The sequence below is a fragment of the Oreochromis niloticus genome, linkage group LG10 (genome assembly GCF_001858045.2).
Source record: "Oreochromis niloticus isolate F11D_XX linkage group LG10, O_niloticus_UMD_NMBU, whole genome shotgun sequence".
Classification (NCBI taxonomy): Eukaryota; Metazoa; Chordata; class Actinopteri; order Cichliformes; family Cichlidae; genus Oreochromis; species Oreochromis niloticus.
Window position 1 is genome coordinate 6660791 of NC_031975.2, and position 131096 is coordinate 6791886.

The window sequence follows — 131096 nt, forward strand, 5'->3', positions numbered from 1 at the left end:
ACGTTATTTGCTTAGTTGAAGTGTTGTGGTTTGTTTATAGATAGTGTTTGCGCTGTGGATATTGATATGTCCTACGTCATTGAACTCACCATATCTATGCTTACGCTCCTTGAATGCACCACTCTGTGCCGTGTGCTGCTAGTCTGCCTTTGTAGCTGCTAATAGCCAGCATTTTTCCTTGTGTCCTCTCACCAGCATCTCGTGGTTTTGGTTTATTGCTGTGTGTGAATGCCAGAAGACCACAGCTGAATAAATCTCCTAAACTTGGAAGCTGCCTCCGTGTTCTTTAACGGGAACACACCCACCATACCTTGCCGCTCTAAATCAGCTAAACTCCTGGAGACAACATTCTCTCCATTTTAAGAGAGCCCTCCGCAAAGCCAGAACATCTTACTACTCATCACTGATTGAAGAAAATATGAACAACCCTGTCACGGCTGGTGAGGCAGGCCGTGTGAAGGTGAAGTGAGGACCCAAGTGCAAGCAGAGGTTGGTATGAGGAGTAAGTTTATTTAAGGTGGAGATGGCGAGGACAGGGACTAAAAAAATAACTAAACTGGGAAAATCTAAATACATGAAACTGAAACCAAAACTCATGGAGTAACATGCAAATGAACACAGAAAGGACCACAGAGGAAACACAGGGAGACTCTGGGTAGACATCACAGACGAACCAGCAACAGGCAGGAGAAAACAGGGCTTAAATACTCACAGGAGTAATCATAGGATGGGAGACAGGAGGGGAACACACCTGGGAGAAATCAGGGCTGACGAGACACAGACGTAAAGCTGAGAACACTCACATGAGACAGAAACCTTCAGAATAAAAACAGGAAGTACAACAGGTATGCACAGAGACGAGCTTAACACAAAACATGGCAACAGGGAGGGAACACAAAGGTGTGGGACCAGGGCAGGCAGAGACACACAGAACAAAAGGAGCTTGAAATACAAAACAGAAACAAAACCTGAGAACGAGAAATTCCCAACAAGAATGAACCTAAAACATAAGATAATAATCAAAACCAAAACCACTGAGTCCACAGACTCAGGACCATGACAAACCCTAGGTTTCTCTTCAGCACAGTAGCCAGGCTGACAAAAAGTCAGAGTACTGTTGAGCCAACCATCCCTTTAGCGTTAACTAGTAATGACTTCATGAACTTCTTCACAAATAAAATTTTAATCATTAGAGAAAAAATGACCAATAATCATCCCACAGATGTAACATTATCTACAGCTACTTTCAGTACCATTGATATTCATTTAGACTCTTTTTCTCCAATTGATCTTTCTGAGTTAACTTCAATAATTACTTCCTCCAAACCATCAACATGTCTTTTAGACTCCATTCCTACAAAACTGCTCAAAGAAGTCCTGCCATTAATTAATGTATCTTAAATATGATCAACCTATCTCTAATAATTGGCTATGTGCCACAGGCCTTCAAGCTGGCTGTAGTTAAACCTTTACTTAAAAAGCCATCCCTAGACCCAGCTGTGTTAGCTAATTATAGGCCAATCTCCAACCTTCCTTTCATATCAAAAATCCTTGAAAGAGTAGTTGTCAAACAACAGATCATCTGCAGAGGAATGGCTTATTTGAAGAGTTTCAGTCAGGTTTCAGAGCTCATCACAGCACAGAAACAGCTTTAGTGAAGGTTACAAATGATCTTTTTATGTCCTCTGACAGTGGACTCATCTCTGTGCTTGTCCTGCTAGACCTTAGTGCAGCGTTCGATACTGTTGACCATAATATTCTATTAGCGCGATTAGAGCACACTGCAGGTATTACAGGTACTGCGCTGCAGTGGTTTGTATCATATGATCTAACAGACTCCAATTTGTGCATGTAAATGGAGAGTCCTCTTCACACACTAAGGTCAATTATGGCGTTCCACAGGGTTCAGTGCTAGGACCAATTCTGTTTACATTATACATGCTTCCCTTAGGCAGTATCATTAGAAGACATAGTATACATTTTCACTGCTATGCAGATGACACCCAACTCTATCTGTCCATGAAGCCAGATAACACACACCAATTAGTTAAACTGCAGGAATGTCTTAAAGACAAAGACCTGGATGGCCGCTAACTTTCTGCTTCTTAATTCAGATAAAACTGAGGTTATTGTACTTGGCCCTGAAAATCTTAGAAATATGGTATCTAACCAGATTCTTACTCTGGATGGCATTACCTTGGCCTCCAGTAACACTGTGAAGAACCTTAGACTCATTTTTGACCAAGACATGTCCTTCAATGCACATATTAAACAAATATGTAAGACTGGTTTCTTCCATTTGCGCAACATCTCTAAAATTAGAAATATCCTGTCTCAGAGTGACGCTGAAAAACTAGTTCATGCATTTATTACTTCCAGGCTGGACTACTGTAATTCATTATTATCAGGATGTCCTAAAAACTCGCTGAAAAGCCTTCAGCTAATCCAAAATGCTGCAGCAAGAGTACTGACAGGGACTAGAAAGAGAGAGCATATTTCTCCTGTTTTAGCTTCCCTTCATTGACTTCCTGTTAAATCCAGAATTGAATTCAAAATCCTGCTCCTCACATACAAGGTCTTAAATAATCAGGCCCCATCTTATCTTAATGACCATGTAGCACCATATCACCCTATTAGAGCACTTCGCTCTCGCACTGAAGGCTTACTTGTTGTTCCTAGGGTATTTAAAAGTAGAATGGGAGGGAGAGCCTTCAGTTTTCAGGCCCCTCTTCTGTGGAACCAGCTTCCAGTTTGGATTCAGGAGACAGACACTATCTCTACTTTTAAGATTAGGCTTAAAACTTTCCTTTTTGCTAAAGCATATACTTAGGGCTGGACCAGGTGACCCTGAATCCTGGCTTAGTTGTGCTGCAATAGACGTAGGCTGCCGGGGATTCCCATGATGCATTGAGTTTTTCCTTTCCAGTCACCTTTCTCACTCATTATGTGTTAATAGACCTCTCTGCATTAAATCATACCTGTTATTAATCTCTGTCTGTCTTCCACAGCATATCTTTATCCTGTCTTCCTTCTCTCACCCCAACCGGTCGCAGCAGATGGCCGCCCCTCCCTGAGCCTGGTTCTGCCGGAGGTTTTTTCCTGTTAAAAGGGAGTTTTTCCTTCCCACTGTTGCCAAAGTGCTTGCTCATAGGGGGTCATATGATTGTTGGGTTTTTCTCTGTATCTATTATTGCACGATCTACTGTGCAATATAAAGCGCCTTGAGGCGACTCTTGTGGTGATTTGGCGCCATATAAATAAAACTGAATTGAATTGAATTTAATATTTTGATAGGAAAAATGGGAAACTATTGCAGTGATGTGTTGAAACTTGCAAACATAAAAGGAAACACAGTTTATAGGGCAAAAACAGAGTTTGTACAAGTCTAAAATGCTTGAAAGTCAATATTTTTGTACAAGCAAATTTGTTCTTCAGCATAACCTGAACTCTTCTAGGGAAGCTTTCTTGTCATTTCTTGGCATAGTGTTCAGGAATAGTTGGAATGTCATTCATGCATCTTGAAGGACTCTGATTTGAACTAAAACATTTCAAATTTCATCACTCCATCAGACCTGTTGCCACTGATTTTCAGTACAGTTCTTTTTTTAATTTAGCAATTTACCTCAGCCTGCTTCTCTTTGACATAAATGGCTTCTCGACAGCCACTCTTCCATGGAGATTTTTGGTGATGAAGCAGTGAATAGCAGATGGATCAACTAATGGCCCATGTGTATCTTACATGTTCTGTGTCAGGTCTTTATTGGATTCTCCCCCGATTTCTTAAGGACATGACTTTCAGATACCTCTTCCATCTGCTGTAGATTAGACCTGCTAATTCTTATTTCATCCTCCACTTGTTCATTTTCCTCAATTTTTTTAAGGTAAATCTACACACCATACTGAGATATTCTAAGTTTTCAGCTAATATCTCTTTGGGAATCACCATGTTGGTGCAAAAGTACTATTTTATGTTTGTCAAACTGTGTTACCTTTGGCAGTTTTCATATACTCAACTAAAGACATAAGAACAAATGATGTGTTTTTGCAACAGGCTCCTAATAAAGCTACTAAAAATACAGTTTGAAATGACATAACAGACAACTTTGGTAAGTTGTCTGTTATATGTAGATAAAACACTGGTTAATTTTTTGGATAAAGCACCTTTTTTATTATTAAATGATTCATACTCTGAGTCAGTGAAAATAGTCAGGTCCAATGGCTGGACTGAAAATGCATTTAAAAGCAGCCAGGGTCCAAAAAAGCCAGAGTACTGGCTTAATGCAGTGCTGTGTGCATCATATTTAAATTAATTTAAATTCAGTGTGAACATTTTTTTAATCCCCTCCTGTTCAACTCCCCAAGCAACTCCAATTTGAAACCAAATTGAAACGCATCTAGACACTATGGAGCATTATCTTGTAACTTAACATAAAAAAAAACCTGCTTAAACTGAATGTCCGGTCAAATCTGATAAAAATATTATTTAAAAGTTACTCACAAATAAAGTTTTAAATGCCTTCTCTCCTGGAAGTTACACCACTACCACCAACTTTGCTGCTGCAAAATATTTCCATGCATTTCTTCCATTACAACATTTCTGAGAGTGAGACAGCTGTAAGATAAGGTTTCAATAAGATAAGATAAGATAAGATGTAGCTAGCAGAAACACTTTGTGCCAAACTGTGCACAACAGTGATCACTGTGATCACTGCTGAGCCATTTCAAAAGAAGTTAGCTTTTATGCTAACTACTTTTCTGTAACCCTAGCTGGATGAAATGTACATGTTTGTTAATGTTAGTTTTGGGGGCTTATTTTAACTTGGAAGGTAGGGTACCTTAAATAATAATAATATAGACCAGGCATAAATATAAGCACTATATTATTTGTAAAAAGAAAAAAAAGAAAAAAAAAAGAAAAAGAAAAAAACAGATAAATGATAAATATGATAAATAAATATCACATCGTATCATATAGTGGTCATTAAAATGTGTTCAGAATTTGCCAAGTTCATGATGATTCATCCCACAAATGACAACACACTGCTCTCCCCTACCAAACCTCCCTTTATAGGTTAAAAATATCAGTATCAGTATCAGCATCAGCAATACTGGCCCTGTATTTACTTGGTATCGGATCAATACCAAAATTTGGAGTATTGCACAGCAATATCCAGCAAAACAAGAATAACAAAATAATGAATTGAGCAGTGAGGACTTATTTCAAAATAATTTATTTGCATATAATTGGAATGAAGACAGGTTGATACATCTGTGATGGCACTGGTCAGTTTCCATATAGAAACATTCAGTCTATACAGAAACCACTCTTTCAAACCTGGGCAAAATGGATAAATATATTAGTAAATAAATATATTAGTGACATGTCACTATATTGAAATGTTCTATTATATATAAAATACAACACTATTTCATTTTTGTTTTTGTTGTTCGCTTTTTATACACAAAGTATCCAAAATATACTGACATATCCCTTAAAGTTCTGGAGGGACTTTCTTTTTTTTCCACTCTATTAGAAAAGGCAGTTTCAGCTCATTATTCTTGCAAAACATACAAACACATAAATGACACAAAGAGAAAGATCTTGAACAGGATGAAATCGCACTAGATATTGTGTGGCATCACTTAATGCAATTTTTTTCCATGTGCTGATGGTTCCGGGCTTACTTTCCATTAATACTATATAAAGTTTTATGTGTTTTTTTTTCTTTTTCTATAAAATTTACTTGAGCCAAAGTGCTGCTTGTCATTCAGTCATTTCCATCTCAGTCTCTGGGACCATTTGGACAGAAAAAGGAAACCCTGATGCTTTAGCTAAAGGACACTGAGTTGACACATTTAAAGTGAGGTATTGGTACGAGGGACCGCAGGCAAAAAAAAGCTTCCAAAAATAATTTCCACTTCAATTCTAGCATGTCCTCTCTTGTCAGCGGGAGCACACAGTGGGATCCAAAAGATGGGTGGGAGCAGGAAAAAAAAAAGAAAAGAACGGCACAACATATTAAGAGTTCACTGTGTTCAAGAAGTTGCCTCTTTGGTTAGACAGGTAAGAGCTTAGTGTGTTCCTGTTTACATGAATAAGGCACCTGTAAGAGTTTAGTAAGTGCTACTGGTTACATGGCCAATGTCCATGCTTTCTCTGCTCAGTCTGCAGTCTGACTGCAGGTAAAATCCTTTCACATTTTTGCTGAGCCTTGAGAGGAATTCCACTCTAAAACAGAATTCCTACTGCTCTGATCTCTGATCTTCTAGTCTGGTACAACAAAAAGAAGCCTGTGGTTAATTAGAAAAGCAGATCATCGTTTTTGGCAGCGTCAGGCCAACTGTTATCTATCAGAGTGGCTAGAATAGGCTTTATATAAAAGATGGATGTGTGGCAATTACAAAAAGGTTTAAGGCACTTCCACATGGGCAATGTCCATTTTTTAGATACAGCCTGTGGAGGATAGATGGGAAACCAAGGTAACAAAGGTTTAAAAGTTTATTCTATCAAGTGTTCAGCACAGCGTGAATGTCTTATGATTTGAGGTGGCACTTTCTTCATGATTGGCACAGACTGGCAACGGACATTTAACACAACAAAAGATTTTGTTTTACCGCTTTGGGTAGCATTACTGTAACTAGGACAAAATCTTCCTATTTTATTTTTATTTTTTTCTCCAGTGTCTGATTGCTCCTGAGACATCCCTCGGGATCTACACATTGGGAAAGCAAAAGAAGTACACTGGTGCTCCTTAAAGTGATGTTCAGGACCGCTAGGTGTATCTAGCATGGCTTTACTCCAGTTACACTGATACCTAGTTATTAAGGCATATTTCTAAAGCTTTAGGTGCTGGAAGACAAGGGGAGAGTATGAGCTCGGTGGAGGACGCTACAACATTGTGATAAGTTTAAAGCAGCAGAGGACCGTCCTTCTGCTGAGGCCCGTTCACTGTGCACAGATCAGGGGGTTTAACAGCACTGAGGTCAAACATGTGATGTAACCACTGGCAAAAGAAATGACAATACCAAGATGATAGCTTGTAATGACGATAACATAATTCAGTCAAATTGATTCATTTTGACAGATGAAATAAAAAGAAGAATTAAAAAAACAGCTGCCATATTTGTAATAGTGAAAACAAAAGGCCCATGCAAAGCTCAGCAACCTCAGTGAATGCTCATTTGCTTGAGGGGCTGAGCATCAACCTTTCCTCTCCGTTTGGACAGGTCAGACTGCAGAGAGATTTTTTTGAGTTTGTGGGAGCTACATGGTTGTGACATAAAAAGGAAAAATAAAATCACTACAGCAGTACCTTTAGGGACCTCGTGTTTGAGGCGTGTTAAGAAATCTGAGCTGAGGTAGGCTGGAGAGAAAAGCATCTCTCAAGCTGAGACTGGACTCAGCGAAGGAAGACGAAGAAGTGAAAATGAAGTACCTCTAAGATAAATCAAGTTATTATGTGAGAGAAGAGAGTTTGGGATGCGCTGCAGAGACAGAGTCTCACTTCACGAGGGCTCAACACCCTCAGCAAGGACCATTCGATAGCTGTCACCAAGGAGCATGGGAACTTGTGATAGCATGGGCGTTCATCCTGCGAGGTGATGAGGAGTAAATGCACAGAAGAAGGGCTTTTCCTCTGTGCTATATGAACTTTTTTTCCTCATCTTCACATATTCCTTTTAGTATATTTTGATATTAAATATCATAGAGGGTTGAGAATGACTCTAAAATTTCACTTAATTTCACTTTTAATAGTGACAATCGTTTGATCGTTTGAGCTTGGGGAATCATCTTTGTGAAGGCACTGCTGGTGGAAAGACATCTATGGAAGACATGAGAGCCAATGACAGGCTTGTCCAGTCTGGCTCCTGTGTAGCAGTGTGATAATGGGGATGCAATACGTTCTCACACTCCAGACTCCTCTTCTGATCCTGTGGACACACAAAAAAGCGCTAGTTCATTCTATGATGATAAACACAGTAAACAAAGAGGCTTTAGTTTGAGACCACACAGCTAGCGATGGCATTTATGACAAAGAAGTGACACCCACCCTGATTGTGTTGTAATGATTGGCAATATAAACAAATGTCTGTGTTGCACTCAGCAGCAGGCCCCTGATGGAACCTACAGGGTGGCCTGTCCATAGAGGTCCCAGGCCCCAGGAGCTGAGGCTCTGAGTGGGCCTGCTGCACCCGTTTTTGCCACACAATATGGGCCCCGGCACAGCAAGGCCAGTCCTCCATCCCACCAGAGTCCAGAATGAGGGGCACAGGGAGCAAGGTGGGGTGCAGCTCGGGAGGAGAGCAGCAGAAGCCCGGGCCCTGACCATAGTGGATGTGGATGCTGCGGTCATCCTGCAGATCCATATTCTGATGGAAGCGAACAGAGGGTCCTTCAAGCACACATCCTCCCACTCTCCCGAGAGGAGAGGGAGGGTGTCCGTGTCCCTGGTGGCAGCAGTGGGGCTGGAGCTGTAAGGGGATTGGGGACATAAGCACAGGAGGTCCTGCGGTGCTGCCGGCGTCGTGGTCTGGACACTCAGACCCTGGGCTAGGTCGATCGGTGGAGTTTGCTTTGGGGCAGTAGCAGGGGTTGTGCTTAGGAGGGGACACGGTTGAGTCTTTGTCAGGGACAGGAGCAGCAGGTGCAGCTGTGGCAGCAGCAGCCCCCTGCTCCTCGTCTGAACCTCTGCTGGCGCCCTGGCTGTGCTCCCCCTCCTCATAGTGGTGGTGTCTGTGACGGTGGTAGTGAATGTGGCTGAATACAGTCTGTGGCTGTTCTTCAGGGCAGCCCGCTTTGTTCACCACAGAATCCAGGGACCTGGGCCGGGCCTGGGCACCAGCCTCCAGGCTGTTCCTGCGGGGCGCATGTCCAGGACCTGGTCCACAATAAACAAACGGGTCATAGTCACTGCTCAGAGAGCTACGGAAGGTGGACCAGCTGCCATAAACTCCCTGCAGGGACACATCAGTACAGTTGAGAACTGAGTCACTGGATGAGCCGTGGCACGGCCCTGAGCTGGAGTCGCTCGCTGGTCCGTCAGCTAAGTATCCGCTGCGCTCCGTGCGGTAGCTGCCACCCGAGCAGCTTCCCTCGTCCTGCCGGCTGTGGGCAGGTGCTCCACGGGTCTGTGGCATGAGCGAGACCGTGTGATGCAGTCTTGAGTTGGATGCGCTGCGCTGGCCTGGGCAGGATGAGCGGTAATTATAGCAGGACCGGCGGGGGGTGAAGTGGTGGGTGGAGGTCCTACAGTTACCGCCAATCCTGTGGGGCCTCCCGGGAACTTCCGCGGGAAGGTGGTACCCGCAGGCTGAGCCCAACGGCCTGCTGGTGAGGAAACGTACAGTCTGAGTCTCCATGGGAGAGGAGCCACTATAGTGGCCCAGATTGTGATAAGGTCCAGAGGGTCCACGAGGATAGTGGGGCCTCATAGAGAAGGGGATAGCATGCTGGGGGAAGAGATGGTTGTGGGGACTGCTGTAAGGCTGAGGATGTAAGAAGCTCTGGCTTTGCTCTGCGTTCTGCTGGAGTCTGTTCCTCTGGGACTGCCGCTCCGGCCCTGTGAACCAAAGCAGCAGGTAAAATAAAGCAATTACTGTCAAATATAGCGCTTATTAAGAACAATGTTAAATTTATGATATGCAAAAAATATTTGTTTTTAAATCAGGCTTTAGATTTAAGATTCTGAGTTTAATTCCACCATCAGGCCAGGGTCTTTCTGTGTAGTTTGCATGTTCTCCCTGTGTTTGTGTAGGTTCTCTCCGGGTACGCTGGCTTCCTCCCACAGTCCAAAGACATACAGTTAGTGGGGTTAGGTTAAGTGGTAACTCTAAATTGCCTAAATGAAACCATCAGTTTCTGCAGCAGCTTCACCAAAAAACAACAAGAAATGTGCTCGTCCTCACCCATGATGTTGTGCATGCAGAGCGGGCAGGTGCGGTGCTGCAGCAACCACGGGTCAACACAGTCTTTATGGAACTCGTGAGCACAGGAGATGATCCTCAGAAGCTGGGATGAAAAGGAGGTGGTTCTTAGAATGTCCAACTGAAAAACGACGCTTAGATCTACAGCTGCAATGTGCACCCTTACCCTCTCCTCTTACCTGCCCGTCCTGGAACTCTTCCAGGCAGATGGCACAGACGGGGCTCGAGTTGGAGCTGCTGGCCGAACCCCAGGCTGCACGGTGGCGCTGCGAGCCTGAGCAGCCCTGAGAGCTGTAGATTTTGATCTCCAGTCGACTAATAGCCCGCATGGTCTGCTGATGGACGGAGTCCTGCACGCACAAGAGGAGGAGTGTTAGGCAAACCTTTGAATCCATTTTAGTGGGCTTTCCTCCCAACGCTGCTGCTGTCACTCACCAAAGTTCTGTTGGACTTGCACTTGTAGCGGAAAGCAAAGATCAGGACGATGGTGAGAATAGCCAGGACAATGGTGAGCAGGATACCGACATCATAATGTGGCTGAAAAGGGAAAAGAAGATTGCACTATACACTTGCTAGATTCATGTTAAATAGACATAAATAGATAAAAAGTTGCCTCTTAACTAAGACGATTGAAATTTTTAGATTCACACAGCTTTGCAGAAAACATACGGCTTGTTCCAGCATGCTTACCCATTTTGGCTCCATCTTGATCTCAATGACAACTTTGGCTTCCTCGTTCTTGTTGACCAAATCCATCAGCTCCTTAGCATTATTATCCTCCACCAGCACAACTGGACGGGGAAGGGAGTCTACTTCTTGCAGCTGTGTGTGTGTTACAAAAATATGATAGTAAACAAAGCAGGAGGAGACAGAAACATCACACTGAATGTGAAACGTCAGCATGCTTTTTCTTTATTGGCAACTATAGCTTTAGCAGGGTCTGAACACTCACCTCAGCAGCAGCACTGGCATCGTTTCTGATATCAAAGATCACCGCTTGAGCTCCTTTATCCAGTGCCATGCGAGCCTGAAGGGGACAGAACAGGGAGACAGCAGTGTGTCAGCGTGAGTTCTTCAGAGGCCAGATATACAGCGGACTGTCAGTGTCTTAAACCATCACTGGGTGGCAGTCATGTCATGAGACTCAGGCCTCATAGACCAAGTGAGATCTAGCTGACTCCAGAAGCCAGATACAGACTACAAGTGTGTTAATGGTGAACATGAAGGCATTATTTTGTCTGACTGCCAGCTACAGTGTAGCTATAGTGCAATCTGTCTGTGCCATCATGGCCAAATGTGCACCTGAAAACACCTAGTGTATTAGAAAGTACTACAAAGCAGGTTTGGAGTACTTTGGCAGGTGTTTATATGACTGTCTACAGATTGATTACCTAAAAAACAAACAAACAAACAAACAAAAAACAAAAAACAGCTTCCTATGGCCTAGAACAATTGTTGTCGAATCTGTGGCTCGCTGTTAACTTAGTAAGTTAGTATTGCTAGTAACATAACTTTTAAAACTATAGTCCTCACCCTTAACTGATGGCAGATAGCTGCCCCTCCCTGAGCCTGGTTCTGCTGAAGGTCTCTTCCTGTTAAAAGGGAATTTTGTCTTCCCACTGTCACCAAGTGCTTGCTCATACAGGGTCATCTGACTGTTGGGGGTTTCTCTTTATTATTGTAGAATCAGCCAAGAAAATTGCAGTTGGTGTTTTAAACCATACATGTGCTCACGTGAGTACTATACTACCAGGGCTACTGACCAGCTTCTAAGTCACCAGAGCTGGGTTTGCCTTATATCGCCCTATGCGTGTCAGGCCTGCTCTTTGAGCCTGCATTTCTATACTCCCTCTAAATTTTCCTTTTGTAATCTAATTGCTCCACTACAAAAGCCCAGAACTGCTTTCAGCACCATCGCCAAATAGCAGCTGTCTCATCACATGTTCTTAAGTGTTTGGCATCTGCCAAAGCTTAATAAGGACAAGGCATAAGTTTAAACACCTAATGACCCGGGTCAGCCCTAACACTAAACAGTGATTCCCAGCTTACTGCCCCCGGCCCAGAGCAGGAAGGAGCACGCACACTGACACACAAAACATTAACAAAAGAAATTAAAGTGAAAAACATCACTTACTTGATTTATTAATTAAGTTAATGAAGAGCTTCTTAAATAGAATAACAGCCCTGATCTCTTCTCAACACTTCAAAAGAGAGCGTCAGCACATGACATTTAGTACGTATAAACAAAATGTAAGACGCTTATCACACCTCCACCTATTTCCTCATTGCAGCGGGTGCACCAAAGGTGTGCAGGTAGGAGTGTGCACAATAGGAGTGTACAGAAAAAAAGCATTAATATAGAATTACATTTGAGAAATAGGTCAAGTGGCTCGTAGCTCTGGTGCAACAATTTTTGAACAGTAATTGTAGTACATGCATCAGCTTTAAATGTAGTGTGGTCACACAGAAGGAGGGGAAAAAAAGAAAGAAAGAAAAAAAAAGGTGGATTCTTGACATGTGGGAATTTGCTTTACCTGGGCTTCAAACGTTCCCTACACCGCTATGAGCGTTTATATCCTCTAATCGTGGTGATAAATGCAGGGACGACTACTCTTGTGGTCCAACACACACACACACACGCACAGACAGTTCAGACTAACTGTGGCCAGTTAGGGAATATATCATAATATGCTCTACAAATGACTGCTGCTGTGGTCTTATTATATCTCAGTATTAGTAGTGGTATTACCACAGTGTGGTCACAAAACCACAAGCTGCTGCTGAGCTACAGATCCAGATCTCGTTACATGATTAATAGGAGATATATTTAAACTTTATTGGCGCAGTGAAATGAAAACACTCGTCTGCTTCTAATGAGACAGTTGAGAGGACTAGCGATGCGAGTGTTTCAACATCTCCACGTTCGTTATGATCGGAACTGAAACAGACATGGCTGCAGTTAGGTAAACACCCATCCTCAAGAAGTGCAACTTGGCACATGTAATTACACACCATTTGGCATGTAAGCCGTAACAATTGCAGCAACGACTCCAGTTTGCAGAGTTAAACAGCGGGGACGTCACTGGGGAAAAAACTAACAAACAACAGACCGCACAATAGTCTGCTTCCACTTCTAACGATGACGGATTGTTGGCGGAGGGTGTGAGTGAAGCTTTTGGTGCGTCTCATTGAGAGTAATTACTTCAGATGAGATGCCGCTGAGGAGTGGCAGCAGGTAATGTGGGCCTTCCTGTCACAAACACAAACACACCCGAGGGTGAGTAGCCAGAGAGAGGCACTGTGAGGTCATGCAGGTAAGCTTTCAACCGTAGCGACCTAGAACTAAAGAGGCAAATGTAATCTGGTTACTGAGCTCGTTCTGCAGGCTCTTTATTCACAGCACATATCTCCACAGCATGAAAAGCACAGGTTTATAACTTGAACGCTTATGTGATGTTTCTATATGTATAACACGTGGTCCTGATGAATACAAAGCTGTGGTGCTGCTGCATTGAAGTGGAATGATGACTATAATCATAATCTCAAAATTACATAAATATAACCTCAGATAAACTACAGAAAAAGGACAATAATGTGATGTCGTTATTTATTTCAGAAAATCCAAAAGCCAAAATCCAGAAGCTTTGTGTGAAGTTTTCAAATTTTTTCTCTGCCCATCAACTTGGGAAGGGTCATTTGGACCTTTACCAAAAATTTAAAGCCTATCATTCTACAGTGAGGAAGATTACTCACAAGTGGGAAACATTTGAAACAGTTGCTGTCTTCCCAGAGTGGATGCCCCAGCAAATTCACCCAAATGTCAAACAATGCAATGCTCAGAGAAACAGTAAAACATGCAAGAGCTACACTAAAATCCACAGACCCTATGGCATTGGACAAGAAAAGAATTAAGGTGCTGCAAAGTCCAAGTCTAAGTCCAGACATCAACTAGATTGAAATATGGTTGCAAGACCTTAAAAAACTGTGTATGAATGAGTGCCTGTAAACCATAATGAAGTGAAGCAGCGCTGTAAAGGAGAGTGGATCAAAATTCCTCCAAGAGGATGTGAGAGACTGATAAAATCATACAGAAAATCATTTCAAATGACTTCAAGCTATTGCTGATACAGGAGCTAATAGCATAAGCTTTACGCTAGTTTTCTACACAATGCTTCTGCATTTTTGCTGGGGTTTTTGTTAAAACAGTGGAATCCACTGGGGTTAGATCTCAATAATTTTAGAAACTGGTGAGGACCAGATGATTTTTTTTATTATGCCTGTAGTATTGATTTCTGGTCTGTAGTGTCAGTGATTTAACAGTCTAATTTAAAGAGTAAAGCTTCAGATTACACTGTGCCACTTCCAGCACAAGCATGCTAAATGCACAGCATAATTGTTTTTGTGCTCACAGTATGTACAGAAAAAAAGATTTACCTTCCAAATATTGGTATCCAGTACTGTATACCACAATCCCTTTAATAAGGGATTAAACAATATATGTGGCAGCTCCCCACAAACCTGAACTGGAGAAGCTGATAAGAAAAAGAAAGCGTATGTAATCAGGCACCAATACCTTGGTCTACCATTTATACCTGTCGATATTGGCCTTGCTGACATCAGCAAATAAGGTGATTTACAGATGTCAGATTTATCGGTTTCATCACATCAGTTTTGTCCTAAAAAATAATTTTTTAACACTTCTATTAATATTAGGCCAGACTTTCCCAACAATGTATCCCTACTCCTAATAAATTGTAGTTTGGTTTTCCGACACTAGCTGAAAACACAATATACATAGCTGCAAATAAATAAGTATCTAAATGACGCTTTAATGCTGCAATCATACAACATGAGGTGGGCTTCAAGCTGCAGAAGAGAGGAGCTGACAGGAAAAAATGACTCACACAAACAAACCAATCCAAAATCTGCGCACGTCCCGCTTTACTACGAGCGGCACGTATCTAACCGCCGTATTAACTGCAGCTCATTGTGCGTAAACATCAGCCGGAGCCAGTCATCTTCCCTCTCCAGCAGTGGGTGGCCTGCTGTTTTTGTTTACATCCCAGACAAAGTGCACTGTCTGCAAGCCAGGCCTGGCATCGCAGCGTGTTTTCAACGGAGCAGAAACAAACTATGCTCTTCTGATGTCCTCAGCTCTGCGCGGAGGATTTTTCCATTGCCTGACGCGATCTCTTTGCTTGTAAACGTCTCAGTGTTTGTGCTGGGTGTAATGCGAGGGCCATCCAGCAGCCAAACTCCATTCATCTGCAGCCATGTGTCAGCGTAATGGAGAGAAAATGAAGAGGGGAATGTTGAGACACACAGATTCAGCCTCGTCTGTAAAGGAACATCTGCTGTATTAGTTGAATGTCTTTGATTAAATTCAGAGTTTTGAACTCTATAACATTTGACTTTTGGATTCAGAGTTTTTTAAAAAGTTATTCAGACTTTATAAACCTGCTGATGTTGAACTTTATTCACAGTTTAAACCCAACTTTATGACTTGTCCATAGGTCTAACATCCCAGCATGGCTTTCCACAGCGTCCAGCACATGAGTAAATTACACCCCGCAATAAGGAGTGAAAGTGAAAGGGCTAAAAGAAGAAAGAAAAAACCCCCGAGATAAACCAGGAAGGAGGCGAGCTGTGGTGCTGCTGCATTAAAGTGTCTAATGACAGAGTACAGCGCTCCGGGCCTACAGGTCTGAGGCCGACTCTCTGCTCTGTCATTTCTCCTGAGCGGCCCGGCACGCTGGAACCATTACTGAGGCACCAGGACACGCTGCACGGCTAAATGAGGAGCAGACGGAGGCGGGGGCTGGTGATGATAGAGGGGGCGAAGCGGCATGGAAAACAGGTGCAGTCTGCGGTGGGATTATTATAGGTGCAGTGTTTAAATCGACATCTGATTTGGGATAGTCTTCAAAACCTTCAATAGGCCTAAAGAGTTTTGTTACTTTCTGTCACATGGATGGTGTGACAGTACATGTTCCTACCAAGCATGGCATAATGTGCAAAATAATGAGGCCATTTTTTTGTGTCTTCCTGGCTCTGTGTGATGTCATTGAGAGCTGACTCATTGCAGGTACAGAACTCCTTGTTCACGATTGTTTATGAGGAGCAGCCAATCAGAAGGGAGGTTTGGAGAGAATTTGGTTCAGGCAGAGTGAACTGAATAAATAGTGATCATTCTGAACGATGAGTCCTGCAAAGCTAGAAGCCTTGAATAAAAATATGGAGCTGGAAAAGACCACAATAGTAAAGTGTAAAGTACCTGAGGAGAATTCTAAATTGTAAAAAATAGGCTGTATTTTTCCCTCCTGTGCTAATAACAAAGCTCTGCAGGCAGCCACGTGGCAGGCAGGCAGATGATTCTTTAACTTATTTAGCAGCTGAAATACTTTCTCCATGTTTGGACCCATTTAAATCTACATTGGCTACATTGGCTTGGCTCAGTCAATAAAAGAGAGGCCTGTGCTGAATAAAAGCACTGTAGAAAAGCACGCTTTACCTGTGAACGAATTACGAGCACAAAATGAAATATTGGATAAACTTTCATTTCGGATATAAGCACTGAGTTCAATTTACATAGTGCATGTTAAACAGACGACACAGACTACGTGACTGTGGGCATGTGGACGATCTCAGTATCTGTGTTTTCATCATTTTAACTTGATAAAAATCCAACTGGGGTTGCTACTTCAATCAAACTGTGTGGCAAAAACATCTATGAATGAAGATTCTAGCAAAAAATAAGAAAAATGTGGGCGCTTGCGCCGCTTGTTTCAAGTCCATTTATCCAAACTCCCAGCGTCCACGCCACATTCTTAAGCGACTGCATTGCTGTGACTTCTTTTGTGTAAACTACATCAAATTGAACCAGAACTACACAGCCTTTGCTATAAACACTGTTTAGCTATAACTCTGGTGCTGTGTATTTAAGTCTAATTGTGTGTGAATAACATGTCTGTGTGTGTGTGAGTGAGCTGATTGCTGGGTGCTTGCTACTGACTGAACCAGCAGTGGAGTCAGTCAGAGGAGGGAAGGGTGTGGCTCTGCTGGGTATCCATTACTCACACGGGCACTTTGATGTGGGGTGGGGGGGCTACTGTATGGAGGGAAGGGGGGGGGGGGGGGGGGGGGATGCATGTCAGGGCAGGTGAGTAGATTCTGTGTTCTCAAGAAAAGTATTAAGCCTGAGGGGGTGGGCCTGAATCACACACACTCCTCCTCCTACCTCTCATTCATCGTGCCACACACACACACACACACACACACACACACACATTAAATCCAGAACCAGGGCTTGGCTACCTTTCTCATGCGGAGGAGAGAGGCTGGAAAAAGTTATGAACCTGATCCGCCTGTTTTGAGGTGGGAGAGGTCATTTTGAGAGCTCTCAGCATTGAGGGTCGGGCTGGGCCTCCCTCCCTTGTTAGCAGTCGTCCAAGCTGAAACTGCTCCACACATTTGAAATGCAAAGCACAAGGTGACAGAGGAGGACAAGTGTCATCTGATACGCTATCGCTTGTTAAACACATCGTGGAGACATCAAAGGAAATGAGCAGCCCACAGCCCGTGGCGAGGGCGGGGGCAAGCGAGAGTAATGCAGCGATGATGGAGCCGCGAGGCCTGACTCCACCATGTGCCCTCACTGATCGCTCCTTAAAGTCAACAAGTCTAGTTGGGGGTTAACAGTGTGCTAGAGTATCAAGAAGTAGAAAAGCCAGCCAGTGTAAGCTGTGCTGCTCCAGAAGAATAGTTCCAGGCTGATACTCACATATCTGTACTCTAAATATAGAAGCAGAGCCAGGAGAGAGCGAGCATGGAAGATGAAAGGAGGGAGAAAGCAACAAGCATTTGTAATAAACACAGTCACATCAGTTATTCAGTTCAAGTGTTAAATGAAAAATATTTACCAGGACAGAAACTTTGTTGTATAAGTTGCTAACTACCTCCTGGTTCAACCATCAGATTTGAAGAAGAGAAACAAGCATTTCTGATCTTCTAATTTGATCTGACTGAAGCAAGCGTAATCCCAGCACCTGACTAACCACTGGCAGGATCCCCAGCTTTTCAGGGTAAAACAGACACTCTTCTCCACAGTCTATACAGTTTATAATGTATATACATATACACATTTGAAATATGCAGTAAAAAAAGAAAGACGTAATTAAAAAACAAATCACACGTAACCTGCATGGATGTCTACACTACCACTAGGGGGCAGCAAAGATGAAATTTTGCTAGATTACACGATAAGGGTGATTGCAAGGCTGCAGCTCATTCTATTAGACATTTTCTGTTCTTATTGGATTTATTATGATCTAGCATCACAGCAAAAAAAAACCCCAACTTTTTCTTATTGATTTGATGGGCAGCAATTAGAGACTTTTCCCCATTTGTGCTCCCATATTTCTTTTAAGGATCACTTATTTTTCAAAATCTTGGTTTCACTGTGTAACAGCTGCCAAACTGCACATGCGGTAAATCTGCAAGCATGTAAAATATGCACATCAAGTTTTCTGCACACGCTGCTTTGCAACACTTAATAAGCTAATGAAGTTGGACAGCACTGAACACTGGTTTGATTTTGATGCATAACATCAGCTGATGAACAGGAAAGATTAAAAAATCTTAAATCATCAGCTGAGTAACGTTTTTTTTACATGCTTATATCCATACAAAACTGCATTCATAAATGTGGCCTCTGATTCATTTTAAAACATCAGTCTGATCTTTGGTAATAGGCTGTGCTACTATATTTGACAGATCACTATAATTAACTAAGGCAGCGCAAGCATATGAAAAATTAATTACAGCTGTAACTATCATGATATACAGCAGCACTTGACTGTAATAAGTATAATTAAGTAAACCAGATCGGTTAGCTGACGGAGGTGGAGAGATGTAAAGAGGAAGAGCGGACTCTTCTGATCTAGACCGGGGAACGCACAAACATACCAAACCCCACCTCTGATGCTTTCCTCTCACTCTTCTCCAAACATCTAGGGGGCCTTTTGTAAACCTCAGCTGCGAAGCCTGCCACATGAGAAGCCCTGTGATGCCACAGAAGAGCCGCTATCTCCTTATTGTTTGCATTGCACTTAATCAGAGATTCATCTTGCTGTAATCCCCCTTTCAGTGGAAAAAAGACACTCTTTTTGCAGGCGCAATACCGGTATGTTTATAAATTCCTTCCTATAGTACTGATGAGTGCAGAGGAGGTTGAAAAAAAGTCCTAGGTCTTTTTTTTTAAACTTTGGTGACTAGCTCTTACTGACGGCGGCAACACAGAGACTCGGGGGAAGCCAATTAGAGGGCCTTTCCCGGCCTTTTAAGAGGCAGATAATGTTCTTGTTTTCATAAAGCATCCTGTTATTTAATCAGGCCTGTAAGTGAGAGCCTGACACCCCTCCTACAGTGCAGAGCAGCCTCCCTCCCATCATTCCTGCCCTGAGCTCTCCATCTCATTCATCAGCTCTTGTAAGCCTCCAGGAATTCATTCTTGGAACAGGCTGTGCAGTAAGCCGTGTCATTCTGCAGAGCAAACACACGTACACACACACACACAAGCAGCACAGTGACAACTGAACACACACACTGCTTGTAAATGACGTTAACATAGATACAAATACAAGCTGAAAAAAAGCACCTTTTTTTATTTTACTATGACAATACATGAATACAATATGACATTCTGTAGTGGTCAACTACCACAAATCAATGCAAATCACATTTTAGTTATGATCCTCAGTGTGTGTGTTTGTTCACAAAAATGAGCTGTGTCTCCATTTCATTCTGATCAGCTACTCTGTTCACCTAGCCTCTGGAGGAAGAGTGGTAAAAAAAAAAAAAGGGAAAAAAAAAGACCTACTGAAAAGCAGATGTCGCTTTTTATTGTGTTACATGCGAATCCTCCTTTGCTCTCCACATGGACTACTTGCCTACATGCAACCAAAGGGACACCAGAAAGCTTGTCCCCTGCCTACAGATTCTATGTGTTGATATCCAGACGTGTGACTGCAGTACAAAGACAAACATGGAAATCGTTTCGTTTTCAGGGATGACTTAAACCCAAACGAACAAAGTCAATTCCTCTAACATGTCATCAGCAATATGTGCTAAAAACTATTAAAAAAAACATCAAAAACACTCAATGTCAATATTATATTGTTGTGGTTATCATTCCTGTAATACATAACATATGATAAATGCATATATTCAGCCGACCCTCATTTCTTTATGTTTTGCTTCTAAGCAGCCCAACCTTTTACAGTGCTCCTTTTTGTTTGTTTGTTTGTTAAGCCACTTAAAACTGACCTATGAATCATTCAAATATAAAAAGGCTCCTAACTCAAGGGATGAACCAGTGTTATATATACACATAAGAACACTTTGAACACTGGTGCTCCACAGGGGTGTGTACTGAGCCCTCTCCTGTACTCACTCTACACCTATGACTGCACAGCCACTAACAACTCCAACATCATTGTGAAGTTTGCGGATGACACTACAGTGGTGGGTCTTATCACCAACGGTGATGAGACGGCCTACAGGGAGGAGGTCAGCGCCCTGACCCACTGGTGTCAAGACAACCATCTCACCCTCAACGTCACAAAGACAAAGGAGTTGATAGTGGACTTCCGGAGGTGCAGGGAAGTACACACCCCCATCACCATCAACGGCGCTGCTGTGGAGAGAGTGAGCAGCTTCCGCTTCCTTGGTGTACATCTGGCTGAGGATCTTACGTGGTCAGGACACATAAACAAAACAGTGAAGAAGGCGCAGCAGCGCCTCTTCTTTCTCAGGAGACTGAAAAGATTTGGCATGAGCCCCCGCATCCTCAGGACCTTCTATCGCTGTGCCATTGAGAGCATCCTCACTGGATGCATCACCACCTGGTATGGCAACAGCACCGCTTACAACCGCAAAGCTCTCCAGAGAGTGGTGCGGTGCTCTGAACGGATAATTGGAGGTGAGCTTCCCTCCCTCCAAGACATCTACAGGAAGCGGTGCCTGAGGAAAGCGGGGAGGATCATCAAGGACTCCAGTCACCCCAGCCATAAACTGTTCAGACTACTTCCATCGGGAAGGAGGTTCTGCAGTATCCGGTCCCGTACCAGCAGACTGAGAGACAGCTTTTTCCACCAGGCCATCAGACTGCTGAACACGTCATAGACACCTCACCTTCACTACTTGAACTTCAACATTATGCACTCTACACTGTACATTAATGCCACTGTTTTGCACATGTCCAACTACCAACCTCTGTATATTTTATATATTCTGTTTACTCTATTTAATTTGTAAAATATGTATACATACACACACACACACACACGTAGAAAAACATATTTAGTATACACATCCAGTAATGCATATACTCTTATATTGTACATATATTTATTACTTTCAGATTTAGCCATTCTTATATTTTGCTTGTTTTATGTTATTGTATTTTTGCACAACTCTGTTGCTTGTGAAGCTTGCACACAAGAATTTCACTCGCATGTACTGTACCAGTGTACCTGCACATGTGACGTGACAATAAAAGTGATTTGATTTGATTTGATTTAAGAGATGACTTAAGAGTGAACCATTTTTAAAAGGTATCTTTTGCCAATTTATTACCAGCAGTCTGTTGGAAAAACTCATTGTTTGTTCACACTTCTTTAGTTGAATTCAGGAAAAATGCCAAAGAACACAGTTTGACAGACATAAAATTGTATTTTTGCACCAACAAGGTGATTCCAAAGGAGCTATTAGCCAAAAACCTGGATCTCAGCTGGTGTGCAGTGAGTCCTCATTTTTTTTGCAGAAACTGGACAAGCAGAAGACAGAAGAAGAAGTGGCAGCCTATAAAACTATCTACAGCAAATGAGCAGTATCTGAAAGTCATATCCTGAAAAAACAGGAAAGAAATGCAGCAAAGACCCAACAGCGGACCTAGGAGATGCATCTGGACTGCCAGTTGATCCTTCTACTGTTCAATGAAGCCTCATTCGAAATGTTCTCATTGGCAGGGTGGCTGTCAATAAGCCATTTATAAGGAAGGGAAACATTGAGAAAAGACTGAGGAATGCCAAATGCCACAAGAACTGGACAGAAAATCAGTGGCAACAGGTCTGATGGAGTGATGAATGAATGATGTTGGTTGAAATTATGAATATGTACAGATTAGGCCAGGAGAAAGGTACAACAGTGAGTTTCTACAGGTATTTGTAGGGGCCTCCCCCTACATCTGTCATAATTTGTGCTGCATTTCGGCCAGTGTTGTGAAATGCAGGTGAGATCTTGTCAAAATGAATGCAGAAATGCAGGTTTTGATCCATCAGGCAATACCATCTGTAAAGTGCCTGATTGGCAAAAGCTTCATTTTTCAGTATAATAAGCATCCCAAACACACTGCTAATACAGTTAAAGCAAGCCTGGCTAGAGAAATGGAATGGAACACAATGGAACACCATTAGTCATGGATTGACCTCCCCAGAGCCCTGGCCTCAACATTACTGAAACATTGTGGGATCATCTAAAAGCAGCCAACATCTAAAGAAGAGGTTTGAACGTACTTCAAGAAGCCTGGGGAACCATTTCCGAAGACTACTACAAGAAAGCTTGTCATTTCTTTAAATTATCCAAACACAGTTAAAGACTGTTTTTTTTTTCGGGGGGGGGGGTTGCACAGATGGGAGATCACCACAGGTCAGTTGGATTCTGAGGGCCACAAAGGTCATGTTGGTTATCATCCCCCTGCAGGACTGCACGCAGAGGGCCCAAGTTAACGTCACACAATCCAGAAAATTAAGGCTGCGAAGAAAAGGGACTTTTCCAGCAAACAAAAAAGAACTGGCACTTAAATACCCACCAAACAGGTTTTAGCTTCTCTTCAAAATAAGTCACGAGTGTGTGTGTGTGTGATAAAACTATATGTAAACATTTTTTTAAGTTGGTCCTCCATGAAAAAACACTAAACGCTTACTGTATCAGTAACAGCATGAACTTTTCATGTTTACGCACACCACAAACAAATGCAGTTTGGTAAGGTTAGACAGCTCACATATAAAATGCCTGCGTGGCTCAACTAGTACACTAGACAACTAGACACTCACTTTAAACCCGTGGGTTGAACAAAAAATTCCTAAATTTCTAGTCATCACTAGAGCAATGACACCTCGTTTGAGCCTAGCCAACCTGAATCAGAGTTGAACTGGTTCACACTGCAGCAGAGAAAGAACTTGCTCTATCTCTCTGCCTGAAATGTCAGACTCACAAGACCTGTTTGCCACTGTGGTCTAAACTCTGGGAGATGCTCAGTGCTCGCCTGCCTGGGGAAGTAGTTATTGGTAACACAAACCTGTCTACTTTTCACTTCACTTTCAGAAGCAGGCTGCCCTTGCCCAAGCCTGCAGTGGGGCAGAAAAAAAAATAAGGGGAAAGAAAAAAAAAGACAAGGATGAAGAGAGAAAAAGGTATGGAAGGCAGAAAGAAAGAGAGAGAGAGAGAAAGAGAGAGAGTGAGCAGGGTGAAGGGACACGGAGAAATTTCTTTTTTATGGGAATGTTTCACTTAATCTCATAAAGGCAGCGTAAAAACCTCCATCTGTTTGCTAAGCAGTTCAAAAGAGACTCCACATGCCTCCGCTTGCTGCTATATAAAAACAACATTCTAATGCAGATCTTAAAGAGGGCCAGCGGCTGAGCGTGCACAATGAGAGCTGGGATGTGCCAGACACGCCGATGGAGGATGGGATGGTGGAAAGAGAATTAGGTAGGTAAACAGGAGGGAATGTGAGCAGCACAGAGGGACCGCAAAAGAGAAAAAAAAAGGTTTGAAAGAGCAAAATCAAAAGCAACAAATTTTTCTGCCAGCAGTCCTGCTTCTGACGTGGTGGACGTGACCTTGAAGAAGGCGCAGTCAGGGTCAGCGAGGGTCGCCCTCTGGGCCTCGCCTGCCACTCCCCTCAATCAACCCATTCACCTCCTCTGCTCCCTTCTCTTCTCCCTCTTCATGTTTCACCCTGAGACTTACCATTCGCCTTTGTCATTAATAGAGGAATGTCCTGGCAAGAATGACATCTTGTGGTTTATTGGGGCTCCTGAGCAGGGATTCAAGGACAGCACCTTTATATTCGGGGTCTTTGAAGATAAAAGTGGGCTTTCCCCTTTACAATAAAACCTTCTGCACCAGACACAAGAATCATCAATCTCCAAATAAATATAAACCAAAATATACGATAATAAACGACTTCTTTGATCCATTCGAACAAGATGGACCAAAATGCAGCGTCTCTGTAGTCAGGTTTTCCTGCACATTGGTGCCTCTGCACACCTCCAGGTCTCCTCTCCCCATAGCGGGGGCAAGACCAGGCCCATCTGCAAAGCTATTTTGACGAGCCACCCTTCTAAAAAACTCCAGGGTTCAAAACTGCCAGAAGATCAAAGGACTAATACTGCAGTAATAATAAGTTACTGCCCTATGAACACCTCATTCATCAGGGAGAGGCAGTGATATAATACAGTTGTAACTGCAGGGCCATTAAGCACTCATCATATGATCCTATTTGCCATCCTCATGTGGAAAAACATCTTCAGTTCTGCGGGCTGAGTGAGGACGCAGGATGAACTCTTGCCTGCAACGCCAAAAATCTCAACTGATAAGGAAGTCCACACCATCTCCCACCTTCCCTTCTTAGCAGCCAACTGAAGGTGTCTCCCAAGTGGTTGGCATTTTAATAACAGAAATTTGGCACAGTGCAGCATCATCTGGGCTCTGTCATTCTGTGCAAGCATGACACGGCGTCCTATTTTGAGCACAGCATTTTTGTCACATCATGCGTGCCAGCGACAGCCCGATGAAACCCTGACCCTCACATGCTCCCACTGAAGTGACAAGTGAGAGATGTGCTGCCCTAATATGAACGCTTTGAGACGCAAATGCTTTTCATTCCTTAAAATCGGGAAACCTGTGAAAGGTAGGTGAATTTTGCCCTCAGGCATCACATAAACAGCCTAGCGTGCATAGATGCTAATATGGGGGAAATGTATGATGCACATGCAAGTTAAAATGCACATGTTCTTTTCCCTGCCTTATCTTACAGGGAATATATTAGATGGCTTTATTAGTAAACAAGTGTGTTCACAAGCTGAGATGCATTGCTTAATGTGTAAATTGGCCAATTTTAAGTTTCATTTGTATGTAAAAAATTTCAACCTGGTTTGATGGAAACATGCTTTTCAGCTGATTTCACAGAGCGAAGTGAGTTGTTTTTTTCTTTTTTTAAAAAGCAAATGCAACTAGCTCAGTAAGCTTGAAATAACACACTAAATACATTTTGATCAGTGGCATAAGGATCCACCAAGTAACAGTAGCAGGTGCATGCAGGAAGTTTTGTTGGCGTAGTTTGGCCCATTGAACACACAGTTAAGTAATGGAGCAGCAGCTGTTGAGAGCAGTTAAGGTGCTTTGAAGCAGGTGTAATTTACAAAAACATGTGCCTGTTCTTCACATCGATAGGTCCATTGTAATTAAACCCAGAAATCAAAGACAATCCAGTTATTTGTGATTTCTGCTAAAATTTGCTAGGGGGGGTTCTTCAAGCAGAAATAAAGCCAGTGTGAAAGTGGCACAAACTGCAGTTGCTAAAAAGAGTGAGTCACTCCTCACAGAGTCCTCATTTTAAAAGGCCATCGTTGGAGAACTTAAAAGCATGTTTACAGGCTGATCCAATAAATGGTTTTAGCCTCTCTTGATTAATTTTCCTTTTCACAATAACTGTTTGGTAAATACATGTTTTCAGAGGAAGGGGACTGGGGGCGTGCCCCTTAGATTGACAGGCGAGACACAGAGAGCTCTAGGCAATCAATCTGGAAGGCCTCACCTCCGATAATGAGAGTCACTAAACTGGATCTCTTGGATGTTTGTTCTTTTGTTAGCATCATTAACTATAGCCTTTGCAAAAAAAGGTTTGTGAAATTGTACTGTTTATTCACTCTGCATGACGGCTCACTTTCATGTCAACTTTTACAGTCTTCTTTCAGGTTGCTGTGACATGTTCAGGGTCATTACTGCTTTTTCCAGGGTTGTTACCAGGTTACTTTTTTAATGCATGCACCAAGTATTTAGAGTTAAAGACCTGCTTACGTGAGTAATACTTAGTGAAGTTTGTCCCCATTTCCCTCTGTGTAACATGTAAAAGAGCAACCAAGTCTGCATTTCCACTTTTCATAGAAATATAAGTCAGGAATATTAGGAAGACCCTGCTAAGAGGGACATATTTTACAATCCTCACACATCCACAAATATTTGAGAATCCACCTGCTTCTATTTTAGAGCGGTGCATCTCTATGGACATCTCACTGTTTGGGTACAAAAGTTTTGTGGTGCCGTTAACTACAAACTCCAACTGGACCACAAAGATTGTGTTAGCACCACATGCCTACAGTAACCAAGCCGGGCCAGGACACAGCCCCTCTATCATTTCAATGAGGGGAGCGAAAATGGGAAGGGCAGGAAAGTGAGAAAGTGGGACAACAAGCTGCTAATCGGTGGCCACTCAAAGCACATCGTAGCTAAAAGCAAACAGAACATCTTCCAGATCTTACGTGCATGTTGGGAGGGAGGGTCAGTGTTTAGCTTAGCAACGCTGGCATCGTCTGAGAAAGCCGACAAGATGTGAGAGAACCAGCGGGGAGAGAGCAGCAAGCAACAGGCAGGCAGGCGAATTACTCGCACCTCTGTGGCAGAGGCGATGACAACGCTGAACTGAGCTGAGCAGCAACAATGCCGACATCTGTGAGAATGTCTAACCTCAGACTTTTCTTGTTGTCAAGCTAAAATCTCCAGGTACCTGCAGACAGTAATATGCATGAAATTCTTCCCGCTTGCTTCCCAATGCGGCACCAATTTAAACAACTACTCAGCTTTCACCTATCTGCAGACTTCCTTGATTAATTAAGAAGTCAAAAATGTCTCACTAAGAATCCAGCCCATTTTCATACCGTTCCCTGGTAAGATTAGAGGACCTAATCCGTACCATGCCCTGATGTCCTTTTTTGTCCCACCTGCTCACTTGAACAATCTGTGTGTGTTTTCAGCCTCTCGCAGGCGACCAAATCACCATTTCAAAATCCGCACGTGACTGTGAAATGCAAAGCGCACCACCTGTTTTTGAAGTGGTGACAAAGAAAAAAGGAATGCACTTTCCCATTAAGTAGGGAAACCTGAAGTATTCTTCTCATTGTTACGCAGCCCACAAAGCCCCCCACCCCCACCCCTGCCACCACCCCCAACACACACACAAACACACACACAATTAAGGCTTGTTCCAAAGCTTTCTAATCTCTCACCCTGATGGACAGAAACTTGCATTTAAAGTGCACCACTAAACAGTATAGATACTGCTACTCCCCTGTCCACATATCCCACCTTGTGTGTGGAATACTAACCAGACGGCAACCTCAGGTGGAAATTTCCTTCAGGTAACAGGGCAGTGAGGAAGCACCAGCACTGACAGCACTGTATAACAGAACAGTATAAATACAACATTTAAATGTTAGGCTAATGAGTCCAGCCATGGACTCATTGTCCATGTTTCCTTATCAAAGTATTTTCCTGTCCTTGGAACAGCTGCAGATTTGCCCTCTCAGAATTTGTTTTCGGGCTCCTCCCTTGTCCTATCGTATAGTTGCTGACCATCTACTCAGAGAGTGTGCCTGAGTATGGCTTTGCAAAAAGGAAGGGTGCACAAACCAAAATAACAGTGCTTTATACTGGAAAAAAGCATATTGTTGTCTTCTAAAATGTCATGCTTAACCACTTCAAACGTGCAAAATAACGCAATCAATCATGCAGACAAACTCAAAGATCACCCTTTTTCTTATAAAGCATAAAGTACAAGTGACATGTCTGCCTTTTTTTGACAGAGCAGTCACCGTCAAGTCACAGAATCAGAAGCTATGCAGGTTCAACCTGTAGCTGTAGTATTGTTTACCCTGCTGCAGAAAACTTACAGGTGCATGCAGAGTTTTCATTTTCAAGTGTTAATGGTGCTCACTCGTATTCCAAAGAACTAGCTAGTGCACATGACTAACCAGTTGGAATCTAAATGCAGCATAAATCGTTGTCTGGCAGTGTGCGCTTTACCCAAACTGCACCATGTGTGACTAAACAAAGCGCCAGTAAGTCCCCAAAACTACAAATCTTCAAATGGCCTCTATGCATACTTTCTACCTTTATATCAACCCTATAGGTAGAAAATTTGAAGCACAGACATTCCAAGAAGTTTATGCTCAGGTTTTTATTAGTGAAATTCAACCAATTAAGTCACAGTAGCTCCATCTTTTATATACAGTCTACAGGTTCAACTTACTGTTAAAAGGACAACACCAGTTGCAAACTAGCAGCTTCAACTGTAGCCGACTAACAACACTGTTTTCTTCAGCAACTTTGCAACAATGTTAACAAAATTATGATTATTGGTATCAACAATATCATAACAGTTTTTGAGCATTTACTTTCCCAAATAGCTTATTTTAGAGCTGGGCGATAAAACGATAACGATGTGTATTGCGAAATAACTTTTTCTTGATAGAGAAATTAAACTATTGCGATAGGCCTCATCTCTCTTGACCTCTTAAAAAAAAAAAAAAAAAAAGAACAGCCAATCCAAATTAAGTAGCGCAGAGCCGAACCAATCACAGCCGCAGCGTCACGTCACGTGACTTGTTACGTACAGCACAAGCGCCAAGGCGCACATGTGTATTTGTTTTTGCAGCCGTGCAGCCCGGGTCATGAAGGAAAGGAGTTTGCCGACTAGAGAAAAATCAACCGAGAGCGTGAGCGAAGGTTACCGAAGAAAAAAACCGATGATGGTTCCAATGCCGGAGAGCTTGTCGAACGGAAGGGCCACAGAAGTTCCGTAGTGTGAAGGTATTTCGGCTATTTCAAGTCTGACAAAAAACAGAGTAGCGCACACTGTAAATTGTGCCGAAAGCAAGTCTGGAAATACAATAAAGCGGTGCATGCTCAATCTCTGACTGAAAGCGCTAATTCGTCATTCGGCTTTTGTCAGACTAAAGTCACTGTTAAAACTGTTTGAAAAGCTAAGCTATACAACAAGGAGAGATTGAGAATTTCCTTTTAGTTCTCAGTTTATTTGATATTGACAAAAGATAGTCAATTTTGTCTGTTCTTCTGTAAAACGACCTAAGATTTATTTTTAGAATTAATATTTTGTTTCTAAGTGGAATTGACAATTTAGTAGTCTGTTTTGTTTGTTCTGTTTTGAAACTTAAACGCTTTAGCGGCTGCCTTTTGTGTAGTTTGCAATATTTGCCTTTATTTATCTGAAACTGAAGTCTCATGTTCCTTAAGTACATCTGCCCTGTTGAACTTATTATGGGAAATAAATATTTTAATTAAAACAAGCTGCTAATTATTTCACATTTTACTTGTGAGCAACGGCACATTTAAATCTTACAAATATAGTTATTTGGCTTATATCGTGATATATATCGTTATCGCCTGAAATGAAAAAAAAAATATCGTGATATGAAAAAATCTTATATCGCCCAGCTCTAGCTTATTTACTTTGATATTATGGCAATAAACACCCAAAACTTTGAAAATGTTTTATTATGGAAAAACTGTGTACATCCTGTCCATTTTAGCCAATTCTTGATTGTTAACACAACTAATAACCGGAATGTGTCTACGTCACATGGTCTGACATAGTTCACAGACACGCACAGTTAGTACGCAGGTGCAAACAAAACCTTTCTGCCTGTGATGAAACAACACCATACTAAGAAAGCCAACTGCAGCTGATGATAACACAGTTTGGAGGAGGGGGGGCAGTGGAGTCATGATTCTGCTTGTGTAGGTGGATTAAAGGAATGGCCTGACAAAGGTGCCCATTGTTTGGCCTTATTAAAAGCCTGCGAGTGTTTAACATTTGCATTATCATGAAAGGAACGAGAGACAGAGGACTGTGGCTCAGGCAAATAGCAACGCAGTCAGAACACCATCTGTCTCAAAGACAAAATAAATGAAATACTTGGAGACGGGCTAATCAAAGTACAAATTACATCATGACCACAGTAATGAGTGCACTGACCTAAAAGAAGGCTGCGGACTCAAAACTAAATACTTCCTACTGATTTATCTGCACAGTGATGTGGTGAACAAAGACATGGCCTAACTTTAGCAACGGGGAAAAGGGAGGAGAAAACGGAGGCATCTGGGTCACAAAGACGGGAACGTAGTCACTTTTTAAAAATCCCATCATTTCAAAAAATAAAGAATCGGATAGAGTGCAGTGTGGGTTTGTGCGTGTGGTGTACCTAAAAAGGCGAACAGTTAAAACTGGAGAAATATTTGAGATGTTTAACAGTGCAAGACTGCACAGTAACAAGGCCGCCCTTTCACTTTGCTGCCTGATAAAAGGGAGTCTTGTTGGAGATAAGCCCAAAGCTAATTCTATATTACTTTTGAAGCAGTCACATTAAAGATGGAATGATCAAAGCCCTGTAAACCTATCTCACAATGAGCTGATGGAATATTACCCTAAGGATAACAAACAGGCCCGTGTCTTTTGCATTGACGACTGAAAAACTGATTTTGAACTGTCCCCATGTGGTTTCCAGACTTTTTATGTTGTGATTTAGAGTTTATCTCAAACTGGAAGCAGTAAAAATGTGACACTGTCTGTGTTTTCGTGTGCTTCAAAGCATAAAAGACAAAAATTTAAGCTGCATGCAACAGGTTTAAGAGGTGCACAGTCCTTGCCGGTCGGCTTGTAAAGTATGGCCAAGGTTGCAAAAGTTGGTATCCAGCTTTGAGTAGCTGAAGAAGGAAACAGAAAAGTCATAGTTTATCCCTTTGAAGGCAACCGAGCAACTGTCTGGCACAGACAGGCAAATAATGAATTTTCATGGGAGAGAAATCAAAGCAAATCCAGAAGTCTGCTAACGCTGACGCATTTCATACCAGCCAAAATGTCCATTGTGTACCTGCTGCTTTTTGCATTTACTCTCAAAAGCTGAAATATGCTCTTTTTTCCAGATGTTCCTCTGTGTTACTCCTCCTCGACTTGTGTCAGATGAGCTGGAGATAGGGCTGGGCGATATATCGAGTTTTTAAAAAAAATATCGATATATTTTTATACGTGATATAAGATGTGACAATATCGATATAGTCTATGTTACGTTATAATTATACTAATTATACTTGTGGAGCCACAAGTTTGCCTCTCTTTCGTCCACTTTTGTCTCTACGCAACGTTACTCGGCCTCGCCTCTCTCCTTCACTGAACACAACTCCCCCTCCTCCCCCACCTGCAGGCAGCGACAAGATGGACATGGGGGGGCGTTTCTCAATATGCGTACTTGTGCGTACTTGCGTTCTCGTGTACTCGTGATACGTCATCAGTCGGAGACCAAGTACTGTTCCAATTCGAAGTACGCATCAAGCCGAGAACGCAAAAAAGTCCCGGATGTGTTCTCGCTCTGCCCGTTTTATCGAGCATGCATCGGTGTGGACTTGGTACAGCTAAATATCCCAGAATGCATTTCGTCCAACACTCAACAGCGGACTCCTGGCACATCGTTTTCAAACCCCCCGCTCACGGTCTTCTCACTACTCAGGTTAAAGAAACCCCAGCAGCTGTCTATAGTATTGAGTGTCCACTAAAATAGAAATAAAAGCGTTCTAACATCTCACCTGCTTGTTTTTATTAACGTATGTACACGTATGTACATGTACACTATTTTTATTAATAGAGGTTTCACTACTGAGGTTAAAAATGATATATAAGTCACTTAGATCACTTCTAAATGTTAATGTTTGGTTTATTTCAGTGTTTTATTTGTTCCTGAGTAAACTGGTTTGGCTGTGATTAAAGTTAAGCTTCATAACATGTTACTCACAGTTAAATTAAGAGGGGACGGCAGTAAAAACTCCGGACCTGTGACATCATCACGTACGCTGGTGTTCCAATTGTACAAATCGCGAGTCCATGCTCGCGTTCTCGGCGAGTCTGTACTCCCGTGCGTTCTCGGCCAGTACGTACTCGCCGAGAACGCGAGTATGTACTCGCGTACTTGAGAATTGAGAAACGGCCATGGCAAACAGTGTTGCCAACTCCTCAGTAAGGAAAATCGCTATTGGCTGTCCTAAAAGTCGCTAGAAGTCGCTAAATGACGTCATTGCCTAATTTGCATAATTGGTCGCTAATGTAATTGTAACGTACATTGTTGGAGAGAGAAATAACATCGTGGAAGAGACATAAAGTGAGTAAAAAACGTCCTAAATGCAGTTTTAATTTGTAGTTCTAAATAAATTCTATTTCTTTTAGTAATTATTGTTTTTTAATGTCACACTTCCAACCCTGCTCCTTTATCCGGGTTTGGACCGGCAAAAGTGACCCGAAATTGGCATTCTGGTGGAGTTACTTTGTGTGTGTGAGTGTGTGTTTATAAGTAGTTTTAAACCTTGTGATCCACAAAACAGCATAACAGTAAAAGAAGAACTGACTGCGTTACAGTCGGTGTGGGAGCAGCGGCTTCGCTCATGTGCGATTCATTTGCCGTTTGGACGCATAGGTGTGAACATCTCCTGCCCTGATAGCAGCTGGGGGAGGACTATCCTCCGCCTGTGAGTGCTTTGACACGGGTGAGGTGCCCATGGCAGCACCGCTGCTTGTTGAGAGTAAGAGCGACACACGTTTTCACGTCAAAAAGTCGTCATAAATAAGTCTCCAATAATACCAGAAAAAGTCGCCAGATTTGTCGCTAGTCGCTTTTTAGAAAAAAAAGTCGCTAAGGGGTCTGAAAACTCGCTAAATATAGCGACTAAGTTGCTAAGTTGGCAACACTGATGGCAAATCTCCGTTAACGAGTTACTGCGCATCGCCCCCTGCGTGGGGCTGGACGCCGTCAACGTGTTAACGTGTTAACGAGCTAACCGCGCTAACGAGCTAACCACGCTAACGCTATGCAGCCCACAGGGGCTGCACGGCCTAAAATCCTTTCATTTTCTCAAAAGTTGACAGCGCGCCTTATGTAAGAATTCTGGTTGTGCTTGATGACCGCGAACCGATTTTATGTGGTACACGTCGCTCAGCAATACGTCAAAAAATGTTTTAGTACGACTTTGGTAAGCTACGGAGCTGCACCGCTTGATGGATTGTCGGAGCATTATGGCTACCGAGGAGCCTCACGGAGTAATACGTACTGTGCTTCAACGTAATATTACCGTACTGTGTGTGTGTATAAGGACCATAAATGGCACCTGTTAAGAGACATGGTTAGTAAGAGGATTTCAAACTCAAGGCTGTCAGTCACGCAGTAGAAGTTGGGAACAGAGCAGCTGTGCAATCTGTCTTTGTTATTATGCTCAGCGTCTTTTAGTTTACATTTTGACTGCACAATTGTGAGCTCTTTGTTATGCACGCAAACAACATTGTTTTCTTTTATTTATGGAGCATTATTATTTAATAAATGCTCATAATTTATTTTTGAGTAATTTTTTCATGTTCATCTACACTGTATGTTAATAAAAGTGCCTGTGTGACATCTGGGACACAGCTTTGACTAAGAACTCTCTTTCTGTTCTTACTTTATGGCTTTAAAAAAAAATATCGAGATATATATCTTATATCGCCATCCAGCTAAAAAATATCGAGATATGAATTTTGGGTCATATCGCCCAGCCCTAGCTGGAGATGTTGGACTCGGCTGCCAAAGTAAAAGCAGATAAAGGCAGCTGCCACTGCACTTCCAGCCAACGTCTTTGCTCAAAAAACATATACGCCCGAGGTCAGCATTGACCCCTACAGAGAATAACACACAAGGAGACAGAAACCACAACTCATTCCTCCATTAGTGGGTTTCCCTTGTTTTCAAAATGCTTCCTTTTACTGAGACTACACTTCCTGGTCTAAAGTTTAGGACACAAGAGTAGTGTTTATGGCATTATACTGTCACCAATTCTTTATGAATTCCCTCAATAGCAACAGAACTGAAGTTCTAATGCTGGCAACTGAGTCCCATAAGCAAACCAAACTTCAGTGGTCATTATGACCCAAATGTAACTTTTTTAATATTCTATTTTTTAATTTTTTTAATATTCTATCCCATTTTTCTGTGAACAGAACACAGAAAAATAGCTTAATATAACAAGCACTTACTAGTAAGTCTGTAAACACTGAAAACATGGAGAAAATTTATTCATTCCCATATTTTATTTACCTTTCCCGATCAGCAAACTGCAGAAAGTGACAAAAATTTTCTTCAAAAGTTTCTCTGATGTCAATTTAGGCTGCCTCCAAAAGTGAGTCAACTCCATATACCCCGTGTTAAACATGTTAATAGCTTTCGAGCAGACTAAACACGTGCAGAGCCTGCTAGCACAAAATCTTTTGGACTCTGTGGCTAATCTACCTCTTATTAAATATAACAAATCAAAAGGCTGTATTTTATTGTTGGTGATAGGTTTGAAAGCACTGCTCCAGGTGTCCTGGTGACTTAGTATAGATAGCAGTAGGAGCAGAAGCCTGGATGAAAATAAGGAGACAGCAGCCTATGATGCACTGCAATCTCGGTCCCACAGTCTGTGCACATCTGTTCCATAATCCATCTGTTCTTGGTTACTTTAGTTGGTTAAGTCGAACCAATGTAAGCCTCCCTAAAATCCCACAAACCCCTTTATTCATGAGCGATTCTTGCCAGCTCTCTATCTACACTGACAGCTTCAGTGACTCTACAGAAACCCGAAGGTTGCAGGTATCCGCTGCCTTCTCGCACCAGTAGTTTTGCACACTATCAAGCCACAATTATACACGGTGCATCCACTTAAAATTCGGTGCAACAAGCACCAGGGTGTTTCAAAATAACCGCTGAAACCTTTTTTGGTTTTGTGCACTTCAAGCATGTCGTTTTTGATTTATTATTCCGCCGACTCTACTGCAAGTCATGGGGCGTGCTGTATGCTGACACACTGGAAGCAGTTCACACAGTCTCATAAAAAAGAAAAGAAAAGAAAAGAAAAATCCTAGATCAATTAAAACTTCTCTCCCTCGGGACCATCCATTCCTACAACTCCTTCCCTCCTTCCAAACAGGAGGTAACCAGGACGACAGCTGCACACATCAGCTTCTCCTTAAAAAGTCTTTAATTGTCGCCTGGAGGTAGACATGTTGCTGCGATCACCAACATGATGCGACAGAGAGGGTTCAGGTTCAGGGTTCATTTTTATAGTCGCTGTTCCCCACAGGCAAAAGAGTGTTATTTTTAAAGTTTTTATTTATTTGTGGTGGATAACTTCCAGGATCAGGTTTGTGTCACAATCTGAAGATAACAAGTACATATTTAATTATTCAGACTGTCGGCAATGTTTTGGAGTTTTTGTTGTATATAAAAAGAGTTTTTTATATACAAAGTTAGAGAATCATTTTAGCACTGCATTTAGTTCCCGTTCACATGTGAATACAGTATACACACTGCCGGACTTAAATGAATTATTGTGAGGACAAATAAAAATGGCATTTTCAGTGTATTCAAAAAGGTGAATGCTCACATCAGTACACCTGAGCTGCAGTAGTTCCCACATGTTTCCTCTGAGAAAAGCTCACTATAGAATTCCCAAACTGGCAGTGAGTCATCACGGGGACGGTATTGTACTTAAAGGGGATAAAAGCCTAGCACACCCAAATTTAATGTATGTATGCATGGTAATGTATTCCTCCTGATCCCACCTGTTACCAAGAAAAATCAGAGGTGCACCATAGTATAACAACGAGAACAACGAACACTCCTTTGGCTCGTCCCATTACACTGGAAGGATATGCTTTACCACCTTTAGTCTCCAGCAAATGCTTCACTTAAACTGCATCCACATCATGTAGTTTAACTCTTGTTAAAAGCCACCAAGTGAGAAAAAAAATCTACTTGGAATTACAAGATCAGTACTTTCTAACTCACAATACAGGTGAAAAGAACTACACAGTTGCTAGCTTCACCTCCACTGACTGTCCCCTCTGTTTTTATAGGGTTGGTGTCATTGAAGCATTTTAATTGAACTATCTGGGAAATTTTATGACCCACTATGAGGTTTAAAACTGTCCGAACTGTCCGTCTGTGCTTCAGTTTTACTGAGTGAAATTCTACTATTTGGTGGTGGTGGCTACGTCCATCTTTTAGCTACAGTATATGGGTACAACATTTACCCCAATTTTTATATATTAGCAGGTCAACATTTGCTTAATAGCACAACATGCTATTAAGCAAATAATAAGCACAGTCCATTCACAACGTGTTTGAGATCCTTCACTGAATAACTAAAAATACCAGTTGTCTTCCTAACATTAACATATTTAATGTATTGTTAATGCTGCCCTCTGGCATATTTCAGTTAGACCAAAGTAGTAGAGAGACTGACAGACAGATCCACAGAATGATGTTGCTATCATATATTTTTTGAGCATCAGTCACAAACAGTATTATCAGACTGATGCCAGATGTCATGTTTTAAAGCGATTCACTGCATTAGTCAAACACAGTCAGTGTCACCTGACTCTTGACCTATCTGACTGGCATTGTGTTTGTGCCTAAATTTGCAAAAACATGCTTGAATTCATGTGGCCTAGTAATATGCATCCACATACACTAAGCACACACACACACACACACACACACACACACACACACACACACATAAAAGCCCCAGTTAAAGAAAACAGGATTACTGAACAATCAGGCCAAGAAGCCTTTTCATCTGAGAGGAGAATCAATAAGCAAGGCTTTCTATGAGAGTCAACAAGCCCAGACATGGGCCAAACTCAATCACTGTAAGAGCTGTTTTCACAAAACCGCTTCGTGTTCATCGTGTTTCACAGAGGTGAAGTTTGAGTGGGAGAATGTCCGCACTTTCAAAAAGCACAGATTACAGCATTTATTCAGAGTAAATTAAGCTTGGTGTGGAGTTTAGTCTAGTACTCCTGGCACCACCGCAGTGCCTTTTCTCTGAATCACGTTGCCCTGTGACTTAAGCCTGAGAGCCTTTCCATGGCTTCAGTGTAAAGTGAAACAAGCAGACAGCAAACAGATTGCTTCTACCACAGCACAACATGCAGGAAGAGAGAACTTGTGGCCTCTGCTTGTTTCGCATTGTGCAATGATATAAAACCACTGGAGCGGTGAACAGTTCTGATTCAGGCATTTGCAAATAGCTGCTGCAGATTGATGGGACATAACTGTACAAAGAGAAAGTGTTCCCCTTTTTTTATAACTTCTATTAAACATGTTTAAGTTCACTTTGTAAAGTTCATCCATCCATTTTTTTCCACTTTTCCAATTTGGGATCCCAGCGCAGGCTGGAGACATTCCCAGCTGCCATAGGGCAAGAGGTGGGGTTCACCTTGAACAGGTGTGTTGCAGGGATAACGAACTTACTAATGAACTTACTGATTCAGAACAGCTCAATTTATCATTAATACACTGTCTCTGCCTACACTGAAATTCCTTTTCAGCTATTAAAAATGCAGCATGTGGGATTTAGTGGTATCTTGTGGTGAGGTTGCATACTGCAACCAACTTAATACCTCTCATGTCACCCTGTCCTTGCAAAATGAGAACCTACAGTAGTACCCTCACACAAATTCAAAAACAACCCTCTCAAGAAGGTATTTGGTTTGTCCAATCTGGGCTACTGTAGAAACAATACTGGTGTGGCATGGCAGACTCGTTGGAAGAAGCCCCTCTGAAACAGAGTTACAGAGTTTATTTTTATTTTACAGAAACAGTTTTTAACCAATACATTGCAGAAGGTGAAGTCAGGCTGAAAAACTCCTGCAAGAAGCTGTTAAAATATTTCAGCTTATAAGGGTTGAGAATAAAACCCTCATCTCTATGTTCAATTAAAATGTTCAAATATTTTTTTTTCCTTAATAATTAATAATTCTTAATAATTTATGAAATTGACCTCGTTCCAGCTTTCTTTATTTTATGTTGTATATTACTGTTACTCTGCTTGGCCAAAGTCTCAAATAATGAAGTCACTGTATGTAGAAGTTTATATAATAAAGATGGAATATCACTAATATGGTCATTGCAGTCACACAGCTCCGGTAGTGAGCTCAGAAACCCGATGCACCCGCTGGTGGGTGAAGAGAGTAAAGACATCTCCATTTTGGCTACAAATCTGTCACGATCCCAGTCAGTGGCTGTTTCTCAATTCTCAAGTACGCGAGTACGTACTCGCGTTCTCGGTGAGTACGTACTCGCCGAGAACGCACGGGAGTACGTACCCGCCGAGAACGCGAGCACGGACTCGCGATATGTACAATTGGAACACCTGCGTACGTGATGATGTCACAGGTCCGGAGTTTTTACTGCCGTCCCCTCTTAATTTAACTGTGAGTAACATGTTATGAAGCTTAACTTTAATCACAGCCAAACCGGTTTACTCAGGAACAAATAAAACACTGAAATAAACCAAACATTAACATTTAGAAGTGATCTAAGTGACTTATATATCATTTTTAACCTCAGTAGTGAAACCTCTATTAATAAAAATAGTGTACATGTACATACGTGTACATACGTTAATAAAAACAAGCAGGTGAGATGTTAGAACGCTTTTATTTCTATTTTAGTGGACACTCAATACTATAGACAGCTCCTGGGGTTTCTTTAACCTGAGTAGTGAGAAGACCGCGAGCGGGGGGGGGGTTGAAAACGATGTGCCGGGAGTCCGCTGTTGAGTGTTGGACGAAATGCATTCTGGGATATTTAGCTGTACCAAGTCCACACCGATGCATGCTCGATAAAACGGGCGGAGCGAGAACACATCCGGGACTTTTTCGCGTTCTCGGCTTGATGCGTACTTCGAATTGGAACAGTACTTGGCCTCCGACTGATGACGTATCACGAGTACACGAGAACGCAAGTACACACAAGTACGCATATTGAGAAACGCCCAGTGTCTGGTATTTTTGCGTTTGGGTCCTGCTGTTTCCTGCTTCCACCCCATGTGGGTGGAGCTCTTGTTCCTTACCTCCTTCTCTCACCTGCAATTCATCGACGGCAATCAGCAAAGTGGGCAGCCCAGTCCTCAACTCTCCGCCAATTCATCAGCTACCTCACAGTGGTAATGAGGTCTCCTTGTCTCTCGCTGTTAATGTTTTTGTCTCCCTAGTTCTCTCGCTTCCAATTAACCTCACCTGCAGTGTAATCTACTGGATGCTGGCTGCACCTGCTAACATTCACCAAGCCTGCTTAGAAACTCCTGGAGAAACGCTACTACTCATGGGACTCACCTGCCTGCCGTCACTCCTGGATTCCTGGAATTACCAGGTTGTAAACTCTTGAAACCTTTCATGCATCCCACCATTCAGACGCTCACTTGGCTACCCCCCCGAATCCTCTGATTTACCACGTGCAAGTAAGCCTAAACTGATTAAATTCACCTCCACGTCAGAGAACCTTGCTGCGTTTCTCTCGTCGCCCTTTGTACATATTCCCGTAAAACAATAGCTTTTTTTGTTAATTTAGTCTGTCTGCCACACAGCCCTATGACATAATGGAAATGAGCATACAAGGTTTCCCAATATCAGTTTTTGTTTCGCACTGAGTAACAATCAAGGGAAAACGACCCTGATTTTTACAGCATTGTACTTTTAACATAGACTTTAAATCACTGAGGTAGAGGCACACATGTTGTTCTTCACGTCATACAAGTTCATGAATGTATTTGAGAGATGGTCAGCAATGCTGGAAGTATCACAGCACAAACTTTCCAAGCTGTTTCGATGCACTGAATGAGGCAGCGCGAACTGCTGCAAATCAACAAGGAAATCTCCCTGCAAGGTTGGATATAAGAATCCCTGAAAACCAAAATACAAATAAGGGATAACAATGAAACGCTATCCCTCGAGGTTTCGAGCGTCACTTTGTTTGCTTTATGCTCTATTCTGAGTGTGCGTGCTGCAATCCGAACCCTCTGCGGCCGTCAAGAGTATCTATAGATCGGCGAGGCGGGTTTACACTCAGACTTAGCTGTAAACAAGGCCCATCCAGAGATCATGGCTGACCCAGCACCGCACATCCCCAAATAATCTGATTCATCCCTTCAAAAGGCCAAGAGCAAACTTCTCAGCAGCTGCATGCTGAATCCCCAATAAATCTACCAGACCAAAAGCTTTGAATCGTGCTATGAAAACGAGGATGCAGGTGGCTGGAGTGGAGTTTAGTGCAATACATACTTTCCAGACAAGCCAAACAAAACACACACACACACACTCTTCTCTCCTTCCTCTTTCCCTTGCTTCTCAAAGGCGATATGCAGGGAGGAAGAAAGCACTCGGAAGCGGCGGCCTTTTGTTCCCGGATACTTTTGCATTAGGGAGGAGAGTGCGTTTTGTTTATGGGACAACAGTGTTTCCATTAAGGCTTTAATCGGAACTGTTTTCTGCAGGCAGCCTGGATTGACACCCCTCTTTCTCCGATTTGGTTCCCACCGGAGGAGCAAACAGGAGGAGGAAGAAAGAAGCGGGGAATGTGGGAATGTCTCTACATCGTCGCCACGGCGGGGAGCTCCTAAACATGGCTTTAAATTAGGGGAAAAGAAAACACAGGCTAAAAAAAGGCAGGCGCTTAACTATACTCCTGCCTGCTAATTTGTCACCACTTGAAAAACGGGGGAAAAAATAGCAACAGTTTTAAATCACACTATTTTGAAGTCAGGGTATGCCAGCCAGTGTGTATGGTAGAATGCTTAAACACAAGGGAGATTTAGGTCACCTCCGTCAGTTACACATACATCTGAACCACTGTGGGTGGACTCTATGGAGTTCTGGCTGCGTTCATATTAGAGAGAAGCAGAAATGGAGAACACTCAGTGTCTGGTTCTGGTTGGCTGGCTGGGATCTGACTAGTGACAGCTGGGGCTTGAAAGCCTTACATCCAAAGCCAGGGCTCGATGCCACTTGCTACATAGCAGCGCTGAGCTAAGCCCACCCCCTCCTGTCCAAGCCCTCACTCAAAAAGATCACTGTGCTGGACAAAACATCAGGCTCCTGCCAAATAAAGGATCATCTCTTTAAAGTCAGAGAGCAGGAGGGGTGCTGGGGGCAAGACGAAATGGCAGTACGGTCGATCTGTCTGCTGCCACGTCTGAGACGAGGAAGGGGGTCACAGAGAGAGGAGTTTCTCAGACCATTAAACAACAAACAAACAAAAACTAAATTCAACACCGCCTGTGTGTCAGTGTGCACAATCCATACCTTGTCGGGCAGTGGCAGACAGTGATGTACCCTGTGCTCCAGTTTGACGATGGTGATGAAGTCACTCTCTTGTCGTTCATCCTCACTTGTATTGCAAAGAGACAGAGGATGATACTGCAAATAAAAGAGAGAGAGCAAGGGGTTAGCAATATTTTTTTCTTTGCAGTACTTGCTACAATGCACACTCCAGAAGCACGAGCACAAAGTACACAAACAATGAATCTGGGAATGATGTACGACTTACTGAACTTTCTTTAGAAATGATGTAAATGAGGCAAAATTACTCGATCACACTGAGTGCACGCAGAAACAGTACAGACAATTTAAGGCATTAACTATTACAGAAGCACCAAAGCTTTCTGATATATTCAAGTGTAGTTTGGTGGGTTTTTTGCCATTACAAGGGCCTACTTATATTTAGATGTAGTTTGTTTTTTTTTTAAATTAAATAGTAGATAAATAAGTCATAGTGTTATCATATCTACATTTTTCCATATCTACCCAAAAGACAACCTAAAGTGTGTGACCTCAAACCAAAAGCAAAAAAGAAGTATCAAAAAAGAAAAAGAAATGTTCACAAAGATGTTTTAAAAGACAGTCTGCACAAAAATGCTAAAGTTCTTTTTCACACCACTAGAGAACAACAATTGCAATTTATGGAAGCCTTTATGTGTTAAATTAAATGGTTTCCTTCCTAAACCATACCCAGGCTACATCAAGAGGAAAACTTTGGCACCCTACAAAATCAATGACATGGATGGCAGTATTCACTCCCACTTAAATCCTTGAGGACTGAAAGAATGAGAGATAGTCAATCTTTAGTGGAACATTTGATCCCTTCTGAAAGGAAGGAAATTCTGAGCTGCTGAAAGGCTGCATTTAAGAGCTCAAGGGATCGCAGCAGTGCTTGCAAGTCACAGACATGCTGTCACGGGCACGGGGAGTTGCACGGCAGTCGGGAAAACAGCATCACTAATTTGCCTGCATGACATGAATGATGGCACCTCAGGTACAGGTCCTTAAAGTTCACAGATCACTCTGCAGCACCCGGTCCCTGGGGTTCCTCCCTAGCCCTGTCTTGGCCTGTCCTTCCCTAGCCCTGCTATGAGCCCGTCCCAGCCTGGTTCTGCCACGGTGGGACTCTTCATGTGGCTGTCGGCTGAGGTAATGGGGCTCCCCCTCATCTCACCCAGCGGAAATCCCTAAATTAAAAAGACCCAAGGGTGACATCAACAGCTGGCACCCCACGGCAGGGGAACTGACGTAATGTCCCGCAAAGGGCTGTTGCATGTCTGTCAGAGGGTGAAACAGAGAGAGACGAGAAGAAAGCAAGCAGACTTGGGGAATCAGGGTGGGATAAAAGAAAAACACAGGGGGTGGACCTTCATCACAGCGGCTGTTCAACGCAATGGATTAAAATGAAATAACGCAGAATGTTATCGAGATATTGGCTGTGATCATTGGCATAAGAAACACCTGCACTGATGCTAAATGTCTGCCTAAGATGCAAACAACATGACAGAAGAAGTCCATTAACAGAGTCCAGATGTAAATTTCCAATTCATTTTCTCTTCTGATGATTCACAAAATCCTTGGATCACAAGTTTTAAGCCAAGCCAACCAACTATGAGGTGAATCATAAAAAGATTTTGATCTGGATCAAAAGAATAAAGGGAAATAAAACAAAAAGACTAATGTACAAGACTGCGTACATAACGACTGTAATTTTAACAGAGAAGGAACTACTCATCCCATAATGCACTGCAAATCCCAGGTTCCACACTGAACAACGTCCAGCCTTCTTGAATGTAATCCTTTTCATTATTGTGTTGTATAATAATAGATTTTATTATATTTTGTAATTTGTGTCTGTGTGTGTGTGTAACAGGGCGGCCCTTAGCGGCTGGAAACACAGTGAGATGGACCAAGGCAAGTGTAGTGGAACAAAAAGTATTTATTTGCAGTACAGCTCTCCTTACAAACAATTCCCTTGTCAAGCTTCTTCACAGCACAATCAACCCTCTAATGACAACCGGCAGCCTTAAGTATGTTCAGCTGTCACAGATTCCACTCTCAGGTAAATTCTTAAATCCCAACCTTCCACCACAGTATACAATATATCAGTTTGAATAAATAAATACATAAATACATTTCAAATTTTTATATTAATAAATATTTCACACTTTAATTTTACACCAAACCCAATATTATAAAAACCCAAAAACCCAAGCACAAAAAGATTCACCACACTCTCCTAACCTATGGTCTCTCCCAGAACCTTTAACTGGTGTCTGGACCCCCAGGGAAACATTTGCCCAAACACCTTGAAGAGGACACAGGCAAGAAAGGTGAGTAATCATTGTCTTACAAACACTTATTTGCACCACTTTTATTTATTTATTATTTCTCACACACACATTTTTATTAGTTTTCCTAACTGGTAAACCTTAATCACAATCTCAATCGCCATTCCTTTCTCCTCACAGACAACCACCACATTCCTTAATGAGGAGCAGCTGTGCAGGGTCTGAAACAAGGCTACCAACTGATTTTAAAATTCCCAATAAATATTCAATAAATAATTAAACTTCTTTTGTGCAAATGTTTTACTGTGCAAATCCATGCTTAAAGTGCAATGCTAAATAAAGTGCTTGATAGGGTGCTTTTAATAAAGTGAAAGGTGTGCTCTAAAGTGTTATACAGATAATATAATATAAATAAATGTAGTAAGGGAGTCCTCTTCCTTACAGTGTGTGAGTAGTAAAGTTTTGCACTCTCTAACTTTCTTCTTTTCCACTTGCCTGTTTTCACTCTACTTTTATTCTCTGGCTCTCTTCCACATTTGTCCTATTTCCCTCCCCCCATCCCCCCAACCAGTCCTAGCAGATGGCTGCTCCTCCCGGAGCTTAGTTCTGTATTATTACTTTACCTTATAATAGTAAGTGCCTTAAGGTGACTATTGTTGTGATAAACAAAATTGAATTCATGGCTTTAAACATTTCATTTAGTATTGGGGTGGGGTGATTAGGTGTCTTTTTTTGTTAAAATAAAGCCAATATAATACAGACATGCGACTCCTTTAGGAGTACACACCGTCATTTCATCACGTTGTAGCTTATAGTAAGTCTGCTTTGGATCGTTATGTCTCATAACCCAAAATCCTATGGATGTTGAATGTTCTTCAAGAGCCATTCCTGAAGACTACTCAAAGAAATGACAAGAAAGATTGTCTAAGACCGTTCAGGCTGTGTTGGGGAATAAAAGTGGTCATACCCAATACTGACTTTCAAGCTCATCTGTTCGTTCATATACTCTATTTCCATGAAGGCGTTGTTTCACATGTTTTGCTGCAGCTACTTTCCATTTTCCCAGTCAAATATAAAGACTAATTAGCACTTCAGTGGCAACCAAAACAGTATACATTTTTGTGTCGTGGTACTCAACATCCACTTTTAAATGCACTGAAATGAAAGCATCTAGAAGATGACAGGTGTGCTTAACCTTACAAACAGAACCTGTTGTGAATTCTCAGACCCTTGCATGTTTCCTTAATGGCAGCCACTGTTCAACAGGAAGGCAGGCAACAAGACAGCATGGACTCTTGGCCAGCCTTGCATGCAAGGCTGCCAGCTGCCTCTACCAGTCTGCATTTACTAGGCCCAAATTAGAGGCCTACAGTTGAACTTGGCCTTTAACAAAGAAAAAGAAAGAAAATAAAAACAAAAATCCTTTAATGACACTACTTCACAGATGCCATGACCTCTGCTCATTTTTGCTAACGGCTGCTGGGAAATGACGAGAAGAGCTGCATTCAGAGTCTGATTTTACAGTAAAATTACAACACTCATTTGTATCTTAAGGCTTATATGATCATGTCTGGCTCTTGCCATGACATTAAACATGTTGATGCATGGGAGTGTGCAATCATAGCTACTAAAGCAGATAATAATCCCAAAGCTGAGCCAAGCAGGCTCATAAGGAGTGGCTGCTTTTAGTTTCCTCTTTCTGATGCTCTGAGGGCAACCACCTCAATGGTCACAGTGTCTATGTTTTGCATAGTCGGCAAGACTAAGCATTATCTTCTATTTTAGATATGCCCACACAACTTATGATCCGATGGCTGTGAATGCTCCCTGTGCCACCATTGGTACCATTTACCACTTCGAAACACTCCGCTACTGGACTATAAACAGCAACCAAGACAGACTGAAACGTCTTCATTTGGTTTTTGTATGGCCCTGAGAAAAAGGGGCCTGGGAAACCAAATCACTGAGTCTCTATTTCACAGGCACTAGAAACCACAGGGCACGCAAACAGTTCCCCACAGACTGTTAACAATGCTCACTCCTCCATTCCTCCTCCTCCTCATCTGTCTAGATCTGTTGCAAAACTGACGAGGACATGTCCCTCGGTTCCTTTGTAGCCACGATTAAAGGCATTCCTTTCCAGCCCAATCAAAGACTACCTCCAAAATATTCCCAGGCATGAATTTAACAGCCTCAAAAACAAATACATGGAAAGAAAATGTGGAAAATAAATAGTAGCTACAGTGAGAAGTCAATAATATTGTTTCCCTTTCTTCTTTTTTCATCTGCCAATAATCAGCAAGAGAGCGTTCTAGTTCATCTGTTGCCAGCAGGGAACCGGGCCTACGCAGTTATGTCAGTGTGCACTAAAAGGGGGAAACAGAAAAGGCTTGCACCTCTTATCAAGCTACCAGTCAATTAACAGCTGTGCAGGTCACAGGGCTTCTGAAAAACTGGTGGCCAATCAAAATACATGCTGGTTTAGTAGGAGGTGAAACAAACACTCCAGCAAGTGCTTTTTCTGTTGTATGACTTGAGACTAGGAGTGAGGAAGGTAAAAGGTTTAATCAGTTGAACTCTGCCTCGGGGCCTGGAAAGCCTGCCAAGTTAGAGAATATCAAGGAAGAATTCAATCAACTCTGCCACATGCAAACATGCAGATACACACACACCCAGTGGGTGAATACATTTTCAATGCCACCTGATAGGGTGAGAAAAAAGTCAGCATGTGATCCATTTTTTTTCCATTTTTTTTTTTATTGTGACCACAGCTTTTTGTTTCTGAAGTTAACCATGTTCTAAACTGCTGTTCAAAGTGATACTCAATACTTGTTTGCACGACAGGCCTAATTAGACTTGCTTCTCTCGGCAGACGAAGGCAAATGTTTGTTTAAGCAACAGGCAACAGGTGTTGTGGATGCTACGTGACCCATTAAGCTAATTTCCAGCTCCATATTTTGATTCCTGAACTATACTGAAGTAGCTTTGCTTGATTTACACTTGAAAATAATCCCTCCTATACTGTGCATATACTGTTCATCCAAGCTCTTTTAAGTACTTTCCCCTTCAGCGAATTTCCTGCTCTGTTTGGCTCCGCTTTGCAAACAGAAGGTTATTATATTATACTATAATTATTATATAACTAATTATATTAATGATATTCTACAATAACAGGAAAAAAACAATGAAAATGAGCATTCAGAACAGTCAGAAGCCTGAGCTACTGTAACAGTGTATATAAAATACTATAAAAGGGAAATATATACAGGTCCTCATCAGAAGAAAAGGGAGCCTGAGGTGGCAAGAAAGACTGAGACACTGACCCTTTGGGAGCACATCAGGTAGCACGTTTGCTTGAATTCTGTGTGTGAGAGCATGGGCTAATGAGTGAGAGCATAGCTATGTGTTGTTGCTAGAGGCACCTGAACATGTGCTTGCATGTGAACCTCTGTGTGCAAAAGTTTGTGCCTGGTGATCGACAGTTTTGGTTCTGCAGGGGAGTGAGTAACTCATCGCTGGGTGCAGGAGCGTGTGTCGGAATCTCAGCAATTGCTGTAGGGGTGGGGGGCGCTGAAAGTCTAGGTGCTGAGCCTTTTCTCAAATGTCATATCCTTTCCCTGTATCAATAATCAAACCGCGCTGGCGTACACACACACACACACACTGTGGTCAGCGCCACAGATAACACAGATACACACTGCTCAATCAGACTTCATGTATCTACACTAATTAGATTCACATGAAAGACTGATATGAGAGCAATGCCCAGCGCTGGGGGAAGGAGAGCGGAGGGTCTCTCTCTCTCTGTCAGAGCATCTGGAAAAGTACACCCTGAGGCCCTCGCCTCATCTCTCTTTGCAAATGCAAACGAACAGAAGGTATTACTGCTTTGGTCCTGTCAAAACAAAAGACGTGTCATCTTTCCTCCCGCTTTATTGACAGTGTCAGACCCATATCCAGTAACGGTTACCACAGAGAATGACTTGGGGAAACACGATCCCATAATGAGGCCCAAATAATTACCACCAGCCCCAAATTTGCCCGTGCCCTTTCTTTAAGTACGAATACCCCCCCCCCCCCCCCCCCCCCAAAAATCTCCAGGCGCGTCAGGCTGTCTCTTTCTGTTCTATAAAAGGGATTAGACAGAGAAGAAAGAACCTGAAGAGGGAAGAAGAAATGGTCTTAATGAAAAGGACACTGATGAGTGAGCTTACGGTTTGGCCTGGTAAAATGTCAGCTGAGGGAGTAACTGTTATAAATCATATTTCCACAGATCAGAGTGTTCATGTGGGGCACTTCACACTTTCCTGCTTTCCTTGTTTCTATTAGATAACAGGGAGCACAAAAGTTCAACCGGGATGAACTTTGCACACCAAGGACCTGGGCTGGGTACAGCCTTACCTGTGCACAAAGGCAGCACATTTTTTTTCATCAAACCTTGTTGAAAATCCTCTATGCCAGAGCTCCGCCCTATCCACATTTACATAATGCTAATCTAACCCCACATACAGCTGCTGTTTTTGGTTTGCGTGTGCAGATAAAGTGGACACATGAGTGGTGAGTGGTATGCTGTGGATGTAGATTTCTAAAAAACCTGGCAGTGTGGAGAATTCTAAATAATGTATACTTCCTGGGTAAGGTACATAGAATTCACACTTACCATATGTGCAGGACTGTGCAAGGCTCAAATGTACTCAAATACAGTGCATAGTGTGAAAGCACCCCTCATATTACCAATAGTCTAACAGGCTTTGGATAGAAAGCTATAAGAACACACCATAGATATCGTCAGTGCAATTCATTTTCATTTATGTAGCAAACACAAGAGCAGTCACCTCAAGGTGCTTTACATTTTAAGGTAAAGCCCCAATAATCAGATGCTCCTCTATGAGCAACTTGGCAACAGTGGGAAGGAAAAAAACTCCCTTTTAACAGGAAGAAACTTCAGACAGAACCATGCTCGGGGAGGGGCACCCATCTGCTGCAACCGGTTAGGGATGAGAGGACACTCAGTGCATCATGGGAAGCTCCCAGAAGCCACATAACTGTAGCATAACTAAGTTCGGGTTTACCTGATCCAGCCCTAAGTAAATCCAAGAGGAAAGCTTTAAGCCTAATGTTAAGTAGACAGAGTTGCCCTTCATTGCTTCTGACCAGGTAAAACCTAAGCACGCCCCCCCCCCAGTAAATCACAGATAAATGGGTTGCTGATGCACTGAGGCAACTCAACTCAACTGGCAAAGTGTATCAGACACACTGGGTCTGCCCTGCTACCAAAGCAGGTTAAAGAGGGAGTGTGGTCCACACCAAATAAAAAGGTTCTGTGGTCTAACTAACACAAACACACACAGTTTGTGTTAGCTAGCATATGCACGGACACACACAGTGTGTCATCGCACTGACACACGCACTGTTGGTTACACACCAACAACAACTCAGGTCACTCCATCAGCCTGAGGCCAAAGCTGCGCTTTACATTTCAAAGCTCTGAGTTAAACATAAACACAGCACTTCCCTGTCATAACAAATCAGAGGCTAGGCAACCCAGCAGTTTGTTAGTGTTGCAGCGATCCTTCTTCCCTGTAGACACAGCGGCCACATCTACACAGCCTCCAGCACATCCCCAGCCTTCAGGACAACTCTCAAGCTCTCTCAGGTTACCTACACCAGTCAGAGAGAAAACCCACACGCCTCCAAGTGTCAGTCACTCACATTTGGGAGATTAAGGTCAGCTATCTGGAAATCAATTAGTTGGGGGGAGTGAGGATGGGAGGCTCCACATGGCAGAAAGAGAGGAATCAGGCAAAAAGGAATGTGAGGCAAAGGATCCACACCATAAGTCCTGTCCAAATAAGGTTAACACTACCCAAAAGGCAACAACATGTGGTTTGTTACAGAAAGAAATCTTTATTGATTATTGATCATATTGGATAGTGTCAGTGAGTAATATATAGGCGAAAGATACACATAAAGGAGGCTCACAAAAAGAGAATATGGTGGAGACGTAACAGGATGGAAGTGAAGAAAAAGACATATTTTGCATAGCTATAGCTGAAATAAGTTTTATATTAGATGTATCACCTTAGTGTGTAATATTAGCAATATGCCTATGCCTGCTTCTTAGCATTAGAATCTGAACACTCAATGGAACTAAAAACATGCAAACTGTGCAAAAAGTGTTATTTCAGCCCTTATTAATAATTTATCTTTTGCCAGAGAAACGCTACTTGTTTCAGGAGTTTGCAAGTAAAAAGCATCCATGGTCTTAAAGTAATATCGAATTGACTGGAGGATGGCTGTGTAGAGAAAGTCTAGAAATCATCTTGTCACCTGACATCTGTACAGTATTACAAGAAAATCTCCACCAAGGCAGCTCACTCTCTGGGCAGTATTTACTTTTAAGGGAATAGTATTGTGTTTTCTATGTATTCATTTTATTTTCTTTATTCTTTTTAAACATACTTTAAGATTGTACTGCAGCAAAAACACCTGCAGAATGCAGGCTTTTGTTATTTGCCCTACTGAAACCCATTTTTATTCACTTCACTTATTTTTTTTATTTATGTGGCAATAGTAACACTGAATGTATAGCATTTATTTCTTTGTTTAGTGAAATTTGTTTAAAAAGCTAATTTAAGCATTTCACCTGAACTAGGCAAGAAGCTCTGGCTCATTGCAGGGCCTTAAGGAAAGATAAGGGTCTGACTGAAGATCAGTTAAAACAGGCTGACAGAGGATGCGGTTTCAAAATAGAACCGATGCATGAAGCTGAAGCCCTCCCGACAGACAGACAGTCAGGCGCACCATCGCAGAGTTTAACTATAGTTCTCTTTAACGAGAGACAGGTGCCCTTTTTACACACTTGCACATAAAATAAAATACAGTAGGCTGAGGGGGAGGTGGTTAACGCCTCTTTTATTTGGAACACAATCCCATGCTCACCCCCCCGCATACATGAATCCACCTACCAACATGTGTCTTTTGTAGCAATATGCTGTTCTTAAAGAGGGGTCAAACTTTATTATAGCAGGTGAGAGGGAGATATCTTTCTTCTCTCGTGTTGCTCTAGCTTTCAAGCCATTTAAAATGCAGCTCATGGACTGGAAAGGTAATGCCACCTTTCCAATGGTCAGCAATACCACTAGTTTCAAAAAGAAGTCTGTGGGAAAAGCCCTGCTCTCGCTCCTGTAACGACTTCAGTAAAGACTTTCCTGATGAGAAATTTACTAACTACTTACATTCAGAGTCCAGCCAGAACCTCATAGATTTGAAAAAGAAATTGCAAATATTTCAAAGCAGTTTCTGCAGCATGATGTTTTAACTGCAGAATGCAGAGAAGTTTGCTTTTATACTGGAATCTAACCAGAATATAACCAATTGGCAAACAGTTGAGTCGAGTCACCTAATGCAAAGAAACATGTCACAGATGAGTTGCCCTTATCAACACAGAATGACTCAGATTAATGGCAACATGTTGTCAGTCTGCCTGCTTTTATAAATTAGATGGAGGTTAGTTGTAAACATTTCCCAATCTGTCTGAGAGTGATTGCAGTCAGTCTGAGCCACAATTGTTCAGACACAGCTTACCTCCCGCTGTGTGACCACATGGCAAACAAAACTGGTCACACAGAGGTTGAGAGTGTTGTACAGTCAATCTCTAGGTGACCAGTTGGTTGCCACAACTACTTGCAATTGGTGTCAGACAGCTGAAAAAGTTCAATGCAATCATTGGGCGACGACTGTGTTTTCCAAGTTGCAAGGGGGTATCTATCCTGTTTTAACTCTAGTGCATGTGTGAACACCACAGCAATACATTAATATTAAAAAATCTATGATAAAGCACTAGTTTTTGCCAGCAACATAAAATGCAGATTACTGCTTTTAAAATGAATTTCTTACTGAGCACATATAATATATATACTGTCTGTGTGATGATGATTTTTATTTAGCTTGTGACTTGACAGCAGGCATGTTCAACCAACGCAAAGAGGAGGAATTAACTAGAACGGTTGCAGAGACATGTTTAAGCACCAGGTTTCGCTTTGTACCGTAAATCCTTTTCCGGAAATAGCCATCCCCATCCTCCCAGCTGCGGTGAACAAAATGAAAACCAAAAAATGACTTAACCCACTGACTCTACAGATAATTCTTTTAGCATGTGCTCCTGTGTATCTTCACTTGTTGCACACCACAGAGCCTCACGTAGCTGCTTGTTCAGCCTTAAATCTTGTTTTCCTGGAAAGAAGATATCTGCCATAAAACAAAAGCAAGGCAGGCAGATTACTCAACTAGAAAACAACTTCTTCGAGTGGTCTCCCCATGGTCTCCCGCAAATTTTTTAAATAGCTGGAGGTTCCAAACTAGATCAAAGCACTTTTTCGGATGGATATTTTTGCTGTGCAGCTGTTATTACCTAGTACACTGTCATGGAAGATCTCTAATTTGATCTAGTGGAAAGGAAAAAAGAAAAACAGTGACATATTTTTCTACAGACGTCAATGTCTGCCACCAACCCTTCAGCCCACCCCACAGGGGATCCCATAACCACCTGTGGCCAGTGTCGGAGAAATGCCGTCATAAAGGCTTTAAGAGTGGGTAAACACTAACCAGAGGGAGTTTTTGTGTTATTTTTACTCATCGCAAATGTTTATGTAAACATATTGCGCGGGCAACATGGCTTCATCCTTAGCAACCTTACCAGTAAATAGTCACAAAAACATCAGCACAGAAGCTCTCTGATGTGGCCTGCAGACTGGTTGCAACACACCTTGTAATTGGCAGCATAATTGTTTTCTTTTTTACTGCTATATTTCACTTTTGGCTGCAAGGCAGGCGTTGAAGCCACTTGATTTATGGTCAGGGAATGCGCTGAGAGCTTTTCAAGACAAACCAGTGCAGATGTTTCGGTCGAACATCGGGGAGGCTCGAGCTGCACCTCCACCTGAGTCCGTCGGGGGAGCGGGAACAAGTGAGGACAATCTCCTGCCCTCCTGCGGTTCGTGTCAGACCTTCATTATTTGTTTTCTTTTTTGTTGCCCCCCCCCTTTTCCCAAAAACTTGCCCCTGCTGCTGCTGCTTCTGGGTGCTTCCGCTACAGCTGGGTCCTGTCTTGTTTTAATGGTCAAATCAAGTGTACAGTTGTGTGTGGAGAAGTATACACGTTCTATACTGTATGTGTAGGGGCAAGGGGAGGAGGGGTGGGGTAAATCTGCATGGCACATGGCCAGGAGTGCTGAGCTCTCCGTGGAATGCCATGGAAAAATGAGACAGAGGAATGCAGACTCCACTGAGCAGTTTAAACAGGCTGGGCTGAGAGAATGCTGCCCCGCTGCTTTGAAGTTGCTCCATCTCCCTATCACACACACACACACATACACACACAAACACACAAATATATATCCAACACCTATTACTGTGTGATTAACCAGGAGAGCACAATGTTAACTAGCGAGTGGCAGGTTGCGCATTGCTTGGGGCCGAGGCACCAACAGGACCTCCAAACACAGCATGTACAGCATGCGTGCATTTAAGATGTCCAGGCCGGAACACACACTCTATTTATTACTCAAACACAGATGCACTCACTTCAGCACATGGGCGCACATACGCACCCACACACATGCCTGCGCGGCCACACACAGCACGTCCGCACAAACATATACAGAAGCACACACCTGCTCTGGCTCTGCAAGCAGGACACTTCAAGAGGGTTCCGGGACCGCTGACTGCAGTGAATTTTACGAACCATCTATTTCCTCCAACCCTCCCTCCCTGCACTCCCGCTTCAATATGGCCTTTCAACATCTTTGTTGAGCGTGTGGCAGTGATATCAGGCTAAGAATGTTTCCAGTGTAGACAGCAGACACGAAGGCACCGCAGCCTACATCTCAGCGTCTGAGCCAGCCAGCTGAGGAATCCACTCAAGTGGGCAGGTAAACACCGGTGCCCTTTGGAACGCCACTCACTCTTTCTCTCTCAGAGAGGCAGAGCCTATGCAAGTGCTCTACAAATTCACTCTGTACAAAGGAGTGTGATGGTATTCAAAACCTGAGGGTTCAATATATAAAAGTGTTTTTTATGGGATGATTTCCTGCATAAAATGGACAACAAATCATGATTCTTGTTCTTATGTCTGCAAAATGTAGTCTCTCTTGGACAATAGTTTTTGTCTTTAAAGTCAAGGCATGTATGCATGTATGTGTGGAATTTTGTTACAGGTGATTATTTTGAATAAGTTAGCTAGTTGATCTTTTATACAAGCTCAAGATCCTATTTGTATATTGAAATTTTAAAGTGATCCTATTACATTATTTGTTTTGTATTTTTAAATATCTACAGTGTAACAATGTCGGATTTTCATATTAAACATAATCAAAGTTGCAGAGTATGTGCGAGCAATCCCTGTGATCCAAAAGCTCACGTTTCAGATTTCTCTAAGCACTCTGCTTCACACAAATTTTCTACTCTTGGTTTAGTTTGAAGTAATTAGGGGATATCCCTAATGTAGCTGTGAGGATAAACAGAAGCCCAACAAACCTGCTTTTCAAATCGTAAGGACAGCCAATCAGAAGACAGCTGGCTTAAAGTTATGCAAAGGCAGTTAAAAAAACAGTGGATAAACTGAGGGGCTACACCAAGTGTAAATCATGTGAGACCACTCTGGCAGGAATGAATAAAACCAGTTGGAATTGTGGAAATAGGCAGACTTTAAATAAGCTAAAGGAAAAACAACAACAAAAATGTTTCACTATTATGGACTTAAACTACACATTCACAGTGAAAGCTTCCCAGTACACAAAGATTTCATTCAATTCAATTCAGTTTTATTTATGTAGCGCAAATCCAAACAACAGTCGCCTCAAGGGGTTTTATATTGTAAGGTAACAATAATACAATAATACAGAGAAAACCCCAACAATCAGACGGCCCCCTATGAGCAAGCACTTGGCGACAGTGGGAAGGAAAAATTCCCTTTTAATAGGAAGAAACCTCTGGCAGACTCAGGGAGGGCCAGATGAGGGTGAGGCGAGAGACACAAAACAAAAGACAGACACGGCTTATAATAACATGGATTACTAATGATTAAATGCAGAGCGGTATAAACACACAAAGAGTGATAGGAGGTGAGTGAAGAATGTGAATTATAGCTTTCGCTGAACTAGTTGGAGGTCAGTAGCCTCAATAGTGGTGATGAGGATGGAACAAATGTGCTTTTTAACTTTTTCCACCATGTCTTTTCCTACTAGTTTGAGCGACCTTCAGCTTTGGCCACTGTAGCAACTCCCTTATTCTTACCCCTTACTTTGTCCTAATGGCATTTTTTCCCCTTTGAAGTTGTCTAAAACACTTCTATGACTCCCTGTGCTGGCATCAGTAGTGTTTTGATTTAGTTCTTTTTGGCTTGGAACTGTACCTAGAAGTTACGCTTTTACTCCATTCTCTGTAATTTATGCTCCCCTCTGGCTTCTCATTTGCATTTGCCATAAAGCGGATCCAGGCTAAACAGGCTTGGCTAACCTGACTAATATGCCACATTTAACCACAATCTGACATCCTGCCAAATCCTTTCTTTAAAAACCCACTCTAAAAAAGCCTGTGCTCAATCAGAGGAACATCTCGTACCAAAGTGAACGTGTGCTTGGCTACACAGTCGCAAAGAACCTTGAATGAACCAATGCAAAATTCAAGATCTTTCAAGAGTCAGGCAAAATTCTGCAAATACATGACAAACAGTGCTTATCTACAGTGACAGAAGTCTTAAATAATGGGAGCAGACGCCCGAATCGTTGCCTAACATCTGCTTGTTCCAACAGCACCACGCACTCAACACATCCATATATACACTCATAAAAGTCTTCTGTAGTGTATATACACATAACTCACTAGTCCTACGTGGTAACAGTATGTGTACAGTACACACAGACACTAACAAAGTGCAGTTAAGTGGTGGCTGCTGCTCAGCCCCAAGTCCGATGAATGAACTTCTCTGGTGGCTTTGCACAAATGACATTTATGTAGACATCATTCCTCATTAAAATATATTTGGTGGATAATTACAGAAGTGCATGTCGAGTGTGTTGAGCCTCAGTCAAAAACGCTCTGTCCACCGCTGCAGCGAAATTAGCGTGCAGTACTTTAAAGGCTTTTTAGCGCTCCTTTGCTGTCTCCGAACTCTGTGGGATGGAAGGTAAGGAGAGAACGGCCTGTCATCACAGCTGCGCTGTCATATCATAGGAAAGCTTTTAAATTAGTACTTCTGCTGCATGGTGTGGCAGGTCTGCTGGTGTATTCTGGTACCTGCTTATCTTTTGAAGAAAGCTGATTTACTGCCTGTGATTTAGGGGCCAGCCGGTGCCACAACCGGGCACCGCTCCGCTACTTGCACAGAGTGAGAGAGACTTTGGTCAGGAGGGTAAGGTGCATAAAACCCCAGAGGCAGTTCATCTCCCTCTCCATGCCTTACACTCTCTGCCTCCTCCTGACCTGGAAGGTCTGCGGGCCCGCAGGCAAAACATTGCTGTACTTCTGCAGATCCCTGGCACCAACGGAGAAGTCCTTTTAATTCAATCACAGAAAAACAGAAACTGTATTTAAGCTTACGTTCTTACTATCACTGGCCAGGATTCCTTGTAAACAGAGATTTGGAATCCTCAGCGTCCTCTCTGTAGAGAGAATGTATGTCCCTAACTTTGCTGCTTTCTTAGCCTCTGGGAAATGAGTTAACCCATCTGGGGTCAGTTCCAGGAAGCTCCTTAAGTCATTTCCTGCTGGAATATTTATGGGGTCACTTTCTTCACCCTGAGTCTCACTTTTGGGCCCCAATGAGACATTCCCCTCTCTGTCCCTGCAATGTTTTTAGATATTATTTTTTACTGTAGCTAATGAATTACAAATAATCAGCAGATCATTTGCTAAAAAAAGTGGTATTTCAGTCAATTGGTATCAAAGCCAAAGCTTGAGAAGGAGTTCAGATTTTTCAGAAGTATAAAAAATTGTTAAGTTAGACATCATTAATCTTTGTTTCAGTGTGTATTATTTTGCTGTGCCAACAACCCGGTTCAATATAAAGGACATGAGCCCAGAAAAGCAATTTCTGGTGTCACGTGTAACTGGAACCAGTATCTATTTTCAAGTCAAAAAGTCATGAATGGCATACCTCTGAGACACAAAGGAATTCAAGTTTCCACTGTGGCATTCTGCGGTTAGCACCTACAGGCATCTCCGGGGGTCTGCGACACAAACTGACGGATGCAAGGCCCATTTACTGAGACGGATCAACTCATCTTTCTAATACAGAGCTAGCTGCCCCCGGCAACCTGATCTGATATCTTTCCAGAGTCACTCAGCAGGCCCACATCAGACCTTTACACTTCCTCTGTGGGGTCTCCTTCCCCTGGCCCTGAAGGTGTGAGGTCTCTGTGAGTCTCTGTGATGGTTTGTGTGCAAAGACACAAAAAAGAGTGACCTCATGTGACATGAATGCAGACTTGTCTGTACTGGACTCAACTGGAGGGTCCACAGTACTACTGTCTTCTTAATGTTTTAAATTGAGTGTTTTGTGGTCGGAGCCAAACTGCTGGCTTACAGTGACAGTCTACAGTCGGCTCTACAGTTCTTGATGCAGGTTCATCAAGAAATAAAAAAAACTAAAGGGATGCTGCAGATCCTTTGGTACGTACAATTTTGCACTTTGTAGTTGTAGTGTATTTAAAACTAGAAGTAAAACGGAGATGTACAAGACACAGGCAAGGTCTGGATTCACGGATGCTTCCACTGTAAGACATCCTCTGTGGTCCATGCCATGTGGTCCAAAGGCTTAGTTTGGTTTTAGTCATGGTTTAGAGTTAATGTCACTTCACACACACACAATATTACCAAATTACCAGAGCTGTCATATGTTTTATTTTTGTCTTACAGGAAATACAAACAAGTTTTTATCTCACACAGACATCCTAGTCTCTGGAGAAACAGAGATGCAAAGATGCCACCTGAAACTTTGGACATCTCTTATTTAATTTAATTTCAGGTAGTTTTCTAAGGGGTGGGGATTAGATCAGGGATCAGCTCTGATCCCCTTCTTGTTTGCAGAGGTCATGGACATTTTAAGAGATCAGGCAGGAGTCAAGATCATGATCTGTAGTGATAGTAGGTAGCAGGTGGAGAGAGCCTGTAGAGGTGAAGGTATGCACTGGAAAGGAGAGGAATGAAAGTCAGCAGAAGCTAGACAGAATGCATGTGAATTAATGAGATGGAGAAAAGTCAGATGCAAGGAGTAGAGGTGATTCCTATATAGCACTTTTCTACTCGAGTTAGACAACTCGTCTCACTCAAGAACGTTTTTTTTTCTGCATCTAAGTGCTTTCTATCTAACATTCACATGCTAGTGAATGCATCAGGAGCACCTTGGGGTACACTATCTTCCTCAACGATAATTTAGCTTTTTTACTGGAGCAGCTAGAAACCAGCAACACTTCAAGGAGTAAATGTTCTTCTCTACTTCATGAGCCACAGCCACCCCTCAAACAATTTGAAATACCTGGGGTCAAGCAAAGTAACGGGCAAGTGCACAAGACAGGTGAAGAACAGAGTGCAGGCAGGGTGGAGTTAGTGGAGACAAGTGTCAGGGGTGATTTGTGACAGACACAAAGCAGAAAGAGTGAAAGGAAGGGTTTACAAGACCTGCTACGATGTGTGGTTTGCAGGCAGTGGCACTTTCAACAAGACAGGAGGCCGAGCTACAGATGGTGAGATTTTCATTGGGAGTGATCAGAACGTAGAGGATTAGAAATGAGTACATCAGACATATATCTCAGGTAATGCGGTTAAGAGACAAAGTTAGACAGGCAAGGCTGGGATGGTTCGGACATGTGCAGAGGAAGGACAGAGGAAATACTGGATGGATGCTGCAAGGTAGAAGGAAAAGAGGAAGACCACAGAGGAGGTTCAAGGATGTAGTGAAGGAAGACATGCAGAGTAGGGGTGGGTTTTTATAATTGATTTATCGATTAAAATCGATTCTGGCTTGGATAACGTAAAATCGATTCATTAAAATCCTGAAATTTATAAATTTATTTTGCCCGAAATGCCAGAATCTCTGGTGAAATCTCACAAAATTTCGGGGCTGAAAGCCGACAGCTCGCTGATTCTGATCTGTCGCCGGGTCCGCGCTTTGTGTTCACGCCCTTTTTGCACTGATTCTAAAGCTGTTAGTTTTATCTCTCTCCAAACAATATTGACCGAACCAGCAGCAAAAGAAGATCCAAACAACGCTTCACATAAACATCGTCATGAATTCACTCTGACTTTTACTGTTTTGCTTCCACCACGATGCACAGCTCTCTCTCTCTCTCCTTCAAGAACAGTTTCCCGTCTAAAAATCTGTTTTCTGCATTATTCGCTTGCTTGTTACGCACAAGTCTACCGTTGTTTACAGTGCTGTCGGCCGCTGTTTTTTCTTTCCTTTTACATTCTTCCGAAAAAAAACCTTTTTTCTGCTGTTCAATACTGAACCAATTTGAACTTTTTAAAATTATGCAAAATGCAAAACGCTTAGCCGTGTCTCTAATAAAACCGCTGTAACGTCAGAGGTAATGTTCATATGTTGATTAATGGTTTTCTTTCGTTTTTGATGTACTGCAGAATATTTTTTATAAAATCCCAGGCCAGGAAAATCACCTTCATGTTTTTCTGTGTTTTATCTTCAGCTACTTTGACACAAAGGCATCTGCTGTGACGCTCACACCTTTGATAAAGTCTTGCGTGTGTCAGCTTCCTTTTTATTGATACAACAATATGTAAATGTACTGATGTGAATTATAATATAATAATTATATTATAATATAATATAAAGTTCCCAGATTCAAATCGAACTGAATCGAATCGAATTAAATTGAATCGTGGATTGAATCGATTCGGGACCTTGTGAATCGGAATTGAATCGATTCTAGAAATCAGTGACGATACCCAGCCCTAATGCAGAGGGTTCGTGTGACAAAAGAGGATGCTAGGACCCCTAAAGCGAGCAGGTAAAGAAGATGATTGTAAGACATAATATCTCTTCATTTTTTTCTGTCTTTTTGAAAAGTCTTGTTTTTCTTTTATTTCAGCTAACTAAAATGAATTTTCATGTAGTTACTACAGGCTTAGATAAATCCTGTCTGCGCGGATTATCGTTTATACACACTAATTCTGCTAATACAGCATCTATTAAAATGCTGAAAGTGTCAGCTTTGTATTTGCTGCTGTCGTTAATTTATCTTTACTGACTCCACCATTGACTTTTCTTTCATGCTAACTCTTTCAAACTTGGATGCCTGCTAGAGTTATTGTCACATGTCATCTTTATGGTTGAATTCCTATTAGAATGGAAACCTTGCCTGACGCGTAATGCACTGCACATTCTCCAGTTCTAAAGTAGGGATTTGCATGTACTACTGCTAAAAGCTCACCTGTGATCAGACAGACATTTAAACTCTCCACAGACGATTGAAATGAGAAGCAAACAAATACAATGACTGCTGGAATGCACTGCTCTAGTGAGCGGCTGGCAGGCAACAACAACAACAATGTGGGAATCGGTTTTTGTTTTTTTTCCTGGAGCCGTGGGAGGGTCAGGAGCTCGGTTTGTGGCATTTATTGCTATGTGAGGGGAGGGACACGGTATAAAGTGAAACCAGAATTTCCTGATCCATTTTTATGTCAGTGCCTTTGTAGACAAGCCAACATCTCCACAGTTGAATGAGCACACACCTGCACCCGGCGGAAAGGAGATGGACGAGAGAGAAACAAAAAGCAATGGAACTTAAGTGTAAACCACAGCAAATAACCGCATACAATTAAACTCCTGGGATGAAAATGATAAAGGCTGGTGGGGAAAGCACAGTATTTTCCTTGGAATGGGCCCTTCTAAACTCTGCTGCCGTGTGGGTGGGCTGTAAATAAGAGGCGGCTTTTTACAGGAATCGGTGCTGTGTGGCAAGAACCAGCTGCCACTCCGCCAAACTACATCAACGATACAGCTCTCTCCTGGCAAACCACATCACAGCCAAACCAACAGCGACCCTGACCTTTCAGACCACTCACTGCCTCCTGCCTGTCACATCCCTTCCATTCCCGCTCACACCTGCTTATCATTGCAGGATAATGACAAAATAACAGAGCGGTGCATTAGCATTAAATGGTTTCATTAAACAGCTCAAAATAACCTCTTGTGGGTGTTATACTGATGTCAAACAGCTGTCTTTGCCCATAGGGGTAACAATAAAGGCGAGGAAAACACTTTTTTTTTTTTTCAAATCTTTAATCATTGCAATATGTTTTTAATTGTGCGGTTTGCAATAATATTGAGCTCAAACTATAAAATAAAATGGTCTATCTAAGAAGGGCAGCAGCAGGAAACTGCTAGTGCACAGCACAAAGCATGCTGGGTTTGCAGCACGGAAAGGCTGTAAAGCATCATATTAGAGAAGCTACAGAAAGACACAGTTTGGAGAAGTGTAACCCACAACCCCCTGGTGGACCCTAAAGGTAGTAGAAGGTGACAGTGTCATGTTGTTTACTGTATATAAATAAAATATTTAATTTTTAGTTTTATAGTCCAGTGTGTAACTGCCATTCAATATTTTGGAATTTTAACCGTTTAGACTTTAACATTAACAGTTGTCTTAAGGTGCTTTATATTGTAAAGTAAAGACCCTACTATAATACAGAGAAAGTCCCAAAATTAAGACAACCCCATTTGAGCAAGCACTTGGCAACAGTGGAAAGGAAAAATTTCTTTTCAACAGGAAGAAACCTCCAGCAGAAGCAGGCTTAGGGAGGGGTAGCAATCTGCTGTGACTGGTTGGGGAGTGAGGGGTCAAGTGCATACTGCAGGGCTAGTGTGAAATAGGCAATTAACTATAACTGCTCAATATGCAAATACATCAAGAATAATAATAATAATAATAATAATAATAATAATAATAATAATAATGATAATAATAATAATTAATAATAATAATACATTTTATTTAAGAAAGTGCCTATAAAAACACTCAAGGACACTGTACACAAGGCTATTGTGAACAGGTGAGTTTTGAGTCTGGACTTAAAAAGAGGGAGGGAAGTGATGTTTCTTATCTCAAGAGGAAGGGAGTTCCAAAGACGGGGGGCAGAGCAACAGAAAGCCCTGCGCCCCATGATGGCTAGCCAGGGGGAAGGGACGGAAAGAGAAAGAGAGGAGGAGGATCTGAGACACCGAGAAGGAATGGTGATCTGAATCAGGTCAGAGAGGTATAAAGGCGAGAGATGATGGATAGCCTTGAATGTATACAAAAGTATCTTGAAATTGATGCGGTATTTAACCGGAAGCCAATGAAGCTGCTGCAGAGCAGGGGTGATGTGGTGCAGAGAAGGGGTCCTGGTGATAATACGAGCAGCAGAGTTCTAAACACGTTGAAGCTCTTGGATAGATTTTTGACTAAGACCAAAAAGAAGAGAGTTGCAGTAATCGAGCCGGGAAGTGACCAGGCTATGAACAAGAATGGCAGTGGCATGTGGGGAGAGAAAAGGACAGAGGTGATTAATGTTACGGAGTTGGAAATATGCAGACCGAGAGATGTTATTGATGTGTGAGTTCTGAGGAGAAGCTCAGATTTGTTACTATTGAGTTTGAGAAAAGAAGGAAGAGAACCATGAATTTAGTTCGGCTAAACAGAGGGTGAGGGAGGACGGGGGGAGAGCAGAATCAGGTTTAATGGACAAATAAAGCTGGGTGTCATCGGCATAACAGTGAAACTGAATATTGTATTTACGAAAAAAGTGTCCAAGCAGAAGAAGGTAGATAATGAAAAGAAGGGGCCCCAGGACAGATCCCTGGGGCACGCCTGCGACCAGAGGAAGGGGCTGAGAAGTGAAGGATAAACTGAGTGTGATCAGACAAGTATGATTTAAACCAGGCTAGTGGAATATGGGAGAAACCGATGGAGGCTAGCCTACTGAGGAGAATTGAGTGAGAAATAGTATCAAAAGTGGCAGTCAGATCGAGAAGAATAAGAATGGAGAGTAAACCAGAGTCAGCAGGCATGAGAAGATCACTGGCTATTTTTATTAGCGCAGTTTCAGTGCTATGGAAGGGGTGAAAACCAGACTGGAACTGTTCATACAGATTATTATTAGTTAAGTATGAGTGGAGTTGTGTGGCGACTATCTTTTCAAGAATTTTTGATAGAAATGGTAAATTGGAAATAGTATGGAAATTATCAAAATTATTGGGATATAAGCCTGTTTTTTTGCAGTATTGGGGTGATTACCGCAACTTTCAAGGGAGCAGGAACAGTTCCAATGGTAAGTGAGGAGTAAATGATAGCAGATATGAATGGAAGCAGAGAGGGTAGACAGGCTTTGACCAAAACTGTAGGAATGGGGTATAGCTGACAGGAAGAAGATTTTGACTTACAGATGAGATCTGAAATATCAGTGACAGAAGGAAGTTGGAAAGCAGAAAAACAGTGTGATGGGAGAGGAATTACAGAGGGAGAACTACAGGCAACTTCAGAGGCCAGGATTTGGTGTATTTTGTGGATTTTCTCAGAGAAAAATAACATTAGAGAGTCGCAAAAGGAAGATGAGTAAAGGTGAGCAGGGAGAGGATCTGGTGCTCGAAAAGAAGAGTTAAACAGTGAAAACAGTATCTTAGGGGAATCTTCATTCGAACAAATAATGGTAGAGTAGTATGCAGATTTAGTTTGACTGATACATTCCTTATAATGCAAAACATGATTATTAAACATTTCCTTGTGGACAGAGAGACCAGTTTTCTTATAGAGATGTTCAAGCTGTCGACCTTTTGCTTTCAGACGCCTGAGTTCAGATGTAAACCAGGGTGCTGAGTGGGAAAATGATACAGATCTGGTTTTTATTGGAGCAACAGAGTTTAAAATATTATTGAGACTGTGGATATAATAGGAGATCAAATCCTCTAGGGTGAGCAGGTTATTAAAATGCAAACAACCAGAGAAGGCAGTAGAAAGGGTATCAGGGTTAATTTTCTTAATATTCTGGAAAGAGATGGAGCAAGGATTTTTGGTTATAGAAAATGTCATTTTGATATTGAAAGAGAGAAGCAAATGGTCAGAAATAATAATGGTCAGTGTAACACTGTGAGTTTTTTTTTAATTTACTGAATTACTGAATAAAATATGTTTAAAGAGACATTCAGTGGGCTGCCATGATGGCTATAATCACTGCACACTGTTGGATATATTGTTTCCAGTAGTACAGGATACACTCAAAATCTCACGCTCACTATGTGAGCACACTAATCAAGAGTTTGTTTCCTGATCTGCTTCTGTTTAACTTAATTGATTTCACCTGCCTACTTGAGTCACAGGATTCTGCAAGCTTGGTAATTGCAGAGGCATTAACTCTGTCTAACACTCATAAAGCATTAGGTAAGCTCTAGGTGTGTCCCTTCATTTGATTTCAGTATTCACACCAATGCTGGAGCCTTGAATGAACTGTTGAATCAATAGCAACAGACGTGTATGATTCAAGCAGATGTTTAGTCATGCTGACTCCCTGCCAGTTTATTATCACCACGAGCCCATTGTGAGTCATCCTCACAGGCAGACTGCTATACGGCTTGAGCTGAGGCAGTATGGCCACGAACTTAAGTGGTTATCTCCTCTCACTCTGTGATTCTTGGCACACAAACACACTTTAGACACACTTTTAGCCAAGGTGCCAGCTAAACACGTCACTCTGGTTAAGAAAACAATGAAATATCATTAGTCTTGCTGTCCTCCTGCTAATGCCCCCATTTCATAATCAACTAAACTACTACTCTAGGAACCATTTGTTTACTGTGAAGTGACCTATAATCCTCAATCTGGAAAAAAACCATTCAGTCCTATTATTAAACTAAACTCTTTTTTTTTCTTTTTTCCTTCTTTCTGGTTTAAATGTAAGTAATTAAAAATAGTAGGGGTTTTCTTCTAAAGAGCAGGAAATCAGCCTAACCCTCCAGACCTCCCGCATAGGTTCATTACTTTGCCTGAAGGTATGGTACTTAATCCCCAGCTGCTCTAACTAAATACAGCAGTTTGTTATTATGCTGAATATTAAAAACTACAACCGCCAGAAGTGGCTTGCTACAAAAAAAACATTCAGCACTACTTGATCAACAAAGAGTCAGCGTGATCTCAACAGTACAGGCGTTACATGCTGCTCTCATGTGTGACATTTCACTTTAGCAAAGCAGCTGAAAGCATGGGGAAGCAGGTAGCATGTCTCTCTTCAAAGGTAAGGAAATCCACCTTCCATCACCTCTAAAGGTCACTGAGGGAGGTCAAACGGTTTAACAGTATGATTAGACTTTGTTTTATTTATAAATTAAATTAGGAGATCAGAACATTTAATTAAGCGCCTTACAGGTTCTGGTGGACAGAGGTCTGGTTGTGCTTTCTCACAGATTTCTTAAAATAAGCCGAGCTAAACTAAGGCATTATCTAAATTAACTTTAATATACATGGTCACGAGGACATAAAAACAACAAGTAGCCTATAGAATCACAAGTCAAATCTGATTTTTTTTAAAGCACCTAAAAGGTGTTTTGACTTTGCCCCAAAAGGTTTGAAAAAGCTCTTCCACTTTAAATTATACTTCTAAAGCTGTCTCTGCTGTTGCTAAATTGCCCCACAGATTTCAATTCTGGATTCTCTCAGTGGTATGTCTTCTTTTTTATAGTTTTTCTGGCTAACCTAAGATAAGGTAAGCCCATTTAGGCTATCATAAGCTAAACTACTGACTCCAGGATTGTATTTCATTGGCCCGCTTCACAAAGTGCATGCATGTGATGTTAGAATAATCTTTTTTCATAACAGCAAAGAACATTCTTTTATGTTATGCGAAACGTGTGTTAGCTCACATTAAAATGGACAAACAAAAAGCAGATGGCGCTCATGATACATTCAATTCGACGATATTAATAATTTATTCAGAAGCCCTAAAGGCTTAATATTTATACAGGGTGTATAAATGAAACATATGATTTCAAAGTGCATTAATCCCACAGCTGTTCATCAGTAATGACCGCATTGTTAGAAAGAGTGAATTTGTGAGTTCACGTGGCAGGTGGCATAACACCAGCAGTGGCGGCCTTGACTCCAGACATGCTCACAAAAGTACAGGATGAGTTTGACTATCATATGGACATGCCGTGCTGTGGCGTGTGAACATTCTGAGTTTTGTATATGAAGCATTATATTCACCCAGGTTATTTTTAAAAATTTATCTCAAACTTCTATGTCTATTACTTTAAAAATGTTGCCTTTTGAAATCAGATTTTTCTTTGTGATGCACCCTGTATTACAGATAATTAACACAAGGAAGAGAAAGTCAGCATTATTGTTTGAATGGTTTTCACAGCGGCAGTGTGTTTCTGTCATAATGTAGAGACACCACAGATGGACAGATTTAGTAACTGAGATGGGACTGTCAACTCAGGAGAGATGGATGAGCTAGGAGTTCAATGCAAGGGGTGTGAAGAGAAGGCGGGAAGGGAAGGAGGAGAGGCGTGTGTCTCAACATGCACCCCCTCTGGGTAAAAGGGCAATGACATCCAAAGCACTTCCTCTGTACTACTTCCAAAGGAACATGCTGTTAAGGTAGGGAGGCGGGCTGCAATTCTCAGACATTCATCACATGGGAGTGCTGCTAGCTCGTTGGCAGGGTCCCAAGAGGAAACATGCCAGCGTGATTGTTGTTTATCACGCCCCACCAACTTGGTCAGTGAGTTTATCATTTTATCACTTAACACCAATCCCTTTAACACTTTCCGGCTTTACCACAGGTGCAAATTAAGTCATCTTCTTTAAAGCGGCAACCTTGACTTTGGGCGTAACTCTTCTTGTACTTCAGAACGTGTTCAGAGTCGAATCCGACACTGAAGCCAAGCTGTGTTTGCGGCTGATTCGAATCTGAAACAGCAAAACAAACTGTAAAATGGGGAAATATTTCACATAGCTAAGGTTGAATTCAGTGGAATAAACTACAAATCTCAGGAGGATTATAAAAACCAACTGGCATGTGAAACCCCTATCGTCTGAGGAGGAAGTGGACACGGCCCAGGGTGTTTTCCACATTACATGCAGCCCTAATATCAAAGCAGATAACAATTCCAGCTGCGTCGCTGTCGCTGCTGCACACAGGATGATCTGGAGGAATCATCCCCCTCCAGTGGCTGCAGCCCCCTCATCTAACCACAACAAGCCAACATGATGCAAAAGCACAATTAGATCCCCCACCACACACACGCACAAACACACGCACAAACACACGCACACACATTCCTCCAATGCACATAAAAACGACACAGGAAGCTCCACAAGAGGGTTAAAAGAGGCTTACATAGAAGGTGTCCGCCATGTAGTTGTTTCCTTCATTGCAGCAGGGCCATGAAATGTGGAGGAGGCAAAAGTTTGGGAAACAGTTGCACACTAAGTTATATCTATACTTTTAATAAATGCTGTTGCTCCCTTCAGAAGCTTGATTAGAGGCCGGGGTGGTTGCACGCGATGGATCTGGCCCCAGGCACAGACCTGCAACAGCTGAGCTGCTACGCTGCTTTGTTGTAGATCCACATGGAAGCATGCCATCTGTTTTGGCCCTTCAGGCCGATCGGGGGAAAAAGTGGAAGAAGAATAAGCGGGTCAAGATCAAGTGCAATTTAAAAACATGCCTGTCAAGCCGAGAGACAAATTTGTTAAAGGATAGCTCCATGAGATGTTGCAACTCATGTTTGAGGGGGTCCTCATTTTCAGGAGACCCTCTAGGAGAGCCAGATTGCAGCGTTCTGCATTTCTGTTCATAGATTTGTGCTTCAAGGAAGTAAAAACATTATGAGCTCCAGTGTCACACGGCGTCTCCTGTTTAAATCTTTACAATAACAGCAAGCCATACTTTTACATATCAATGTACTGAGCTTTTGAGGGAGATTTGTCTTGACTTTAATGTACATGATCATGTGGACATAAAAACAACAAGTAGCCTATAGAATCACAAGTCAAAACTGACTGTTTAAAGCGCCTAAAAGGTGTTTTGACTTTGCCCCAAAATTCAAAACGCTGGCCATCATGTTTTGTTTTTTTTAAAAACTGGACTCCACTGCATAAAGTCAACAACCAAGCTTATCTTGAGCCAGACCACAATCTCTGTCTTTAAGAGGTGGTAAATCTGACTGATAATGTCATAAGAGACATAATTCATGTTGTTTCAGTGGTGACCCTGTTATCATGCAGTCCATAAACAGCGCAGGAAATCACTCATAGTCATTAGGTTCAAAAATAAAGCAGCAAAAGTCCACTGCTTTAAAACAAGGCAAAGCGTGTCGCAGGCGTTGCAAAGCTTTTGATTTCGATTTGGCCCGAGATGTAAGCATTTTCCAATTATCCTTTTTTTTTTCTGCACAAAGACACAAACCCAACCCAGCCAAGGGTTTGCATGCTGCTGTTCTCCCACAGCACCTGTGGGGACAAGAAAAGTTGTTCCACTAAAAGACATGTTCTTTATCACGACTGGGTGCATTTTTTTTTTTTTTTAACTCTGAGTAAAACAGCACACTAAAAGTTAGATATTTATTAGCTACTTCTTTGCCACTCCCTTCACTCCTTCCCTTTAAAAACAAATTCTGTCTCAAACACTTGATGTCTACCATGTATACTAGCAGATGGTGGGGCTGGCTCCATGTTAAATTTTGATGTGACAGTAGTGTGACAGACTAAATTAGCTTTTGTCTTTAACGGAGGGCCAGTAAAATTGTTTTGATTGTGGCAATAACAAAATTAGGGGAAGGCTAAAAACAAGCCATTATGTGTCTCAAATACAAGCTAAATGAAGAAGTCTTGATGCATTCTCAATCATCCAGGTAAGTAAATCTCCAAAAGTTGATTCTGTTCATCTGGACGTAGCGTTTTCAGTGGGAGAAACGTTTCATCACTCATCCAAGTGACTTCTTCAGTCTCAGCTGACTGCAGGTTTCCCCAATCTTATAAACATTACATTTGCATAATGACTGAAACCAGCGCACTGAAGGAACAACGGGCTGGGTGGTCAGTTCCTTCATCATGATTATGCAAATTCTCATGACCTTTGATCAACAACCACCGATCAAAGACCACTGATCAATGGCCATGACTACCATTCACAGAGAGTTGGGGAATGGCTGCAATCACAGCATTGTAATATGGCGAAAGATGTACCTTTAGGCCCCTCCTCAATTCAGAGATGGTCTTTCCCTTTTCACGTAAATGGCCTCCTTGACTCCGTGCTTAAACCAGCGTTCCTCCATGTCCAGGATGTGTACATCCTCATCATTGAAAGAGTGTCCACTGGCCTGTAGGTGTGAATAGACTGCAGAGTCCTGGCCTGACGAGGTAGCTCTTCTGTGTTGTGCCATCTGCTTCGCCAGAGGTTGGCGAAGAGAAGGACAACCGATGACTAAGCGAAAACCTGTAGTGATCCCGTACGTGTCAGGAGTATTGGAACAGTTGAGACACATTTTTTCGAAATGCCGCATCTCTGTGGCTTTTAAACCCCAAAACGTGCTGCTCCAAAAATGGTCCACCCCAAGGATTGGGTCCCCCGACACAAACAGAGTAATATAGTGTACGCTGTTAAGTGCCAGGAGGATTGCCAGGATTTATACATCGGGGAAACAACCTCTGCCAAAGCGGATGGCACAACACAGAAGAGCTACCTCGTCAGGCCTGCTGTATATGCCTGTATGTAGGCACATACAGCAGTAAACTGTCAATGACAAGGAGGCCTACGTGAAAACATGCCGTGCTTTATTCTCCTTTTTAAGTTTAATAAGTGTGTTTCTCCGAGTGTTTATACACCATTCTGCATTCAATCATTAATTTATTCTTAATCTCTGGCTCTCTTCTACAGCGTGTCTTTTGTCTTGTCTCCCTCAGCTCACCCCCAACTGGTCGCAACAAATGGCTGCCCCTCCTCGAGCTTGGGTCTGCTGGAGGTTTCTTCCTTTTAAAAGGGAGTTTTTCCTTCCTACTGTCACCAAATGCTTGCTCTTAGATCATCTGATTGTTGGGGTTTTCTCTTTATTATTGTAAGGGGGTCTGCCTTACTATATAAATCCTCTTGAGCCAACTGGTATAAGGGCTACAATTCACCAATTGAACATCATGTTGTGATTGAGTAAGACCTGAAACCAGCAACTGAGACCATAAACTCACCAGGAAATAAGGCTGATCACCTTTTGTTGTTTGTTGTTGTCAATTGTGAGTACAAGATAAGTATTCTGTTCATGAATGGAGGGAAAGGAAAACAATACATATCTCCAGTAGTATCACAGCAATCCCATTAGAAACCACAGAAGTACTGCTGTGACTCAGACTGCATTTTTACAGTACAGCTGCAATCCACGTAACTGAACCTAACTAAGAAAGCCAACGACATAAATAAAACAAATCCAAGTAAACAAGATCTAACTCGTGGGGTCTGTATTGTTTCAGAGATTTTTACGCGCAAACAAAGCTTAAAGATGCATGCTGCAATAGACAAAAAAAACATATTTCCAATCACTCACAATTATCAGTCTTCCTTATCTCCAGTTTATCTTTATCTGTCCACTTTATATGCGCAACTTATGACATCACCACTAAGCCCATTAGTATCCTCCTCTCTGTGAGCAGCGAAACATCAATGGCCTTGGAGACGGACCAGCCTATGAAGGACTTTATTATGAGCAACTGTGGAAAAATAAAAGCATGCCGACAACAGACAAGGGAATAAAGAAAAATCCTGTTCATAAAAGGGGGGACTGATAAGCAGTGCAGATTGGCGATAAGAGACAAAGACTGTACATGCACAAACGCGCCAAGTCCAGGGAGATGAGGGTCTGTGATAAGAAACGCTGAGCTCAAGGTGGCAAAACAAGCGTTTGAAACGTAGGGGCAGGAAAAAAATACAGAGTTAGGGAGAAAGAGGGAGAGAGAGAGAGAGAGAGATTTGATGGTCAAGAAAGAAATGCATGTTTGCATCTTGCACCTGTGAGTAATCTCGGGTTCTTCGTGTGCTTCAACAGGCATCTCTGTAGGCTTCACTAGCTCTAAATGGGCCAGATGAATAAGCAATCTGTTCTCTTTCATCCACATCCTTTATTTTACACACAGTAAGGTCTGCATACAGACAGCTTGCAGGGTCAGATCTCCTCCGGTCTACATATGTCTACATATATACGGTACATAATCTGAAGTATAAAGTATACAAAAAGGTGCTGCAAAGAAGCAGGGGCCTCTAAAGGGAATTTTATTGCTGCTTAGCATGAAACAACACAGCAATGCAAATGATAACTCTACACTGGTAAATATAAAACTCCCCAGATGGTGGAATTTCAGGACTTTTGTATACTACCGAAAACTGCCTTCTACTCCAGATATGTTTTATTACATTAGATTATTACATAAACACAATTATTTGCCACTGTGGCCCCTAGACTATGGAACTCTCTCCCCCAAACTTTAAGAACTGTGGTGTCAGTAGTTGTGACCCTGACCTAACTGGATTTAAAGGCTGTTAATTATCATTCACCGGTTCAGCTTCAGAAATTATGTGAGTTTCATGTCTAATGGATACTCTGAGATTTTCAGGGTTTTTTGGAATTTTTTGAAGCTAAATTAAAATTCCATGAACGTCAGGGATGAAAAATAAAAACAACAGCAAAGTATCAAAAACCGCAGTTCCTCTAATGGCCACATGAAAAGTGAGGCAATCCTCCAATCTCCCATTGTAAAATATCCAGTTTTACACCAGAAACAAACACGTTTACATGTTTTGTTTTAGTCTCTATAGACAATTTCCCGCTCCATGAGAGTTACTTTTCTTCGTAACTTTCCAGTCTACACTATATTATAGCATTAAGCTGGTCCTCTCCAGCGTGTTTAGGGGTGCAGGAGGTGCCCTTTTTTTAATGGCGTATTTTTAATGGAGTAATCTGATAAATACAGTGGAATTCCGTCTGGTACAGTGATCCAAGTCTGGGCTTATGAATATGCCTCTGGTGGAGAAATTCTAAGATTCTATTTAAATTTTAATCGGCACTAATAAACAGGTAACTGTCTCTGTGCATTGCAAACAGTCCATGGCCTCATGTAAATATGCTCACTTCTGACTAACAGTATAACAGTGATCAGTGGAGCTTAACAAAGAACTGTATGGATGACTTCATAGATTACACGTTATCTTATTTGGCTGATAGACTTCCATAATATCGACTTCATCCGGCTAAGCTTCAAGTCTTATGACCATGTTGATGTGACGCGAAGGACGATTTATAAAGTTTAAAACATTCTAGGAAAGACTGTAAATCAAAACGGTTAAAATGATAAAGAGTGTTTTGTCTATTGTCATTTTTATGTGCTGTGATTGGAACTGAGGGGATAGAGGAACCCGCAGGTTAATGCAGAGTTTACATTGCCATTTGATGTTGTCACACAGTCCAGCAGGAAAACCGTACAAGCAGATTATACTGTGAAACAAGCAAACCAACTAAAAAAAAAAAAACATGCAACAGAGGATTACTTTTTGCTTTAAGTGCTAATCTCTTATCTACTATAACTCCACATCCACCCATAGCAGCATTTTCCATGGATTCCTGGTTAAGTAGATTAGCAAAGGCCTCTTGTTTTCCTGGATACGTGGCAAGCTGTCTGCTGTCAATCAGTCCACATCAAGAACATCCAATATACTGGCCTCCTCCTCCTCCTCCTGTAAGAAACTAAGGCTGAAAGATGGGCACCATGCCAAACAGACCAGATAGTTTCAGCCACAGCTGCAAGCAGGCAGCCAGCCCAAGTAACAATGGAGTCCAGTCATTAAAGCTAACCCGCCTCAGACAAAGAGAAAAGCAGGGAGAGACAGAGAGCAAAGGCAGATGTATCGAAAAAATAAATGTCATTAAACCAAATGTAAACCGTGTATGGCGTCATTATCCTTTGGCACATTAAGACTAGAACTCAATGCACAGAAACAGCTTGTGGTGAACAGCAGCATGAAGTCTGTCATGGATGACACTCAAGAACTGATAGTAGCTGATATCAGATGTAACAGATATCTGGTTTTGTGCCCTCGGGCTATGCAGAGTATGCTTCCCACATGCGGAAACGAATCCAATCTTTCCTCTCGGTCAAAAACACCAGCACTACTGTCTGCAACAACAGCATGCTATCAGTCTTCCAAATGCTGTTCTGTTGTCATGCATAATGTAACTAAAACAAATGTGTACAATGACAGCACTGACAGCTATCTTGTGTTATCTTAACTACACAGCCCCACCCTAGTTACAAAAAGAGCATAATCATATCAAGACTTCACTTCATGGACTTTAAATCTTGGCTGTCAGTTGCTATATTGGTTTCAGCATGTAGCCAGTATGTTTTTATCTTGCGTTAATACTTCCAAAATGAATCATTCAGATGAAAATGTTAGTGAATTAAAAGTTGTAATAATGGTAAGGGGCACTAATAAAAGCTAACAGCCCAATCCTATCTATAATTTCAAAAGAAAAGCCTTCCTAAGCAGTTTCTGTCAACTGACACGCTGAGACTTTAACAATTATGTGCTGACTTTGTACTATAGCATTCTGGTTAGGGATCGAGGGAAGTCCCTGGTTTACATTACTTGAAGCGATTATCAATGAAAGTGAAACATATTGTTCACTGACATTTGATGGGGTGGAATGGACAGTGGACTACAGAGTGCATGGAGAGGATGAGAAACTCACAACACAGGGACTCCAGCAACACTTAAAAGTAAAAAGGAACAACTTTACTAACTGACCAACACGTTTCGGCTTGTGGCCTGATGAAGTGTTGCTAGAGTCCCTGTCTAATCTGTCCAATGAATAAATCAGTGCTTGTTAAGCTATAACGGCCATGGCAGTAACCTAAAGACAGCAAATACGTAGTAGAGTATATATGTATATATGTATATTAAAATAATAATAATAATAATAATATGTATATATATATATATATATATATATATATGTATATACACACATATGTATGTATATATGTATATATGTGTGTATATATATATATATATATATACATATATTGTGAAACAAATATGATCATTTACTCTAGTGCCTCTAATATAAGGCTACTTAAAACCTTCAGCAGTTTTACTAAATAATTGCACTGATCATTATGTAAGAAAAAGTGGAAATACCACTTTAGAGAACTGAAAGGTCTGTTTCCTGCAATGTCATAATAGCATGACATAGAATGACAAAATAAATTGTGTTCCTTTAGTAAGGCAATCATATCCCTTCACTTTTAAGGTAAAGTTAGAAGAAAATTCGCTTTTCACTTTGTAAAGTGCTCTCAGCACTGCATGTGGAGACCAGACACATGTTTTAATCAAAACAACCTTGTAGTTTGTTTTCAGCCTTAATGGCATGATTAGAAACGGCTGTTGTTGATCTTTTAACATTCATTATGGATTTTTGATCCCAGGAATTCTAATATGTGACTATCTTTCCAATAGAAACTTCAAAGGTAAAGCAATACCACTCGCTCTTTAAAATTTATTAGGACAGTATAGTACATAGAGAAGACAAGAGAGCAAGGGGGAGAACAACACACAGGGGAAAACACGCAGTCTGGGGAAAACTAGGCCCCTTTGATGGCCTTTGGGATTTGCCTGTTCAAGCAGGTGAGCTACAGAGGCGAACTAAACCTGCCATTTATCTCAGAAATGCATGACTTTAATCCCAGTCTATCACAGGGCTTAACAAAATAATAAAAAAATGAAATGAAAAATGTACTAAGACAACGATTTGGAAACAAAAACTAAAAACACACACAGACACTGATTTTAACTTGTTACTAAGTTTATTCTGAGGCTCTACATTTTAAAACAGCACTTAAAGAGCATATTAGTATTTAGCTAACAAGGCTGTACCATAAACTACAAGGTTAACGTCAACTGTAATTATGTTTTATTTCACATAAGATGTTATCCGCAGTAACATTCCTCCACTCTGTGTTTGATTAGCCGCAGTTTCAAAACAGTCAGAGATCTCCCTTCTCAGTAACATATGAGCCGGCCACAGAAGCCTTCATTTTATTCCAAAGGGTCCCACCAGCAGCCTGTGTTTTCTCGAGGACACTCTAACATTAAAGACTACTCAGTTCTATTTCTGTCATATGGTTACATTTTACAGAATTGTGCTCCAGCGGCCAGCAGCCTCCATGAGATGTGTGTATATGCGCAACAGTGCCCTGGTGGGAGTGCAGTTGTAGCATGTACAGTATAGTTCAAAAGGTGTGAGTTGTTTCTTTATATATTGCTTGGAAAATTGGAAATAGATGAACATATGAATGTGTAAACATATATGGAAATAAAGTATATAAGGAAACAAACAGATGTTGGCTGTATTTAGATGATTCCACAATGCTTCAGTAATGTTGCGGTCAGGGCTCTGGGGAGGCCAATCCATGACTGATGGCATTCCATTGTGTTTTTTTCTATTCAGGTATCCGTTTATTGGCATTGGCAGCATATTTGGGTTACTTGTACGTTGAAAAATGAAGCCAATATGATGATTTCCTGATGGTATTGCATGGTGGATCAAAATGTTATGAGATTCTTCTATGTTCATAATTCCATCAATTTTAACAAAATCTCAAACAACATTGGCTGAAGTGCAGTCCCAACCAGGTTTTCTGATATGCATAGTCACAACACTGGTTAATCTCTTGAGATGGGTGCCTTTTTTATGTTGGAATGATTCAGAATGTCAGGGATAGGAGGTTCAACAACCAAAAAAAAATTCCTCCTCATCAGGTATTAGAACTTAACTGAAAATAAGCGAAAAAGCAGCCAGCGTCCAAAGAAAACCTTGGAAAGAGCTTCAGAAATAATACAGAACTATTACTTGAGACCTTGTTAAAAAATTACAAGAAAGCCTGGCTTCTTGGAAGCAAAATGTTAAGAAATGAGGGGTGACTCCAAACTATTGCACAGTACTGTAGCATAAAAGTTTCTCACCACATCCTTCGCTAGCAGTGGGGACATAGCTTGGTGCTGTGCCCGGGTAATCTGATGCCTGCTGGCAATGGCAGTACATGCCTTCACACGAGCCGGGCCTATCAGTATGTGTCTGTTTGCACGATGTGTGAGTTAGGGGTGGCCATCTAACGGCCTGCGCAGGCGGGGGCGGGGAACAGCTGGCCTTTCATTGACGGGGCTTTGAGTGCTGGCAGTTAAGATTTCACTCCAAAAGGGAATTTGAGAGTGGGAGGAGGCGTTGACATTGTCCCAACAGGAGCCAAATGTGCTTGAAAGAAATATGAATATACGTTAAGGGAGGAGCGCTGGATTGTATTGTATTGTCAAGCAGGGAGAAATGATGCTGCCTCAACAGAGTTACTGCAAGGGAGGACTTACCACAATGACTGGGCATGCTTTTTCTGGAGAAAAGCAAAGACTAATCATTATTTGTGTGTTAACTGTGCCAAAGCTACAAATCACAGCACTAAGACTCCAATCCGTGATGTTATGTCAGTATGGCTGCCCAACCCACAACAAAAGCCAGACTATTGTGTGGACTATTGTCATGTTGGTAGAGTAAAAAGAACAAACCAACACGTTTTTTTCAGTGAGGGAATAAATAGGGGTCTGTTTGATGTATTCTTAAAAATGTTCAGAAAATAGAACTTGAAAAGCCAGTGAGTGTGCACTAACAATTGCATTGACAGGAAACAGTGTGTCCAGACTATACATGAGGGTTATTGTTTGCAACAGATCCTTTTCTTTGACTGATGATGCCATTCATCTTATGTCCCAGAAAGCAGTTCAGTGCCTTTTGACACTTCATATTATAAACCCCTAAAATATGAGATAGAACCCCAACCATGAAACAATCACTTTATAGCAAGCATGTGGTGATGGTGGGGAGGAAGAACTCTCTTTTAACGGGAAGAGGTCTCCAGTGGACTCAGGGTCAAGGAGGAGCAGCCAGCTGCTACAACTGCTACACGGGGTGATGGGAAAGAGAAGGTAAACAGGAGGAGTTCATGCTGTTATTTAAACAAATAGAAATCCCAGAAAAGAAAGTAAAGATCTGTATAAGCCTGTATTTTTCATGTTTTTCTACATTCCCATTTAGACTTTCCCTGTCCCCACGCTGTACATTCTTATAGTAGGCCCAGGGTGGTGCTGCAGGCCACTGTTTGTTTTCACCTGGAGGTGATGGAGGTAGAGCACATTCATTCTGTTGCCAAGTCCATGCTATCTTGTGAGGTTAGTTGGAAAGATTAGCGTCTAAGTTGTAATTCAGTCAGTGTTACTGGTAATTTCTATAGCTGGTCTACATACCAGGTGGAGAATGGACAAACAGTTAACACAAAACTTGTGTAAATTGTAAACTGCAAGCAGATGGCAGTTGTGTAAGGGAGTCAACAAACCAGAAGAAGGTCTTTCAACAGGATCCAACTGGAACTGAACCACACATCTCTGCATATATCTTTTATCAGTACATTCTTATTACCGCAGAATATTCTTCATGAATGCAATCTGAAGAAACACAGTGTTCAGCCTTGTATCACTAAGCTTCATGACATTCAGCATGAAATCACAGTGCTTATCATAAAATCTGAAAACACACACACACAAACAGATAGACCTTCTGTTGATTCTTGTTCAAATAGACTACAAACTGTAGTTGACACCTCATGGAATGACTCCATCTTATTGTTGTTGTTGTTTTTCATCTGCAGCAAGCAGCACAGCTCATGCATTAGCCAGCACGATGGCACCGTGCCCCCATATCACCCTGACAGCCAGTGACCTGCTATGTCCCGCAGACCCATAGAATTAGGCCATCCAGTGAAGACATCAACATGCTGATTGTTGGGCTCCAGAACATTTACCTCATCTTTTACTCCCAGCCCCCATACCCGGTGCACTGGCCGGTTTGTTCCCACACTCCCCTTCTGTTAGCAAGTATCACTGCTCCCCGACTTCACCCCAACAAAAGGGCCACCGAGCAGTTACTTTACACTTTGTATACACAGTTTGTCAATAAAAATCCACATTATGGCAGAATTAATCAGAATCTTCTCCTTCAACGCCACCATCCCACTCCCACAGGTTTAATTTAACTACAGTTGAATGACACACACTCAAACATTTAAGCATTGCAACAATGCTGCCGTGCATCTCTTGTGTTATTCTCTTGATACATAATTGCTTCTTCCTTGTAGGTACCATCAAAGTCAAAAAATTAAACTGCTTGTATGGCATAATCTATATAAAATGATTGGGACTGCAGGAAGATGGCTTTATTGTTCCACCTGACACTCCTAACAACTGATGTAAACCTGAATCAAAATGAAGCTGAAACCATTGGAGCACATGGAAGTGGAATTGGGTTTTGTTCTTTTTCTTCATAGAAGACAGAAGAAGGCCGAGTATGCGGCTAAAAAGAACACATATACGGTGTAAAGGCCGACTTTGCATCCTGTCGCACCCACATATGATTAGTTTGGTCTTATCTTGGCCTGAGGGCCAATAGTCAAATGGTTACATCAGTGTTTCCCACCCATAGATTTTACTGGTATATGCCAAAGTATATATTGTTAGCAATAGCTGCTGTTAGCAAATTTTTTCCAACACTGAGAAGGATGTCACCCACGACCAGTGAAAAACGCTCTGACACTCTTATTTTTGTAGTCAATCATAGTAATGTAGTCGCTGCTAACCAGCTAGCTCTGACCCTAATGCAATATGATGCTTTAGACAACTTTTCACATCAATCTGACTCCTTGTTGTGGTGTTCATCAAATTAAACGGAAAAAATGAGTGAAAGTTAACAAACTTGCAGTAAAGAAGCTTTTGGGGTTAAAACTGATGATAGTGTTTAAGTAACAAACCAGAGAGCTAACAAACTGAACTTACACGTTATTAAAATTGGACAATAATGACAGACATGGACAGACATCACAATGCACTCCAGTTTTTGCACATATCACAATATACCTTAGATGTTTATCTTGTGTATTGACTATCACATTATTGCAGCATTGCAGAACCACAATATTAACATTATCATGGGTAATGTAATACAAATCAAGCAGGATTCAAGTACGCTGGTATTTTAGATATGGCGAGAGAAGAATTTTGGGTGTGCAACATATGCAGATATACTTGTGTGTAACCCTCCAAAAAAACAAACGAAAAAAAACAATCTTTTTTTGTGACGCTATAAGTTGAATTGTGATTGGTTGAAATGAGGGCCTATACAGCTGATTACACCATGAAGAGAGAGGAGCATGACAAACCACTTATGTAACATGAGCCACAGAGACAGTGGCTGCAATGTTCACTTTTAATACGACTTCGACCCTTTCCATTAGTGATGTGTCGGTCGCGAACGAAACGGCTCTTAGTTCTTTGAAGTGAACGACGCGAGCCGGGTTTTAATTCTTTCTCTCACCCTCTCTCTCGCACTTTTTTTCCGCTTCACTCCGCACGCGAGCCTTGTGCTTTGTGCTGGGAGGAGGCGGGAGGGGCGGTAGTTACACTCGCAGTAGCACAGGAACAGAGCGGGAGGGAAAGAGAGAGAAAGAGAGCCAGGGACAACAACGTCACATTAGAAAGGTATAGTAATCATCCACAACTATTTTCAGTTGCGTATGATAAAGGATTCAGAAAGTTTATTCATGCAGGCCTAAATGACAGAGAATATGCATCTTCTTTTTGTTTTCATATTTTAATTTATATTTAATTGTGTTGTGGTTTGCAGTGTTTTGTGTTGTTTCACTTTAAATTTGTTTAAAAGGAAAAAGCTGAAAATTTAAATAGTTAAAAGTTGAAATGTAAATAGTTTTAGTTTTTGTATTATATGATTTATTTATTACATTTTATGTGGAGTGAATAAATAAAAGTATATTTATGGTGGCCCCTAGAGACAAAGCACGTACAAACTCCAAAACACGTAAAAACAACGAAGCACGTAAAAACAACGAAGCACGTACAAACTCCAAAGCATGTACAAACCCCGAAGCACGTACAAACTCCAAAACACGTAAAAACTCCAAAACACGTAAAAACAACGAAGCACGTACAAACTCCAAAGCATGTACAAAACACAACAGAAGTGCTCCAGGATGCTAGGTGCAGTGTTGAGCTTTTGTTACCTAGTGGCTACACAAGCCAGGAAGTACGAACGACCGGATTTGGTGTGTGGTAGTAACAGGTAAATGAACATTTTTTAAAATTATTTGAATATATATGAGTGCTTGTGTATAAATACACAAACAATACACATATGCTTTCAATTGTGTAATTTAAGTGATCTAGGTAGCTCTGTTTTGGAAGTTCAGTTAATGCTAGAAATGTGTTTTGGAGTTTGTACGTGCTTTGGAGTTTGTACGTGCTTTTTTTCTTTAAAGCAACAAAACAACCTGAAGAGCCGGTTGGGAGCTGAAAGAGCCGGCTCTTTTTAGTGAGTCGAGCCGTAAAAAGAGCCGTAAATCCCATCACTACTTTCCATAGTGGAAGCTAAGCTAATAGCTCAACAACAGCACAAACCAGTTGTTTTTTTGACACTGCCTCCTAGTGGCAGCGAATCCCTACAACAGCTTTGCAGACCATGTTGTGCAAAGCTGTGCGTAGTGTCTGTGTAGGACCAGCTTAGAACTATGTTGTTCCCTTTACCTTGTGATTCCCAATCCACAGGTAGTGATCCTCAGTATCACCTTGCTGCCACTCTAGTGAACTATCTTTGGCAACTTATGGAAGTTAATTAGTGTTTTTTCTAAAATTTGCAATAAAGAAGTTTCAGGGCAAGACAGTGGAGTTAATTGACATCCAAATGATAACGCTCATCCTTCGGATGATGATGGTTCAATTATATTTGCTGCACTGGATCACTGCAGCTCAATATCCAGAACTGTGGTTGCAAGTAAGCACTGCAGTATTCTCCTCAGTGATATGTGTCAATATATGTCACCAGTCAGACAAAATCCCCACCTTATAGGAGGAGGAATAAGAAATTGAAGCAAAGAGATCACCCTTTTTTTATTTCCTAGAAAACCTCATCTTTTCAAACTGTTGCAAAATCTCATCCTGTATAATCTGTAAATCTTTGAGCTCCTGTACTGTTATATCACTAAAATGGTGGTAACTGAGATATGCATGATTGTCCAAAATGACACCAAAGTGCACCTTGTGCCAGCAGATGTGATCTGACGTGACATCACAGGAAGTGTAATGGGTTCATGAGTCTCTCATCATTCAGACTGGTACGTTTAGTTACTTTTGTCACAAAGTACAAGGCAATTAAAACATTTCCAGACTCTTGTATACTGCATAATTTAATGATTAAGCTAAGCTGATGTTGGCGTCAGCACAGAACCGCTAGCAGTCAGTTACAGTGTTTACCATATATTATAAAGTACTTTTTCTGTGATTTGACACTATATGAATGCATTCAATTGAATAGAATTATGTCCAGTGACAGTTGGAATAAAGTTTATTTAAACAAGATGACTGCATCATCAGAGCTGAGAAAAGAGAAACATTCAGGAACAGATATCTGAAAAATGCAGGCACTCTGATCCCTTTGCTATGATGCTCTGTTTTATGTCACAATAGTCTCAAGACAGTTACTACTACTACTTGTGTTATCCACAGTGTATAAAGTACAACTCCAGTAAGATAAAAACAAACTCCCTACAGTCTGTCTTCTGGCAGCACTAATGTGGGATACTGGGTTATAGAACAGCTCAACCTGCTAAATAGCAAAATCCAATTTTTTGGCAAAAGAAATAGCAAAACCAGATTTTCTACAAGACCTTGATACAAATCTCAGCTCTGTTCCTTCCATCTCACATTCAGCCACACTGCTGCTCTTCTGGCTGCTTCACTGCACTTCCAGCACTCTTCCAGCTTCTCAAGCTCTTTAGCAGAATAAAAGGCCCCTCTGATCAAAGGACCCACAGACAGGTTCCAACCAAAAAAAGTGCACCTATCCAAATGGTCTGTTTACTCTGCATTGCCATGACAATATCAGATAAGAGATCTAAAAATATAAGGGGTTAAAAGAAGCAGGCAGACGATGACAGAGCAAGCGTGCAGGTTACACTGACTTAATCTGTATAGAAGAGGAAACATAGGCAGATAAAAGGGGAAATGCCTGTTTCCATTGCTACTGGATACAAATATGGCAACAACAAAACAGGCCTGGTCACACAACTTGGCTATGGACCGAAGCATGTATGTACACATTAGCCTTCAGTGACTGCAAAAGCATTCATATTAAAGAATATCATATGCGAATACTGGTCAAATACCTTTTAGTCGACTCGTGTAACAAAGAGGGAAACATAAATGGTGAGCTTCAATGCTGATTTAAAATAGCTGAGTGATATTAAGAATCTTTTATCTGTTTACATTAGATAAGAATTTTGAATAACAGTAAAACAATGAACAATGCAAGGTTTCCAAGCCAGATCTAAAGTATGGTTAACAAATGTCTATGAGGCTTGCAATAATGAAATGACTGCACCTGATCTTGATATAGTGAAGTCTATAGCTTAAACAGCCTGCAGCACAGATTCCGTTTCCCCTAGAGAACCCTGCGCTTTTTATTTCCAGCATTCACACTTTTCCAGCACTTTCACTGCAATTAGGTGTTTCACAGGTAGGTTGAATGAAAAGCTGAACAGCAAAGAGCAGAGAATACAGCTATGTGCAAAAGCAGGTCATTGCCTTTTTCACAATGCCAGAAGAACAAGTGTCCAAGAGTCAATCTAAGCAACATAGGTGGGGCCGAGATAGAGAGCTTTGAGTGGGCAGCGTAGTGGAATAGTACCCTGGCCGGGTGGCCAACAATCTCTGAAAAGAAAATGTCACCTTGGAAAAAAAAAATTATTGACAAGCCACAGCTTTCTCTGTTGGCAAATGTGAGGAGGGAACAAGCACTGCATTCCCGTGCGGCTAGCGAAACATAACTCACTGCTAGGGTTGCCTCCCATGTCTCCGGTGCCTCCCATTCAGACTACAGCCCTGCAATACTATACCTGCTAACAAGGCAGCCGGACATTCTGCCTCCACTATTTACTCTCCTCTGTATTTATGACCATTTGTCTATTCTGGAGCCAAGCCCTCTTATATTTCCTTTTGATTTCCCAGCACTTTTCCCTCCATTAAGATGGTGTCATTATACTGGGTCAATGATTGCTGGGCCCGGTGCATGAACTTTGAACCCATAAGGCAACAGCGCAGGGAGGCGAGGCATGTGGAGAGGGCATGGGGTTGCGGGGTTGGTGGTGGGTTAACTCGTTTACGATCCGCACCATAAAGCTTCCTGAAAGGTCGCTTGGGCTGAATAACCACGGCTATGTTAACCTTTCACCTTCCTACACATTGAGAGAGTCAAAAGAAACACCAATGTGAGGGTGTGTGTGCGTTTTTTTTCTCTCAAGTTGTGTTTGTATGACAAAGTGTGTATGAAAAAGCAATGCGGACATGTCTTTCTTTTCCTAAAGAGCAGGTGTTTGTGCAAGCTGTCCCAGGAGAGGCACCCTGGCTACAGTGTTGTGAGATTGCTCCCACCTGTGAAGATCAAATATGAGACATTTATTATACAGGGGGGACTTATCTGGTGCTCCCTATCTGATGGGCTATGTAATGGAGAGGCCCTGGACAGATCCACTTTCACTGCCCTGAAAGGCTGGAGAGGTGACCCAAAAGGAAATCATTATGCGAGAAAACAATGGCGTCGTAGGCGTGGAGGAGAAACTCTCTGAAGGGTACTGCCCTCTCTCCTCCTGGGCCGCCACAAAGGCTAAAACCACTGGTTTTGCTTCGGGGCATATCAGGTCTGTGTATGAACGCTGCTTAATGTGTGGGTAGTGTGTGGAAGATCTTACTAGTCACCAATTTTCAAGTTGTGCCTAATTAGGTTGTTTAAAGCAATAACTCTGTGTTCAGGAGGTGGTGAGTAACTATATTTTACACATAATTATGGACTGGCAAAGTGCAGACAGTTGAACTGGAGAGTTGTAATTTATCTAGACTGTGGCCTATGCATCATGGTGCACACTGTATTGTAAAGTCTTTAGCAATACCAAACTGTACAGCACTGCCACCGTTTGTCTTCAGGGCGCCAGCCAAAGTCGAAGCCGGCTCTTTACTTACAAGCTCTGCAAGAAAGGTCTCATTCAGCTGGGGCTTACCACGGGGCTATTTAGAAACTGTTAGAAACAAACTACAAAGAGTTCTGTATTCGAAGTCAAATGATCCACAGAACATAAAACAGGTCATCTCCAGTTATTGGATGTGTCATCCAATTATCCCAGGTGGACCTGGGATAATTGGAGCATGTTAACTGTACTAATAGCCCATCCAGGAAGTCTTTTGTAATTTCATTTGTTCATTCGTCAATTGATTGATTGATTATACTTTATTCATCCCGAGGGAAATTGGGTTAAGGCTGCCAGCCGTGCCAGTGCCAATTGTACAAATTAGCAGATGTCTGTGTCTGTGTGATGGACCAATGCAGTCTATGGATGCATATTGCTATCCAAAATAGCAATCTCCTATCCACATATGGTAAAAAAAAAAAAGAAAAAAAAGAGAAAAAAAAGCAACAAAAAAAAAAAAGTCAAACAAAACACAGAGCTTTACAAAGAAATCCATCAATAACAGGTGACTGTGGATATTTTATATGAACAGACATAATTCATGGTTGCCTTATGTTGTATGCTGTATATTGGCCAACTGATCCCAGCAGATGGCTGCCCCTCCCTGAGCCTTCATCTGCTGGAGGATTCTTCCTGTTAAAAGGGAGTTTTTCCTTCCCACTGTTGCCAAGTACTTGCTCAAAGATGGTCATCTGATTGTTGGGGTTTTGTCTGTATTATTGTAGGCTCTTTACTTTACAATATAAAATGCCTTGAAGCAACTTTTGTTGTGATTTGGTGCTATATAAATAAAATTGAAATGTGTGACAAAATCAGTAGGATATATATTTTCAATATTAGATGTATATCAATGATCACAAATTAGTCTGAAACACCTAAAAATATGTGCAATCTGCAGGAAAAAATGTAGACTTGGTAGCTATATATTAGTTGTCCAAACATTGAATGGTCACCAAATGGTCCCAATTCCATAACTGTACTGTAGCTGTTTGCTAAGTAGTAAACATATCAAATAAATAAATTGAATAAATAAAGTCTTTACAGCGTTGTAAAATGTTGCACCTCAATATTATATACACCATGTCTCACTTTGCACTCAATGTGACTGTGTTGGCATTTCTACCAAATGTGAGTGAATATTGTGCTGCATCACATGACAATTGATCCATGACATAGCTGACTTAAATATACAAAGTGAACCATGTTCAAGGCGAGGATTAAACTGTCACATTGCTGTTATTGTACCTCTAATCAACCCTCCCAGGCATGACAGGGCAGGGACTAAACATCTAACAGTTAATTAACAGCTGCAGAGAAAAGGCTCAGATGAGATGCAACCGTCTCCAAATCTTTGTCTTGGGTGAAAAAAAGGCCAGGACTTCCTTCTCGGGAAAGAAAGTTGGCTTGGGAGATGCATGGCTGCGTGCGTGGCGATTATCTCTGCACATTACTCGGTTCGAGTGAACCGACAGAACGGCATACCTTTTGACCTGAGGACATCTGACATCACACTTTCAGTAAGAGTCTGTGCCGCACACACAATTTAAAGCTCCTCATGTTTACATATCAGTAATTAAGAGTCCAAGTTTCAAACACACACGACCAGCCACGCTTTAAAGTCTGAGATGTTTACATGCCGCAGAGAGTGTTATCTATACAGACATATTGAACATAGAACACCTGGTTTAAATATGATGAGGGTGTCACCTGATCAAAAAAGGTACATAATACATTATAACACACAAGATTATTCACAGTATTCAACTGGCTGCTGTCAGTGATGTAGGGTATACTATAGGTATACAAAAATGGCCTGAAATTAGATGACGATTATGGCAGGTTAGATCAGTATCAACCAACAGGGGGCATAGCAAATGCATTCAATAATGATCTCGGTTTTACCAAGGGGATAAATATTTGGCTCACATGCGCCTAACAGTAGTCCATATTTGAAACGCAGTTGTAATGAGACCCTTGTGACATGACCACAACAATCAAAGACACAAAATTTCCTTCATAAAACTGGAAATATTACCCTGTGTCAGGACTTTTATTTGAAGCATGCATAGTAAATTATATGACAGATTGGGGAAACAAAGCTTGTTTTGTTGTCATCTAAAACGGGTCATGGCTCTGTGTGCGTATGTCCCACTAACTCTGAAAGACAGAGTCCACTCACAAAAGAAGGCTATCAATGCACTTTATTCTCATTATATAATCATTACAAAGTTAGGGACGCTGAAAGAGGTCTCAGTTTCTTGTTTTTCTTCTGTTATGTCCCATTGAAAATGCAACTCAGCGCAGACCCCCCTTATCTGGAAATAACTAATTGGCATTTTCGGCTCTTCACAGGTCTATGAATGATATTATTATATAATTACCTCCATATAAAATCCTTTTCTTGTGATCTATATATCTCAAAATCTTGTCTTAGAAAATTTACAGCTTTGCCAGCTTCAAATTGGATTACAAAGCAATTCTATCCAAGTTGGCCAGGTCATTTTGTAATCTTTTAATTGCTCTAAAATCTAATTTGATGTACAGCGCCGCTCCCTCCTCTCCATGGGTTCTTCCTCATGACCTGACTCCATCGTGGCTGGATTGCAGTAAAACCATCAATGTGTCATCTTAAGATAACAAGATAATAAAGTCATGATCATAGGATGCTTGTTGTTTGATATCCCATGATAGCAATATAATGGAGCCATTATATTCAAATAATGGGCTAACAGCCTAAAGATGCAAAAAAAAGATGCAATTTATTATCAGGAATAATGAAATTATTAAAGTTGTGATAACAAATTGATAGTGACAGCAGGCTCTATTCTTGTGTTTTGGTTTTTAGGAGGTGTGGCAGAGTTACATTTGGACTGTGCCACTGTGACGTGATGAGCTGACAGGCATAAAACATTTATGAGCAACTAAATCTGCTCTCAGTATATAAAGCTTTCACTTGCCTCCATATTCATTGTTTATTAATCTCTTCTAAATTTCTGTATCATCCTGTAATTTTCTGTATCATCATCCTCGACAGTTTCCTGCAATACAGCTGGTTCTAAACTCACAGTATTAAAAAATCTGTATGATTAAAGAAAAGGAAAGGAATTCATCACCGTTATAAAATGGATAATATCCAGGACATTTTCTGTTTTCTTTACACAGTTTTTAAAAAAACATTTTTTTACGCTGAATAGACATCAAAAGAAAATAAATTAAATGTTTCAAGAACTTTTGCTTTATGTTTCATATCTATATTAAAAACCAAGTTAGCTAGGCTGGTGCAGGCAGGCCATGAAGCTGCAAATTAAATTAAATCAAATTAGCTGTTCCAGTGCTAACCTACATCTGTACTCTTCTAAATCCTATCCTATAGCAGATCTCATACTAACAAATCGCATACAGGGTGCACTCTTTAAGCTGCTTTAGCCTGCCCACAGCTGAGTTCCATGCTTTGTGCAAACTTCTGCAGAAAATGTAAAATTCTTTGTGATACTGTAGCATAAGCAGGCACTTTGAATAAACTACAACAGATGACTTGACAGATGTTTTACTGGTTAAAATCAGGCACCCGTGCTTTTTTTTCTTTTATGCAGTTTTTTTCTTACTTTGCAATCACACCAAATAAAGTGAACGCAAACATAAGAGGGATTATAAAAAAGAATTGCGAATGGGTGAGGTGCCTGCCAAAGACAATTCAACCAACATGTGCATGTTGAAGCAAGGGGGGAACAGGAGAAAGAGGCTAAATGGGAGGAGAAGGTTAAAGAAGGAGAGAGAGTGTGAGCGGGAGACTAAACTGAAGGGAGTGCTCGGATAGTGCCGCAGCACTGAGATGGGTCTTAAAGAAGAAAACTGACTGTGGCCTCATTGGAAGGACTCCAGGGCTCGTAGTGCAGGTCTTCTTTGATAATGGGCCACAGTATGTGTAAGAGTGTTGGTCTGCCGCCAAGGTACACAACCTTTTGGTAATAGTTAACAGAGTGGGCAAACAGTAAAGTCAGCAGCAGCATGGAGGTAGGTCAGAGAAGTGCAGCGGACGCAACACTTGTCTGCTCCTCCACTTCTGTTTAGACTCACCTTGCTCTCTCTCAGATAGATTTGGCACTGCGGTGGGGCTCTTGGCTCAGCTCACCCTCTTAGATTTGGACTTTGGATAAAGCATAGTGAAGTGATGAGCAGTCACCAGAAACCTTCTACACGCAAGACAGAGGGGTCCTCTGAAGCCTTTGACAAACCTAATTCTGTGCGATGGAGATGCATTCAGTTCACATCTCTAGCATATGATGCTGCCAATACATCTATATAGACTATCATGTAGATTGTTATTTATAGTGTTGTGCATGGTCTTCCTATTATATACATCCACAACGACTTAACACCGTAGAAAACAAGGTTTTGACTCGGTGACATGAGTGGAATATTATATGTGATCTGTGTGTCCAAGCCCATTAGTGGCTTACTGTGTCACAACTCATATGGCAGAGATTATACATGCTATGTTGTTTCTGTTACCACAATGTTAGCCTGAGTCTTCACGGTCACATTTCCTCTGCTTGTGGAAGAAGGGCTATGCTTATGTGCAGAGGTGTGTGCATGCCTTGCTTTCAAGTAGCCCCGCAGATGGTAGGCACGTCATTACCTGATCCTCTCTGTCAACCTGCTGCTCTAATCTCAAACAGACCAAACACCAAACCACACACAGCTCTGCTTTAGTCCTATAGAGCTGCCCTTCGGGACTGCCGTGGTCTAATGCTGTGCTAACCTTAACCTGTGGCTCAGAACAAAGAACAACACCACGGTCGGCTTCACATCAATCTGGAGGGGTTTAAATAGCAGGCCTGGAAACTTGAGTCACCAACAGGCCGTCTCAAAGCAGAAAATATAGCCCATATAGCCCAAAACACATGCCTTGTTAGCTGTCAAGTACTATTTTTTTTTTTGTTGCTTTGGAGCAGCTCCCACTTGGGACGTTATCAGGTTAACGGCCCTGATGACACATCACTGTCCTGTTCTCTCAAACACAGACTGCCTTTTGATCCACCCACCTGATTTCAGTCGACTGTGACCGCACACTAAGGGCAGCTCAAACAGAAAAAAAGGAACAATCTGAAGCCTAATGTTCGAGTAAATGTAAATGCACATGTTGTGTAACCTAGATGTTAATGATATTCTACCACCACTATTAAATTTAAAGAGAACCAACTGCAAAGCTTTCTGAGTGGAAAACCAACACGGTGTAATCGCATGAAAGGACTGAGATAGCCACACGTACTTTGAGAGAGTACAACAGTGAGATCATTTGTGTTGATGTTGTTGACTGGGGTTAGTTTTTAGCGCTGGCTGTACCAAGAGTGTTAAATGTAATGGGAGTCAGTGACTCTTAAAGACTCTCTCAGAGCACCCCAAAGAGCAGACTGTCAGCATTCCTCCTTTGTGCGAAGGTATTTACTTTGGACAAGAGAGAGGGGCACTGTAAGGGACTGGCTCTAATTAGGAGCAGCCAGTCAGGAGGTCACGGCCAATTGGAATGGGTCTCCTAGATACGCAGGCCTCTCTTAACGGCTGTTGGACAGTGCGTCCAACACAGACTAGTGTGGGTTAAGGTGGTTTTGGAGTGTGCAACAGGGTCCCTGCACGGCTGTACTGAATCAGTTCTTCCACCTGGGGCTGGACTAATGCATGGCAGGTAGCGACATTGTTATAACGTGGGGTGCATAAGAGTTTGAAGTCAGCAGCACTGTGGAATAGTTTTACTCATGCTACACAAGTCAGTTGGTAACTTAGCATTAAGTAAGCGAGTCATGTACATTTAAGAACATCAAGGTGATGCTGGATATCTTTTAGAATTTCTGTGCTATAGTTGTTCTGCATGTTTGAAACTTGCATGTTTGAAATCAGTACATGTGACTGCTTACTGACAAGTAAAAAGCAGCAGGCGATGTTTTAGTTCCCAAAAAGGGATCTAAAAAATATGATATATAAAAGTATAAAGCGAGTTTTCTTTTTACTAATATTTCAATTTGTAATTCTAAAATTACAAATGTTCATGTTGATGTGCTGCTGCACCAGATCTAGTAAACTCGGGCAGCTGACATGGCCATGAATTTTTCTTTGTTTTTTAGAATAGAATAGAATAGAATAGAATAGAATAGAATTCAACTTTATTGTCACTGCACATGCACAGGTACAGGGCAACGAAATGCAGTTTGCATCCATCCAGAAGTGCTTTAGTGATATAGATATATTACAATATAGATTAGCAATAATATAGATATGTAAGTATATTACAGAAATGGGTCTATTATGGTATGTTATAATGTACACGGTATGAAGTATGTTGTGAATATTCTATAACTATAGGTATGTACAGGCTGTAGTGAGTACAAGCTATGTACAGGATATGAACAGGATATAAATATGAAAAACTATACAGAATATGAAATAAATAACTTTACAGAAATCTGAGTTATACAGCTATACAGAAATGGGAACTATGCAAGTTGTAAACAGTTGTAGGGTTAAAAATTATTGTATGTACAGAATGATTATTTACACAGAACTATACAGTAGTGCAGTTAAGATAAGTGAGGGTGTGGATAATTTCTACAGAGGCTATATAAAGTGCTAGTGGTTGTGAGTGGTGGTTCAGTCCATGTTATTATTGTGTGTTTGAGGGTACGGTTGTCCATTGTGGATGTGTGTGTAGGTGGTTGTGGGTGTGTGTATGTTCAGTCCATGTGTTAACGTGGGTCAGATGTCAGGAGGCAGAGTTCAGGAGTCTGACAGCTGTGGGGAAGAAGCTGTTCCGGTACCTGGTGGTCTTAGTCCGGAGGCTCCTGTAGCGCCTCCCAGAGGGCAGGAGGGTGAAGAGTCCATGTGATGGGTGACTGGGGTCTCTGATGATTTTCCCAGCCCTTTTCAGACACCGCTTCCTGTAGATGTCTTTTATGGCAGGAAGTGGTGCTCCGGCGATGCGCTGGGCAGTTTTCACGACCCTCTGCAACGCCTTCCGGTCCGAGGCAGAGCAGTTCCCGTACCAGACTGTTATACAGTTGGTCAGGATGCTCTCGATGATGCAACGATAGAAGTTCACCAGGATGTCTGAGGACAGGTGGTTCTTCCTCAGAGTCCTCAAGAAGAAGAGGCGCTGGTGAGCCTTCTTGACCAGCTTGGAGCAGTTGGTCGTCCAGGTGAGATCCTCGGAGATGTGGACTCCCAGGAACTTGAAGCTGCTCACACGCTCCACAGCCGTCCCCTTAATGTGGATGGGTGGATGTGGGTCAGCATTCCTCCTGTAGTCCACGATGAGCTCCTTGGTCTTCTCGGTGTTAAGCAGCAGGTTGTTTGTGTCGCACCACTCAGCCAGACGATCCACCTCCTCCCTGTAGGCAGTCTCATCATTGTCACTGATGAGGCCAATCACCGTGGTGTCATCTGCAAACTTAATGATGGTGTTGGAACCATCAGCAGGTCTGCAGTCGTGGGTGAAGAGGGAGTAGAGGAAAGGGCTCATCACACAGCCTTGTGGTACACCGGTGTTCATTGTGATGGTAGATGAGCAGTGGTTATCCAGCCGGACATGTTGGGGGCGGTTGGTCAGGAAGTCCAGTAACCATTTGCAGATGAGGGAACTGATGCCCAGGTCTGTCAGTTTCCTGATGAGTTGTGAGGGGTGGATTGTATTGAACGCTGAACTGAAGTCTATAAACAGCATTCTGGCATAGGTGTTGTTGTTGTCCAGGTGTGAGAGGACAGAGTGCAGTGCGATGGAGACTGCATCCTCTGTGCTCCTGTTCTGGCGGTATGCGAATTGGTGGGGGTCCAGGGTGGGGGGAAGACAGGATTTGAAGTGTGCTAGGACCAGCTGCTCTAAGCACTTAGTGATGATGGGGGTGAGTGCTACTGGGCGGTAGTCATTGAGGCAAGATGGGTTGGAGTTTTTGGGTATCGGGACGATGGAGGTGGATTTGAAGCAGGCCGGTACCACAGCGTGGGCCAAGGACAGGTTGAATATGTCTGTCAGCACTCCTGCAAGCTCCCCAGAACACGCTCTGAGAACACGACCGGGGATGCCATCAGGACCTGCAGCCTTGTGGACATTGATCCTGCTCAGCACCGCTCCTACATCGGTGGGGGAGAGAGTCAGAGGTTGGTGGTCTGGCGTCACATCTGCTTTGGTTGTGGTTGTGGGGTTCCCTCGCTCAAAACGAGCATAAAAGTTGTTGAGCTCGTTGAGGAAGGAGACATCAGAGGATGCGGGGGAGGGTTTGGTTGTCCTGTAGTCTGTGATGGTCTGGAGTCCTTGCCACATGCGTCGGGGGTTGGAGTTGGAGAAGTGTTCTTCTACCTTCTTTTTGTAATGGTGTTTGGCTTTTTTGATGCCCTTCTTTAGATTAGCCCTGGCTGTACTGTAGGCGTGTGCATCTTTTAAATTCATTCTTACTCATAGACACATCAGCAGGGCTAGTGTCAGCAGACAAAACAGCTCCCAAACAAAAATGACTACTGAAAGAGAGGCTCACCCTGATAAGTGGAGGTAAATGAGAGTTTGGCACTCACTTACACTATTGATTTCAAACCCTGAGCCATGATTGAGTCCTCACAATAACAAAGTTTTTAAAACTATGTTAATGGCTAATATATTGTGTATAAAACCTAGATGTTAAACTTAAAAGCATTCTTTCTCATAGCTGGCAGGTGGCAACTCCTCAAGCCACTAAAACGAATTCACATGATGTAGAAGTCAGTGAACCTGATTTATGATGTTACTGAACACTTTCTTCATGAGATTATATTCTCTAATGTGAGTTTCAGGTCTCATTTAACGCAACAAGGTGTTCATTATGACCGCCCTGATCTCTTTCAGAATCAAATAGACAGTAAATCAGAAGAGGATTTAGGACATGACTACCTTTGTCAGATCAGTCAGATCCACCACATACTTTAAACAACTTCAAAAGGGGATTCCACAACCCTGTAGGTCAGGGCCACTAATTCTGGTACTGCACAATATTTTTTTTTCTTTTTTTTTTATTTCTCTCACCAACAGCCAAACTAAATTAGTGACTATATCTTTAATGAGGTCTATCCTGGGATCAGGTGTAGATCTCCGCACATCCTCTGGAAAACCATCCTCAAACCAGGGTGCTTCCATATTTTTGTGGGAGAAAAGAGAGACTTTTAACCAGTTATTCAAAACAGACCTGAAGCATGTTTGGTCAATTCAGTTGGTCCTAACAGAACACACTTCAATCAAATGAGTGCCCTAGCAGTAGATTTTGATCCTTTCTCTTATAGTTGGACAGAGTACAATGAAGTGATAGTGATGGAAGAATTGGTGATAGGGTTTTCTTTTTTTTATCATGTTGCACTTGTGTGACTTGGATCTGGACCAGTATGCTGTAAAATACATGGACGCAACTGATCGAGCAGAGGAAGGCTGAGAAGTGGTACAGATGGCAGTGAACAGGAAGACCGTATTCATGAGGGCATGCATAGGTGCATGTACGGTAGCGCCAGAGCAGCGCCATGTGACACCAGTTCAAATTCTCTCACCGAGTCACATGGAACTTTTGGCCTGAGTCTGCATATTCTACAAACACTCCCTGGAAAGCTCTCCCTGCAGAATAGAAACGAACACATTAGCTGAAGTCTGGCAGACATACTACCCCTTTGTAAAGCTCAAAGGCAGGCACTTTTCATTTAATCCAACTGAGAGAACAGCCATCTATCATGCTGGCAGGCATGTGACTGGATGTATGATAAGAGAACAATCCCTTCCCAATCAAACAGCAGTCGTTCAGTACAGGCAAGTAACAGCAGTGAGCAAAGACACACAGCCTGCCGACAAGCCCAAAGTGGAATCTACTTAAGACTTGTTGCACTACCTGTCCCCGAGAGAACAACACAGTATTCTCTGAAAAGTGAGAAACACCCAAATCTCGCTGGGTGTTTCTCACCAGGTTTTGGAAAGTTATCCTTCACTGTTTACTTTGCAAATTGCAGGCCATCTTAAACCAACAAGACAAGGTGACAGTGAGAGCTGACATGTTAGTAAGGACAGAAAACTGATTTTCAGTGTACTGATAATTTACAGTGGCACTGTAAGGAAACTCTGAAAGCTTTTTCTGTGGCTCACAACATGACTTAACTATTCACAATGAAGTCACAGGGAATAGAGTGTGCACACAACTACAGTTTGACCACTTGTAGTTTCATCTCATAGGGATCTGCAAGCTCCTAATGCTGCTGCTGCTGCTTTACAAAAAAATCAGCTGGAGTGGAGTGGCATTTTAAACTTTCTTTTGGGGGCAAAAGCACCAATCTTCTTAGGTTTTTAATGTTCCTGGTGACCACTGTCATAGCAACTATATCAGCCATTAAGATAGCAGCTTGTTCTTATTACCCCCAAAACTGCCCAGGGGCGTTACTGAGATAGCTGCCCATAAAGACAGATGTTCCAGTTGCTCTTCTAGGAACAGCATAGTTGTGCAGCACAATGATAGACTCAAAAAAAATAAAAATAAAAATAAAAATAAATATATATATATATATATATATATATATATATATACATATATACATATATATACATAAACATAAATAAAACAATTCTTTGGCCTCATAAACATGAAATATGTTAAATCAAAGGTTTATTTATTCAGCTAATTAATCACTAAGGGAAATATGCATAAATTGAAGGTATATGAATCTGCCATGAAATTGCACAAAATTATATGGAAAATTTGATTTTTTTTGTTGTTTTGGTTTTTACCCCCAGTCCGGCGACCCATTTCACAAGTGCTCTTTAAATAACCATAACTCTGTTTGTGCTAGAGACAAAATTCAAACAGTTTTGGACAACATGTGGTGCATCCCAGCAGCTCGAAGGTGCTCCTGTCTGAACACAGATAGAACAAATCAGTTCCACCAAGACGTTATGTAAGATGTAATGCTTCACATTACCATAACAAGAAAAAATTTGAAAGATGAAAATTATTTTTCCAATTTTACAGCCAAAATTATAAAATAAGTACAGGCAGCTTGAAGGATACACGGAATGATAAAGGGTTAAAGTCAACATTCAGAGTCTACCTGGGGCTTGCAAAATTAATAAAGTTCAACATTACCCAGGATATCTTTTCCTTATCGGGCTTCACTGGAAATTACCTCGATAAGACCCAAATCCTGCTTGGGAGCACAGGCCACTGTAGCATTAAACCAGCAGCTGTCGTTACCACAACTACGGGTGTCTCCAGAATAACCAGTCTTAAGGACAACTACAAGTCACTATCAGCCAAGACCTAACAATAAGCACATGGAAACCTTCGCATTTTCTGCTTTAACTGTCTCAGCAGTGGCTTGCAAATAATGCAAACACCATAACACACACTGGAGACCTGGCACACAAAGAACACTTCCATTAAAGTGGAGGGAGCTGCGTGCATCTGCCATCACTGGACAGGTTGTTATTGTTCTACTTGTTAGCCGCTGCATATCTGATGTTGAAACATTTACACATCCACCACTTCACTTACAGTCCAGCTAACACTAATGCACACGTGATGGGTGGTCCGTGGCCAAGATGAAAGCAGTCGATCTGATCACGTCTCAAAACTGCTCTGGAGACTTGAATCAAACCGTCTTTGTTGTATTAAAATCTGACATTTGTATTCCACTTCGAAAATTCAATAAATCAAGCTCGGCATGAAAGTAACACTAAAGCCCTTCTGAGAAGCAGAGGAGAAAAAAAAACAGGTCAAAAACAGGACATGTTGTTTGTTGTTGGGAAGTGACCATGTGACTCCCAAAGACATAAAGCATTTTTTGTCAGCAGTGTTATCTCCCTGGTTCTGGGGTTACAATATGGCTTTTGTAGTCATGCAGCACTGAAAGATCTAAGTCACTTTGATCCCGCTTAATAGAGTTTGGTAAATGATCTCAGTATGGGAGCTCCACCTCATGCGCACACACACACACACACACAAACACACACACACACACACACTGTGGACACACTTATGCTTTTTCACACACACACACAAATAAAGGATCAGGCCGTTCCACAGGTGAAAGCTCTTCCTCTTGCGGATCGCTGAGCCAAGCGTTAAAGCAGAAGTAGAAAATTTGCTTCTGCTCTGTCCTCCCTGCACATTCTGTGTTTTAACAGTACCACACCATACCTCTGATCTAAATGCATCTGTTTTTTGTTTTTTTTTGCTCATCATGCACTGATTGAATCAACCTAATGTTACTAGGAGCTGGAGTTGGCTTTTATTCATCAGAGCCATATTAAAGAGAAAAGCCTGTGAAAGTGACTAAAGGAGCTGCAAGGAGCCAGGGAGGGAGCGAGCAAGAGGGAGTTTTTTAGGCAGCGTTTATCTGTGGTATGGTGATGACTCTTTTCCTCCAGCCTCTCAGCAAACTAAGCGCTTCCTGCCTTTTTTTTTTCAAACACCCATTTTTGTCCGTGAAACTGAAGCACATGCAATGAATTACAACCATCTTAAAGAGCTGTCAAGAAACAAGAGAGGGCTGGTTAGAGCAGAGGAGGTGAGGAGGAGGAATTCAAAGCCACGCTGTCGGGGGAAAGAGGAACGAGACGGGTGGCGAAATGAAAAACTGCAGAAGAGCTGCTGGGCCTTTGATGCGAGCGCGAGCATTAAGCCTGCTCTCGCCACCGCAGGCAAGGCTGAAGTTATTAGCAACTGGCTTCACAACCAAAATGAATACTGTTGACTGATTAGACGACAAGAACAACTGAGGTCCAAAATTATTCATAAGTGCCTAATCGCCTTTTAAATATCCAAAGTAAACAGCAAAGAAGCCGATCCAACCTTTAACAAACTGTCCGCTCTCAGTGATATGCTGCATATCTACAAGAACAATCTGTGTTGTAATGTTTGTGCTATGAAAAGCTTTTAGAGAAGTTTGAAGTTTGTTTAATTTTGCTCTTTTAATAGTCAGAGAGATTGGAGTGCACCAAGATGAACTGTACTCTTCCGTGAATTTTCTTTTTTTCCCTCAAGAAACCCACAAAATGTTGTGATGTACATAAAATCAAGAGTCTCGCCATGCTCATGGCTCCACGAGGGAATTCCTATGAGCTTAAAAAAAAAGTGATCTGATGATTTTAGCTTAGTGTTTGAGCATTTTTATTTTAATTTTTTGCCCACAATAGGAAGTTTAACATGCTGATGTTTAGTGTGGATCTTATTTTGTCACGAACACATGTTATGTTTTTATATTTAACTTTCAAAAACATACAGGACTGCTGCCTCCCGAGCGACAACCTCGGGCGAATGTGGTCAGGTCGTCTGCTGGTTTGAACCCTCTGCAGGCTGAAGTGTCCTTGGGCAAGATACTGTAGGATGCATCAATCAGAGTGTGTGTGTGTGTGTGTGTGTAAGCAAAAAGCAGTAGAAAGTCTAAAGGCACAGAATAAATAAAAAGAGCTGTGTAAATGTGGCCCTCAGCACAATTGCACTTTCAATGTCCATTTAGCATAAAAAAGCAGAACAGGAGTCCGTTTACCATCTGAAGAGGAGTACTGAGCACAGTTACACGACAGACAGTCCATCTTCAGGGCAGGACAACTCTATAGCCAAAAAAGGCTACATGCACTGTTCTTTGATAGGTTTATATTTTGTTGTCACAGAATGAGCTTCCTCACAAAGACAGAGTCATTGCTTATTTGGCTGGAGCTTCACCGGATTTGATTACACCTTTGTTGTCTTTATTGGTCAATGTGACACCATTTCTCAACCACATTCGTAGGCGTATTATGCCAACATGCAGTGAAGTATGCAGTACTGACAGGCTGTGCTGGTTGTGTTTACAACTAGTGGCAGTGAGGCAGAGTGTTCTAGCTGCAGATGAATGTGTAGAGAGTCATCACCATCTGACAGAGAGGACAGCACCTGAGAGTAGGGGTGGGGGGAAAAAATCGATACAGCAAAGCATTGCAATATTTTACACAGCAATATTACACTATACAGCAGGGGTCGGCAACCCTGGGCACGCGTGCCACAGCTGGCACGCAAAGAGTTAACTGATGGTACGACCATAGCTGGACTGGCCATAGGGCATTTGCCCAGTGGGCCGATGGTGATTTTTCATTTTTATGGGCCGGTGATTTTATTTTTTTTTATTTATTTTTTTGTAACGGTATAAACAATGAAAGGTGGTGGATTGGCCAGATGCTGGTTGATGTGTAAAAATAACTCAGTTGTTTAGTGGTGGCTATGGCGAAGCTTCCACAGAGACCAGCAGGTGGATGAGGGAAAGGGGAGGCAGGAGGAGGAGAGACCGAGGCGACCGCCGGTCCGAGTGTCAGGTGAACTGAACTTCAGGTAAGAAGTTATGACCTGCAGTCTATCTGGGTCAGATATAAACCAAGTTTAGGTGGAGTTTATTTTCGTTGTGCTGACTTTTTACAGTCAGTTACAATAACTCGTACTGCGTACTAGCGAGCATGACGGAGTTTCTGTACAGCTGGGTGGGTGCTATGATGTTACTGATAGTAAACTTTATTTTATTCATCAGGTTAGTTAGTAGAGTTGCTAACCGTCCTGTAAAAAACGGAATCGTCCCGTATTCAGAGAAAATATTACGTGTTTTGTATTGAGCCGAAAAGGAACACAGTTTGTCCCGTACTTCAGCTAGAATGAAAAAAGACACAAAGCTGGAGTTATTCTGTCTTTATGCTGCACAGCTGTTTCTTCTTCTCTCATTCACTCCCCCTCCCTCTCCTGTTGCTACTTCAATCATGAAACTGATCAATGATCAGCTGATCGGCTTTTCTCTCTTGTTTGTTTATCGCCCACTTTGCGCCAGAAAGAGGAAACCAGCGGATGTCGTGCTAAACAACAGCAGCACGTTTAAGCTGTTGATCAGCTGTTGTTAGAATTTATTTAATATTAATTTCTAGTATCAGTTGATGTTTGCTGGAGCCACAGCTGTAAAAGTTGCTGGTCATGATATCGGTTTGGATATATGGTGAGAGGGAAACATGAAGATGAAACCAGGAGATGTCCTTACTGAAAAATCAGAGCTGAACAGGTGATGGAGAAACAGGTTTACCTTTTAGGTGACATGAATGAGTTGAAGGGAAGTTATGAACTGTTTCTGAGAGACAAATAACACCAGGATCCTTTTCTATGTAGCTGACAGCTGGTAACTGTGCAGGGGCGGGTCTAGCAAAGTTTTGCCAGGGGGCCAGGTAGGGCATTAACAGGGAAAGGGGGGAAGAAAAAAATATTTTTCTTTCTTATTCTCATTTAAAATGTCTAGCTTTTAATAAATAATTATCTGAATCTTACAACCAAAGTTTTTATCTGATGTAAAATGTATAGAAATCATACATATACCGGCAAGACAGTGTGCATCGCTGTCACAACAGCGTTTGTTTTCATTCAAAGGCTTTATAGCTTTAATACCTGGGTGGGCCCGTCTCTCGTCAAAATGCCCAGGCCGATTTTTTGTCCCAGTCCAGTCCTGGGCACGACATGCAGTGAATTAATCTGAGAAGGTGCATTAAAAAATAAATGGCCGGGCCAGTGGTGCACATCGCAAATTAGCTCGCATAGACAGATTAGTTGTGCCACTTCTTAATGACAGTATCTTAGCTAACATCCCCAACTCCCAGATTCAACTTGTAATTGGCTAAAAATAAACTTAGCCCACCGGTGAGAGGGACGTTGCTAGCTGGCAGTTTTTTCAAGCGATGTTGAAATTTCCACATTCTGACACTTCAAATGCTTCAAGAGCTGTCCGCTCAGCGCAGCATCAGTACCACGGAAATACATGTATACATCCGTAGACTCGAGACTGATCAAACCAGAAAGCTTTAATGAGCAGCTGTATTTGTCTCGCATTAACTGGCTGAGTTAATGCCAGTTAATGCGACATCGAAATACAGCTGACTGAACTGAAAAGCTCGACTCTGTGGGGGTCAAAGTTTGCAGAACTACGAATGCAGCTGGAATCCATAGCTGTGCGTGTTCATGGAGCTTGCATTTTCACCTGCTAGACATCACTGCCTGACAAGTTTAACTGTCTTCAGAACATTGCAGAGGCCTTATTGACATTATTTGGCTCTACATATCTGTGTGAGCAGATTTTCTCTCACATGAAGAGTGTCCTCAGGTAGCCATCTGAATGCTGGACACTCAGAGACCTGTCTCTGAGTGGGAGACGAGAGATCACATTAACATATGTATCTCTGTATTAACAAACATGCCATATTGGCCAAGTTTATTTTTCTTATCATTGTCGTGAGGAGACCATAAATAGCATTTGCATCTTCTGTTGTACAGTTCATTTACTGTTATGGAGTTCTTGTTATGGATAAAAAGTGTCTTTTTTTGTTTCAAAATAGCTGATAACTATTCGCTGATAGCTGCCAACATCTGTGAACAAATATAATTCTATAAAGTTCTTCTATATAGTGTGTAACTGTTAATATAGAGCGTTATTAAATTTATTGCTAATGCAATCATATGGCACATTGACTTCTGAGGAAATTTTAGATGGCACTCATCATCAGAAAGGTTGCCTACCCCTGCTATACAGGGACACCAAACATGGATATTTAAAATGATCTACAGTGGCTTGCAAAAGTATTCGACCCCCTTGAACTTTCCCACATTTTGTCACATTACAGCCACAAACATGAATCAATTTTATTGGAATTCCACGTGAAAGACCAATACAAAGTGGTGTATACGTGAGAAGTGGAACAAAAATCATACATTCCAAACATTTTTTACAAATAAATAACTGAAAAGTGGGGTGTACGTAATTATTCAGCCCCCTGAGTCAATACTTTGTAGAACCACCTTTTGCTGCAATTCCAGCTGCCAGTCTTTTAGGGTATGTCTCTACCAGCTTTGCACATCTAGAGACTGAAATTCTTGCCCATTCTTCTTTGCAAAACAGCTCCACAACTGCCCTGTGATGGCCTCAGAAGTTGTCTAAGAGAATATTGGGAGCAACAACACCATGAAGTCCAAAGAACACACCAGACAGGTCAGGGATAAAGTTATTGAGAAATTTAAAGCAGGCTTAGGTTACAAAAAGATTTCCCAAGCCTTGAACATCCCACGGAGCACTGTTCAAGCGATCATTCAGAAATGGAAGGAGTATGGCACAACTGTAAACCTACCAAGACAAGGCTGTCCACCTAAACTCACAGGCCGAACAAGGAGAGCGCTGATCAGAAATGCAGCCAAGAGGCCCATGGTGACTCTGGACAAGCTGCAAAGATCTACAGCTCAGGTGGGGGAATCTGTCCATAGGACAACTATTAGTCGTGCACTGCACAAAGGTGGCCTTTATGGAAGAGTGGCAAGAAGAAAGCCATCGTTAACAGAAAACCATAAGAAGTCCCGTTTGCAGTTTGCCACAAGCCATGTGGGGTACACAGCAAACATGTGGAAGAAGGTGCTCTGGTCAGATGAGACCAAAATGGAACTTTTTGGCCAAAATGCAAAATGCTATGTGTGGCGGAAAACTAACACTGCACATCACTCTGAACACACCATCCCCACTGTCAAATATGGTGGTGGCAGCATCATGCTCTGGGGGTGCTTCTCTTCAGCAGGGACAGGGAAGCTGGTCAGAGTTAATGGGAAGATGGATGGAGCCAAATACAGGGCAATCTCGGAAGAAAACCTCTTGGAGTCTGCAAAAGACTTGAGACTGGGGCGGAGGTTCACCTTCCAGCAGGACAACGACCCTAAACATAAAGCCAAGGCAACAATGGAATGGTTTAAAACAAAACATATCCATGTGTTAGAATGGCCCAGTCAAAGTCCAGATCTAAATCCAATCGAGAATCTGTGGTAAGATCTGAAAACTGCTGTTCACAAACGCTGCCCATCTAATCTGACTGAGCTGGAGCTGTTTTGCAAGGAAGAATGGGCAAGAATTTCAGTCTCTAGATGTGCAAAGCTGGTAGAAACATACCCTAAAAGACTGGCAGCTGTAATTGCAGCAAAAGGTGGTTCTACAAAGTATTGACTCAGGGGGCTGAATAATTACGCACACCCCACTTTTCAGTTATTTATTTGTAAAAAATGTTTGGAATCATGTATGATTTTTGTTCCACTTCTCAAGTGTACACCACTTTGTATTGGTCTGTCATGTGGAATTCCAATAAAATTGATTCATGTTTGTGGCTGTAATGTGACAAAATGTGGAAAAGTTCAAGGGGGTCGAATACTTTTGCAAGCCACTGTAAATACTCAAGAACAAGAGTGTTCATCTCGGGGACCTCTGTTTTGAGATAACGTTAGCCAAGGAAACTTACATTAACTCAGCTCAAGTGAAATCAACCAATCAAGCTTCCTAATTCAGAGCAAGCTAATAGCTAAGTCGGTAAAAACAGGACAGCGAGCTCCTTACACGTGATTGTAATCAATGTTTTTTTCACATTCTGCAACCAATATGAGAAACAGATTGAATATAATTGCCAACTTGACCCCATTAAATTGCAAACTGATGTCAGACTAACTGTCTCATGGCAACATTTATGGCAGGTTTTAGTGATGTGCTGGTGTGCTTGAAGTTGTGATAAGCACTTATCATACTGGGTTGTCAATTATACAAAACTAAGATTGAATTAAATTACAGTTAAATATACATTAAGAGAAGAAGGCAGTCCGATTCAGATTCTAACTACAGTCATTAACACCTCCCTCTAACTCTGTCATTTCTGGCAAAGGCAAATGTGAACTTCACAGGTTGTTAACAGCTGTTAACTGCTGGGAATTGTTTGCAGGTGACCTTTTATGCAGTGTCACACTAATTAAAAATGCACATGCATCCATCTGTCACTACATATGAAATTGTGCCAATGCAAGTCTTACATAGTTAACAGACAATAAAAGCATCACTCATTAATTACACATCTTTTCAGTCAACTCATCCTTGTGAGCATAACCTTTAACCTGTGGGAAGATTAAAAAAAAAAAGAGCCAACTTTCCCACCAGTAGCATATGAATCCTCATGCCATATGGTACAATTGTCATCTGTTGCAACATAGTTCTCTGTAAATCTCTATAAATGTGGCCTTGATCCTGAGGGAAAGGATAGCTTGGCCTCCACACCCGCTATGGATCAGCAGGCTTTCCTCTGCACTCCCAGTGGATCGGTTTCAACTGGAAAGAGACAGGTGCTTCACTTGACCTGAGTTGTCAGGACAAATTCAGAAAAGGTCACGCAAGATATGCATCTCACAGAGAATGCAAAAATGCCGCGGTATTCCCGACTGTTAAACCTTGGATATTTGACTTAATTAAATTCCACTGACCCTGAAATTGCCTGGCCCCCATGTCAGGTGTGCTGCCATGACAGGAAACAAATACATATATGTGTGCATGTATGTGTGTGTCTGCTTTCACAGTCGGCGGTGACTCATTCCTCTCCACTGTAAACACATGCGTGGCTACATAATGGCGCAGCTTTAAAAGGGCCGCACACTTTTGCTGGTCCTTCGGTGGTTTGTGTACTAGGGAGGGACAATACAAGTGCTCAAAATGAAGAGCGAGACACAGCCTCTGTGATTAACATTTAATTCAAGAGTGTGCATTTCTAGCTTTTCCACTGCCCTGCCGAGTGTGTGTATGGAGTGTGTGAAAACACACACAAATGAAAACAGGCAAATGAAGCCTTGACTTAATGTGAAATTTGATAACACTGCTTCCACTTTTACAAATAAATCCAGGTTTTACAACACTGTACAGCCTTAAGTTTGTTTGTATGGGTGTGCTACAAAAAACATGGAATTAAGCATGCGACTCTTTTGTAGATGTATTAGGGAGTGGCTGAACGAATGAAGCAGTGATAGTAGCAGAGAAATAGAGGCCCTGGTTATTTGCATAAGGAGAGCTATGAAAGGGGAAACAAGAACGTGTTGTATAACATTCAAGAATTCCAGACGTGATCTAATGACTAAAAAAGAAGGGGGCCAGCAGGATTAACAGATTTGCCATGTTTCCCCCCTACCTGCCTCTCCCTTCTTCCATGTCCCCTAAGGAACATCTCCACAGCCATCTCTTGTGGAATAGGGCAGACAGGACAGTGCTAGCCTCTGCTTCCTGTGCTGCAGGCTGCAGCTCTCTCAGTTCCCTGCTCAGGAGAACCCATTAGTCCACAACTTGTTTGATAGCCTGGACACATGAGGGGGGGTCTGTTTAACACATGAGTTAAAGGAAACACATTACTGTAGTGTCGCTGAAGGCGGAGACCATTGCAAAAGACCACATGGAAATAAAAGAGATAAAGTAGATGATGTTGGAATGCAATGATTATAAGTAACAAATGGGCTTGCAGCCAAAAATGATATATTCTTTAAACTTTTGTTCCATTTTTTTTAATTGATTTTCTAAACTGTTCCACAGCAACTGTCTAAAAGAATGACAGTGACTATGCTGTCACTCATTTAATTTGGACTGTGTTGCTTTTTTTGAAGCTAGACGCTACCTTATATTGATGAAAGGCTAGAGTTCTAATTTACCAGCTAATGCTAGCAAGCTTGGAAAGCAACCTGTATCCATAAACTGTATGGGTACAATGAAAAACTGTGAAAAAACTGTCCACAGAGGGTAAAATAATTTCTTGTACCAAGCTGTAAATGCGCTTTTTAATGGTGGAAGGCTTGGCACTTTAAGATGGGAGTCTGTGGAGATTGACTCAGTTTTGGAGCATGCCTCAAGTGCCAGCTGGAGGAACTGCACCTGTGGAACTTTCACAATGCATTCATTTTCAGATCTGGATGTTGCCCCTTGGAAAAAAAACATAGTCATCCTGTTTTAAAGCCTTTTAGCTATTCATGAAACAGTCAAACATTTAATAGTAAATATCGAAAAACATCATAAAATGCCGTTCTTTTCTGCCAGTGGTCCAATATAAGTCAACAGGGCCAGTGCTGGCTGGTAATAAAACCAGTGTAGCAGTTCATTCCTACAATAATCTTTGCGCGATCACCACTGAACTTGTTTCTAATGTTATATATGATGACTTCAAAGCAGGCTTTTGTTCCTAAATGGCCTCCACCTCCACACAAACAGCCAGTAGTTGCATAAAGCGTTCCAAATTTTTTAAAAACAGGCGCTGTGGCAAAGCGGGGGGGAAATTGCGAGCTTACAGGGATTTCATTCATACCTTTATACAACTGCAAGTGTCGCCGAGGGGCAGGTGGGACGGATGGCGATGTGATTCTACTACTGTTTATGTTGAGTTCTCATATGGCGTCCATACTGGTGGACACAGCAGTGCTGTGCATGCCAGACACGAGTGCTGTGAAGCATTCAGAGCAGGCTGCTTCACCGTTACTGTATTTTAAAAAGAAGCATGAACGCCAAATGAATGCCAAATCTGATTACCAAATGTGGGGTTCATTGCACGAATTTTGCAAATACATTAGCTTGTTTATTATATCATATCAGTATGTTGGCTCCAATACATGAAGCTCACCTGCATTGTTTGCTGCTACGCACCGTTATAAACCACATGCACAAAAGCGAAACTATGTGAGGCAGTGAGGAGCCCTGAGGAGTCCTGGACAGGCTGTTATCTCATCCAGGGAGATAGGAAGTATGGACAGGAAATCTAGAGGGAGGGGGAGGAGAGGGCCCATATGGGAAGTGCAGTGTAAACAGTCTCAGCTTTTAATCATCCCAGCTCACGTTCGGAACTGGACACACTTTGATGTTCTCCCTCAGTGCCCTCTCCACCCTCCCATCCTTAGTTCCCAAACGGCTGTGCTGAGGGCCAGCCGAGGGGCGGGTGTGCAGATAGCGGCCTGGGACACTTTAGAGAGACGGGGAGGCATTCACTACCTTGTAGGACACCGAGACGAAAAAATGTGAAGTGTTGCACAGTTACCCAGTGTCAAGCTTATGTATTTGAGGGAGCTCTCAAAGTTCACTTCAACATTTCAAAAACAACAGAAAAGGAATAAAAGAAAGTCAAGATGACTTTAAGTTAACATAGGTGGAGTTTTAATGATACCTTAATTGGGCCTGTTAAAAGAACACAGTTTATCTACATTTCTGAAAAAGAAGTTCCAGCAACAATCCTCAAGTTCGTCATTGTTTCAGAAGCTTTTGGGCTTCTCCTTTAATCACCGAGTTTCATTTTGGAAGGGAGAGGGAGTCAAAATTCCTCAGCACTTGTATTTGTCCAAATAGTGCTGGCCAGACCCCGGCCAGTGTTCCAGTGAGCGTGTTCATTCAGAGGAAAGGGCACACTTCCAGGGAGATCACAGTTTAACAGATCAAACAGAGACAAGTACCACAGTGAAATCTCATGACTTCAGAATTTCAGAGTTTGTCCCACACATGGTAGCAAACATGATCAAAGCAAGGATGCAATGCAATTCCCAGGCTCAGGCTCTTCTGTCAGTCCATAAAAATTTTCAGAAAAGTGGAATTAGGCTTTATAAAAGACATGCATCGACAAGGTTGGCTTATATTTAACACAGAAACGAGAATGCTATGTAAGATGGAAACTGGAACTTTTTAGCCATCAGCCCCCTCATCCACTGGAAGACAAGAACATAAAGTGGGACCATGAAGCTGCCTGCAGAGGCAACAGAGACCTGTTACAACAGGCCTGAGCTGCAACAAAGAGCATCCTGCAGCATAACACCACCTCTGTGCAGTATGAGAACAGCCAGGGAGGAGAGAGACTCGCAGGACCGTGCCCTCCCAGCCTTGGACAGCAACACAATTGGTGGTCTGACCCAAGGAAAACAGAGTAGATGTATAACCTATTTGGGCAGCAGAAAAAAAAAGAAAAACAGAAAGAAACAGGAAAAAAAAAGCAGGGATCTTATCAGCACAAAATTAGGCTGTCGCCATGCTGACGGTGGCAGAGATAAAAAAGAATGGTTTGAGGGTGGCACTGGTGCATCTTTCATCCACACCTTTAGGGGAATACTGGTGTACACTGCTTCATCAAAACCCTGTGTCTCCTTGCAAACGTTGCAAAGTCTTAAACAACAACAACAAAAAGCTGGAAATCCCAGAAAGCTGGAAGTGCTTTGATCTCAACAGCTATGTGATATGCATCCGCAACATGTTGTCAACATCCCACACAGACAGGGTCCAGTCAGATCAGCTTAAAACCGGAGTGGGAAAACAGAAGTGGCTTTTCACTGTGACTAATGCTGGGCTTTTCTCCATCAAAGAGCATTATAAATCCTTATCAACTATGGCAAACTGCAGCATCTGGCTCACCATTCACAAAACCTCCCACACCTGGTGAGTGAAGAGAGACAAGATCCCACAGAACCTAATATCTTTCGTCCCGTTTCTCTGGAGACGGCAAATAAATCGACACGGCCGAGCTTTATGGCGCAGGGACCTTAATCCACTCTTGAATCCTAAATATGAACACTGAATAGAGAACATACTTCGCATTTGCACAGTTAAAGGCAAGTTTTCAAACCTAAAGAAAAAAACCCCTTAAATGATAGGTTTTATATTGGTCTCGACATGCTGTCATTTTGCAGTCACTGACCACACCTTGATATTAAATATAATGGGAGTCACTGCAAAACAAAACTGTTACCTTAGAAAAGATACACGTTAGAGAGGCTGGCGGACTGAGCCAAACCACTGTTTCTCAGGAGAGAGCTAAAATAGACTGAAAATAAGCTAACCTCAATAACACGTTTGTCATCACTGTTGTTAAAGGAATTCATATGCTCTATCATCACAAGTCCAGTGTTGAGTGGAAAGTGTGCTGCTGTGAGCAGCTCTCAGAAAGGCACACTGTGCTGTAACCCATAGTCTCTGCTGCAGGAGTCTGATGGCAGTGGATGCTGTGTAAACTGTAGGGAAACATAAGTCACTCTACAGAGGGATTGGTGCACTGAAAGAGGGGGGAGTGTAAACTAACTTTCTAATCAAGGCTTTTAACACGGACTAAGTTATTAGTCAAGCAGTGATTGCAAAAGAGGTTAAAGTGACTCTCTTGGGGGGGGGGTCCAAAGAATAACACTTGCTGTGTTAAGTGTTCCCAGTAGTGTACTATAGGAGAAGCTTTCAGGCTGGTAATCCATATCTGACAGAGCAGAAGTGTAACTACATGTGTTGTAAAGCTGCCCTATCAATACACAAGCTGAAGATCAGACATTGACAATATGAGCATTGAGTTATTGATCCAACAGCTATAAAGCTGCTATTCACTGAGCTGAGTAGTCTATGGAAAATTGTTGCACCAGGTGCCACAAAGGTGCTGGGCCACCTGGGCACCAGGTGAGCTTTGAGGTAAATGGACAGTGATGTGGTCATGTAATGCAGGTACCCTTTGATGACACCCTACCTGCATGAGTTTTCCCTCTGCTTTGCCGGCACTTCCTCCCACGAACACCCCTTCCAAGGTGAGGGGTTTCCCCGTGGGCTCGTGCTTCAGCAGCGTCACCTTGATAATCGCTCGGAGAACCGGCCGCTCGGACTCCAGGCCCTGCTGGCCCAGCACCACCTGCAGGGCCGCCATGAGCAGCCACGGCCAGAGCCCGGCCGGGCGCCGCTGTGGGACGGTCATGGCCTCGGCTGTAGCGGCGGGTCCCGGCCGCACATGGTGGATTTCAAAGCAGGCAAGCACCGCGGATAAACAAGACGCAGGAAAGCGGTATCTACAAGTACACGTACAGGCCCCGCTTTATTCCTTCTGCCTACTTGCTTAACAGATCTGGGCTTTCACAGCCGGAGGACTTCCATGGTAACTCATAAAACTTCCATTCAGCACCAGAGTTAATATTCCCAGTCTAACACGTTACAAATATGTATATCTCTCACGTGGAAAGTGATGTCTCACACGAGGAAAAAGCTCTGATTAACTGTTAGCCAGTGTCATTAATGTGGGTTGTGAAGCACTGCATGCGCCAGTGCACTGAGAAGACGAGCCGTGCCGTACTAGATCTTAAAGAGTGCATTTGTTTCCACCGGGGTGCTCTTCATCACAGGCGGGTCTATGTCCTCGTTGGGAGCGTGTTTACGTGGTAGCTTAACTGCGGTATCCTCTCCAAGAAGGACGGGGTCCTCTCCTGGCAACTGTATATCCGTAAATCCTCGGGACTGTTTTTACAATGCAGCGCACATTGGCCACTGTACCTTCCAGTCACATTTTGCGAGCAAACAGAAGGAGGCAAAGCTTTAAAAGTTAAACCCGTCCCGTGAGCGCAACACTTTGTGGATAAATCCACCAAAAATGCACGAGAGCGACGTCTACGACTTCAAAGGCTGGCTTACAGGTTGCCGCCGGAGAGTTATGAGGCATGCTGACGGATCAAATGCGGTGCCGAAAAGTTGGGCAATGTTTCTTTCGAAAAAATAATCCTCGAAGAAGCTGCTCCGTTCACCACACAGCTCTGTGTAATTATTAACCGAAGCAAACGGACCGTTGCCTTACTTTGCTTGTAGCCTGGTAATTAAAACTGGATCCGAAGCGGCTTCAGTGACACGGCCATCAACTTCTTTTAAACCTACCTACCCGTTAGGGGGGCAACACACACGCGCGCACGCACACACATACATACATAAACACACACGCAGGCTTTCCCTGAGTTCAGTGCCTCCGTTGCACTGTGAGAAATTAGACCCGATCCTCCTGAGAAAAATGAAGGAAATTGACTCGTTTTTCAAAACTATCACTGAAAGCGGAGGGGGAAAATCTGCAAAAAGTTAATAAAAAAAAAAGTTCCCCAGCCTCCTTGTAGTGTTTGTTTGAAGGGGATTAAAGCATAGAGACACAGTGTACTATTATAACACCGTCCTAGAACTCTACCTCCCGGACTCTGTCGCTCCCCTGGGATCTCATTGACAGTCTCTACCTGCTCCCTCTCCTGCTACTTTCACGTGCTAACGGAGACGGGAGTTTTATCAACACTTCACCCCTAATCCTGTAAACAGATTGTGTTTCAAGTGTTTTACGTTGTTATTTGTATAAGCCATTAGTAGAATTGCAGCGTTAGTATTACATTTTTCTAACGTCACTGAAAATTTATTTTACGGTAAGAATCAAACTCAAACTAATTTTCTTGCATGTGTAAGAACGTAAACATACAAACAAACAAACAAAAATAGTTCATTTTCTTTTAACGTTATCGTAGGTGGAGTTAACGAGGAACACCTGAATGCAGCATTAGTAAACGGAAGGCGGATCCGCCGCAAAGCAGCAGTTTCACTAAAAACAAGTAAGCGGCTCCCTCTGGTGTCTACAACAAGCAACACCCCTTTATTATTAATAATGCAGTACACACTAAACATTCAACCATAAACTGCATTCACGTTTATTTACAATTCTAGTTACATGTTTTGAAAAGTACATCAATAGAGATAATAAAAAGGTAGGGAAAACACCATCACTACAATAAAGCAAACAATCAGTAGACAAAGTGTTTCTCCCTCATAAAATAATGTGTGTCCTTTTTAAGCACTCCAATACCAATTTATGGTTTACAAGACTTATTTTTCTATTTCAGTTCTTTGAAAATAACATTACAATCTGGTAAAACTATTTCACAAAATCATGTACGTAAATATGCATGCTTTATACATCTACATAAAGCATACATGTATTAAAAATGTAATTTAAAATTTTACAGAAATAAAAGCATCAGTGTTAATTACAATGGATGTGTAAAATAAGAGGAGAAAACATTACTATACAACTACGTACAATGTACAACATATATGTACTTCTGCAAAAGACTTTTTAATAAGATTTAAAAGAGAACAAAGCAACAAGCATTCACACAATAAATCATCTTTCCAATTCGAGACTCAAGTATGGTAATAGTAAAAGCTTAAGCTCACATCCTGGAGTGACTCAAGGCTCCCTGTAACATGCCAATCAAACCAACAAGCTGAGATCTATAATGAGAAATATGAGATACTGTCATCACGGATCTGTTGATTTTAGCAAGCATAAAAGCCTTAATTGCCTTTTCTTTCACTAATTTTACTCTGGAATTTGACCCTAAAATGCCTTACCTAAAGAGTTGGTGTATTTCCTGTGCAGCTGCTGTTATAATTTCAGACTGGAATCACTGGAAGTATCACCAACTGTAACGGCTACAATATCCCTCTCATGATCTGTGGTAACCTTAATGTAGGGACACAGAGCAGGCAAATAATCCAGGCTTTCTGCTGAACTATATATAAGCCCACTAAATATATATATATAAAAAAACAATTTTCTGTATAAATACAGCCTGAAACATAATCAGATTTTCCCGTTCTGCATGTTCTTTTAAACGTTGAAAAAGAACAGACTTAAAAACAGTATGTAAAATATTTGTTATGTTTTTTAACTATGTGGAAAGATCCATTATTAACGATCTGTGTTTGGAAAAAGCTCCAGTGTCAGGTTTGATCACCTAGAGCAACAGTAACCTCTTTGCCACTTTATTAGGTACACCAGTTCAACTGCGTCTTAACACAATTATCTACTGAGTTGATCACATTGCAGTAACCCAGAATCTGCAACATCAGACACTGATGATCTACTGGGATTTCCACATCTCTGAATGCATACATCCTTGAACCTTTATGCGGATGTACTACAACAGTAAAGGATGACACTGAGTGCCACTCAATTGCTGCTGCCACACTCAGATGGCCAGAATCTTGCATGTACAACATGAAAGCATGAAAGCATGGATCTATCCTGCCTTTTATCAATGGTTCATGCTGATGGTGGTGATGTAATGGTGTGGGGGATAGATTTTGGTACCAACTGAGTACTGTTTAAACTCCACAGCCAGTCTGAGTGTTGATGTTAACCGCGTCCATTCCTTTATCACCAGTGTGTCCCCATCATCTGATGGCTGCTTCCAGCACCATGCCATAAACCTCAAACTGGTTTCTTAAGCACAACAGTGAGTTCACTATTATTTTGCTCAACTGGTCTTCACAATATCCAGATCTCAACCTAATAGAGCACCTTCAGGATGCTCTATTAGGTTAATCCCATCGTGTGCAGCTGACAAAACGTCAGCAACTGTGTGCTGCTATCACGTCAGTCTGAACTAAAATCTCTGAGGAATGTGTCTCATGTTCCTCAATGAAAAAAGATCAACTATCATTTCTAACCTTTCTTGCAATTGCAGCCTATCAAGAACCAAAACCAGTGTGCTGCTCTGACCCACCCTCCCGCCTTCCCTTGCAAACTTTCCTACAAGTTTGGGTTACTTTACTGTCTAGCACAGTAAAGGAGAAAACATCTTAGATCAGGAAGATGATGCATCAAAAAATACCTCAATGTCAAACATTACAAAAAACCATAAAACAGATGCACTTTAGCTTCAGGAACTCTTCAATGCGCAGCCTTACCTCAATGATAGCATCCTCAGGCATTTCCTCTGGTACAGACTCTACACACTGCTCTTTGTATGGAACTAGAGGAGCAATGCTCGATGCAGACACTATGATGGGTCCAGCAGAGAAAGGGATAGACCTGATGACACCGTTGCTGTCACACAGTGGGCTGTCACGGGTGTTGGATGAAGACTCTAGCTCAGGGACCACCTCGTCTTGGGGCTCAACTTTAACCAGGCAGGTATTGGGTGGAGTCTGCATGACCTCATCTGCGATCTTAAAAATTGCCTCCAAGTTGATTTCACAGTTTTTCACCTCCTGCTTCTCATTTTTCTGCAGGCATTGGTTATTGTCTTGGAAACACAACATACCGACAGGATATCCTGCCTAAAAAGGTGATATAAAAGCATATGTTAAAGATGGCCCAAATACTCATCTTCCTATACCACTCACTGACTTGTTACGTCACATGACAGTGGTCCTACCTGATAATAACTCTGAGGCGAGAATAAGCCTGTCTTAAGGCCACCATCTGCCATATGAGGGGCCACAAGATTGGGATGGTAGCAATGACCAACTTCAGGAAGGACAAAAGATAGCATGTTAAGTGAAGTGGTGCACTGGCTATATTTTACTAAATAATATGTAATGCTTACGTGGGGAATAGTAGCCAGGCCGGTACTGAGCATTACAAGGACTATAACTGGTGAAATTTGGACTTCCATGGTTTGCGTGGGCCAAGAAATTCTGCTGAATGTGCACAGCATTGGAGCTTGAGTTTACTCCAGTGTAAGAGCGGTTTAAGGGTATTGGTAGCTCTTTGCCTGAGGAAAACAAAGTAGAAGGAAGAGCCGCAGCCCTCATCAGGAATCGTGGTGGGATGGGGGTCCCAGTGTAGGCTTGGGTTTTACTTGGATAGTAAGTAGGAGTGGCCTTTTGATTTGTCGGGCTCAGCACCAAAGAGCCTCCCGAAGAAACTGGAAGACACAAAGCACAACAACGACCTGTTAGAGAGTACGAGAGGGCTTAAGTGTTGGGCACAGCAGGGCATGCAGTCCTTAATAAGTTGAATATGGTGTTCGGAAATATGACAGAAAACCCTATCAGCAGGTAATATTTCTTGAAAACATCTGAGTACTTTCTCTGTGACATGTAAGATTGTCAAATGAAAGTGTAGTAATTCCTCTGGTCAACAGAAAAATATATTTAGAATACTCTTAAATGAGGTCAACTCTCCAGCAACACTTATAGTACAGCTTTATTACTTATGTCAAGGTCATCCCTCATGAAGGCCACAGGCCCAAACATGTCGATCAAGTAATAAAGCTGTGCTTCAACCTCTTTAGACCCTTGTTCTAAAGAGGAAGTAGGCGAAGTTGCAGCAGAAAGCTTTGTTCTGTTTTAAAGAATATTCTTCAGTTACAAAGTTTATGTACATAAAACGGGACACTGTTGTATTTTTTAAGGAGCTGATGACCCTTTTTACACAGAACTGTTGTGCACTTTTGCAGAAACTACTCTTGTGCCTGAGGAACGGTTAGTGTGAACTTGAGCACCTCGGGGAAACCATATATTTCCACTATTATCCCTTAATAGCACTTGCCTCTTCTCATAGATGTTCCTCTGTCGTCTCCATCCGGATACAGGCGCTGATGTCCGCTCGGGGACCGGCACTTTATGTTCAGACCGGCTTGCAGCTTGGCCTTATTGTCCACGGTGAGCCTCCTCAGCCTCGCAACGAGTTCAGGCTGGTCTCGCTTGAAGTTGGGGTTGTAAAAGCTTTGATACTCCTTGCCGTCCAGCTCCTTTTGAGGGTTGGCCTTCTTGAACCCGTACAAGTTGAGCTGACGGACAAAGCTGGAGAAGTTGGTGGTTTTGAAGGAGTCGGCGCTGCCTGCTGTGATGGCACTTGGAGACAGGATCTGCTTCTCGAACAGCTGCTGGTCAATGACAATTACCTCGCCCTGGCGGTCCCAGCAGATGGCGTTGTAGGCCGGGTTGTTCACCAGACGCCACAGCTTAGCAGGAAAATTGCTGGGGTTGATTGAGTCCGGGAGTGAATTTAAACCGACTTCCATGCCTCTGCCTGTGCAGCTGAGACAGGTATAACAATATTAAACAGCCCTGGTCAAAGCAGCTAACCGAGTCAAGATTTGACATGTTTATAACGTTACTGTTTAACTTTAGTTTATGTCTTACATACACTCAAGTTATAACAAGTTAACAAAGTTATTTAACCACCATTCATTATATTAAACACATAATTACCACTGTTGATGATAACGGATTAAACTTTTTTTTAAATTATAAATAAAATGCTGTAAAAAGTAAAATGTTATCTTTCACTGTTTCTGTTACCCTGCTAGCATTAGCTAACATTAGCAGTGGCTGTGTTATCTTGTCAAACAGCCTCTCCTAAGTAAAGAACTTTTTAGTTTAGAGCTGTTAAAGTTTTATCCATCTCCATTGTCTTATATATTTTAAGTAAGGTTAAATATAAAATAAATACTGTAACAACTGCACCTGTATCACCAAGTCGCACTAGGAACCGTTGGAAGTTCACTGCCGTTGGTGGAGGTGCTGGAGTTCAATGTGACATCCCTCCGTTTCTTTAAACAACGCTTAATTTTGGGGGACTACAAAGACCAGGATCCTTTCAGATTTCAATGCCGAAACTGGGCCCTAAACACCACACAGAGAGACAAAAACAGTTTACAGCCTCTGGTTTACATGCTTTTGTTGCCAGAGGCACACAAATGCCTTTAGGTAATATATGTTACTTTTAAACTGTTTTGCAAATAGCTCCAATGAATGTGTCGCAGGTTCTCACACAGCCTGCTGTTTATAGCTTACATTTCACATCATCTGAGTTTATTTCTGAGTTTATTTACTTGCAGCTTCATACAAGACGCAAGATGATGAGCCTCTCCAAAGTTGGATGTGGCACAGCAACAGTGCAGTGACAAAAGCAGGTTAATTATCCATGATAAACAAATAAGAAACAAAATGTGAGAAAACGATGTTAACTGTTGAAAGAGATTTGACTGGTAACATAGTGTTTAGGTCAATGGAATTAATAGATGTCATCAAGCATTTGTGGTGTGAAACTGTACCAAATGAAAACACGCTGAGCTGCGTCGCCACCTAGTGATAAGGGAGTAGTTTATCATTATTATTATTATTATTATTATTATTATTATTATTATTATTATTATTATCATTGTTATTATCATTATTATCATTATTATTATTGTTGTTGTTGTTGTTGTGATTATTATTATTATTATTTGTATTTAGATGTAGACAGCATCATCTATCTACATTTTGTGAAATCAAAAAATCTCACTGCCAATCCAGTAAAATACATCCAGTTTGTATCCTTTCATTGTCAAAATCCAATGTGTTGTAGTGTAATATCTATGTAATATTAACAACATGTTAAAAACATTACATGAGACTGGTGTATAGCACCGCTTGAGGAGAACGTGATGCCTTTGTTCAGGTATGCAAATTCTGAAGTCAGTGAAACAATAACTCCAATCTCCACATTTCAACCTTTCTCCGAATTAGGTTTTTCGACTTTAATCTCAAAATTTCGGCTTTATTGTCAAAATGATCAATAATGTTTTTGTTTCTTAAGGTGGCCCTAATACTATGTTGTAAATATCGCTTTAGTTTATTATCAAACCTGGCAGCTCTGCACTCACCTTCAAGACTGAGGACATGGTGAGAGCCCTCAGGAGGACCAGGGAGAGGAGCTCACCCGGCCCTGACAAGATCAGCAGTCGAATTCTGAGGCACTGTGCAGGGCAACTAGGAAGTGTGTTCCGGACTCTATTTCAACACTCAATTGACAGTCACACCGTCCCACAGCTGTGGAAACACTCCACAGCCATCCCCATCCCCAAAAGAAACAACCCAAAGTCTCTCAATGATCTTCATCCTGAGGCCCTCACCTCCCTGGTGACGAAGGCCATGGAGAAGATCATAAATGCAACTACATAAATGAAAGAGCAACTGAACCCCTGATGGACCCACTTCAGTTTGCTTACCGTGCATGCAGAGGTAAGAGGCGTGCACGGCACGCAGAGGCGTCGATGATGCAAAAATCTTCATCTTGGACTCCATCCACAAACATCTGGAGCTCCCTGACTCCTCCGCCAGACTTCTCTTTGCTGATTTTTCATCAGTGTTCAACACTCTGCAGCCTCATATCCTGGCCATTAAACTTTCTTCCCGATTTCACCTGGATGATCAGCTAATCCTGTGGATATTGGACTTTTTGACCAACAGGACTCAGAAAGTTAGGGTCAGCAACTCTCTTTCTGGTCTCTGTTCCACCTCCAGTGGCTCCCCCCAGGGCTGTGTGCTCTCCCCCCCTGCTCTTCATCCTCTACACTGATGACTGCAGATCCACACAGCCCAACTGTCACCTGGTGAAATATGCTGATGACACAGTTCTCCTGTCACTGCTGTCAGGCCCCTCACAACACCACGGACCCGCTCTTCAGAAGTTTGTAGAGTGGTGTGACAGCTCCAAAGTTGAACTGAACGTGAGCAAAACCAAAGAGATGGTGGTGACCTTCTCCAGTAGGCAGAGGGATCTGGCTGCTTCAGTCACCACCACCATCCATGGGAAGCCAGTGGAGGTAGTTGAGGAGTACAAATACCTGGGAACCATCTTTGACAACCTCCTGAAATTCTCTGCTAACACAGAGGAGATTCTCAGGAGGTGCCACCAACGGCTACACCTCCTTAGGAAACTCAACTCCTCTGGAGTCAGCACACCCATCATGATGACTTTTTACTATGCCTTCCTGGAAAGCATCATGACCTTCTCCATTACCTGCTGGTTCCACTCCCTCAGCCTTCAGAACAGGAACAGACTGCAGCACACTGCACCAGTGTGCTCAAAAATCATTGGCCTGCCTGTCAGAACTCTTGCACAGGTTTTCAGCCAACAAGGCCATTAGACAGGCAGCCAAATTTATTACTGACCCCTCTCGCATTCTTCACCCCGCATTTCAATGGCTCCCCTCTGGGCGGCGCCTCCCCTGCACTTCCTGCAGGACTGAGAGGAGAGCCACCTTTGTCCCCAAAGCCCCTCTGCTTTTTAACTCCAGCCGATAAGACCATTTCCCACACCCATAAACATAAACTACTCTACACTCTTTTTTATACTGTCAACACTTTATTCACTTTTAGTCACTTACAGTTATTTATTCACTTATTCAGTCACTTTAATTTTAAAACTATGTATATACTGTATATTTTAAGTATTTTTTATCTCATTCTTATTGCCTGTTTATGTCCGGTCCTTATTTTTAACGTCATGCTGCTCTGTTGTATCTTAATTGCCCCTTGGGGATAAATAAAGTCTCTCTGATTCTGATTCTGATTATGTGCATGGATTTTTATTCAGGCGGACTACAGGGACGCCTCTGTGTTGCTAGGGTCTTATAAAGTGACGTAATATCTAGGCGACTAGAAAATTATCATAATATTAGTCGGTGTGATTGTTTAGTGTTTGTTTAGTGTTTGTTCGATTATTTCGTCCGAAGATAATGGCACTAGAAACAGTCCCCAAAGACCTGCGCCACCTGAGAGCCTGTCTGCTTTGTTCGTTAGTGAAGGTAAATCTTTATCTGAGAGAAAAACACTGTGAGGCTAGCTCCTGTGCTAACGTGGAGCTCTGCGCAGTGTTTTCCTCCTGTTTGGCCTAACGGGAATTAAAACTTCGAAATGACGCTTGGTTGCTTTTAGTCAAGGAATTATACCGAAGTATTCACTGGGGCTTTTTGTTTACAAAAAGACATCTGTGCTAGTTGGTTTGGCTTCTAGTCTCACGATAACGACTTGGGGCCGTACTAGAAAAATGTACAGAATGGGTAGAAGGTGATATTATTGTGACAAAACGCAGAATAACGTTATTGGGATTTTTTTCTTAAGGTGCTTATTGTCCACTGAAGCGAAACTAAATATTATGAGATTAACTTTAAAGTTAAAAATCGACGACAAATGAAACTAGAAACATTTATTGTTCCTCAATGCTTCCTCAGTGATTTATTTTGTAAGGTCGGGCGTGCAGGCAATCTGACTTTACTTTTTGATAAATTAAAGGTTTTTATTTTGGAGAGATTTCATTTACAGTATAGCATGTTTACAGTAGTTTAAATGCGGGCTTCTTCTTCTTCTTTTTTTGGGGGGGGGGGCGGGGGGCAAATACCAGAAATGACTTTTCTGCGCAACACCAACACACAATCCCATCTCACTTTATTATTAGTATTATTATTACAAACCCATCTCACTTTATCATTATTATTATTAGTAGTAGTAGTAGTAGTAGTAGTATTAATACTATTATTATTTAACCATGCACAGCCGTTATCAGTGGATGTGCCAAGGTTTGTTGGCATCATTATCTATGGTGGGTTCCAATAAATGTATGACCCTCATTAGAAATAATAGTTTTGCTACACTGAAGTGTAGCATTTGTAAAGCAGTTAATATTTCTCAAGTAATATCTCACTTCTCATTTTTGATCCTTTCTTCTGGCTCTTTTTATTGGACTCATGCAATCTGATACCTCACTTTTCTCTTGCTCGCTTCCAATTTAGACCATTGACCAGTTTGAATATGATGGCTGTGACAACTGTGAGTCATACCTCCAGATGAAGGGGAATCGAGAGATGGTGTATGAATGCACAAGTTCCTCGTTTGATGGGTAAGTGTTGACTAAGCAGTAACTATGTGTTTCTTTGTCTGTTCTTCCCTATGGTTTACTGACACTGATTAAATGTTTATAGTGTGATCGCCATGATGAGTCCTGAAGATAGCTGGGTGGCTAAATGGCAGAGAATAGGTAAGGATCTGCTGAAGCATACAGTCATGGTTTAAAAAAAAAAAAGAAGAAGAAAGTACATTCAGTTCTCAGGTTTTATGTTTCAGGACGTAATAAAAAAATGTTACATTGTTCATTATTTATTTAAGACAAAATGGAGACACTGTTTCTGGAAAAACGAAGTACATCTTACACTGGTTTTATAATAATTGAGAGGGAAAATGGCACTTGATCATCAGCCAGTCTGAGCACCTCTATAAAAGCAGATGATTTAGCAGGTGTGTGTTAACATAGTGCCAGGGTGAAAAACAATCAGCGGTGATCTCATAAAAGCAACTGTTAGTGCCCATCAATTTGGGAAGAAGAAGAACATGGCAGCATGGCTTTGGTTTGCAAAGTTGCATCTGAACAATCCACAAGACATCTGGAACAATCTTATCAAAAGAGGCCAAAGTGTAGATGTTAAGCCAGTTGGTTGGAGAGAACCAACTGTCAAGCACGGTGGTGGAGGGATGATGGTTTGGGCTTGTTTTGTAGTCTCAGGACGTGAGCACCTTGTAGTCATTGAGTCGACTATGAACTCCTCGGTATACCAAAGTATTCAAATGTGAGGAGATGTCCCCAAAGCTAAATGTAGACTGAAATTGGGTCATGTAACAGGGCTATGGCCCCAAACACAGCAGCAAATCTACAACATAATGGCTGAAAATGAAAAGAATCAAGGTGCTGCAATGGCCCAGTCAAAGTCCATGCCTCAATCTAACTAAAATGCTGTGGCAGGACCTTAAGAGACTTTGTGTAAAAGATCTTGATGCATGCTCAATCATCCAGGTAAGTAAATCTCCAAAAGTTGATTCTGTTCATCTGGACGTAGCGTTTTGTGGGTGAACGTTTCGTCACTCATCCAAGTGACTTCTTCAGTCTCAGCTGACTGCAGGTTTTTTTTTTTTTGTTTAAATAAAACCTTGTAAAACCTGCTAGTATTAATGATAGCCACATAGTTCAGATTATGATCCATTTGTGTAATTTTTTTTTTTTCCTGCTCTGTCTTTCAGGCAACTTCAAGCCAGGTGTATATGCAGTTTCAGTGACTGGCAGACTACCTCCAGGTACATTCAAACACATCAGGGCACACACATTGGTTGGAATTGTTTTCTCACTTCATGTGTTTCGGTTGCTCATTATTCTCTTCTCTGAAGGTGTAGTGAGAGAGCTGAAAAGCAGAGGGGTGATCTACAAATCCAGAGACACGGCAGTAAAGACGTAAATCCTGCTGATTGTCCCCAGAGCTGGACCATACTGCTTCAACATGTCTGTGATGTCTTGTGGAAATGTTAAGTTTTTGGACGGTTTTTAAATTTGAAAAAAATCAAAGAGTGTGCTGACACATAAGAAAAGGTAGATATGTCTTATTTGTTTGAATAGTTGACGTGAAATAAAAACCTGTTTTATAAAAAAGTGAGTGAGTGTCTTAAAATAAATGAATACATTGGATTTATATGCAGCTGTAATCTGTGAATTAACTAAGCTTTCAGTGTCCCCGAGCGAGTGAACATGATCAGTTAATTTTTAATGGGACTAATCTGTCTACTGTGCAGAGGGGCACACAGTGTGTGGTTTCTGACTGATGACCTTGAACTGCGGTCCAAAATGATGATGGTGGTGAGGTCTCTAAGTCAACCTGCTTTTTGGAAGAGATTGCTGATATATGTTGACCAGAGAATACAAATAAACGCATCCACATTCATGACTAACCTGGATATTTATTTGTTTTTAAAGGCACCTAAATTAGGTGGACCTTAGATTTGAGGTTTTTGACAATTTTTGACTTTTCAATTTATTTTTTTAAGGTTTTCTTCCTATTTTGAATAATAAACTGGACTGGAGCCACAACACTGATGCTCTTTACAGGAAGGGTCAGAGCAGACTCTACCTGCTGAGGTCATTTGGAGTACAGGGAGCGCTTTTAAAGACCTATGACTCTGTGGTGGCATCTGTCATTTTTTACAGTGTGGTATGTTGGAGCAGCAGTTTATCGGCAGCTGAGAGGAAGAGGTTGGATAAACTCATCAGGAAGGCCAGCTCTGTTCTGGGATGCACCCTGGACCCAGTGCAGGTGGTGGGAGACAGAAGGACTCTGGCCAAAATAATATCTCTGATGGACAGAGTCTCCCACCCCATGCATGTAAATGTTGCTGAACTGCAGAGCTCCTTCAGTGACAGACTGCTGCATCCTAGATGCATGAAGGAGGATTTCTGCAGGTCCTTCCTCCCTGCAGCTGTCAGACTGTACAATCAGAACAGCTCCCAACAATCACAGATGTTTACATCTGCGCTGTAACTGCAATAAGTTAATCAACCGATTTGCACTACAACCTGGTTTGCCTCTTATCTGTAGTTATTTTTTATTTAATTTAATAACTGTACAGGACTCTCTGTATATAATAACCATTGTCCTTAATGTAAATATGTAAGAAAAATTGTGTATGTTTCTGTTCTGTGTCCTGTGTACTGTTTGTTTGTATATGTGTCTTTTTGGCTGCTGTTACAACCAAATTTCCCCCTTGTGGGACAATTAAAGGATTATTCTATTCTATTTAATCTTTGTTTTCAACATATAATGTCAGTCTTTCCACTCCTATAAGCGATTATGTTTGTTTATTTTAAAGTTCTTTAGCAAATAACGAAACTGCAGTGTGGATGCTGATAGCTGAATGTTTTGAGCTGAAATGAAACAACTGCTGAATGTTAAGTTACAAATGTTGAAGGAAATGAAAAACGCAGAATGTTTCACTTGAAAACAAAAGTGCAGAACTGTTGAAAGCTGATTTTCAGACAGAGGAAGAAGTTGAAAAGTAGCTGAACAAGTTTAAAATGTACAGTAGAAAAAGTTGAGTAATGACAAAAGAAAATTCAGTCACAAAACATCTGAAGAAATATTTGAAACCTCATATTATTTAAATCACTGAATGACTGAAATGTGGGAAAATCCAGTACAGACAGTTAAATGCTGTAAGTTTTAATCATCCAGTCCGAAAAGATGATTCTAAAAGTCATCAACTGATTCCACTGCCCAGATCTGAACCACCTGTGTGCAGAAGACAAATCCGCCAATGAACAATAAGCTTGAATTTAACAGGCTAATCAGAATGCTGTATTTAGTTGGCCTGCACTAACTACTGGCATATTGTTATTCTGTGCAAAACCCTGTCAAATCTGCCTTGGTGCACCTGTTGAAAAACTGCTTCTAAATCCAAGACCCTAACTCTTGTCAAAATCAATTTGGAATTGCGAAGATCCCAAGGAATTGTTCTACACAACACTGTGTTCTTTATGTTTCTGCTGTCAAAAATTTGGTCACAGGAGCGGTTCAAAAAGTGGGGTGATTCCTGCTGTTATAACAGACTCCTGACTGAAAATACAATGTATGTCAGAAGGTTATCCATCTACTTGGATCCACCCAGTTTAAAAAGTTTACATCTCTGAGCTTTGGAAGATACACTGTGGGAAAGAACAATGATGGCTACATTTTGAGGGTAAAATGATGGCTGTAGAGCAAACAATGTGCACACAGCTGCAGTTGAAACAGAAGTTTTTAAGATGAATCTTGGCAAAGTGACAGACAGAGCTCATTAGGCAGGCAGGTGCTAGCCTGGTTGCTATAGCGACTCCAGCCAGTGGCGCCACACACACACGGACATCCACAGACTCAGACAGTCTGCTGCCGCTTTAAATAAACAGAAAAGTGAACCCGAAACAAATGCTTCCCCCCAAAAAACTACAAGTTGTATTGACAAAATTCTTTCACCGTGAGCGCCAGCAATGTATGATATAGGGATGTGGTGACAGTGTAAAGACAGCTTGTACTTCTGATTTTCAGACGAATTTTGGGAGCCATTTTAACATTGTTCTCTATGGAAGAGCTGCAGGGAGGAGACTGTGCATTGGTGACATTTATGAAAGAACCATAATACCTATTACAACAATAATAACATTTGACGAAAGAGGGCAACAATGGCTACGTTTTGAGGGTAAAATGATCACTGTAGACCGAATGCTGTGGACACAGCAGGAGTTTAAGGGAGAAGACTTTAAGATAAATTTCTCCCTTCTCTCTAGCAGTTGAGCTGTCTCATTCTAACCTCCAACATTCCGTCCCATACACACCCATTATAAACTCTGAAACGGGTGAAAAAAAAGCATGAAACTTAAACTGGAGCTGAAGAAAAAGTATAACAGATAATAAAAAGATAAATACAAGCTAAATAGTTCAATGTCTTGGCTTCGTTTTAAAGTTTGAATGGTGGCTCTACGTCAACGTATGTAGAAGTAGTTAGAGTTGAAAGGGGAGTATGTTGAATGAGAATTTGAAGATTCTCCCATTGAAATACATGGTATATTTTTGTTGAATAAAGTTGAAAAAATATTTAAAAAATATAAAAGTTAAAAATAAGGAAAATACAGGCAGTCATGTCCAAAAGAAGAGGAATCTAACGGTGGTTGAATGGTTTTTCCAAGTTGAACGGTGTTGAAGCAGATAGATGCCGAAAAATGTACAGCATATGAAAAGTAGAAGAACAATACTTGCTTGTGTGCTTAATCAGCATCCACACTAATAAAGCCGAATACCATCACCAAGCATTATTTCATTATTTCCGTTAAAAAAATATGTTGTGACAGGTTTAGTATCATGCATCTAATAACATGCGTTACTTTTAATAGTCAGCAGGGGGCGACTACACTGGTTGCAAAAAGATCCTTGGCTCCTTTTCTCAACAATCTCAGCAAACACAGATGGCTTTATGGTTTTAATCTCTAGTTTCACATCATATTGAATAAAACTTTCTTTTACAAATGATGATAATTCTTAGAGTCAGAAAGGAGAATTATTCAGGGGTCATTAGCCAATAAGTTTTATAATCGATTTCTCTCTCTGTTTCTTCCGTCACCATTTGTCATATATGGTCGCAAAACACTAAGATGACAAAGGCGGTTCATTCTGATTGTTGTTCATTCTGAGCAACAGTTTCACAGAGTTCATCATGTTTTTTTAGTTGGCTAGACCAGGGGTCGGTAACCTGCTGCTCCGGAGCCGCATGCGGCTCTTTAGTCCTTATACTGCGGCTCCGCCTGGACTGGGCAAATACATTAGAAGTATTTAGCTGAAGTGTATTTTATTTATGTTAGTTCTTTTTAACTCGTAGTTCTAAGTTGGAAGATTATTGTGATATTGAAATATAAAAATAAAATTATATTCTATTATTTTTTCATCGCTCAAATAAGAGTCACACTCGCGGAAGCCGGTATACCCGCCGAAACGCCGTGCATTTATCGAGACTTTCAACCCCAGGTAGGCCAATTATGGATCTTCGGATCCACATTATGTCAGCAGCTGTTCTCCACTGTGAACTATGTTAAAGACAAACACCGTTCACGCCTGACAGATGACAGTCCTGCGTAAACTGACTTCGTATAGCCCCGATTTGCGGACTCTGTGCGCAGAGGTTCAGGAGCAGAAGTCCCATTGTAAACAAATCACGGCAGACCCGACGATGTTTCCATGATGAATGCTTTTGAGAACCTCTTTATTGACCACTTTTCACACACGGTTGCTGTACGCATACAGCCGGTGCCACACCGGCTGTAGCTTTTCAGCTCACAGTCCGACATACACCACCAACAACACAACAGCATAGATAACGCAGACGTAAAGGCAGCGAGGCGTGATTGCGGGTGTCGCTCAGGTGCGTCCGCCTCCCCTGCAGCGGCGCTGCAAACCACGTCCCGCCGCACGCATTAACCAGGTAAAATACATATTTAGGCAGAATTTTGCAAATATCTATTTTTCATTTTCAGCAGCATAGTGCTTTTTTCCAATTATTTTTTAAGAGTCAGGTCAAGGCTCCAACAGCGCAAAGGCGATATAAGGATGGCGGCTCACAACAGTTTTTGTTTGCTACATGGATCATTTTAGTTCAGCTGGGTGTCTTTCCTTTTGTTATATTTCTTTAAGAGTTCAAAATGTGTTGATTACATAAATATAATTTAATTTTCTCTGTAGCACTTCATGGATTTCATAAGCAGCACACCTTAGTTGTTCACTCAAAGCATAAAGATAAAAAATAACAATATATACAGTGTTATCTTCATTTTAGATGTCAAAAAGTATTTGCGGCTCCCAGTGTTTTCTTTTGCGTGGAAACCGGGTCCAAATGGCTCTTTGGGTGTAAAAGGTTGCAGACCCCTGGGCTAGACCCTTTAAAAAATCCTCCCTGTACTTCTTCAGCTGCGCCACTAGATGGTGCTTTTCACTCAATGCCTGAATTCCCTGCAGCCGCCGACACTGCCGACAGGTGGAGAACTCTCAGCCAAAGTGTGAACGTGTAAATTTAGCTAACCTTTCACCTGAAGCGCTGCATGCGATAGTCTCCAGTTACATTTAAGCATTTTCAGATCCAGTATCTGCTGTGGTTACCGTTTCACTTACAGCACAATAGTGTGAATCGAAAAACATCTCAGCTTTATTGTCATCCTCTGCTGTTCCATATATCAGGTGTAGTTCAGGTGGAGTACTACACTACTGGATTATATTATCACTTAAGAAAACACCTCCACTTAACACCATGTGTGTCCTCTGACTTAACTGCAGCCTGGAGGACATTAAGTCCTTGCACATGAGCTCGGTTCGCTTCTCCTGTTGTCTTCATTTGTGATGCTGTGAGTCTTCACTGCACAGACACCTGCTCCTGACGTTTTGTTGCAAAGGCACAGTTAGTGAAGCCAGTCTGTCAAAACTCACTGCCATATTGAAGACCAACAAGCGGACCCGTAGCGCTGGCAGGAAACTTAAAACTTGGTAAAATAACAGTAGGTGAAAACTGCATTAAAAAGATGCGAGATATGATATGAAAGCTGTGCCGGTTTCACGTTTCACATAGCATTTCTCATTTTACTTTTGCGGGTAACCTGAAGAGACGTGTGATGACGTGAATCAAATGCCATGACCTACTATGAACGAAGAACAACTTCTTTTCATTGTTCTTATCTCCATAAACTGGAGAAAAAAGGTTAATCCACCAGAGGATGACTTTTTCTCCATCTATTCATAATGATGACATAATCTCTCTAGAAGAAAATATGCAGATCAGTGCTGAAGATCACTGCCGGTTGAAATCCTGTATTTCACAATTGCTGAACCACACTGAGACACATCCTTTTCTCCAAACTCCAAACACAAAATCAGTTTAAAAAAAAAAATGAAAACACAGTGTTCTGGACATATGACTTCTTCTTTCCGACCTCCTGTGGCTGTCTTGCAGTGCTAGAAAAATTACAAAATTATGAAGTAAAGACCAAAAACGGACCCCGTGATGTAGAGAAAGATCAGTATGTAGCAAAGATTCAAAAATATGGCAGCAGGAGAGAATTGGCTGACATTTTTGTCCTACTACCCCCGATAACTCAAGAAACATATAATATATACCTGTATATATTGGATACACAATATATGTATTGTGTCGTGTGTTATTGGTGGACTTATACAATATATGTATTGTGTATCCAATAATAGAATTTACTTATGAAAAAATAGCATTCAGAATGATTATTAGATGTATGAATCGACTAAACGTGTGAGAATACTGTAACAGGAGACTCATACTCTCCATTTCTTTTACCTCTTTTTATAATTGTTACCATTCTAGAAACAAAGGTCTCCGATTCCATCTTGCTCTTCCTTGTCTTCCTCCTTTGCCTCTGAAATTTCTTCAGTCCATTGCTGCTGGTGCTGGTGCACTCACAAAGGGTTAAATCATTGATTTAATTACATGGTTGCCAACAAATGGGAGCAAGTTTAAGTTGCTGTGTTTGACTAAAGGCATTGGTGTTGTAGTTCTATTTAACTGCTGCCTTCCATGGTCACCTCTGTGGATCAATGCATCATTGTGTAAAATGTGTTTCAGTGCTGACAGTTTTGCAGAAAGGTTTAGTAAAATCTGCAAAAACATGTGCTATCTGAATTCCTCTTTTTCAATTCATCATGTTTTGTAGAATGATCCTGAGCTTGGATGACATGGTGGTGAGAACGGTCCCCTCACAGGAAGAAGGTGTTAGGTTTAACTCCACCGTCAAGCTGGGGCATTTTAGTGTGGAGTTTGCATGCTCTTCCCATATGTAAGTAAGAGATTTAGAGCAAGGATCCGTTTTGATATGTGTAGTTTAGCGCTAATACATCTTGGGGTCTGAGGTTAACAGTTCAGAAATAGGATGGATGTGGTCATCCTTCTTTAGTGTGTGTGTGTGTGTGTGTGTTCTCTGACTTCCTCGCACCATCCACAGACATGCAGGAGAAGTTAATCAGTGTTTCTCGATTGGCTGTGTGTGTAAATGGTTGCCTGTCTCTCTGTGTTAGCCCTGTGACTGGTGATCTGGTGTTTCACCACATTTCACCCGGTGACAGCTGGGATAGGCCTCAGCCTTACCATAAGAAGGTAAAATGGATGGATGATGTGCTCTGTATACTAAGGGGAGTATAACATCATAGTCAAGTACTTACCTAACATAGACACACAGTAAATTCTAGCTAATTCGAGCTAATTCTAGCAATGGTTAAGTCTGTATTCAATTTGCATTCATGCGTTTATTTCCCCTGGCTGCCACATTCGCGTCAGAGGTCAGGGTCAGCAACCAACCCTGTAGCACCTGTGCAGTTTCGTTCATGGCAGGCGACCAGCTGACTCTCTGCTTTGTGTAACATCTGGTATTTTACAGTAAAGGAGACACAAATTATTATGTAAGTTTAAATATTGCACAACTTCATGTATTTTACAGAATAAATAAATATTGCAATGTAAGTAAATTTAATAAGTGCCTAAATTCTGGGTATTTTAAAGGAAAGGAGACACAAATTATACTGTAAGTAATTTTAAGTACTACATCATTTTGAATACTGTGTAATTCCTTGGTTATCTTGTGGAAAAGCAAACAATATTTCCCCATCTTACATTGTATTTACAGTTTAGTTTTCAGGGCACAGGCCATATTGTGGAGTTGCCTAACTTCCAGTTATTTTAAAGGAAATGAGACAATCCTTTCCTGTACACTCCCTTTGAAATTCGTGTTTGAACAGTGATTGTGACAGGGAAAAAAATAGACTTGGCTTCATCATTACGGTCACGTGGATCTGCGAATTTTGATGGTCCTTAGTTTTTCTTGTAAGTGGTTAAGAGAGGACAGTCCTAATCTATCTATCTATCTATCTATCGATCGATCGATCGATCGATCGATCGATCGATAGATAGATATGCAAATGTGTAAAAAGATTATTTCACTAATTATTCCCTGTAAAACCTGGCTTGTTACCTCCTTATTCTAGTATGCTTTAAGTATTTGTAGATAAATATTATTTTAAACAAAATACACTGAAATTGAATGTAATTACAGAGGGATTACACTCTTTGTCAAGATTATAAAGTGCTGCAATAAAACTTCAAAGACACAAATGAGAAAATACTCATTTTGTAAGTCTCATCTCATCTTCAAACACAATTACAGCCACTTTGCTCACATTCCTCCCTCTTCACCTACAAAACCATACAAATTAAATAATTAAATATCACTGTTATTCAAATGCACAGCAGGTTAGACTTCCCTTTCCATCACAAGTAGAACAGAGACTTTTTGAAGACACTCTTTACCTCCAGTGGTTGGAGGCAGTTGATAACCAAATAAGAAATAAACCACAAGTGTCAGTTTGCACTGTTCCATGTGGGCCCTGAGATCAGTCAGTGCATGTGCACCATCATTTAGTTGTTCACCTTGACACCCCCCCCCCCCCCCACACACACACACACACACCACCACCACCATTTGCAGTGAGTCACATAGAATACTAAAATGCAGTGTTTTTTTTTTCCATGTGGCCTAAACCTGTCTTCATCAAACTACACGTGGGTGAAGTCATTTCACGAGAGCTGCAAACTAAAAACAAAACTGAGAACTCGGCTTCCACGACCGCAGGCGCTGTCAGGAAGGCTTTCGACTCCGCCCATGTACTGGCTTTTACTCAGATTAAGTGCTGCAGCAGCATCTGAGAGAAGCAAAGTGAAGTATGGCCTTCATTTTCTCTCTCTCTCACACACACACAGACACACACACACACACAGACACAGAGCAACACCCATGAGGCTTCGCTGGTGCTTTTGCCCTTATTTGGATGTATCAGTGCTTTGAGGTTAGGGGAAAGTAATAGATCATGAACCGAGGTGTTAACTTCAGGTTTGCACTAACCTTTGTTGAGAAAGAAAAAAGCAAGTGGAAAGTTCTTCAGCTAAGTTTCAAAAAGTGCTCTGTCTGACTGGGATAAAGGGGAATTAGGGAAGTGAGGGGATGTATTTTGCATGGGGGATGGACATTAGCAGCAAAAGGTCACACTTGCTCTGTGTGTGTGTGTGTGTGTGTGTGTGTGTGTGTGTGTGTGTGTGTGTGTGTGTAAATGTGTTTCACAAGGCTTACAAAGCTTCCTCTCTTTGGCAGCTACAGAACTGAGAACAGTTCATCATACTGAAGGATTTCAATTCCTTTTACAAATGCTGGCAGCTTCAATGGACAAAGCTATTGTATGTTAACGCTGGTCGAATACAAGATCAGCAGCATATTCACAAGTAAGCAAGTGGTGAAAATCAAAAGGTATCAAAGCATGTATGAAAGTACTCATTCTGTAGTAAAATCCTCACTCGGGCTGTATGTTTCAGATTAACAAAAGTGTGTAAGGTGGACTTTTCTGTGTAGCAACTGAAAGTGAAGACACTGTCACCTGCTAACTAACGTCTATGTCTGAGTAGTTCAGATAGCTCACGTTTAAAATCTTTGATTTCAGGAGTAGAATTTAGTTAGAGTTTGGTGTTGGGCCCTGTATTCACAAGATTTTACAACTCAAGAAGACTGCCAAATCAGAAGATGTATTTAGCATATCAAGTGAGGGCAGCTTGGAAGAAGCAATGCTGCTCATTTAGTGCCTGAACTACCTTGCAGGCTTTGTTCCATTTCCATTTGCTTCATCTTAAAGCAAAGACTTCTGGCAAGTCTTTGCTTTGCAGGGCTGGCAGAAAACAAATAAAAAACTGTTGGATGATTTCAAAGTTATTTATCAGTAAGATCTGACTTCTAGCTTGCATAATGTAACTGAAGGTGTGCCTCAGGGGTCCGTTCTAAGACCGCTGCTGTTTATTTTATATATGAAAATGGCTTTAGACATAATAAAAAACCCTCTAATTTTTTTTGCTGATGATATGATGATGTACTACTTTACTCCCAACATCTTCTCTGTCTGCTAAATCTGCTTGTGTGATTTAGAACTGGTTTATATGCTGACAAAACTAAACTGATGATGTTCTCAAATGCAAACTCAAAAAACACTGAACCTTTCATATATTACTACAGTTCACAGCTCTGAAAGTACACAGGAATTAGATGACAGTTTACATCTGGTAAAAACCTTACAGTGAAACTGGGTTTTTACTTTAGAATTGAGACTTCTCTGTCCTCTGAGGCAAAACCAGAGACTTGATGCTTCCACTTTTATCTCAGTAGTCTTCTTCACAATGCTTACATATTCTAGATACTGTTTATTTTGGAGCACTGAGATTTATTACAAACCTTAAAGCTATGTTCAATGCTGTACATTCACCTGTTTTGTCATTTTGTAGACTACACCATTTGAAAGTTCTTATTTATGGTGCTATTTGTGCATTTTGGGGCGATCGTGGCTCAAGAGTTGGGAGTTCGCCTTGTAATCGGAAGATTACCGGTTCGAGCCCCGGCTCGGACAGTCTCGGTCGTTGTGTCCTTGGGCAAGACACTTCACCCGTTGCCTACTGGTGGTGGTCAGAGGGCCCGGTGGCGCCAGTGTCCGGCAGCCTCGCCTCTGTCAGTGCGCCCCAGGGTGGCTGTGGCTACAACGTAGCTTGCCATCACCAGTGTATGAATGTGTGTGTGAATGGGTGAATGACTGGATATGTAAAGCGCTTTGGGGTCCTTAGGGACCATAAAAGCGCTATATAAATACAGGCCATTTACCATTGTTCCATGACTTACATTCAACGAGAGAGAGAGAGAGAGAGGAGAAGTTATTTTCTTTGGCATCAGACTCCTTCCTTTTGTCTTTCCCAAATGTTCACACTGGACTCGAAAAATAAATA

General features: G+C 41.7%; 2 protein-coding genes and 1 long non-coding RNA gene across 5 annotated transcripts; 2 read left to right on the top strand and 1 right to left on the bottom strand.

Annotated features, from left to right (window-relative positions):
* Positions 1-5215: 5215 nt before the first annotated feature.
* On the bottom strand, positions 5216-114733 carry LOC100699515 (E3 ubiquitin-protein ligase RNF43). 3 transcript variants are annotated; one of them, XM_005460843.4, is made up of 13 exons: positions 114582-114733; positions 113662-114144; positions 112715-113035; positions 112544-112635; positions 112074-112445; positions 41204-41317; positions 10877-10951; positions 10615-10746; positions 10360-10461; positions 10104-10274; positions 9907-10009; positions 8052-9560; positions 5216-7932 (listed from the first exon to the last, which is right to left on the bottom strand). In XM_005460843.4, the coding sequence occupies exons 2-13, from the start codon at positions 114134-114136 to the stop codon at positions 7907-7909; spliced, it is 3492 nt and encodes a 1163-aa protein (XP_005460900.1). In that variant the 5' UTR covers positions 114137-114144; positions 114582-114733; the 3' UTR covers positions 5216-7906. The 3 variants fall into 3 exon arrangements, with proteins under 3 accessions (XP_005460900.1, XP_025766662.1, XP_005460901.1); XM_025910877.1 differs by having other exon boundaries at positions 113662-114152; positions 114582-114716; XM_005460844.4 differs by lacking the exon at positions 114582-114733 and adding an exon at positions 114327-114572 and having other exon boundaries at positions 113662-114152.
* LOC102081334 (uncharacterized) lies at positions 22596-46710 on the top strand. Its single transcript, XR_267330.4, has 4 exons — positions 22596-24898; positions 43092-43280; positions 43479-43551; positions 43690-46710. It is a non-coding gene; the product is annotated as an uncharacterized LOC102081334 (long non-coding RNA).
* A 2777-nt stretch (positions 114734-117510) lies between the features above and the next one.
* On the top strand, positions 117511-120653 carry supt4h1 (SPT4 homolog, DSIF elongation factor subunit). Its single transcript, XM_003456123.4, has 5 exons — positions 117511-117691; positions 118676-118782; positions 118865-118920; positions 119955-120008; positions 120099-120653. The coding sequence occupies exons 1-5, from the start codon at positions 117623-117625 to the stop codon at positions 120164-120166; spliced, it is 354 nt and encodes a 117-aa protein (XP_003456171.1). The 5' UTR covers positions 117511-117622; the 3' UTR covers positions 120167-120653.
* The last annotated feature ends 10443 nt before the right edge of the window (positions 120654-131096 follow it).

Coding starts and splice junctions, on each gene's coding strand:
- LOC100699515 (XM_005460843.4), bottom strand. CDS start 114,136: ATGGAAGTCGGTTTAAATTCACTCCCGGACTCAATCAACCCCAGCAAT. Junction 10,747..10,876: donor ATGCCAGTGCTGCTGCTGAG/GTGAGTGTTCAG, acceptor ACACACACACAG/CTGCAAGAAGTAGACTCCCT. Junction 10,275..10,359: donor GCAAGTCCAACAGAACTTTG/GTGAGTGACAGC, acceptor TTGTGCGTGCAG/GACTCCGTCCATCAGCAGAC.
- supt4h1 (XM_003456123.4), top strand. CDS start 117,623: ATGGCACTAGAAACAGTCCCCAAAGACCTGCGCCACCTGAGAGCCTGT. Junction 117,692..118,675: donor TGCTTTGTTCGTTAGTGAAG/GTAAATCTTTAT, acceptor CTTCCAATTTAG/ACCATTGACCAGTTTGAATA. Junction 118,783..118,864: donor ACAAGTTCCTCGTTTGATGG/GTAAGTGTTGAC, acceptor AAATGTTTATAG/TGTGATCGCCATGATGAGTC.